Source organism: Labeo rohita, chromosome 19 (assembly GCF_022985175.1).
Source record: "Labeo rohita strain BAU-BD-2019 chromosome 19, IGBB_LRoh.1.0, whole genome shotgun sequence".
NCBI classification, from domain to species: Eukaryota; Metazoa; Chordata; class Actinopteri; order Cypriniformes; family Cyprinidae; genus Labeo; species Labeo rohita.
The window spans coordinates 23,414,998-23,559,176 of NC_066887.1; the positions used below are offsets into that span (position 1 = coordinate 23,414,998).

Genomic DNA, 144,179 nt, shown 5'->3' on the forward strand with positions numbered 1-144,179 from the left:
AATCCTCACTCTGAGTTTACACGTTTTGATGTCCAGATTTTAAAGAAATTACAGTGGCTTCACGGCACGACAAAATACAGTCGAACCCATTATAATTAGTTATGCTGTCTACGCTGGATGTAGCATTTGAATTAAATGTTGAGTAATTTTTTTTTTTTTTTTTGCCATTTTTGCCTTTTTATTAGGATAGGACAGATCAGAAGTGCCAGGAAGCTGAAGTGGGAGAGAGATGGGGGTGGGATCGGGAAAGGTCCTCCAGTCGGGGTTTGAACTCGGGATGGCCGTAGCGCAACGGCGCTGTATGTGTAAAGACAATTGTCAAGCCGTTGGTGCCCTCTGCAGGCATTTGTTATGATGCATAATGCACATTAACTATATATGAAGAGCCCAATCAGAAGTACCAGTACTTACATAGATACATACTTACTTACATACCGAGACAAATTAGCCAGAAAGATATATAATATATAAAGATATATAACATAATATATACAGTAGTCAACATTTGAAGTGGATCACAACCTTTCATCAAAGTTGTCCTAAAACTAAAACAATACCCGTTCTTGTCTTTGAACAACTTTGATGAACTTTTTTTCTGATCCACTTCAAATGTTGACTACTGTGTATGTATATATATATATATATATATATATATATATATGTGTATGTGTGTGTATATGTGTGTGTGTATATGTATATATATATATATATGTATATATATGTATGTATGTATATATATATTATAAAGGCTATTGTTCACTTAGGTTTATTTTTATTACTACAAAAAATTAATTATAATGAGCTGATTACTCAGTTAATCGTCAGAATAATCAACAGATTACTCTGTTACCAAAATAATAGTTAGTGACAGCCCTAAAGTGAACGAATAAGTTAACATATTGTAAAGCGAAATGCTGCATATTTGTATTATACAAATTGATAATTAAGATGTTTTTAACTTTAAACCATTGCTTCAGGCTAAAATATGAATCCTCTATCCATAATGTTTTTTCTTTTTTTTTAGTGAAAAGGTCTTCTCATCTGAATCAAGAGAGAAATATGCACAGATGAAGCACCTTTTACAAGTGAAAACAGTCCAAAATGATTCTAAACAAATATGTTGGTGGAACTGATGTGATGCGAAATTTCTCCAAATCTGTTATGATGATGAAACCAACTCGTTTACATCTCGGATGGCCTGAGGGTAAGTAAATTCTTAGCAAATTCTCAAATAGTTCTTTAAATAACTGACCATCAGACTGTTTACACCAGTGTAATGATGAGTTCAAATACACAACAGTGCATTTCTATGAACTGTCCATTGTGCATATATCACACATGTACACACATCCACAAAAGGATGTAGTTTGCAGTCATTGTCACTAATGGTGTTTGCTGTGTGTGCCCTGGAGACAGTCTGATCATTTACTGACAACATCATTATCCGGAGCTTATTGATCCTGTCATACTGCTGGGAACAATAGGACGCACACACTCACAGTCACTGCTTCGCTTTAATTAATAATTAAGGCGACACTGTTCATTTCAGAAATTGTCAGTAAACATCTTGCTCATGTTTTTATTGTCGTCAGTGTTAAACACAATCATTACAGACATTCAAACCAAGACACAATGTTGTGTATTCTGCTGTGACTTACATTGCGAAATCTGTCAATATCAGCAAAAGTCAGGTTGTCTGCACTGTTGTGTGACCGTCAAATCACTGGCCTGCGGTGACTATCCATTCAAGTTTCGTGCAATGAAAGCGTTTGTCAGAAAGCATCATTTAGACAAAGCCGTTTCATAGATTTTTGTTTTGTCCTGTTGTCGGTGTCATTTGGGGCTTCAATAATAATTTAATATAATGAAAGTTCAATTTATGTAAGGCAGAATGTACAGTCATTTGGTTATTATTACAAAATAAACCCGGAGAGGGTGATCAGAGCCATGTAATACTCGCATATCGATATTCACTGGGAAGACATAACATTATTGTGGCAAACGAGTAAAGTGTAAAAATTCAACATATTGTTGGCATCCCCAAGCCCAAGTTAAAGGTATAGTTCTTCCAAAAATAAATTGTGTCATTAATTACTCACCCTAATGTCGTTCCAAACCTGTAGACCTTCATTCATCTTTGGAACACTAATTAAGATATTTTTGATGAAATCCGAGAGCTTTCTGACCCTGCATAGACAGCAATGCAACTACCACATTCAAGGCCCAGAAAGGTATTAAGGACATTATTAAATTAAAATAACAAAATTAGCATTACGTGTAGTTCTGACATTAAATAGTCAGCATAAATAATTAGTTAAGACTAGCTCAGTGATTCCCTTAAGATTTTACGCATTTATTCATTTAGTGGCATATTATATCCAACATATTATAATATGAGCAGCAACGTAACAGCTGTTTGGTTTCCAGCATGTATAGGAGGCACGCACGCACTCATCACTAGGGTAACGCCTCACTGGGCTTATTATGGGATTGCGTTTCTTTAGAGTCTGCCCTGAGTCCTATATTGCCTCAGTGTTGTCACTTGAAAGCTGCGCTCATGGGACTCCAGCAGTCCAGCAGTCTTACTATTAATACACACCGGAGAGTTTTGCTACCATTCATTTACTTACTTTCTTTCTATCTATTCCACCTAGACTAGTATCTGTAGGATTGAAACGCTCTCTCATTTCTTTCTCTCTCTCTCGAAATTATGAATATATTCTTCTATATTTGTATTCTGCTCCATCTGCTGTCACTGTAACACATTTTTAGTAATTCTATTGGAAAGATAATGTAAATGTACCTAATTTAAAAACCTGTTAATTGGTTAACAGTAAAACAATTTTATATTTAACAAGTGAATACATATGTGAACCTGTAAATTGTTAAGAACCAAATTAAATGTGGTGCGTAAGGCTTTTCTCGGTTATGTTTCTTACTTTTGTTATCACATACATTTGGGATGCATGTGCAGTTTGGGATCGGTTGTTTTTTTGTTTTTGTTTTTAAGTCTCTTATGCGCATCAATGCTGCATTTATTTGATCAAAAACATAGGTAAAACAATGTTGTGAAATATTATTACTATTCATAAAATAGCTGTTCTATTTAGTATGTATTAAAATGTATTCCTGTGAGGCAAAGCTGAATTTTCAGCATCATTGCTTTGGTCTTCAGTGTCACATGATCCTTCAGAAATCATTCTAATATGATGATTTGCTGCTCAAGAAACGTATTTTCATTACAAGTATTTTTATGAAAACCATGATATTTTTTTTTATTATTCTTTGAATAGAGAGTCCAAAAGAACAGCATTTTTTAGAAATAGAAAGACCAATTTTGATCAGTTGATCAGTATATTTAAAATTACAAAGCCGGCAGTTCAAGTAGATTGGTAAATCAACATTATGGAAATTATATAACAATTCCTGAAACATTGTCATCACATTTTTTACTGTAAATTTAACCGGATTTGTACATTGTGCAGTCTCTTGTCCTCTCTCTTAACTCTCTGTCCCATGTTTTTTTTATTTTTTTGGATTTGTCCTCTTATTCATTTGCACATTCTCGTTCATGCTCCCTCTATCCTCTTTTCTTGCACTCCGTTTGTTCTTGGATCTCTCTCGTTCTCTTTCTCTCTCCTCTAAATGGGAGAGAGGAGAGCTCATGGCCTATATAGAAATCCCAGTGGGAGTGTATGAATCGCAGATCCTCTCTGAGTAGCTGTTTTGTCATGTTTTATATCATTCAACTAATAAAAGGCAACTCCGTTTACTAACGACTCGACGTCCCATAAGAGCATTGTTCTAAATGTACTGCAAACACAGTTGTTTGCTTCAGAACATGTTCTCTCTTTCCCCCGATTTCCCCTTCTTTGCGCAATTTGCAGTCACGCTCTCTTTCTTTGTCTCGCTCTCTGATTTTCTCTCTCTTTAAAGTGCAGTACTGAGATAAAGTGTAATTGAAGAGTACTGAGCTACCATCCTGCCAGATGAGGAGATTTGGCTCTGGAGAAAGAGATCTTTAGAAACATGCTCGCTTTTTGCAGTGGAATTATCTTGTCCTTTTGTATGTACAACGGTTGTGTGAGTTTTGCGCCGTTTCCTGATTGGCCGGCCCTTCAGTCCTCCAGGGCATGGTCAAGATCTGCTTTCTGAAATGGGCTATGATGTCGTTTGCCCTACAGACTACGTTCGTATGACGCGTCTGATTATTCGCAAAGCAACAAACCGAAGTGAAACCTTTCTGAAAGACGTTAAACAATATTCTGTCGTTCCCAGAGGAAAATTGTGTGGCTGTTTCATGGCTGTGGAGATGTAATGGAGTTTTCAGTTATGTTTCCTTTAAGCTTGCACTTTATTTCAGATGTTTCTCCTATTGTAAATGCGTATATGTATACTACCGTTCAAATGTTTGGGGTCAGTAAGATTTTTTTTAATCGGCATAAGATTCATTAAATTTATGAAAATTTGATTAAAGACATTTGTAATGTTATAAAATATATATGTTTAAATAAATGCTCTTTAAATTTTCTATTCATCAAAGAATCCTTAAAAAAAGGCATCATTTCTGAAGGATCATGTGACACTGAAGACTGTAGTAATGGCTGCTGAAAATTCAGCTTTGCAGAACAGAAATAAATTACATTTTAAAATATGTTAAAATAGAAAATGGTTATTTTAGATTGTAATAATATTTTACAATATTACTGTTTTTACTGTAATTTTGTTTATCAAATAAATATGGTGAGCATAGGAGACTTCTTTCAAATCTTATAAAAAAAGCTTGCTGATACTAAACTTTTGAACAGTAGTTTATATATTTAGAGCCCTATAAAATCCATTTTATTTTTTCCCCAAATTCTGTTTGTTTATTTATTTATTCAGTTTTAATTTTTCTTTTTTCCTTTAAATTTTTCTAGATTTTGTTTTAATGTCTAAATTAAATTCTATTAATCGAAAGAAAAAAAAACTTTTTTTTTTAAACTTAGTTTAACAGCAGTTTATTAAAGTTTCAGATGAAATATGTATACTACTGTTCAAATGTTTGGGGTCAAGATTTATTTATTTTTTTAATCAGCAAAGATTAATTAAATTAATCAAAATGTCATTAAAGACATTTGTAATGTTATAAAAGTTTTTTTAGGTTTTCAAATTCAGCTTTGCATCACAAAATAAATTACATTTCGAAATATGTTAAAATAGAAAATGGTTATTTTAAATTGTAATAATATTTTACAATATTACTGTTTTACAGTATCTTTCTAACAAATAAATATGGTAAGCATAAGAGACTTCTATCAAATCTTTTAAAAAATCTTACTGACCCTAAACTTTTGAATGGATTTATATATTTAGGACTCTATGAAATTCTTTTTTATTTTTTTACAAATTTCATTTAATTTTTTCCCAAATTTTATTTTTTGTTTTATGCCTTTAAAATTTTTCTAGGCTCTGTTTTAATAGCTAAATTAAATTATATTAATCAAAAAGCATGTATAATTGATTTAAATCATGAAACTTGCACAATTTAACAGCAATTTATTAAAAGTTTCAGATGTTTCTCTTATTGTAAATGCATTCTGATATATGTATATTACTGTTCAAATATTTGGGGTCAAGTTCAAATATTTGGGGTCAAGCTTTTTTTTAATCAGCGAAGATCAATTAAACTGATCAAAATGTCATTAAAGACATTTGTAATGTTATATATATATTTTTTTTTAAATAAATGCTGTTTGATTTTTCTATTCATCAAAGAATCCTAAAAAAAAAAAAAGTGTCCTTTCTGAAGGATCGTGTGACACTGAAGGCTGGAGTAATGCCTGCTGAAAATCCTGCACAGAAATAAGTTACATTTTGAAATATTTTGAAATGTATTATTTTAAATTGTAATAATATATTAAAATATTAAAAAAGGGCCCTTTTTTTCCTTCCCCAAATTCCGTTTTTACCGTTTTTAATTTTTCTAGACTCTGTTTTGATGGTTAAATAAAATTCTATTAATAAAAAAACATTAACTTTAACAATTTAACAGCAATTTATTGAAAGTTTAACAAAAAATACATAACAACAACAATTTTATTATTAGTGGTAGTACTATCTTTACATTATGTAATATTTCTGTCACAATTTCATTAACTTAAACCGAACTTTTATTTTGATGGGTAATCAAAACTATGCATCTGCGCCATTCATTCACAGAGAGACACACAGAACATTCATATTTAATAGTATTTTTGCAACTTAATATTCACAAGCACTAGTCCATATCATGTTTTAATTTAAGTGTACTGACATATTTTTTATTTATCCATCCAAAATTTGTCAAATTCCGTGACATTCCACTTTATACATTAAATTCATTTTTTTGTGAAAGGATTCCGCAATTCTGTCCATGTTTTCCACACCGCAGAAATCATAGGGCCCTGTATATTGGTATACCACATATTAAAGCCCAGTACTGGAAAATAATATACTCTTTAAATAATATACTGCTTTAAATGCCACCAGGTGTGTTGATTTTACTTGGACACTGACAATAGTGCAAATCAAAAATATTTTATTTTCAACTTGTGCACTTTTTGCACTTATAGCTCTTTAAAAATTCTTTTCTAATCAGTTTATCTTTTGTATGAATATCCTGTTCAGGCTTCTCCTTTCCATGAATTTGGAGTCTATGAGATTGATTTGCTGTTTATGAGAGACTATTGAGATATTAAAGCAATTGTGAGAAAAGGAGTGTGATTCTGTCGTAGCAATTCAGCACGAACTAACAACTCTGTCCTCCTCAGAATTCAAGAGAATTTACTTAAGGACACTGAGAGATAGACAAAAAGCAAGAGACCAGAGGAGAACGAGGGAGAGTTTAGATGCAACTCGATCGATACGTCAGTCAAAGGCAGCTTTGATTGATTTTTTTTGTGTGCGCGTGTGCACTAAAATGTGAGGGAATGTATACAATAGCACAAAAACAAGGCAGAATTTCTCAGATCCTCAAATGCCCTCCTAATCCACTTAACCCGACACCGACTGCGCAGAGAAAATCTCGCAAGACCCTTAAACGAACACGGTTTCCACACCTGTCCCCGATTCCATTCGAACCAGGTGTGGGATAAAATCGTTGCTTCTCTGTCCAAGTGACCCTGAGCTTCTCTCCTGTCTCAGCGGCGGTTTTAAAGAGAGCTCCGAGAGCTTTATTGCTAAGTGGGCCTCGGCACACTAAAGTGGCCGGTGACTGTGTTTAACAGGACCATTAAGAACAGACAGACCGATCAATACGGTGAGGGAACAGGAGAGAAAGGAGATGTGTAGTTAGTGCATGACTGTCCTGAGGTGTCGGCAAATCTTAAACACAACGATCCCTCTCTCATCCTATTATTCTTTAATATACCTGACTCTGCTACAATTAAACCGAACCCTCTCAGGGCGTAATGCGCACTGACCGTAAAACTGAACATGCCAACATTTCTTTACGTTTGATTTGCAATCAGACATATCTTATATCACCTTATAAATGCAGACAGTTCCTTCCTAATTAGGAATAGTGTGCTTTAGTGATTAAACAATCTGAGTTGTGTTGGATTTATAGTCTAGCTTTGTGTCTGTGCATTTATCTTCATTTCTCAAATTAAATCTTTGATCAATTGACATCTACAGTGGCATGCGAAAGTTTGAGAAACCCTTGCAGAATCTGTGAAAATGTGAATAATTTTAACAAAATAAGAGAAATCATACAAAATGCATGTTATTTTTTGTTTAGTATTGTCCTGAGTAAGATATTTTACATACAACATGTTTACATATAGTCCACAAGACAAAAAAATAGCTGAAATTATTAAAATAACCCCTTTCAAAAGTTCTTAGTACTGTGTGTGGTTACCTGGATGTTTCTTTTGTTTTGTGATGGTTGTTTGAGTCCCTTGTTTGTTCTGAATAGTTAAACTGGGCACTGTTCTTCAATCCTACAGATTCTTCAGTTTTCCAGCATCTTTTGCATATTTCAACCCTTTCCAGCAGTGACTGTATGGCTTTGAGATCCATCTTTTTACACTGAGGACAATTGAGGGACTCAGACACAACTATTAAAAAAGGTTCAAACATTCGCTGATGCTCCAGAAGGAAACACGATGCATTGAGAGCTAGGGGAGTTTGAATTTGAAGATCAAGGTAATTTGTACTTAATTTGTCTTCCGGGAAGCATGCAAGTATCTTCTGTTGCTTCCGAAGGGCAGTGCTAAATGAAAAAAATTATATTTCAACAAAATAAGACAAATTTGGACATCCTGTTCAAAAGTTTTCACCCTGCGGCTCTTAATGCATTGTGTTTCCTTCTGGAGCATCAGTGAATGTTTGAACCTTTTTAAATAGTTTAAATGGTCCTCTCAGTTGTCCTCAGTGTGAAAAGATGGATCTCAAAATCATACATTCACTGCTGGAAAGGGTTCAAATATGCAAAAAATGCTGGAAAACTGAAGAATCTGCAGGACCTAAAGGATTTTTCTGAAGAACAGTGCTCAGTTTAACAAGGGACACATGAACAACCATCACAAAACAAAAACTATTGTAGATCATCCAGGTTAGCACACATAGTATTAAGAACCAAGGGTTCCTAAAATTTTGAAGAGGGTTAATTTAATAATTTCATTTTTTTTGTCTTGTTGACTATATGTAAACATATTTTATGTAAAATATCTTACTCAGGACAGTACTAAATAAAAAAAAAAAAAAAAAAAAAACATGCATTTTGTTTGATCTTTCTTATTGTGTTAAAAATTATTCACATTTTCACAGATTCTGCAAGTGATTCCCAAACTTTTGCATGCTATTGTGTATAGTTAAAATTAAATATGGTAACGCATTAATGCCATAATGTTATGGTGTTAATTCATGTAACATGCAAGAATCTGGTTTGTTGCTAATGTGTCATATTTGATTTAGGCTCTGTATGGTGTGATTTTTAATTTTTTTTTTTTTTTTTTCTTTTTTTTTTTGTCTTTGTTTGTTCTTTTTGTTTTTTTTTGTTTTTTTTTTTTTTTTTGTATGTGGAAGAACCACTTAAAATTTTGCTTCAAAAGCATTACTTCTACACTGCCTTTTTTTTTGGTTGTTTTTTTGGAACTTCATGATTTTGGACACCATTGACTTTTGTATGAGACATTGTTCGAATTCTGTTCTGCAGAAGAAAGAAAATTATACTTATTTGGACTGACATGATATAACTGATTACAGAATTTTCATTTTTAGGTGAACTATTCATTGAAAGAGCCTTAAAGGCCTCAATTTTGAAGGTCGATTGTAGGTTTAAACCACAGAGGCCTCGATTTGTGAGAGGCCTCATTGTGCCTATGAGCAAAATACAGAGATCAGTTCATGCCCGAATTTCATGAAAATTTCCTGATAATTTACTCACCCCATGTTATCCAAGATGTTAATTTTTCTTTCTTCAGTCGAAACGAAATAAAGGTTTTTTTCTCCATATAGTGGACTTAAATGGGGATCATTGGTAGGTCCAAATTGCAGTTTCAGTGCAGCTTCAAGGGGCTCTATACAATCCCAGCCGAGGAATAAGGCTCTTATTTAGCGAAACAATTGGTTATTTTCTAAAAAAGACAAAAATGTATGTTTTTTCACCACAAATGCTTGTCTTGCACTAGTGCACATTACGTAGTTGCGTTGGAAAGGTCATGCGTGATGCAGGCATTTGTTGTTAAAAAGTAGCGAGACAAGCATTTGTGGCTAAAAAGCATATAAATTGCAGTTTTGTTTTTTTTTTTTTAAAATGACAGATTGTTTCGCTAGACAAGACCCTTATTCCTTGGCTGGGATCGTGTAAAGCTATTTGAAGCTGCTTTGAAACTGCAATTTGGACCTTCAGCCCATTGATCCCCACTGAAGTCCTCTATATGGAGAAACATCCTGGAATATTTTCCTCTGGCATAAGTCACCAGTGTGAACTCGAAAGATCAAGTTAAGACATCTTAATTAAGAATTACAAGGTCTAGTTTTGATAAACTAATGTAAAATGTTTTGATCTGATTTTCCCAAAAGGGAAAATACTTAAAAAATCTAGACTAAACACTTCATGGGGTCCCAGTGCAGAGCCACTTTTTACTGACCAGAACTGCCTTTTCTTCTGTGGAAGTGTTTGCAACTCTCTACATAGCGTTTTTAGATGCAACAGACTCCACCAGCAGTACCGCGAGCGTTTATGTGTGTGCGAAAGAGACCGGGAATGTGTGTGCCTGCCTGTTTGACTGTTTACGTGTAGCGGTAGAGCTGATATATTTATTTCTATCTCTCTCACTTCCTCAGAGGGTGGTGTATGAAGCTGTGTTTGCCTGCGGCAGATCCCCCTGGCAGTCTCTGAGAGCTGCCATCTTCTTCTGCCAGCCCTCCATTAGGCCTGTAAGGTGTGTCAGTCAGCGCTCGTACACAGGGGCTTATGGGAAGACTGCGGGGAAGTGAGAAGCGAACGGTAACTTGTAGCGCGCACACACACGACTCACCCACACATGCCAGCGTGTGTCAAATTAGGACAAGCAGGGGACAATTAAACTCTCTGTCTCTTACACACTCCCTCACACAAACACATATACACAAAGTTGGCTGCGGATGCAGTTGTCTCAGACTTCTTCCTCTTGTCTTCTCGTCTCTTTCTCCAGGTGATTATGTGTACTGACTACTGCAACTCTGCAGTAACACACTGTCCTAACCAGCCGCGATCAGCCGTGCTTCTAGACTGTTTACAGTGGGCGGCCGCGGTGAAGAGTGTGTGATGTGTCAAAGTAAGTCTATAAAATATTTCACTGAAAGCATATGACAGCAATAAGGCTGCAGTATAGATGCTTATATGCGTAAAATATGCATTTTGCAGATTTTTTTAAAATAAAAAGCGACTTGTGTATTCGAGGCATACATTTTAGCAGTGTTATTTTAATAGTATTTATTTACTATTATAGTATTTTTCTTTTACGTTTTTGCAATTTTGATACATGATTTTGTCGTTTATTCGTTTTTTGAAAATATTCCTATTTTATTTCCATTTTAGTTTCAGTAAAATTAGTAGCAGTACTTCAGCTTAAACTTGTTTTTATTTAATTTTTAAAAGCTTTAGTGTTGGTTAATAATAATAACACTGTCTAGAAATCAGATCTATGACTTTGGGGTTGCTAGCACCATGCTGTATAGTTTGAACTACAGTGATAATAAGTGTAATAAACTCAGCAATTATAGAGCCAGCATCTGAAGTGAACTGCACAACTTCACCTGAGTTTGAGAACAATAACATTATTCAGCCAAATTCTGCCAAAGTCTGCTTACTCTACTTAAAAACATTTGCTGCCTTACAGACAGGGAAAAAGAGACAGTGCGCTGCCTCTGAAAAGTGGCTTACACCTGTGAGTTTGCTGAAAAGAAAAATCTCTATGTCATCTCTCAGCTGTATACGTGCAGTTCAGCTGATCATATTAGCTTGAAGAAAATATGCACTAGTTTGTTGAAGTTCATTCTAAAGGTCTTTGCATTGCACCAGGGATAGACTAATTTTTATGTGAAGGGCAGGGTCAGTGTAAAGTCTTTCCAAACCTGTATGACTTTGTTTTTTTCCATAGAAGACAAAAGATGTTTAGTGGAATGTTCATGCTGCTCTTTTGTGACAGCGACCGTGAATGGTGACCAAAGACTTACAATCTCTAAAAAGGTAAAAATAGTTGTAGCTTTATGTGAAAATTATAACATTTGTTATAATTCTAACAAAAGTTTAACATTTTGTGTAATGTAAACAAAAAAAAGTTTTTTTTATTGCAATAATATGTCACAGTCAGAGGTCTTGCTAACCAAAAATGATCCGTCATTGGCGAAAATCTGAAGGCCGTCTGTTACTTTGACAGATTACACTGAGAGTGATCTATTATAACTTCTAACTGTAATTCCCAACCCTGTCCAGTTAGTGGCGAGTGCGCTCTAGTGTAGCAGCAGAGCACAGGATCCAGAACAAAAATGAAACTGTCACTGCTATGTGTTTGATTACGCATGGGCGAGTACACAGAAGCTACAACAATCTATCACGCCACATTAAAGAGCACCAAAACTGTATTTATTGCTTGAATTTTCTCATGAAATGGACAGAATTTGAAATCTGATAATAAGGGTACATATAATTACTCTAAGGCAGGGGTGTCCAAAGTCTGACCCGCGGGCTAAATGCGGCTCGTGGGTGAATTTCAAACGGCCCGCAGCTTGTCTATTGAAATATGTTATATGTGGCCCACCAAACATAATTCAGATTCAAAATTTGCAGTTTCACAATGTCAACACGAGGTGACAGCACCAGATGTAGCAGTAAAATGCAGCGATAGCAATTTGATAAGATATGCGCTGCCATTTCTTTACCGTACAAGAATTCCTAATTCCAACAAAAGCGGGAGAGCGCAACTTATGAACCGCGCTGGCGCCGCACACAGACCATTATTAGCTCTGCCGTTTATAAGATTTTAAATCAAAATAAACTACTTGTATGATTTATTGTCACACGATATCTGTTGCTCCATAAATGTTCAATACTAACATATATATATATATATTTTTTTTCTGCAATTATATATTTTAGGCTCAGTGAACGGCACATTTTTACTTAAAGTATGCCTTTAGCCCTGCTGTACCCTATCCAATATATATCCAAAAAAATCGATATTGAATCAAATCACAAGATTTTGGAATCAATTGAAATCAGAATCGAATCCTGAAATTTGTGTCAGAACACAGCCCTGCTGTTCATACAGGTTTGGAATGACATGGTTGGTAAATAATTATATTTTTTTACATTTTTATTTCTATGTAAAATATCCCTTTAAAACAGTGGACGCAAGCAGTAAAACTTAAAAAGTGAAACTATTTTGATTACTTTTTTTCCCCCTGAAGTATGTGTGGGTGGTCTAAATGTGTGCAGCACTTGTTTGCCATTACTATTTGAGAGCCAGTACATCAGGAGTCAAGCATAACAATGCGTACAAGTTTCGAATCGAAAACTTTTGAATCCTCTTCACACATTTATAGCATTTCCACAGTCTCAACACTCAAACTCTTGACAGATCTCACTCTGTCTCCATCTGTGTCTCTCGCGGTCTCTTTTTCTCTCTTTCCCTGCGGAGGAGGCCTGCCACATCTCTCCTCTCTCTTGTTCTTCACTGTTGTTCATGGATGTGGGGGCAGTACAGTATCAGATAACTTTATCCTGGGCCAGTGCCAGTATTTTGCGCACGCAAATGCGCGCACATACACACACACCAGCTGTGTGGGTGACTCGGCTCCCAGGCAACGGCAGGAGGTCAGGTAGTCCTTTGCATTGCATGCTGGGAGTGTAGGAGTGTGGGGGTGTGTGACAAGTTATTTCAGCTTTTGTTTAAAAACATGTGCAACAGTTTTGCTAAATGTCCAAAACGAGTCGCGCAGGAGTAGCTGTGGACTGTCGTCAAGTTGAGCGACTCATCTTGTGTTACAGCTCCTGATTGAAAGTTAGGACGCTTCTTTTTATGTCAGGATGAAGAAAAGACTAAGTGCATTCAGGCTGCTCTGTCAGGTGGCTTGAGTTGTTCATGAAGTCTTTGTAATAATCCATCAAGGAGGACTATCACACTGATATATGACTTCCATTTCGTTCACAACAGAAGCCCCGTTGGTCACTCGAGGTTCATATGGCGTCGTCAGCTTTGCTTTTAATTATCGAAACCTCGCCTGATCCCGCTGTTCACATCTCCCTAAATATTGATTTGTCTGTGGAGCACAGCTAAATCAGTCAGCGCATTCAAAGCATTGATTGTGGGTGGTAAAAAATGGGACCAAAAAAAAGAGAAAAAAAAATTGTAAGAATTGTTTCCGTTACCATGACAACCATTCTCTACAAAAATGTCTTTGGCCCTCAGGTCAGGTTTGGATGGGGGTTCGGACAGCTCATAGAGAGCAGTTTGATTTCGCTCAGCCTTGCCCAAAGCGATGTCACATCTTTGAGTGCAAGGATGCTAGTTTACATTTTTTGAATAAATTGTTTATTTTAATGCAATTATGTTTATAAAGTGCATTTCAATTTGCATTTTATATACATAAAACATATGTGTGATTATATTTAATTATGCTTTCAGTTTTGATGACCTTATATGAACTGTGACACTACATGGAATATCTGTACTTTTAAAAATGAATTGGTCACACCACCAGACTATTAAAGTGGACGTTTATCGTGCACAATTGAATAAAAAAGTGGAATGAAAAACTAGCAGTCAACATGGAATTGAAATTCATCAGTGCATTAGTTTATATTTTAAACAAAAAACATATTTGTCTTCCTTTTCCGATGATTTCATCTAGGCCTCGCAGGCTATGAGTTATTGGAAAATCTATTTGGGGATCGTTTTAGACTACTTTTGGAAGTTATGCACCTGAATTTAAAAACGCTTGACCTTTCAGATCCCATAAGATACTCTCAGTGGTGAACTTGACCTGCAACTTTTATGTCACAGTCAAAAAGTTTCCTTAAAAATTAACGTGGGCTAGGGTTGTGCCGACAGCAGATGGTATCGTGTATTGATGATAGTCAGAGATAACGCCTGTTCCTGATGCCTTTGATGATAGCAAGACGATTATTATTATCCATCCAAAATAGACTAGGTGCTAGCAACGCAGAGCTGCTTCTGGGACGCTTCAGAAACATGCCGCAGCACAGCTGGTATAAACACAACATTGACAAAAGTGGCCGCGTCGGACCCGTAACGTGTAACACGCAAAGGATTATGAGCTGGGGGGTGAAAACTTTTTGAATTTGAAGATTAGGGTGAATTTACCTTATTTTGTCTTCTGGAAAACATTTAAATAGCTTCTGTAGCTTCTGAAGGGCAGTGCTAAATGAAAAAAAATATGATATTTAGGCAAAAAGTTTTCACCCCCGGATCTTAATGCATTGTGTTTCCTTCTGGAGCATCAGTGACCATTTGAACCTTCTCTAATAGTTGCATATGAGTACTTCAGTTGTTCTCAGTGTGGAAAGATGGATCTCAAAATCATACGGTCATTGTTGGAAAGGGTTCAAATACACACAAATGTTGAGAAACCAAAGAATTTGTGGCACCTGAAAGATTTTTATGAAGAACAGCAGGCAGTTTAACTCTTCTGGTCAAACAAGGAAATCAAGAACAACTATAACTAAACACACGCACAAACAAAACACAGCTGTGGATCATTCAGGTAACAACACAGTATTAGGAATCATGTGTATGTAAACTTTTGAATGAGGTCATTTTTATAAATGCAACTATTATTTTCTCTTGTGGACTATATGTCTTTATGTGAAATATCCTATTCAGGTCAGTACTAAATAAAAAAAAAATAAAATACATTTTGTATGATCCCTCTTATTTTGGTAAAATAATTACTTTTGAAAACAAGCAGCATTTTAATAACTACAGCAGAAATACTAGAGTTATCTATGCTATAAGAGGGCCTTTGAATATTGTGCGAAGCCAAAAGTTGAAAAGATTGAGAATGCCTGATCTAAAAATGTTCCTCTTCACTAATATGTAACTTTTATTTTAAAATCAGATGTTGTCAGAGCTTTTCCTGACTGAAATAGCATCTAGATGCTTAAAGAACACTTTAGCTCACAGTAAATGGCAACAGTAGCACAGCTCAGTACAGCTGATTTTATTAGGTCCATAATATGGTGACTCGAGGCCATTGCTACCTCAGCACTGCCAGCGTCTGTCTGAGGGTCGCCGTGGCAACTGGGGCCCGAGAATACCTCTAACTGCTCCTGACTGCCACCTGATGGCTGGGCCAAACACCTTAGTTTACTAGATTAATCACTGTGCGTTTAACAAAGGGAGCACAGTGTTACAGCAGCGGCTGCAGTTCAAGAACAAGACAGTTCTACAAAGTGGCCTTTGTTAGAGAAGCCGCAGTTGGTTCAAGCATCCAAAAAAATAACAGATGGATTCAACTCTTTGAGCCTTGGGCAACGAACACGTCCCATTAAGTTCTGTCCCTCTATCACAAACACATAAAAAAAAGCCTGCAGCTGTCCTAGTCTCCCAAACTCCATGTGTTGCTCTGGATTCATAAACTCTTTCTGTCTCTCTCTCTTTAGGCCTTCTGGACATGTCTCTGTCTTCACTGAGGGACTGGCAGTAGCATGAAAGGAGAAGCTGTCATGCCGTTCTTGATGGCTGTACACTAATTGCTGACCCTAACAGGTCCAATTAGAAGCTACACGCGCCCTGCGCGGGCCCAGGGGACTACACATCCCAGCATGCCGAGCACTGACACTTTCGGAGTGACATGAACAAGACAGCAACCAGACGTGCAGTCTTTCTTCTTCTTTCCCACCATGCTTTTCTCCATCGTAAGTCACAGGCTAGTTTGTGAGGGTTGAGAGGCACATCCAAGTGACTTTTTATGGGCTGCAGTTGCAGCTGCACTTGGAGTCTTTGGTACTTTACTATAAACAGAGATGATGAAATTACAGAGTATCAATAGTTTTCAAAAGTACATGAACCGCCAGTCAGTTTTTTAGCTGTGTTGCTTCTGATTATGAGTTCAGAGCAGAAGTTCTGGAACTATGCAAATTTGTTGTTGCACTTTTAATAATATAATAATATCTAATTCATTTTGCATAATTTTCTAGTTTACTTGAAATAATTTGTTATATAGTAGAAATAATAAATAATGTTGTTAATATATTATGAATATATTACATTATATATTGGCATTCAATGTTATTATATTATATTAAAATATAATTTCTAGTTTACTTCTAGTTCACTAGTTCACTTAGGATAAATTCTTAGTTTACTTGGAATAAACTGTTATATGTAGGAAGAATTAATCAATGTTGTTAATATATTATGAATATATTGCATTAAATTTTGGCATTTAATGTTAAAAGTAAATATATTATATTATGTTTTATTGTATTATATTATATTATATTATATTATATTATATTATATTATATTATATTATATTATGTTATTTATTGTATTATTATATTAAAATATAATTTCTAGTTCACTTCTAGTTCACTTAGGGTATACTTTTTGTTTACTTGGAATAAACTGTTATATAGCAGGAAGAAATAATTAATGTTGTTAATATATTATGAATGTATTGCATTAAATTTTGGTATTTAATGTCAAAAGTAAATATATTAAATTATATTATATTATGTTATATTATGTTATATTATATTATATTATATACTATTTATTATATTATATTATATTATGTTATATTACGTTATATTATATTATATTATATTACTATGCTATTTATTATATTATATATATTATATTATATTAATATAATAATGTTAATAATGTATATATGTATAGGCATTTAATGTATATATGTATATATATAATATATATATATATATATATATATATATATGTTATAATATAATATAACATAAGCAGAATATTGTTTTTATTAATATCATTACACTTTATTTGCTCTGTTTTATTTTGCGAAACATACTACGTATATGGACTGACCGTTTTATAAAAGCAATAAGCCCCTGAATCCGTGGTTTACAGTGAATTTATAACAGTTTAGGGGACAAACAACGCCCCTTAGCAGTAATAAATTCACTGTAAACCACGGCTTCACTTGGCTTATTGCTTTAATAATATAAGTATTGTAGATTTATAGTTTACTTGCCATTAAATAACTATATAAATATAAAAATTACAAACTGTACATTATAGATTATTTATTTACATTTAAAACCTGCGATCATTTTTTTCCCTTATTATAGCAGTCCATATTATCCTATATTATAGCATTACCTTGTAAACACAACTTTGTTTTCTGCTGGACTTATAAAATCTGTCCATTGTGACTCTTAGAATTAACATAGTAGTCAACCAATCACATTAAAGCTTGTCAGTTTGAGAAAGCGCTTGCTTTTTTACTGACATATGCATCAGACGGTCAGTGAACAGGATGGGGACAGGCATCGGACATGACGCTGATGCTAGTTTGATGGAGCCGTGCTGATGGAACTTTCCTGGTCCTGTCTATCTGCAGTGCCGATCTGGCGGTCTCTAGCAGCCCCATATGGATCCCATTATGTCTCGGCTCTGTCAGAAAGGAATTACAGGGCATCAGGCATGAGAACATGATGACCGTATCAAAACGTTGTCATGTCCTCTCTGCAGAGCTCTGATGTGGTACGCACACATGCTCCGACGTTGCCCCAGATTGCGGCATGGTCGCTGTCCACCCGATTCACAGGCAAATCAATAGCATTACGTCTCGTAGCCCTCACAATCTTTACATCACAGACAAGACCCCGGGGCCTGGAAATAAACAACTATTGTTCAAAGGGAAATGCTTTTAGAATAAGAAACGTTGCATGTAATTATTTGTCAAAGTTAGATACAAAGACCATTTGTTTTCTCTACTAAAATCTAAAATATAACTCTTCTATGCGATCGCTTGAATTTGTACATCCATCTCGCTTTTTGAGCTCTAAGGCTCTTGAAAAATTCATTCAAAGGACATTGTTTGTTGATTGATTCTCAATATGGAAAATGAATCCAAAATCGTATAGATATTTTATTAGATGGGAGTATTTAATAGTTTAATCTTGAAATAACATAACTGATTGAGCCGTCGAAGCTCATGCGGTATTACATTATGTATAGATGATAAATCGCGCCGGCTCCGCAGTTAGAGGGAAAGATGGCGATGTTAGCGCACAAAAGAGAAAGAGTTGAGAGATCAGCCCCATTTTCTGCCATTTACAAACACCTTGTTTAGTTTCCCGTGTTTACCGAGCGCCTGCACGTTGATTCTCCTGACATTGACGCATCGCCCTGGAAAAAGAAAAAAAAAGAAAAAGAAGCGGAATAGATAAATAACACAACAGCGACACTGCTCCGTAATCCCTTTTGTTTCGCTGGATTTGTTCTTCTCTTATACGCTAAAGCAAACAATCCCCCGTAAAAAACTTGGCTTGGAACTTTCCCCCCTCGACAAGCCCCCTCCCTTTACGCCCGTGTGTGAGAGAAAAAGATATTTAGTGACTTTGATATGTAAAGCTACAAAATCTTACCTGAGGCTACACAATCATCTCTCTTCCACAATCCAGTCAAATCAGGAGAGAGAGCGAGAACAAAAGAGATAGGATAGGACACCGAAGAGCAATGCAAATCTCGCTTTCTGATGAGAACAACAAAGAAGGGGGGAAAAAAGGAGTGAAAGGATGGATGAGGAGATTAAAGGGAAGACAAAACCCACATTTGGCCGGCGCTGGATTGGAAGCGCCACGCTCCAACCCGGTACGCCGTTCCGAGATGTAGATTTCCATTAGGAGCGCGTTATTAAATGCAAAGGGTTAAAAGCGAGAGCTGTGAGGTGAAAGTGGACAATAGACTAAATGCTACATGCGCTCAGGGCAACACATCAGACTAATTTAACAGAGCATGCCTCCGTGATGTAGAGGTCAGATCCGGGGAGTTGCGCGTCCCGAAGCCCACAATGCTTTTTTTTTTTTTTTAATGAAACGGGCAACGGAAAGAATGCCCGGCCATTTAAAACGTCTGACCCCAGACTTTAACACAGCACTTGTAAATTAGCCACACAGACAGCCTTAGCCGAAAGGTCACGCGCGTGTTTTTCTGCTCCTCTTTCTTTGACATAATCTAAAACGGAGGGTCTGAAATTAGCTTTAACCTCCCGAATGACACGTTTATTTACATAACTGCTATGGACAGAGGGAGCGTCTCCACGCTAGATCAAAATCAACACATTGTTTTTGCCACGTCGCGAGCAGTCGCCCAGTGACCATCTCCGGGCGGCCCGGGGATATTTGTTGTCAAGACGAGAGCTCGGCAAAGGGCTTCAAATAATCTAATCTGGTGCATCTAAGTGTGTTCTGTCCTAACGCGCCTCTGACCCCATTCTGTTCTCATGTATCCTGGCGGTGGGGGCCAAGGGGGGCTCATGCGCGGCGCGCTAATCCGCCGAGTCAATAGCGGCAGCGAGCGCTCGCGAATAAACCGGTGGCGCGGTGGTGGCACTATCGCGACTTGGCTTGACTCTAATGCCAGTGTCTCCTCAGGGGAAGGACTTTATTTCAGCGTCGTTAAGGGAGGGCTTCGGAAAAACATTAGCGTCAAAGCGCGTGAGCTTTTATGGAACGGCACCGAGGAAGAGCGCGAGGAGAAAACCTGTCACAGCAGTTCTAGTCTCTGCGATCGCGTGAGGGCGACCTGCGGTTTTAACTCTGTCAAGGCAAGAGTCTGGAGGTTTCCTGCATCCTTCTGCCTTTTGATAGCGCATGCGAAATGCGAGAATAAACGTGTCGGCTTGGCACACGATCCGTGTCCACTGGGCCTTTGCAGGATTGACCTTTGGCTGGTGAATGTCGGACTGAGTTTTTAAGCATTATACGCATTAATTTGAGTGATTATTCATATTAGTGCATGTGCACAAGGTTTTGACTGGTATTTTTGGTTTCCTTGAGGATGTCAAAGACCTTTTTGCTGGGCATGTACCTTTTTTTTTGCAGAGGCCTCTGTGACAGTTTTGGTTCACTGAAATATATAAGAACTTCTTTTGGTATCCTGTTTTTACATTTGTTGTTATTATTTTATTATTGTTATTGTATATATAAATTAAATATAAATTAAGATGTATTGTAGCATTTAGATTTACGAAACAAGATGTATTCGTTCATTTAATTATTGTTTAAATACACATTTAATATATTATATAATAATAATACAATAACACTACAAACGCACACACATATGTGACCCAGGACCTCAAAACCAGTCATAGTGTCAAAAAATAAATAATCTTTTTATTGAGGTATAATTTGTTAGGATAGGGCAGTATTTTGAGATACAACTATTTGAAAATCTGGAATCTGAGGGTGCAAAAAAATCTAAATACTGAGAAAAATTGAGAAAATCATCTTTAAAGTTGTCCAAAGAAGATCTTAGCAATGCATATTACTAATCAAAAATTAAGTTATGATATATTTACGGTAGGAAATTTACAAAATATCTTCATGGAACGTGATATTTTCTTAATATCCTAATGATTTTTGGCATAAAAGAAAACTTGATCGTTTTAACCCATACAATGTATTGTTGGCTATTGCTACAAATATACCCGTACTACTTAAGACTTAAGTTTTGTGGTCCAGGGTCATATATGCACATATAATTTATACATATATTAAAAGTTTTTGTTTACATATGTGTGTGTATACTGTGTATATTTATTATGTATATATAATACACACACATACAGTATATATTTTAAAAATATGTACATGTTGATACAATTGATATTATATATACATTTTTTAATATCGAAACATAATTTTTTTCTTAAATATATACGTGCATGTGTGTGTTTATATATACATAATGAATATACACAGCACACACACTTTATGTAAACCAAATTTTTAAATTTGGATGCGATTAATCACGATTAATCGTTTGACAGCACAATTATATGTATATTTATTTATATAGATAGATAGAATAAAAAAAATATGTATTTATTTATTTATAAGTTACATTCAAGATCCACTTGGCTTACTAATTCAAGGGGGCAGATGGGACAGCTTGGTGTGTGCATTTTTTCATACATGTAAAAGTCTTCGAGTGATTGATTAGATGAGTGAGTAATGTGTGTGTGTGAGTGTGTGTTTAACAGTTAACGCAGCAGGGAGTGGACAGAAGGGCCAAGTGTGACAGGTGGACAGGCATGATAAGGAGAGAGCGGTGCAGCCCAGCGCTCAGCAGAAGCAGAGCCCAGGAGAATATCCAGCCAAAAGCAGCTAATAGCTGATACTCATCAGAGATAGAGCCGCTGAAGATTTCCTGTCTCTGTGGAATAGTCTGTTCATTCAGCTCCAGCCCAAATCCTCCTCCCTAAAAATGTACTGTATTTCGTACAGTCGTGAAAAGATGTTGTTAATCAAGTTTAATACAAAAGGACAGTTAATGCCGGGATCGAAGGAATGTGCCATGGTTAGTGTAATTTACAGCTTAAGCTTTGACCCAGTGTGAATTTTACATACGCAGTATGAACAAATCACAAATATAATCTTTCATTTCATGTTTGTTTCTTGTGTGTAGATCAGATGGAGAGTTAATCAAGGCTTTATGCTTTTCAGATTTGACAGATTTCACACCAGTGTCTCCTAGTTTCAGAAGTGATCTCAGCAATGTTGTAACAGAAAGAGCAAGACATGGTTAGTATACAGTAGTTTTTGTGCATTTGTTTTTCACATATATAAACTTTATGCTATTTGCTGCTCCCCATCTCTTTAATTTCTCAAATCTTTGTCTTAGACAAGAATAACATTAAATGAGAGATGAAACTGATCCTCTCTGCTTTTCAGATTTTATAGATTTCTCCTACACTCTTAAAAATAAAGGTGCTTTAAAAGGTTCTTCACAGTGATTCCATAGAAGAAACATTTTTGGTTCCACAAAGAACCATTCAGTCAAAGGTTCTTTAATGAACCATCTCTTTCTGACCTTTTTATAATCTGAAGAACCTTCTTTCACCACAAAGAACCTTTTGTGAAACAGAAAGGTTCTTCAGATGTTAAAGGTTCTTAATGGAACCATTTAGACAAAAAATGTTCTTCTATGGCGTCTGTGTAGAGTTTAAAAAAAGATCTTAAACTGTGGTCATATTTGATAAAAGAAAAGTGTACGATCAGAAGTAATTTCAGTATTAACTCAGACATTACTCATTCAATTCAGAACAATTAATCTGTGCTATGCCATTTACCATCATTTTTTATAGTTCTATAATTTTACTGCATATCAACAATTGACTCATTTGTTTCTATTTTTAATTCTTAAGGGACTAGAGCAACCCACTAAATGTGTGTTTACACTGCTGAGCCCACACTTATCATTTTTGTTCCAGGCCTTGTGAATCCGAGCGGCAGCCCTATACTTGAGACCAATTCGTGTAACTAAGACATTTCAGGTATGGAAAGACGATTTTGATTGATATGTATTTACTTCGGCATCAAACGGATTGAATGAAGGATCAGATCGCAGCTTGTTTGTGTCGAGCCGAATGATGTTTACGGTACAGTATCGTTCGAGCTTAGTGATTTATCACAAACGTGGCAAACAGTGAGTCAGTCAGCAGTGTGGGTGGCAATGTGTCACCAACACACAGCGCCATCTGCTAGGAGTTTGTTCAACAAAGATCGATTGTGCTTCGAGACGCTCCCTCTCTCTGTCGGTTTCTCTCCTGTGTTCGTTCTCTCACCTCCTCTCCTCTCCTTTCCTCTACTCCGCACAGAGGAGGACGTGCGATGCCAAAATAAGAACGAGATGTTGGACGGCGCCGAAGAGGAAAAATGATCGGTTTGTCCTCTCGTTGGGAGCGGTCCAAATCTGTGGCTTCATCTGAAAAGTTTGTTTTCGCAGTTGGTCATTGCTTATAAAGCCCTTAAAACTGTACAAACCCACATATAACGTCAGGTCAGTCGAGGCGAGTCGACATGCGACTTTCAAGAAGAGTTGTTAAACGTACTGAAATGCATCACGGTGCCCCACAAAAGGGTCAAGTACAAATGGTCAGATCTCAGGAGACTAAGCTTCGCTCTAAATGCTTCCTGCAGAAATCAAGATCTACGATACGTGTCGGCCATTATGTGAGACGTACGAGGTAAAATTGCTAATGTAAAATTGGTAATGTGATTAGAACGGTCCCTGGCAGGCGAGACCGGGGCAGCGGTAAACAAGCCAGCGCTCCTTATGTGTAAGTGAAGATGGTGGAGGAGACACAGACTCGACATGAATAACTTCAACCCGGCCTGTTTGCCCCGGAGCTAGAGGTCAGGACCCGTTTGGAAACAGCGTGTTATGGCGTTTGGACATACTTGTGCGGGTGCCGGACCAGTCTTCTGCGTTTTATGCCCTTTAGCTTCTTACATGCCAGTTAAAGTCACCGAGGACAGCAGCCGACATCTCTTTTAGTGCCAAGACAGGCGATCCGTTTGTTGACAGAGCCGTCCATACATACGCCAGATTGGGATCTGTGGCCTTGGTAAAGCCAAGGGTCTTACCCCCATCAGACTCGCAGCGGTGACCCTCGTTTTGGTGTTTACGCCCAGGCAGGTGTGCCCATGATTGTGGGGTGCGTGAACTGGCATCCGTCAGGGCATCCGTTCCCTTAGCGTGAATGTAAAAGAGCCTACAGCCTGTGGGTGAGGCCCTTGTCTGTTCACCTGCCAAAGGAGGGCAGAGAGGGGGCTATAAGCACAGAAGGCCTCCTTTGCCCTAGTGTTCCTAGTGGCCCCCAGGGTCAAGGTCCCTCGTTTAGCTTTCTAAAAGGACTATGGGTGTGTTTTCATACTCGTTTTATATTATTTGTACAGCCCATTGTCAAATTCAGCATTTGATTGCACTGATACCAGTGTTTGAAGTGGGTTGATATTAGTCAGGAATAATTCTTGTGTACCGGCAGCTCTCATCAATTGTCAGTCTCTTTTCTGTCCCTACTTCAGGAAAGAAACAGCTCTGAGTCAGAATTTAAAAAGTGTTTTGCTGGACTGACTCTTTTGTTTTGTTTTGCTTTTGCAGATTCTAACATTTTCATGTTTGACTTTAATTATTTCCAAGCCAATAAGCATCTTATCTAGAAAGCTATGTTAAAAAGCAAATATTTTCTGAATTTAGCCCTAAATTTGAGTAAAAAAGTGAAAAATGTCTAGATATAGGTTGCATTAGGATATCACAGCACTAATAGGATTATGAATAGGATTAAATATCTGACATTTTTGTCATCAAAATGTGCGTTATTACAATATTTTGCTCATTTTGAGGCACAATTTTTTGAATTAGGTACTGTCCTCTATGGACAATATTATTCGTTTGTATGTATGTAAATACTAGCATGTCACAGTTCAAATTACTCACGGTTCAGTTTGTATCATGGTTTTAGAGTCACGGTTTTGGTATGTGCTATGTTTAGGGAAAAATAATTATACTGTCAAATAAAATTAAAGAAATAAGAACAAATAATCTAACTGCAAGCAACGGCACAGATTGAGCAAAGATACAAATAAAACTAAAGCTGCAAGCAGCAATTACTGGGGTTCAAGCACTTAAGGCATTTAAGCATTTATGGAAAAAGACATTACATATTATTTAGCAAGACTGTACTCACCTAAATCAATGATTAAAAAGCGTTTTTGGCACATCTAGGTCATTTACCATAGAAACACTGTACAGTGTTTTTAAGTCCTTTTTAACTGTTATAGCGCCAGCTGTTGTCCGATTGCCTTAAAACTTTGCATGCTTGTGCTCACCGGGTTTCGTGAAATTTTGAGTTTTCCTTTAGGCATTATAGAATTTTTGGGTAAATTTGGACTGGCCCCTTTTCTAAACGAACCCGTTATAGCCTCCCAAAGGGTAAATTATTATTATTATTATTATTATTATTATTATTATTATTATTATTATTGATCTAGAGAGTCCAGTATTTTTTTTTCCAGATTGAGCAAAAAAATTTTGGACTAGTTCACAAAAATAGGTTTTTGACATCAATTATTTAACAAACGTTTTAATTTACAACATTGGTTTTAGTGGCAAAGTTGTCTGAAATGAGGAGGCCTATTGTATGATATGTATATCGCACATATTTGTGAAAAAAACGTGCAATGTACAATCGTTTACACCCTTGAAGGATGTGATGTCGGCCCCCCTGATTAATTTGAAATTTCTCTCAGACCTTTGGGGTCGTGTGTCAAACAGGCCCACAGTGTTTCGTGTTTCACCCTCAATTAACCTTGTCTAACAGGTGCTCAAAATTGGTCGGGCAATGGCGGCCATGTTTTTTGAGATACACAAATATCCTTATAGACACTTGTGGCACTTTGGACCATGACCGTGCACACCATTTTTTCTTTTTGTGACCTCAGATTGAGCTCTTACCTAAGTGTTACTTAAACTCTTACCAAGTTTGATGGAGATATCTCATTCCGTTCAGGAGTTATAAGCATTTTACTAAAAGTGGCCCTGCTCCTTTTGAGCGTTTTGGCGTCCCTTTGGGATGGAGAGTCGAAGGTTTAACTTTTTTTTTATTTTTTTGATATTCACTCTCCAGAGGATCTGGAGTCAAAAAATCTAAATACCCAAAAATTTCGCCAGGCTCGCAATCGAATCTGAGCCGTGTGCTTTATCCGCCACGAGCCAAGGATTCCAATAAGACACTTGAGCCTTCGACTGACGGTTTAGGAGTTATGGTTTCGTACTTTTGTTCGCCGTAGCGCCCCCGTCAGGCCAATTGGGGTGAGCCTTGGTCGCATTGTAGGTGCAAGTTTCAAGTCTCTAAAACTTATTGCATATTTGACTGTGTAAATTAAAGATAGATCCATATTAAAGTTACAAAAGCTATTCACTCAAGAGCAGTGAGTGATTTTCTTTGTTTTTTATTGTTTGATTAACATTAAGTATCCTAGCAAACATAGTCGGTTGAACGTACAGTATCAGTCTAATGGATCCACGCATTGTCTAAAAGTGACAGCACTTGCTCAACAAGATGGGTATTGACATCATTTTTGTGTGAATTTTTCCAGTGAAGAACAAGACTTAAAAGAGAACTCAAGGTTTTTATTTGTTTTAGATCAAATAAAGGCAGCCTTTGAAAGCATAAAATACTTATTTTAAAAAAACACCAAGCCTAAACTTTTGAACTGTAGTTCGCATATGCAAACAAGGAGCAGCAACACCTCATTTTTTCACTTCAAGTGCTGTTTGATACCCCACCCTCACTGCTGACAATGATGGGAATTTGATTTGCAAACTTACAAAAGAAAGTGTAATAGCCTGAATATTGTAGTCATTAGAACTGTTTTTCTGGTTATTTCCTCAGGGACGACAAGGAAAATTCAGAGGGAACGAGAATAATAAATGCAAATTATGAATCCGTTTACCAAACAGCGGTAAGAGCATCTTTCCTTCTTTTTTTTCTAACACCCAAAACCTCACCACTTCCTGCCTGTCCTTTGGGAAACGGCCACACTTCTCCAGTCCGCCTATGAACAAACATCTGCCGCGAAACACGGAAGCGTTCCCCTGACGATTTGTTTCCAACAGATCCCCTCATCCCATGTGCTGTTTAATCACGTGTTAAAACTGGCGACAATAGAGCAAGTCCCGGCAATCTGAAAATCAGACAAAAAGTCCGAGAACAAATTTACAGATTTTTAATGAAGTTTGTTTTTTTGTTTTTTTTAAGTTTCCCCCTCCCCTCTCCATCCTGATGTGCTCTCAGCAGCGCCGCGGTTCCTCCTCCGTTAATTCGGTTCCTAAACACCTGCTTTTGCACCTTTGATAATTATGGCTGGAACGTTTGTTAATCCGCTCTAATAGTGCTCAAGCTGAGTCCGTTTGCAGCTAATAATTACGGCAGTCGGCATGGGGTTTGGCTCGTCTCTGGTGTAGCCTGTGTGATACAATACCGATCACAGCTCTAGCGAGCTAACATCTCGACTGGGATAACTCAACATCACGTCCCTGCCTCTTCCTACAGCTGTCTCTTAAAACTCGGCGCTCGCTAAATGCAATATTCATCCCTCTTCTGGGACATTTATTTTGGAGATATTAGTGCAAACTTGACCTTAAAAAGAGATGAATTAATAGGATGGAAATATATCAGGAAAAATAAACGAATTCTTGAAGCCCTGAAGGAAGAGCAAACAAATCATTGGCACAGATCTCACCTTTGGGAGTTGTCATACTTTGCGTTTTTTCTTCTTCTCCTTCTTCCACTCTCTCTCTCTTCTTCCACCCTGCGAAAAAGTTAGCTAGCGCTTGCATATCATCATTAGTGTGGCTGCTGCTCCTTCAGAGATCAAATGCTGTTTTCTCAGCACTAGCAGAAAGTCTGTTGGTTTTAAACTCCAGAGGGTTTGCCCCGAGGCATTAAAAACATAGGCATGTCAATCTGTGCATGTCGAAAGCACTCTCACAGGCTGCTAGATAAAAAACGGCGATCATTTAAATGGTAAATAGTCTAAATGTTTGGCGTTTGAAGAGTGGAGGACTGCCAAAATAGATGCTGCTATGGTTCATGGGGAAGCAACGAGGGGCAAAGAGGCTTCTGCCTACCATTTCATACGCTATGGCTAATCGTGCGTGTATCGGAGCGTCTGATCGTTAGCGTCGAATTGAAAGGAAAGTTCTAAGACCGGGCTTCCAGTCTCAGATCTTTCTGTATTGACACGTTGCAGCGAGAAAATGCAGGCAGCAAAACACAGTAAAGAGGAGATCCTCCAGTGATTCGCCACTGACTGCAAACGCTTTAATATCTGAAAAAAATCCTGAGGTTCAATCAGCGAGTGTAGAATATACTGTAAGAGCAACAAAGAGTCAGAGGAAAAAAGGATGTGTGAAATCAGATCTTAAAGAGTACACTGAAATGTTGAGTATCACCTTACTGACAGAATCTTCAGTGTGAACCCTTAAATGTATGTGCACCTTGATCCAGCTGCATAGTGATGCTCTCATTTACTGATAAAAGTGAATACACTTTGTCAGAAAGACAGATTTGTCTTTAAATTTAAAATAAAATAATATTTTTATGGTGCTCCTTTTTTATGTTTCACCCATAGCACTGGCATTCTAAAACAGCACTCCTTTTGTGTTCAGTAGAAAATAAAACACAAGATACAAAGTAAATCATAGTAATGCATAATTAATGACATAATTTTCATTTTAATATTTTAAAGTTTAGCCTTGGGTAAAGGCAAGAGAGCCAATTCATAGTACAAAAATAAAACAGCGCCAATATTACAAAACATAGCATTAAAAAGTGTATAAATCACTCATTTTTTTTAAAGAAATATTGTCCAACAGCATCACCAGCAGGTAGAGTTACAGCGGGACTCTGCGTCTCTCTCGCCTCCCCTGAGCCCATGGAGTTTTAACAAACCCCCTAAAGCGTGTTGTGAGATTGGTGGGGGGTAATAGAGAATGATTGGTGATATGATTGGATATGACTGGTTATGTTTGGCTGTGATTCGTTCATGCGATAAACCCTGCCTCTTTCTTTGTGAATCAGTCTGAATGAACAATATAATGGAGTTAATGGGTAGACTAATTTAAAAAAGTGATGTGAATAATGGCATTATAAATAAATGGCTTTATTAACGGCATTACTTTTTCAGTAACGAGTAATCAAACGAATTACTGTTTCTCCCATTACAACGCTGTTACGTTACTGACAATAAAATGCGGCGTTACTGTAATTGAGCTGACTGAGGGGGGCCGATGATGAACTTGTGGAATGTTCACGTTTGTTAATGGAGGTTACCTACGTGGCCGTGATTACATTAGAGATAATGACGAGAAAAACTGGAGCTTGCATTGGTATACATATTACTTTATCAGAGAAAATTTGTTTTTGATGTGACTTGCTTCATTTAAAAGTGACATTTCAAGCTTCTATACATATATTTCTCATGTCTGTAAAGTAGGTATTCGCTGAGATTTTGAGGTTTTTTATTTACGTGTCTGTGAAGAGAGGTGACGGAAACCAAGACAGCGCACCGCACAGGCAGAGAGCCCACCCTGTTTATTGTCTTTATTTTACAAAAGTACACTGTTTTGTTGTCATTATGACTATACACCCTTTGCAGTTTACGATACCTTATTCTTATCTGTAGGATGAAATCTGAAGCGGTTTCATCTGAGTAGGCTCTCTCTCAACCATAGGACCTGCAAAGCAGCACATCGCGTTGCATTCTTCTTCTGAGGTAAATTCTGGCTTATTCCTCTCAGCACATCTTCTTCCAGAAACGAAAAGTAGCCGAGAAGATTTTGATGAATGTTCACGTTTGTTTACTGAGGTTACCTACATGTCCGCCCGTCTCACGTGGATGTTTAACTTTTGAAAAGAGGAGCCGCTCGTGGTCGTGATTAAACTGAAGATAGTGACGGGAAAAAACTGGAGCTTGCGTTGGTATACAGATTACTTTATCAGAGAATATTTGTTTTTGATGTGATTTACTTCATTTAAATGTAGACATTTCAAGCTTTCTATACATATATTTCTCATGTCTGTAAAGAAGGTATTCGCTGAGATTCAGGTTGTTGTTTTTTTTTTACGTGTCTGTGACGAGAGGTGACGGAGACTAAGACGGCAGAAAGCGCACCCTGTTTATTGTCTTTATTTTACAAAAGTACCTTGTTTTGTTGTTATTATGACACAATTAAAAGTAGACCCTTTGCCATTTCAAATGATACCTTGTTCTTATCTGTGGGATCTTTTCCATGTCCGCGGGTTGAAGCGATCCCAATATCATGGTATTTAGCCCCTGAAGGTGTCTCTCGCATTGTACCACAGCAACATTAAAATAGTGTAGATTAGTACAATGTACAATGCTTTATTCACTTAACATATTTAATATTAGGGGCATCAAAGTTATTTTACATATTTGACTTTTTTTTTTTTTAAGTAACACAATGGTTACTTTTCATGTAATTAGTTACTTTTATGATGATTTAACGTTCTAACTCTATTTCTGAGAAGTAACTATAACTAACTACCTTTTTGAAGTTACGTGCCCAACACTGCAACTTACACACATATATAACCACTTATGTCAAAAAAAAAAAAGACTTAAAATGGCATGAAACATGATCTGTGGTTGTTTTTAGTAAGTAATCAGCTTGGTGAAATTTAAAGTAAATATTAGCCTGTGACCACTATTTACCAAGCTCAGATGACTGATGATCTGTAAAATAGTTAAAAGTTAACTATTAAAAAGAATAGCTAAATGCAAGTTCATAATTCAGTTCTTTAGAAAATAACTGATAAATTGGTCAAAGAAAAAAACATTAGTAATTTGAATACATTTCACTAAATACAAAATTCTGAAAAACTCTCTCTCTTTTACTTTTAAAAAATATTAGATTTTTCTTTGGCCATGTCTTATCTCACTTAAAGCGTCAAGCACCCAAAAACTGTATGTCACCCCTAGATACAGTAGAACCACACTTTACAAGAACACCTACAAAAAAACAAAAACAAGAAAAGTCTAGAAGAAACAAAAGAAAAAGCATCCTACACCAGTTTTTGTTAGTTTAGTCAATGAAATTGACAAAGAGTCAATGCAGTTAATAAGAAGTGTCCTTTTACATCTTTTTAAAAATACATAAGAAACAGTGTGACCGCTAAAGAGGCAACGGGGACAAAAAGATATGACGGAGACGGCGCAGGGTAAAAGTCTGAGACGCAGCACCGTGGCTGTGGTAGGACTCCGGCCTGCTGTCCTCCCCGTGTCCTCTCCCAGCACCCCAGAGTCACGCATCACTCATCGTGTCACAGTGAACTCCAGATGCTCTCACCCAGGAGAACCATCCCACCCCTCTCATCCCTCTTCATTCCCTCCAACAATTTAGTAATGAAATATTGATTTTTAGTTAGATTCATATTGATGCTATTAGCTTTGCATTGATAAATCACAGCTCTGTGCCCGTCGGTGGCAGAGCAAGTGTTTGCGGTGCAGTGCCGGGGGAGATTACAATCAAGCCATTGATGTGTTAATTTGATGGATATCTTTGATTTCTGTGTCGTTTTTTCCCCTCCTTTTTTTCAACGCTGTCCTCTATTTCCACGAACCGAGTTTCATAACAATGCTTTAGCACAAATCACACACAGCTGGATTTATGAGACTCGCTGTCCATTGGAGCGCCTGCAGCCTTCTACACACTCTCTTGCCCCGTCTCTTAGTGTGTGTTTGTGAGAAGGTGATATCATACTCTTCGCCTCAAATCACCCACGCAGCATTTGAGTGTCAGCCTGCACACATCCCAATTAAAGCCCTGAGAGAAAGAGAGGTGAAGCTAAAACTCAAAGCCTTTTTAGTCTCCACCCACAGAATGTTTCTATAAACACAGCTGAGCAATAGATGATCATCAGCATTTCATGTAACATGATTAAATACGCAATATTTTAATTAAAGCCAGTCTCAACAGATGTATTTCTTCTAAAACAAATAAGTGAGGTGACTGAATGTGCACAGGAAGACACTTTGTAGAAAACAAAAAAGCACCTGTTAAATGATAATCTGTAACACAAGGAATAGAATTTTCTTAAAAACATTTTTATTAACAATGGGTTATTGTAAAACTGATAGTTTTGTTAATTTTGACTGGACTAATTGTATTAAACCACTATAAAATGCATGAAAACATAATTGCGACCACAAATTACACTATTAAAAAAAAACGTTATTAACCTACCACAAGATGAATTTCAGTCACAGATACCAAAAAATTAATTGCTTGAATCTTAAAAACAAAACAACAACAAAACACATGCTAGTTAGACTTTGGCATATTAAATATTGTCCCAACTAGCCAACCACACTTGTCTAAACATACTGGTCTTATTGAATAATGCTGCTGATTTGTACTATTGTTGTTGATTTTGATATTGTATATGTGAAATGTGCACAAAAAATCCTCAAGTATCTTTACTTCCGAACTGAAATCTGTAGGTGTCAAGTGTTTTTTTTTTTTTTTTTTTTTTTTTTTTTTGGCATTTAGTGAACAAACAAATCCAAACTGGGAAAACAAAGTATTTGTGTTCTGCCAATTTAGCAGTTATTTTTGAGAGAACTAAATTTTGAATCATGTCCTTGTTAATCCATCAGGTTGCTACAAAAACTACATGGTTTGGCTATATTACTATATTACTTGCTGGAAGAAATGTTTATTATTGTTTATGGTTTTTACCATAGTTAAGGAAGGTTTTAGGCAATTACCTGTAGACCTGCATGATTAATCGTTAAAAGATTGCGTTCTTGATTCAAACACCCACCCGATCTTATTTCTAAATGACAACGATTCGTCTGTAATTATTAAACCGTTGATAAAGTCATACCGTAACATTCAAATCTGTGTTCGCACTGAGGCAGAGAGAGCAGTTACCGTTACAGTTATGTTTAGGTATGAGTTTCACAACCAATTTTCAACCATTTATAGTTTGGATATAAGCACTGATGTCTGTGGTAAGGATTCAAATACAGTAGTTTGTCTTTTAAAAGTAATTTTCGCTTCAAACTGGCGCTTCAAATAATGTTTGATGATTATGTTGACTTCATTTTCGCCACTAGTGACAAGTGATTAAAAAATGTATTTGTCATTGAATCACTCATTCAAGAGATTCATTCAAAAATGTTGATTCGCTCAGTAATGAAACAAGTGAAGGACAGTTGCATGCGAAAGTTTGGGAACCCCTTGCGGAATCTGTGAAAATGTGAATAATGTAATATAAGATATAAGAGAGATCATACAAAATGCATGTTATTTTTTATTTAGTACTGTCCTGAGTAAGATATTTTACATAAAAGATGTTTACATAGTCAACAAGATGAAAAAAAAAAAAATAGCAAATAACCCCCTTCAAAAGTTTGGGAACCAATTGTTCTTAATACTGTGTGTGGTTACCTGGATGATCTATGAACGCTTTTTTGTTTTGTTATGGTTGTTCATTGTTCTTGTTTGTTCTGAACAGTTAAACTGAGCACTGTTCTTCAGAAAAATCCTGTAGATTTTTCAGTTTTCCAGCATCTTTTGCATGTTTGAACCCTTTCAAGCAGTGACTGTATGATTTTGAGATCAATCTTTTCACACCAAGGACAACTGAGGGACTCAAACACAACTATTAAAAAAGGCTCAAACATTCACTGATGCTCCAGTAGGAAACACAATGCATTAAGAGCTGGGGGTGTGAAAACTTTTGAACAGGATGAAGATGTCAAATTCAAAAAGAAGTTTTCACCCCCTGTCTCTTAATGCATCATGTTTCTTTCAGGATCTTCAGTGAGTGTTTGAACCTTTTCCAGTGATATGTACTTATTTGTACATATTTCACGTCTCACGAAAACGTTCCCACAGGTATGTACGTTTCGCCATGAGATCAGGGTAAAATTATTGTAATATGGCCTTGCTGTTTATTGCTTTAATAAGAAGAAATAAATAACAATGCGTGAAACCAGTATCAGGTCCGGTTAGCCTCCAGTTCTCACCAAATACAATATTAAACATTTCCAGTAGCCAATGGAAATAAATTACATTTCCTTCCTCTTTACCACAAAGACATTTAGCTTGAACTGAGTTTAATTGGAAGTTATGATGTCTAGGTTCAACGAACATTCTCTCTCATAAGTGTATGTGAAATGTATAGAGGGTAAATAAATGCAGGCTGTAAAATGTAATGCTCGCCTGTTTGTCTTCCCCTTTGACCCATACAGGCAAGAGGAAGTTCACAGTCTCCAAGGCACCAGATTACACCATTGATCCGGACCCAAAATGGCTCCACGTCTGGCATTTTCAGAGGCCGTTTCTAAGTCAATGTCATCCTATCGGCCTCAAACTAAGAGAGACAAATACGACTGGAATAAGGTATCTGCCTCATTATGAGGCACCACAGATCAGAGCTTAAACAGTTTAGACTGATTCACTGACCAACAAAATAGCGCCAGGGCTTCAGTTCGATAAAACGCAGCCTGTATCCTCACAAAGTGCCGCTTACATTTGAAGTAAAGTTGTACACTCATAGATTACAATGGTAAACCTTTTTTTGTTGTACCTTTAGTTTTGTTTTTGATTTATTCATAGCTTGCTTCTAGTGAAAAGTTCAATGCATTGATGTTTTAGGATTCTAACATTAATAGATGTTGTTAGCACCTGCAATGTATTCAAATGCTAACCATAGAAAAGTGCTTTAGCATGGCCATAACTGAAGTCTTCTCTTGCAGGTAAAGATGGAGTGGTTGCCTTGCTGTTGTGCTGGTATCAGACATGGGCTCTTCATCAGATGACTAATGGAGTTGTGCAGCTAACCAGGAGGCCCAAGGCTGTTTGTTAGCTCCTAACAAGGTGAACCAGCTCCTACGGAACAGCACACTAGCGCTGAAGGATTTATTATAGATCTGCGTGTCCGCAGGCCATGAACGGTAGCGCCGGTCTCATTGTCGTGGGTCCACCACACTAGCAGAGGGTTTAGATCATTATTGCCTCATTGTTTTGATACAATTTTGGAGAGCGGATGATAGATGGATGGATAATCGGATGGGTAAAGGAGTTTTGGTAGCCTAGCACATGAGGGTAATGGATGGACTAGAAAACACACTGAAGAGATAAGGAAAAGTGAGTTTCAACATTTTAAGAAGGAAGTTGGAAATTTCCAGTCTTTACATATTTGGGTAGCTGAAGTTGTGTTGTGGCATGTTATACTTCACCTAAAATGATATTAAATAGCATTGCTTATATTGTTATATATTCTTTTGGAAAGACTACATCAGTTAGTTGTACAAAAACAAAAAATTTAAATTAAAATGTGTTTGTAAAAGCTTAAATGGTACATTCTTAAATGCACAAATTAAACTTTAAAAAATATGAAAACAAAAATATTAAACAAAAAAAATTCATTACACAAACATAAATTTTCATATATTTAAAAATGTATAAACTTTTTTCAAAAAAATGTATGTATAATGTCTTTTCAGATGTTGAATTTGTACACTTTAATTTTTCTTTTACTTTGTAAATTAATTTACATTTTTTTTAAATGTTAGTTTACAAATATATATATGCAGATTATGATCAATTAATATTTTAGATATGCATGTGGCATGTTATACTTAACCTAAAAATATATTAAATAGAACTGTTTTTTCTAATTATTATATATTCTTTTAGAAAGGCTAAATATGTTATTTGTAAAAAAAATAAATAAATAAAATAAAATAAATAATAAATAAATAAATAAAGTAATAATAATAATAATAATAATAATACAAATTAAATTTAAATTGTACGTTTTTAAAATATAAAAAATACATTACACACACACAAATTAAATGTTTACACATTTTTAAAAATCACATATTTAAAAATCTAAAAACAATTAAAAAATATATTTGTGTATGTATAATGCCTTTAAGAATTTTATATTTTTAAATGTTTAATTTGTACACTTTTTAATTTTTTTCTTTTACTTTGTAATGTTTTTATTTCGTTTACAAAAATATATGTAGTTTAAATTGATAAATTTGATAAATTAATATTTTAGATATGTATGTGGCATGTTGTACATCACCCAAAATTATATGTAATAGCATTGCTATTTTATAATTATTATGTATCATTTTAGAAAGACTACATATATTATTTGTAATAAATAAATAAATAAAAATTCTTAACATTTTAAAATGTTTAATTTACACATTTAATATATACAAATGAAACCTTTAAAATGAATTAATTAAAAAATAAATTGATACACATACGGGTGTGTGGGTGTAAATTATGTATGTTTGTAAGAGTTTAAATGGTACATTTTTAAATCTACAAATTAAACATTTAAAAATTTATTTTTTCAAAATTGTATACATTTAAATATTTAATATATTTAAATATTTAATATCTATGTCTAAAAATACTTTATATATTTATATTATAAAAAATATATTTGTGTGTATCATTCGTATATTTTTAAAAATATTTTTAAATGTTTACTTTGTACACTTTTGAATTGATTTTCTATAACTTTGTAAATTTACAATTTGAAAAAAATATGCTTATATATATTTGATATATGTAAAAGCTATATATATTTTACATTTAAATATACATTTTAATATTTAAATACTAATCTTTTACCTATTATAATTTTGAAGTTTTTTTAAAAATGCACAAGCGTGTATTAACAAGAGCTGATTAAAAAAAAAAATTATCTAGCACACAAACCAGTGTAAATTTTCCCAGAGAAAGTAGCGTTTTGCCCTTTTGTCCCTCCGTCAATACAATCAGCCGGTGTCATCCAGCGGTCAGTCTCCGTGCAAGGAGGGGCAGGCTGTGAGAGGTAAGGGGGGGCGGCTTTAAGCGACGCTAATCACCGCGCTCGCTGTCAATCGCCTGCCAATATTAGCCGCCCCGTCCCCATCTGTCAGAACGGGGCCTGATGGCTCCCTCGTTAGCGCCGATCACCTGCCCTCAGCCGGAGCGGCTGTGCTAACATCCATCACTCACCCGCGCCCATTTTTTCCGCCGCCGCTGTCTAATGGCCTTCGTTCAATTGTCTCCTTTAGCTCGGGCGCTACAAAGTTAGTAGAGCGCAGGGGTGATGGGTTGGGGGGGAGGGATGTAGAGGGAGGGGTGCGACAGAAGCAGCTCAAACATTTCAGGCACGCTGCGGTGGTGTAATGAGCCATGGCAGCTGGATATACCTGTGCATGCTTTGATAAAGGTGAGCTGACACACCAGGGCCAGATAGGCACTTTGGTGTCGCAGACATATGTCTATCTATCACCGCAGAGCGCTGGAGGGGAGAGAGAGAGAGAGAGGGAAGAGCAGCGTGAGCGGGAAAAAGCCAATAGGGAGGAAATGGTGTGAGAACAGCTGCTAGTATTTTGTAGTCATCAGTACGTACAAGCAGCGGTCTCCAAATTGGACATTCATGGCTAGAAGGCTCCTGATCTCAGTTTCCCCTCTAACAATCCTCTGAAAGCCGAGCGAGATGATAAACTGCGAAGAGCGTCTCCAAGCTATTCCTCTTGTGTGGCCCTCTGCGTCTCTCTCCGTTCCCGTATTCTCCGCCGTTTCTTTTCCTTTTGTCCGAAAAAGGAAAGGAGGGAAGCAAACATTTAGGGGTGCAGTGTACCATGCTGGACTGATGCAATACATTCTCTTTGTGGGACCGTAGCGGTAAAGCCGCTGGACTGTGGCTCTGCTCGCCAGCCGTGAGATGATTAATTCAAACTTAACACCAGAGAAGACACTAATATTCATCACCTCTGCTGCATTCCTCTCCAACGCCAGCCTACAGCTCTCCTAATTCATCAGCACAGACTACACCCTAGCAAAGCTGCAAAACAACACTGTATGCTGATAGAAAACAATGCAGGAGAACTCAGAGCTGCCGTGGTTGGGTCTCTCAAATCGCCGGATGTTTTCAGTTTTGCTAGGTCCGACCAGCGTTATTTAGATATATTGTTCAAGTTGTTCATTTTATATAGCTTTTGTCAGTCACTTTATTGTGTTTTTGAATTTTTTTAATATAAATTTTAAATTATAATTTTTTTTAAAAATGTCTGTATTAGTTTTTTTTTTTTTCAGTTAATTATTTCAGTTGATTTATTTTCAAGCAACACATTTTTTATGCTTTTTAGTTTTAGTTAATTAATAATAACTCTGGGCCTGGTGCGATTATGAAAATTTGCAGAGCATTTCATTTTTGCACAAAAAAAGTCTGACTTATGTGAGCTTAATATACTTATAATAATCATTTTAATTATTTTTTTATTTATATAGGACCTTTCCAACACCGAACGTTTCTTAACAAAGGAAGGTTTAAGGAAAGCAGGTAAAAACGTGATGTTATTTAGATGTATTAAAAATATTAATAAAATATATGATTTCCCAGAGACTTTGTAAACAAATATTGCATAGTAAAAAAAACAACAACTCATATTTAAACAATATTAAAACAAAAAAGTACATTTTTTTTTAAAAAAAAATTAATTAAACAAAAAATAAAGAACATTTAATTTAGCATGAAAGTTATTACTGATTTTTTTTGTAATGCAGCCTACCTGAATATAATTTTTTAAAAATAATATCTGATTGACATTTAGTAATTTACCAATTATTAAGTTATGTGTAGTTAAATTTATTTATAATTATTAAATTGTGTAGATGTAATACATTTAAAGTAATAATGATAACGATAACAATAACGATATTTATGCATAATCAATATTATGAATAAGTAATTTCTGTCTGTCCTAATTAAATCACTTTTATTCAACATTAAAAAAAAAAAAATATATATATATATATATATATATATATGTGACCCTGGACCAGAACACCAGTCATAAGGGTCAGTTTTTTTAAATTGAGATTTATACATCAGCTGAAAGCTGAATTAATAAGCTTTCCATTGATGTATGGTTTGCAATAATAGACCAATATTTGACCGAGATACAATGATTTGAGGGTGCAAAAAAATCTAAATATTGAGAAAATCACCTTTAAAGTTGTCAAATGAAGCTCTTAGCAATGCATATCACTAATCAAAAATTAAGTTTTGATATATTTACAGTATGAATTTTACAAAATCTTATGGAACATGATCTTTACTTAATACCCTAATGATTTTTGCCATAAAACAAAAATCAATCATTCTGACCCATACAATGTTTTTTTGGCTATTGCTACAAATAAACCCCAGCGACTTAAGACTGGTTTTGTGGTCCAGGGTATATATATATATATATAATTTTTATTTGTATTTTTTTTTTTTTACATTTTTAAATCTTTTGCTCTGTCGTGTATGTTGATTTTACCATTGTAGTATTGAATTATATTTGGAAATATGTAAATGGAAAAATAATTAAAAAATGAATATATAACGTATATAAAATTGGCATTTAATTTTATGTTTGTTTAAAATTCCTATATTTTTGATGCCAATATGTGATTCGAATTAAAGTGCGCAAAGATAGCTCCAATGTAAATAATCCCAACAGCCCAAACGTTTCCACATTTTTCACGAGCAATTTCATATTGTAGTCCGACCCCTTTTCTTTATTTCCATACATGCTGTTATTCTGAAACGAGTGTCCCTGTGCTTTTTGTTCTTTTGAAAACAAATCCCATTAGTCTATGCGACATCATACAGTATTGTGTATCCCTTTTGTTTCATGCCATTCAGATGCCGAGCTCAAATGAGATATAGATCATCTGAATTGCGATTGTTGAATGGAAGAATTGTTAGCATGTAAATTCATCTCTTAAATTAGCACCTTTCATTGTGTAATCAAGTTCTGCTGTATGCTGAAAAATAAGACTTTAAGGTTCTGAATCCTGCGTTGCTATAGAAATCTTCTTTTTTTTTCTTTTTCTTTTTTTGCCGTACAATCCCTCTCCTCATCAGAGGGAGAAAATACCTCACTTTGTTCTGTTGTGCTTTGCATTGTTGTTAGCCTTCCATTCAAACAAAGGAGACATTTTATGGTGCAAACGATCTATTCAGTGTTGCCTCCTCTCATAACTCCTCTCAGAAACAGCCTTTTATGCTGGAGAAACACCCTCATATGTTAAACAGACAAAAAACCAAATCCCTTCTTCCAAGAGGGAAAAAGAAACGTGCGTTTTGCCGAGAGCTATTTTTCTCGTTTTGTCACAGGGGAGCGAGAGTTTACACGTGCCTCAACATGGCGGCCTTGACCGCGTATGAAGTAGAACAAAAGTGCTGACTTCATCTCCACTTTCCTTTTCTCTCAGTAGCCAGACAATCTCATCAGCACTGCTTCTCTTCAGCATCTGTTTCGGTTATGATGGCCACCTGTCCTGTTGTCCCTCGAGACGAGGAGATAGGACAGACAATTCACACATGTAGAATGCCAAAATATGGTGTTGGTGTTCACACCAAAATCTTTTGCTTTTTCTGTTCTCAAGACATGTATATTCACCTATGGTCTGCAGGCAGGGTGTTTTATTGTTTGCAATATGCCTCGTTCGCTTTTCACCTTTCGGTTTTAAGTGTTTATGTATTATACGGTGCATATCTTGACTGAACGAGTCTCTTTTCTTTCTCTCGCAGCCTGAAGAGAGTGAGTCACATCTTTAGAATAATTTCAGCGTTTGTGTTATTTCTTTAAAAATACAGTGCTTCGTCGGCACAATAGCCTTGTGTAGAGCCATTGCGCTCCGGCGTCCTGAGTTCGAATCCCGGCTCGTGGACCTTTCCCGATCCCACCCCTTTGTCTCTCTCCCACTTCGTTTCCTGTCATTGCTATACTGTCCTGTCAAAATAAAATGCGGAAATGCCAAAAAAATAAAATACAGTGCTTCGGGTTCCAGTCAGTACATATAAAGGGATTCAAAAGACTGAAACCACATTGAAAAATCCAACAGATCAATTCTAATTTAAAGTGTAAGAGTGTAATTTTTTTATACTGCTAGTAGCCTCGTTTTCATTACAGATGTGCACAAAACTTAGCAATATTTTATAAATGTCGCTATAAAAAACTATTGTGAAATTGCATCCTTTTTTCCATTAGCCAATGTTATGCGACTAAAACGTATTTTTTTCCATGGCAACTGATGTTGGTAGGTTTATTGTATATTATACATTATATTTTTAATCGAAGAAGACGTAGACTCAAGCATTGACTAGAGTGGCCAAGATCAGCTCCAGTCACCGTGTCGGAGCCATAGTGCAGGGTACATAAGGGGTTATCCAAGCATTAATGGCAAGAAAAGTCCCTTATACTTGAGAGCGTCCATGTATGAGGTTTTTCTTGAAAGTTATAGTACATTAAAGAATGATCATGTGACTTTTTTGTACACCAATTGTTTTTTTCAGTGGAGAAGCCACAAGGCTATCGGTGCAGACCAAACAATTTTTTTTTTTTTATTATGTTAGGACAGTATAGAGCAAACAGGAAATGAAGTGGGAGAGAGTGAGGGGCAGGATTGGGAAAGGTTGCAAGCCGGGATTCGAACTTGGGACACCCATAGCGCGGCACTATATATATATATATATATATATATACACTATAGCGTGTCCATGTATGAGGTTTATCTTGAAGGTTATAGTACGTTAAAGAATGTTCATGTGACTTTTTCGTACACCAGATGACCTGTAAAAAGCTGAAGAAACGGTTTCCATCCTTTTTCGAATTACCTAAAAAACCTTCTTGTGCAACCGTAATAACATTTTTTAGATATATGGGAGCAAAACTGACGTGTTTCCATTGGGTGTATTTTTAATTCGCAATTTCATGTGTAATGGAAAAGCAGCTGGTGTCACCAAATGAAAAAGAAAAATTACATTTTCAGACAGGTTTTCTAAACACTTCTCCTGTCTTTCATTGGGTTTACAAACAGATGGTCCTGCCCAAAATTCACACCATTGGTTGCACCAGTGTTGCTGTGCTTGACTGGGAGTGATGTGCAAACAAACAGTAATTTTTTTTGTCTTAATTAAGACAGGACAGTGTAGACCAGACAGGAAGCAAAGTGGGAGCGAGAGTGGGGGCCGGGGATCAGGAAAGGTCCACGAGCCGGGATTCGAACTTGGGACGCATAACACAATGATGCTATATGTCTGCGCACTGCCCACAAGGCTATTAGCGTGGACCAAACAAACAATATTTGTTTTTTAGTCTTTTTTATGATAGGACAGTGTAGACCAGACAGGTAGTGAAATGGGAGAAAGAGAGGGGGGTAGGATCAGGAAAGGTCCACGAGCCGGAATTCGAACTCGGGACACCCATAGCTCAATGATGCTATATATTGGCGCGCTGCCCATAAGGCTATAAGCGCAGACCAAGCAAACAGTATTTTTTTTTTTCCCTCTCTTTATTAGGATAGGACAGTATAGACCAGACAGGAAGTGAAATGGGAGAGAGAGTAAGAGAGGTTGGGAAAGGTTGTGTGTCGGATTCGAACTCAGGACGCCTGTAGTGCAGCAACATTATACGTCAGCATGCTGCCCACAAGGCTATCGGTGCAGACCAAACAAACACTATTTTTTTTTTTTGTCTTCATTATTATAGCACAGTATAGAGCAGACAAGAAGCAAAGTGGGAGGGGGGCGGGATGCGGAAAGGTCCACAAGCCGGGATTTGAATTCGGGACACCCAAAGCTCAGCGACACTATATATGTTGGCGTTCTGCCCACAAGGCTATTGGCATGGGCCAAACAATCAGTAATTTTGATAGTTTCAGAGAGCCGCAGTGATTATTTTATTATTGTTTTTTTTTTTCAGTGGAGAAGCCACAAGGCTATTGGTGCAGACCAAAGAATTATATTTTAATTTTAATGTTATATTGTTTTTTTTTTTTTAAATAAAAATAATATACAAAAATTTAAAAAGTTCTAAACAGAAGTATTTTTATTACAATTTTTGGACCCCATTTGAGTCTGAATGTGTCTTTTTTTAAAAGCACATCTTGAGTGTGGTTAAACACACCTGTAAAATGTCTAAATCTAAGTGTTCCCCTGACACAGAGTGCAAATCAATTCCTGTCTGTCAAATTTCTCTCCTCAACGGTTTTTTTTTGGTAATTTGTTTTAATGTTGGCAGTCTTGACAGGCTCAAGAAGGTGAAAAAGGCAAACAATGTGGGGCCAGCTGAAATATTTCAAAACGATTCTCACACATTCTCTAAGTACGTCTGAGATATTTCTTTTTGTTTTAGACCTACTGACATTTTCCAGCTCTGGTAATTAAAAAATCATCAGATAATGACCCAACAGTACAATGCTCTTCTTATTTATTCAGAACAAACACATTTATTATTAAATACAGAAGGTACTCTCCATGACCTTAGTACAGTTCGCATGCTAAATATGTCCTAAAAAATTATTGCTTGCGGTATTGAGCATTGCACAACGGCTGACTTTTACCTCTGGAATATTTGATTCTGATTGGTCAATTGCAGTTTTAACTGTTAATTTGATTTTAAACCTATTTCCTACCTGTTAATTTTTGCAATCTCTTCCTTCTCATAAAATTATTCAGCTCAAATCAATACTCATATCAAACCAAATTCGTAATAGTAGTAATTGTTGGCCTTCATGGCAATTCAAGACCGCTCTATTTCATTGTTTATGTTGTGACAATGCCTGTACATTATCTGTTACGTATGCTACAATAATATTTACAACAATTTTGCATTTGTCCCTCAAGAAGAAGTTTCACTTGATGGTTTCACAACACCATTTAAATGAAGCAATTATCTATTATTTCTTACCTTAACTAGTTTTGTAGTCTATCATAGCAGTGGCCCGTACACCTGCTTTTCTCCATTGTTACAGATGGGTCGTGCGCTATCATTCGGCACAATAGCTGCCTTTTAACTCACAGAAATAGCTTGGGAGTGACACATTAACACAGGTGTTCCTCTCACAGCTAAGTGCTCCACGAGGTGAAAGGCCTTTAAGTACCTGTTGATAGGTGACAGGGAGGGACATGTTAATAAATACTGTTAGGCTGCGGAGAGGGGCCTGGTGTAATCGTGTGCAGTAAGTCAGATTGCTGTCTGGCTCTGCAGCAACAGTAAAGAGTTAATGACACGCTGTGCCAACCGCACGCCTCCTCTGCCTCGCCTCTCTATTGTAAAGGCCCCGCGCTACACAAAGCTGAGAAGAGCGATGAGTGGAGAGAGGCGGCGTGCCTGCCGATGAACAGGAAATGAAACAAAGAGAGAGAGGATGGCCTGATAGCAGTGATTATTACCCAAAATATCATATAAAGATGGCAGCGAGTGCGAGGGGGAGGACTAGCGTGCCGCCCACTTAGCCTCGCATAATGAAAACGCGCAAGGTGCGAACGCGGGCCTGAATCGTGTGTGTGAACGTGTTTGTGTGTGTGTGAAAGAGAACGAGGAGGCGGGGGGGTGGATAAATGCTAGGAATGTAAGTGTGTTTTTCGTGAATCCGCCAGAATATCAAGGTTACCAGAATTCATTTGTCCTTTTGCCATTCTTCGCTTTTACCCTGGAGAGATGGACCACGGTTCCACCTTTTAAAATGGTAGTTAATCTGGAAGTGAAACGTACAACGACTCGCCGTGCCCTTGTAATATGTTGCTCGAATGAAGGAGCCGATCAATCTGCTTTTGATTCATGGACATATTTGTTAGATTAACTCTGTGCTGCCATTAACGTCCCCCGAACAGTAGTGTAACTGGGTTACGACGTGCGAGGTGGCGCTTCCTGTTTATGCTGATATTACCATGCATTAACAGCTCTCACGCTTCCAAACAAATGAAATCCACAGTAAGCTGACTTTAAATCGATAGTTTTCATCTGAAGCCAGCAGAAGTTGGGTCGAGCTAAAACAATGCCCCAGTCAATGAGCAGGGTGAATAAATCTTCGGATTACGAGTCGGACGTGTGCGCGCTGTGACCTTACTAATGCTGAAGTGCATGGTCTGTTACGCGGTCTATTAGATATTACAAATAATGATTCTGATTGGATAATCTTTGACTGCACATTCTGTAGTAATGAACCAAGTTGCTATATTGCTTGGCAGCCATGAAGAGTCAACAGTTAATAAACGTAAGAACTTATAAACTTAAATTTATTCCTATTCTCATTCGTAACTACTTATTGAGAATATTGGTGCCCCCCCAAACCACATATTTTCAATTCTGATTTAATTGTCACTCAATACTGATTCATTTATTCTACAGTACAGGACATTTCCATGACCTTTCCAGTCTTTTTGGTGGGAAAACAATGGCTAAAAAGAATGATTTGCTCACAAGTCAAATGTATCTGCAAGTTTTACACTCAACAATAGCAAGAGGTAGCCAGTAAAATATTTTACAGCAGAGCATAATTAGAAAAAAAGAATTTATTATGAAATATAGTTTTACCCTATTTCTTTCCAGGCCTGGTAAAAGACTTCTAGCTATTGAAAATTCCCTGGCCTTTCCAGGTTTTTCAGTACATAAATTGTTTTTATGAATTTGCTAATGAATCATTTTGAATAATTTGTGAACCAATTTGACCGATTTATTGAAATGAACTGACTCAAAAGAATGATTCACTTACTTCCAAATAAATCAAACAAGCTTTATGCTCCAATTGAATTGAAGTTCTGGGCTGAATAATAGCATGCATCTTTCCAGGTTTTCCAGTAGAGTAATTTGTAATTATTAATTAGTGAATATTTTTTATAAATCATTTAGATTCAGGTTGATTTGCTAATGAATCGTTTTGAATAATTTGTGAACTGGTTTGGCAGATTTTTTATTTATTTATTATTATTTTTTTTTTTTAAAGAACTGAATCAAAATAATAATTCACTTAGAAGTTTTTTCCAGGCCTTGACAATTCCCTGGCTTTTTGGGTTTTCCAATACATTTGTGAATCATTTTTAAAAAAAATTTTGATTCAGGGTGATTTGCTAATGAATCATTTTGAATCATTTGTGTGCTGGTGTGGCCGATTTGTTGAAAAGAACTGATTCAGAAGAATGATTCACTTTCAAATCAAACAAGCTTTATGCTCAAATCGAACAAGTTTTGGGCTGAATAATATCATGGATTTAATTATTTATTTATTATTTTTTCCCAGGCTTGGAAAAAGACTTTAGGCCTTGACAATTCCCTGGCCTTTCCAGGCTTTCTAATACATTAATTTGTGATTATTAATTTGTGGATATTTTTTATAAATCATTTTGATTCAGGTTGATTTGCTAATGAATCATTTTGAATAATCTGTGAACCAGTTTGGCTGACTCAAATGAGTGATTTACTTGCAAGTCAAACAAAATTTATGCTCAAGTTTTATGGGAGTTTTAGGCTGAATAATAGCATGGATTGTTTTTTTTTTGTTGTTGTTGTTTGTTTGTTTTCCAGGCATAGAAAATGACTAACAGGCCTTGACAATTCCCAATACAGTAATTTGTGATTATTAAATAGTGAATTTTTTTGTAAATCATTTTGATTCAAGCTGATTCGCTAATTAATCATTCTGAATCATTTGTGAACCTGTTTGGCCGATTTATTGAAAAGAACTGACTCAAAAGAATGATTCACTCGCAAATTAAACAAGCTTTATGCTCAAAATTCAGTTTTAGACTGAATAATAGCATGGATTTTCCAGGCTTGGAAAAAGACTTCTAGGCCTTGACAATTCCCTGGCCTTTCCAGGTTTTCCAATACAGTAATTTTGTGATTTATTAACTAATTTTTTTTTATAAATAATTTTGATTCAGGCTGATGAATTGTTTTGAATCATTTGTGAACCAGTTTGGCCGATTTACTGAAAAGAACTGACTCAAAGGAATGATTCACTTACAAATCAAACTAAATTCGTTTGGGTCGGGGGGAATAATAAATTATTTTGATTCATACTGATTCAAGAATGAATCACCTGTGAACTGGTTTGGTCAATTCATTGAGATGATTCACTCACAGAGATTGAGCTTCACTATGACCGCCTTCTAGTCATGAAATATAAATGAAAATCAATTTTTAAGAGAGCATAACTAGAAAACTGTTTATTCACTATAGAAATTTCCATGATACTTCCAGGCCTGAAAAGCACCATTTCATAAAACGTCCTCAACATTTACAGCTTTTCCATGACTGTGAGTTTGGGAGTGACTGACAAAAAAGTTCCCTGGCTTCAATTTTACCTGTGACATTTCCAAAATTGAAACTTCCATTTTAGCGTGCGCGTGAACTCCCTCTTTTACCTGCTGTCTGTTCCCGCAGTCTGACCTCCTTGTATAAGGTGTTCTATTATCTTTTAAAACGATGGGCAGATTCTATTTCCTGTCCATCAATCAGCCACTTAAAATGTACTATGCTTGAGATTATGACGAGCAAATTACACATACAAGAGCTCTCAGCTTCAAAATGGTTATGAGAGTCGTTAAGAGTGTAATTAACCTTGTGTTAAGTGGCATTTACTAATGATTAATGCGCAGTATTATAAAGGCAGATTGTTTCCTAAAATGAATACCTCGAACATAGCCAGTTTAAGGCTAATTGATCCAGACATCAATAACCCGATGCAGGATCAATTACAGCGCCTATTATCAGAGCGACGGCAGAACAGGCCAGCTTTCAGTTGACACAAATGGCTTACTTAGTGATATAAATTTATCGCACCATATTTGCTGACAATACATTGTCGGAAGTGTAGGTTTTGTTGAGAAATCAACTATGCATCTGGAGTGTTCGTAAGACCCAAAACAGGGATGTCTTCAAGAGCCGTCACGTCGAATCTTGATGAAAAGGGGCATGTGAGGACTCCGTCTCTCTCCTTGTTCTTCGCCCGCTCCGCTGACCCGCTGTTAAGCTCTGTATTTGTGTAGCTTCTGCTATGTGTGAGGCCTCTGCCCCTCTGTCCCTTTCTTTCTCTCATCCTCTCTGTCTCCCCCTTTTGCTCGCTCTAGGTTTACATGAGTCCGTGAGTGTGTGTTTGTGTGCGTGTGTGAGGCCCTGGCCTCTCAGTCTGCCTTTCACAGAGCGAGATGCCTGTCATTCTAATCAGCCGGCTGCCCATCTCTTCCACCACCAGCTGGCTGAGTCAACAAGAGAGAGGGCGAGTGTCTGAGTTGACTGGGCTGCCAAAGAACATATGCCCCTGTAACGGTATCTACTCCCCGAGCCCTGAGCGCTGGAACTCGCGGTCTTCTCTAGCTGGCAGGGCCGTCTATGATCCGTGTCTGTTAAACCCATGTCTGACTGACACTGCCAGTGAGCTGGGTCCTGACACGCTGACGCTCAGCCGATCTGACACGCCGCCGCTTGCGCTGGATTCCTCCGTCCGCTACGGCGGAGAAGCACGGGTAGAGAGGGAAAGGGAGCCCCCCTTTCCCTCCCTTTTGGCGTAGCGGAGACGAGACGGAGAGATTTCACTTAAGTGAGAGTGATAAGACAGGGATGGATGGATAAAAAGACATTTATACAAAAAAGAATAAGCACACTTAGAGGTGACGACAAACAGTTATGGCTATCCTTAACTAAATGGCTCAATAATCAGCTGATTTCACACAGTGCAATAAATGTAAAAAAAATCTTTTTTTTAAAAAAACGATTGCTGACCTCTCTGAGAAGAAATTTCTGGAGGCAGTATTGTCTGAAAATACCTCCAGCCCTCAGAAATAAGCCGCTCCAGGGCTCTCTGCTTGCCGTAGCGCGCCATCTGCTGGTTGCATCAGCAACTGTCAATAGCTCCTCGTTCGATGGAATGTCACTCTTTACCAAAACAACAGCTTTTTAGTGAAATGTTTTAGTGCGTGTTGATGTGATTATTGTAGATTAATTTAATCCTGTTTCTGTGTCTAGAATAAGCCAAGCTGTGTTGTCGGCAGATCCAGGACGAGCCCTTAAAACGAGCAGGCTGCTGTTAAACAGAAAAGTTTCGCGGTAAGTCCAACCTTGACAGTTTTTCTATTTATACATTCCACATCCCTTTACTTAGAACCTACTAGAACGTTTTAAGAAGTTAGAGCGTCATGTTTGTTTCAGAAACTTCAGCTTTGCAATTTAAGGTACGTCATTTAGGGAGCGTTTAATCCGCTGAAGACAACCGTGTAAAAACTCAGGCGCAATGATGGTCGTTATTATAGCCGTAGGTTCAGTTCACCTTCATAAAGTCACTCTTGGCTCATTAAAGGTTCTCCCATTAACAATAATCCTTCAGCATTTGGCTTAACGTATTTGGGCAAAGGAGAGGCACGCAAATGCTCCGCTTTGTCGACTTTACGGCAACACTGGAATACATTAAACTCCTGCGCCCTTCTCCATAACTGTTTCCCGCTGTGAGTAATTAGCATTTCTGGGGTGAAAGATTCCAGCATGATTGTCAAGTGTATTACAAAAGACTCAAATTACTCAGGTTTTTTTCTTCTTCTTCTTTTTGCGGGTATTTATCTAAGGACTGACAAAGTCTGCTTCTGTTCCTTGTAAAAGAGAAGGAGGGTGGGAAGAAGTCGAGGACACATTACCATGTTGACAGAGAGAATATGAGAAAAAGCATACGAGACCCTGAAAGTTAAGTACACACCTTTGGATAAATACTCTGAGGTAATAAATATAAAATTATCTATAATATTTATATTTAGAATGATTTTTTTTTTTTTAAGAAAATCAAAGCATTGCTCTGTTTAAGAAGCTGAGCATTCTGACATAGCAACACTAGCTCGACCAATGGTGAGAGATTGGGGGCGGGGCTATTTGTTTGTTGACCAATAGTGGAAGTGTTCTGGAAACATGTTTGGAAACAGTATATTCCTTTTGGTACCATGAGCAGCTTCTAAGGCCATGTCCACACTATTATGTTTTTGTTTGAAAACGCATCTTTTTTCTCCTTTTTGGCTTTCCGTCCACACTGAGATGGCGTTTTTGTCAAGGAAAACTGAGCTTTTTGAAAACGCTCTCCAAAGTGGATAAATCTGAAAACGCTGTTTTCGCATCGTGGTGTGGACTGTGAAAACGGTGGCTTTTGAAAACGATGGCGCATGTTTAGTCATGTAACACATACACTGCCCTCCAAAAGTTTGGTGGTATTGGAAAATATCAGCATAAATCCTGATGCAAATATATTAAAGTAACTTGACATTATCATTGAAGACCAGCAATAATAATTTTCATTTTGATTACATAATAATGGCAATATATACATGTCAAAGCCAGACATGCCCCTTTGTCAGCTGTGATGCCTGGTTACTGGTTTAAACTTGGCCCAGGTTTTTAAAACATTTTTGGGACAGCACACTTTAATGGCTGCAACAGTTGATTGCCAAATAAGTTTACAATACAATGAATTTAGGCCCAAATTATACAGAGCTGTAATAGCTGCTAATGGTGGATATTTTGATGAATCGAAAAGGTAAGTTTTTTCTTTGTATAAACTGTTTATGTAATAAAATATATTTTCGTAGTTTGTGTTGTCCCTTATCAGTGTGCAATTATCACAAATTAAAAAGGATTCATGCCAATATTGTCCAAAAACCCACTTTTCCAGGGCATTTCCAAACTTTTGGAAGCCAGTGTATTGTACCAATGGACATCTATGTTTATAACGGTAATTATATCTGTTATGTGCTTTTCACTTTCACACTGCTGCTGTAAAGATATTTACCTTGTACACTCTTTATATTACAGTCTTTAAAAGATGGCAGAAAATCTACTCACAGTTGCTGTAAACAGAGAGCAGCTGCTTTTTTGATGAAACATGAGTGAGCGCGACATGGATGCGTCAGTGAATGATGATTTCCACAAATAAAATGATCCTGCCAGAAGAATTGCATGAAAGCTTACTACGTCGGTTCCATCTGTATCAGTTTTTTTTAGGTTTTACGCATGCGCAGTAAGGCAAATGTAACGTTTCCTACGTTTCAATGTGGATGAGAAACTTTTGGAAAATGTTCGAAAACACTAGTGTGGACTGAGAGCGCTTTAAAATGAAAACTCAGTTTTCAAATGTACCCGAATGAATGTAGACGTAGCCTAAGATGATCACTGTGAATTGCCGGAGGCCATTCATCATTTGTCTACTAAATATCTAGTTAAAGACATCAGCACTTCTACTCATGCTATTGTTAACATCGCTGTTTGTTTAGAGAGCTCTCCTTCTTCTTCTCGCTCATTACCGGCTCAATGCATGGGAAGAGGCCTAATCAGAAATTCCACTCCACTTGGTCTGGGAGAGTCGAGTCTTCCTATCACAGTTGCCAATACTGTGGGCTGTGCCTATAAAGAAGTCCCTAAAGAAAATTACACAAGAGTTTAAACCTTCAGGCTAATAGCATTGGCACAGACACTTTGCCAATATACATTTATCACCTTCAGCTCTGGCTGGGCCAAAGGTAGTGGGCCCGAGTCATGTCCTTCTTAGAGGTGTCTGGTTGGAAGATTGGACTGTCCGTCATCATTGGCTCTGCCCATTTCCCATGAGTGTACAGAAGGGTTGAAGAGTTGTTTGTGTTGAAGGCGAAGTGATTGAACCATTGTCCTTACACCGCTCTGACTTTGAGAACATCACTTGTAGGACATTGTTAGAGATCTTTGTGCCACCGGCTTAGAGACCACCGTTGACAGAAGAGGACGTGAGAGTTATAAATGGTACATGAGTGTTTATGACCTCGCTAGTCCATTTATCTTAACTGGTCTGGATGAACGAATGACACATGGATCTGTTGGGCAAACTAGAAGAGCTGTAGAATTAACTCTTTTGACTAATCCCACGCTAGTCGCTTTAGTCGAACACTGGACGGTTTGTTAAGAGCGCCTGACTGATATCCCGGGCCCTGTATTACAGGATTTACTTTAAACGGCTTCTTTAAAATGTTCTGTTTCTTTTTGCTATTTTGTCCTTTTGTCACAAAACAGACTATGCTGGTACTCTCGCTATACTTCTGAAGGATTTCTGCCAAAAGCGAAGCATTAGTTTAAGCTGTAGAATCCAGCTACATACATCAACTGTTAAGTATCAGTAAAAAAAAAGGAAATTAATGGGGAAGGGGGATGTATGAAATGTCTTTAATGTTAATGCTAATCACTTTTTGCCTATTAAGCACAAATTAGTGAGGGCGATGTTAAATGTCACTGGATGTCCTGGGAACCATTTGCACTTTTGAGAGTGCAGACCTACTGAATAGCTTCTGATTAGCATACTTTAGATATGGTTTAATTCTCTCCTCTGCTGATATGAGTCACGAATCACACGGAGCCATAAAGCTTTGACAATGATGCTAAAAGACAAAGGCTGCTGGCTGTCGGGAAATATACAGGACAGGTTAATATGTGCGATTGGAGTTGTTCGTTTTTTTAGGTATATGTACCTGACTCTGGTTTAAGTGTGTAGGGAAAACAAAGTGATTTATATGTTCTGCTTTAGAAGTAGAGTAGGACTGTTCAGAATGGGTTGCTACTGCTAATAATGGGGGGAAAAGACAGTGGCAATATGATGGTACAGTAAAATCATTAGGATATTAAGTAAAGATAATGCTCCATTAATATATTTTGTAAATTTCCTACCGTAAACATATCAAAACTTTATTTTTGATTAGTAATGCGCATTGCTAAGAACTTAATTTGTACAACTTTTAAGGTGATTTTCTCAATATTTATTTTTTTTTATTTTTATTTTATTTTTTTGCAGCCTCAGACTGTATCTCGGCCAAATATTGTCCTATCCTAAAAAACATACATCATACATCAATGGAAAGCATATTTTTTCAGCTTACATGATACATAAATCTCAATTAAAAAAAAAAAAAAAAAAATCGACCCATATGACTGGTTTTGTGGTCCAGGGTCACATATGGCCAATAACAGATAAATATGTTAAATTATATGTCAACAGATACATTTTGTTAAAATTCTGTACTGTTTTGTCAGAATATATTAAAAATAAAACACAAAAAATTGTTTTAAATGCTACAAAGGAATTTAACCATCATAACATTTTGAAATTTGCTTGAAGAATACATTTAAAAATGTTACAAATGATAATCGTTTTAAAAAATTACTCTAAGTGAACATTATTTATTGCAAAAGTAATTTAAAGGTAAAAATAGGGGATTTTTTTTTTGTAGTAAACTGATTAATTTATATTAAAATTCTGCCTGATACAATTATTATTTTCATATGTGGCTAATAACTGATAAATATGTTAAATTATATGTCAGCAGATATAAATTTTGTTAATTTCATATTTTTTATTAGAATAAATTAAAAATAAAACACTAAAATTGTTTTAAACGCTTCATATAAATTTTAGCCACTATAATATTATATTAAAATTATATTAATTATGAAATTTGCTTAAAAAATTACATTTAAAAGTGTTACAAAATGATTATTGTTTTCAAAAAATAAACTTCAGGTGAACATTAGTTCATTGCAAAAGTAAATTAAGGTAAAAATAGGTAATTTTTTTCCATAGTACTATCCTATTATTGATGAACTGATGTTAAAATTCTGGCTGCTACAATAATTATTTTTATATTATGACTAATAATGGATACATGGTTGATATTACAGTTCTGTACTATTTTTATCAAAATAAATAAAAAATAAAACACACACAAAAAAAATTTAATTAAATTAAAAAGTTTTAAATGCTACAAATTAATTTATAACAATATTCACAACAATATATAAAAGTGGATATTCGTTTTGAGATTTGCTTTAAGATTTCCTTAAAAACTGTATTAATTTAATAACACTTTAAAAGATTAACTTCAGGTAAAAGTTATGATGGCAAAGGTAATTTAAGGATTTTAGGATTTCTTGTTTACATAGTAACCCATTAACGATGTATTGATATAAAAAATTCTGGCTAAAACAATCATTTTTTTCATGTCATGAAAAATAACTGATAAATGGTCAATATTAAAATTCTAAAATTTTATCAAAAAGTGGAAAAAAATACTAATCTATACTATTTTATCAAAAAAAAAAAAAAAAAAAAAAGTAAATTTCATTAAATTAAAAGTTTTAAATGCTACAAATTAATTTAGGCATCACAACAATATATAAAAATTAGTATTCGTTTAATAACACTAATTTAAAGTGAAAATTATGATGGCAAAGGTAATTTAAAAGTAAAAATAGAGGATTTCTTTTTTACGTAGTAACCCGTTAAAGATGCATTGATATACTGATAACAATAAATGGTCAATATTAAAATTTTATACTATTTTATCAGAATAATAATAATAAAAAAAAAAAATTTTTTTTTAAAAAAATTTAAATGCCACAAAGGAATTTTAGCCATCATAACATTATAAAAATTTATATTCATTTAGAAATTTGCTTAAAGATTACATTAAAAAATGTTACAAAATGATTATTGTTTATTAGAAATTACTTTAAGTGAACATTAGTAATTTAAATGTAAATATGGGATTTTTTCTCCATTAGTAGTACCCTATTAATGATGAACTGATAATACATTTCTGGCTGATACTATTTTTGTTTTTAATTATTTTTATTTTATGGCTGACAACAGATACATGGCTGATATTAAAATTCCATGCTATTTTATCAAAATAAATAAAAAATAAAACACAATTAAAAAAAATCATTAAATTAAACTTTTTTTTTTTTTTTAACATAGTAAGTCATGACCGATAACTGATAAATGGTCAGTATTAAAATTATATACTATTTTATGTGAATAAATTAAAACACAAAAAATTAAAAATGATTTAAATGCTACAAATGAATTTAGGCATCACATTACTAGTGTTTGTAAAGACTAAAATTAGATTGTAATTGAAATTACATTGTAATTGACTGATTGACTATTTAAAATTTTAAAAACTTTTTTTTTAAATTTTAAAAAAAAAATTTCAACTGAGGGGTACAAATCAAATTTTTAAAAGTTAATTAGACTTGTAGTTAAAATGTCATTCTTTTTGTCATTTTAGCCAACACATTTTATGTGCCTCCTCATCGAGAGACTTCATATTCTTGGCCGCCAGCCTCTCGCGTTTGACAATGGCGATGCGAGGCGAACAGAAGAGAGTGTCTGCGTCCCTGATGACTAGCGTTCGCTCTCTCAGCTGTTTGGCTGTAAATAATCGTTGATATGCATAAACAGCTCTCTCCATTCATTACTGTCAGCATAGTGAGGGGCCTGCAGGCAGAGGTCGTCCGCCAGGGGTCCGCTCTCCGCTCTCAACCCCGCGGTACCCGTCACTCCAACCTGCTCCGCCGGTGCCCTAAACCCTCCATTAGCAAGGCTCCGGGTCACGACCTCGCTGTGGCATTTGCAATTCCAGATCGTTTGATTAGCAGCGTATTTACATATTTCCCGCCGCAGACACTGTTGGGGTGTCGGAAACACTTGAAGTGTTGTAATTTTCTCTGGCCTTTTTGTCGCGTGGCGATCGGGGCCCACGCACACACACAAATACACACGCGCTTCTTTTCTACTCACCTCCGACGACAGTGACAGCGTCCTTCGCTTTTCCGCGACAACTCTACGGTTCGGCTCTGACCCTCGGAGAAGTGCCCAGTGAAGTGGATCACAATCCCATCTGAATGCCCTAAATATGGGTGGCCTCTTGCCTTTTAAATCTAGTATGATTAAAGGCACTGAGTTTTTAATGCATGAATCAGATTTTACCAATGACTAGTCTTCATTCTGCGGCTGAGAACGGGCTTTAATTGCACCAGTCAAAGCAACTCATTTAGTCCAGTTCTTGCTCAAACAGGACGTTTTTCTTAAGAAGATATTTTTGATTTCCCTTCTATTTTAGAAAATGTAAATGAAATAATGAGAACATTAGTTTCCTGAGTTACGAAAGAGTAATAAAAGCATTCTTTCTCTCTCTTTCAGGCCAGTCGATCATCATTGCAGTTTACTTGTACCTGAATAGGTACAACTGTGATCTCGAACAGCGCCCCACAGAGGTTTGTTTCTGGTCATAGGTCTATTGTGTGGCTAGTAGATCAGACAGACTCCTGCAGTTGTTTAGCAATGTAATCCCAAGTCATTTGTCACAGCAGCAGTAGCTATGCATGCACAAGAGGAGATCAATGCAATTAGCAGCCATTTCAATGCAAAGGACTTCAATACTAATGTAAGTGAACACACATGACAGAGAGAGGTCAGAAAGAAAAAGAGGGAGAGAAAGAGATACGTCTGTTTGAGTAAAGCATATTATAATTTGGCTAATGTGTGTTTTTTAGATCTTTAACACCTATACAAATGATAACAATGGATCCTTACGGTAGAATACAGTATTTACATGCTGCAGTGCAGTATTTTGAATGACAGTGGACATGAATAGATTGTCTAGACCAATGTTTTCCAGCCGTTTGCTAAACAGAAATGTGTTCAGAAGTATGATTTTGCTCTATAAACAAAAATTAATACTAAGTAACAGGAAGATTCCCACTGTAGGGATTTTAATATTTTGAATCTGGTTTCTAAAAAAAGATAAATTCAGTGACTCTTTCTGCTACGCCAATAGGTGGCACTATCTGTCTTTCTGTGTTATGAGAGGGTTTCCATCCAAAGTTGCGAATTTAACTTATGCGCAAAACTAGAATATCACATAAAACATTTGCGAATAAGCACTGTGTCTATCCAACGAATCAAAGAGAACAAATAGTCAGTAGCTATAGGCAAAAATTTGACAATATTTTGACGATATACACGTTGCTAAAAAGGTATTTTCAGTTAACCGATGTTATGTGACTAAAACGTAATTTTACCTCTTGTGAAAAGTCATGGCAACGGATTTTGACTATATTCAATCAAAAGAGGCGTATGCATGTATCCTTTACATAGCTGCTTCAGAAACGTGCACTGCACGACTGGTATAAACATAAGCGTTGAGTGGCCTCGATCAGCTCCGGTGGCTGTGTTGGAGCTGTAATGTGCCGCAGACACATGCAGTGTGAATACTGCCATTAATTAACCATTAATGCCAGAGAAAGCCACTCCTTATATTTGAAAGTGTTTCCTAGAGATTATAGTACATTGAAAAATGATCATATGATTTTTACATACGCCATGTGACCTGTAAATGCGCTAAAAATGTTTCCATTGCAGTTGTAGCTATAGCGAAATATTCCTTTTTTTTTTTTCGAATTGCCTGAAAAACCACCTGATGCAAGCATAAAAAACTTTTTTTTTTTTTGTTTTTGCAATTATAAAGGAGTTTTTGCAAAACTGACCCATTTCCATTAGCCGTTTTTTCAATTTGCAATTTTAATTTGTGGAATTTGAAGGGTAATGGAAATGCAGCTTGTTTCTATAACCCTGTCTTCATGCACATTTTGAAGTATTGCATCAGAAACGAGTGAAAAAAAATCCCCTAATTCACAAAAATGTTTTTACGCTTGCTTGGTGGTTTTCGAATTCTGCGAAAAAGGGTTATATGAATAATGGGAGATTATTATGCATTTTGCAAATAAATTCCTCCACATGCACCAAAAAAGTTGTGTGACCACCTCCGAATGCAGTGACCCCATTTGTTGTGTTTCATCTTCTTGCTTTGAGTCATAAGTAATTTATTATATATGAAAATTACTATATTCAGTGGCTTCTCATACTTTTCTTGGTGATATTTAGTGCCAATTTATCAGGAAGTGACGATTGTTCTCTTTGACTAATTGGATGGAAACAATGCGCAATGTGATATTCCAATATTGCACATAAGTTAAATTCGCAACTTTGGATGCAAACCCGGCTACTTCTGATAAACTGCCATTAAATATCACTAAAAAAGTAGGAGAAGCTATTAAATGTAATAATTTTCATATATAATAAATTACTTGTGCCTCAGAGCGAGCAGATGAAACAATAAACATTTCTGATTAAATAAAGCAGTAATCGATGTTGATAAAATCATGAGTGTGACTTTAGACCATTTACAAATGTTGAATCTTAAAATGTTAAGCTTACCACTGCCTCAGCAATCGATTTATATAGATAGATAGATAGAGTTTATTTATAGTTTATAAAGAACTTCATTATTGTTTATTTAATTCTATCAAATAAGTTCTTGTTAAAAACTAACCAAAATAACATATAAAAATCATTTGCTTTTTTTCACACAGGAGAGACTTGGTGTTGTTTCCAAACAAAAGGAAATACATCGATATCGGCATCGGTTATCAGCCAAAATAAGTTGAAAATATCGGCATATCGGCAAAAATCCAATAACGTACATCCCGAATAACAACATTTCAAATGCGGTGCAACAAGATTAGTCCACTGGTTAGTCAGGTTGTGCCATCCCATTGTGCAAAATCACATCTTTTTGATGTGCATTGAAGATTTTTTTGCAAACAAGTTTCCATCTCTCATAATTCACATTAAATCTTTTTCGCACAAGTCAAAAAGCGAGCATAAAAACATTTTTTTGCGAATTAATGGATTTTCCTTCTAAATTTGGCATTTCACTTGTTTCTTATGTGATACTTCAAAATGCGCATGAAACAAGGTGATGGAAACAGCTATAGTGAATCATTACACAATTCAATAACAGCGTCAAAAGTCGCATACTAACTGTATTCTAATGTTTCACATCCTATTTTTTGTCTACTATGTATAGTAGGGAAGTAAGCATAGTCAGTCACAACTTGAATGATAATGTATTTTACTATAGTCAGTCTTTAAAGCAAAATAATTAGTCATAGAAAAAAAAACAAAGATTTGTCTATGAATGAAACAAAATTTCATTCATTCTGATAGATCTACAGTAACACCATTTATATTAATATTAAAACCAGTTAGACCAAAAGTAAGGGTAAAGTTTAATTTAAACGGTTCAAAACTTCAACAATGGACAATGAATGAGTTGGAGATGATCTGAGGATGACAGTCAACAGGTTTCGTGTACTTCATTGAACAAAATAAATGTGGAGGGAAGAAAAAACTTTTAACCACACAAAATACATTCCATACATTCAACTACTACTTCTATTCAAACCACAAAATTAATAGTGTTACATAAAGAAAAAACAATCCAATTGCAAATTAATTCGTAACATGCTATTTAGTTTTCTTAGGTCTTCTGCTCTAGTACTCAGGGGTTTCAATTTAGTAAAAAGCTAACAGGAAAAGCTATTCATGTTTCTTGTGTCCTAGGACAAATTTTAAGGTTGATTTACTGTTAGTAAATTACAATTAGCAGTCACATTTTATCCAATGCAACTTCCAAGACATCAATTGCAGGAACATGAAGTCCCTCCAGAGCGACCAATGGCCAAGTGCCTTGCTCAAGGGCAGTGGTGATAGAACCACGTTCACAATCACTCTCAGTTCCTGGGTTTAAACCTGCAACATGAATTTCAGTTTGACTGCTGAGCAGCAACACAAATTTAAATCGCAGGTTCGTCTAAAACAAAAGTTTTCTTGGCTTAGTTTCCAACACAAGGATTTAGGCAATATAAATGCTCTAGATAAATGTTCATTTTGACTGTTGTACATATCTGAATGCAATTAAACGTACACAGATGTGCTATCTCCGTAAATACCTAATCACCATATACAACATTCATAGAAATATATGGCCAAGAATTTTCTTTTCAACCTCTAAAAAATATGGCATTCTAAAGCTTTAGAAGTAACATTATAAAACACACTAAATCCCTCAATCTAGTCTCGCGCTAATCACTAGTCTCTCTATTATGCAATAATTTAAAAGATTACACAGACAACTTGCTATTTTAAGATTAAAATAGATCCTTCATCAAAAACTTAAGTATTTTAACATGGCTTTAAGACCTGATGTGCCATTAACAGTTGTCTTTCTTTTTTGGGATGCAGTTATTCAGAATCCACTGAGGCATGTTTGACAGAAGAGAGAAAAAAAAAAAAAGAGAGAAACACATTTAAACTTGTGTAGGCTACATCAAAAAAGTAAGCGCAGACACAAATAATATTTTTGACTTTGTTGGACCAATCAGATGACACTAACGCAAAATATGGCATGTGTCTTTACCTCCTCAGAGTGGAAGAGGCAAGCGGAAACCTATGTAACATTACAGCTGCGCTGACATAAATACTTCCAAGTTTAACACAATACAAAAGTGTTGAGGACATATTTTGATGATAGTGCCAAGTGTTGCCCAACCAGTGACAAAACACACTCAACTATATATTTATATATAGCTATGATCAGCAAAACTAAGTAATGAATTTCACTGCATGTCTCCTTGGCGTGCAGTTACACACTGGTGTGAACGAATGCAGGCTTTGGAATTGCGTCTAACTCAAGTCCTGAGAAGTAGAATGTGGAAAACACAATCGCACACGCACGCACAAACTACACTCGTCGCGCACTAAGGCTATTTCGTTGAACAACTAGTCAGTCGGGGAACTCGGAGGCAGCATTTCAAGTTTAGGGGATCAGCCGAAGTCCTTGGGTTTGAGAACGCAGCTCACTGTCATACTCCATCAGCTCTGACCTCGTGTTGTCAAGGCTTTAGCCCTCTGGATAAAGGAGGTGTAAACACGTGTCCCCCCTTTCGGTTTAATCTAGAGCTTTGTGTCGGGAGAAAATAAAAAGGAAACACGAAAAGTCGAACTAAACTAAAAACGTGAACGAATCCAATGCCGTACATAGTTAAGTCTTCCTCGAAATGCCGTATTTGTGCAACGAACCATTTTTGATGGACTGGTGTTGAGGAGGTGGGGACGATCAGTGAGATGCAGAAGGGTCCGTGGGTTCATTGGTAGGGGCTTGGCGAAGTCTCCTGTCTGGGTACTGCGCGTTGTCGAAGGCTAGACGGTGCACGGTCTGGACATGGGTCTTCAGGTTACCTTTCTGCGAGGCGCTGTAAGGACAGTATCGGCACTGGAAAGGTCGCTCACCTGAAACGGACACACAAAAAACAAGATGAGGTCAGAGCCTGGACCCCAAGGTGAGAGCGGAGCCGAGGCTGTAACCAGAGAGGAGAGAGAGGTGACGTGGCGGTGATGTTGGAGGGCTGGCTTCGAGAGCGCTGCCTTCCCTTTTCGAGAGGAAAGAACAGAGGCAGGTTGGGAAGGTGGGGGGAGGGGCCGCGGCATGATTGATGGGCTGATGACATGCCATATGGAGACGGTTGACTGTTCCCCCCGAGGGGACGTCAGCCTTTTGTTTTCTGTTTCTGTCAGCTGTTCGTACAAACACACAAACTCACAGACACAGGAATCTCTGCCTGCCTGCCTTCCCCTGAGCAATAAGACGTCACACCGACGGTAGATGTCGAAAGTCTGGGCATATCAAGTTTTGCGAGGAGAGGCGAACTTGACAACCACACACAGACCTAGTTTCTCCTTCTGCCCATGTCTGTTTGGGGCTCAAGCCTGGAATAATTGTCAGAGTCCCAGTTTCAGCGTTTAATTAGACTGATGTACAACGTTGTCCTCGTGCAATCGCATAAAAATATCCCCCCACACCTGAGCAAAACAAATGAGTCTGCCATTCAATTTCTCCGTATTATTATTTTTGAAAAATGAATGAATTATCCACTAGGAAATAATTGTCATTCCGAGGGGCTGAAAGAGGGGTATTATCATAAATCATGCCTCATAAAAAAATGAAGACAGACACAATTAATCAGGACTATCTGAGGCTGGCTTGCGCCGGCTGCCTGATAAGGTCTGCGGCACAGTAAGAGCTCATCCAGGGGCACCGTGGTTCCCTAGAGGAGTAGAAAGTGAAACCCCGATCCAAAACAGAACCCACCAAATTACATTAAAGGTTATTGTCAGAACATCACAGAGAGTGCGGCACGAATTTAATTTGACCTTTACTCTCAGCCTGCTTTTGCCATTTGTAATATGCAACACATGCAAAGGGGGTAATTCATTAAGGGCGGGCCTCCCCGCTGCAGCAAAGCGCATCTCCGATTGTTAAGGCGGGACGTGATCCATTTGATCCCCTAGCGTTTCTACAACTTTCTGCGTGGTAGCAACGACGGCAGGTAGAAACTGCGCGTCACAGAATGAAGAAAGATGAAGAAATGACTGACAGGACAGGAAAAAAAACACAAGATACACACAAACAAATCAAACAACCGAACGAAAAGTGAAACATACTTGTTTGGGGGCTTCTGTAGAGGATGGACTCCAGTTCCCATGAGTCCATTGGACTCAAACATCACTGTGGGAGCAAGGTGGCCGGGTTAAACAGAGGAAATCAAATTTATAAGTTGCAAAAAATGGAACTTGTTCCCCTTTAGTGTTACCCAGCAGGGTACAAACATCATTCTAGTAAAAAGTGAACGTTTAAATCAACATAAAATCTAAATTCACCCCATTTACTTTCGAATCACATGACCCAATCACACATCATTCCAAAGCTAAATAAAGTCACCAAGCCCTTTTATTTTTCCCTCCAAAAACATGAAATAGTGACCAACCAACTGGGCTAATAAAAGTAAAATATCTCATTAAAAGGGACAGTCAACCCAAAAATGAAAATTCCCTCATTAATTACTCACCCTCATGCCATTCCAAAACCGTAAGACCTTCATTCATTTTTGGAACACAAATGATAATTTTGGTGAACTCCCAAGAGATTTCTGACCCTACGTAGACAGCAACCCAACCGACACGTTCAAAGCCCAGAAAAGTGATTGAAAAGAACATTGATAAAACGTGACCCTGGACCACAAAACCTTAAGTAGTCTTAAGTAGCAGGGGTATATTTGTAGTAATAGCCAACAGTACACTGTATGGGTCAAAATTATCGATTTTTCTTTTATGCAAAAAATCATTAGGATATTAAGTAAAGATCATGTTCCATGAAGATATTTTGTAAATTTCCTACCGTAAATATATCAAAACTTAATTTTTGATTAGTAATATGCATTGCTAAGAACTTCATTTGGACAACTTTAAAAGGCAATTTTCTCTGCATTTTTTTTTTTTTTTTTGCACACTCAAATAGTTGTATCTTGGCCAAATATTATCCTAACAAACCATATATCAAAGGAAAGCTTATTTATCAGCTTTCAGATGATGTATAAATCTCAATTTCAAAAAACTGACCCTTATGACTGGTTTTGTGGTCCAGAATCACAAATAGTTCACGTGACATAAATGATTCAACCTTAATTTTATTAAGCTTTGAGAATACTTTTTGTACACAAAGAATAACAGCTTTATTCAACAATTTCTTCTCCTCCCTGTCAGTCTTTGAACATGGTTGTTGCTTGCTGTCTACGCAGGGCCAGAAAACTCTTGGATTTCATCAAAAATATCTTAATTTGTGTTCTGAAGATGAACAAAGGTCTTACGGGTTTGGAATGACACGAGGGAGAATGTCCTTTTTCACTAGGACATGCATCATTTTACACAAAATTGGTTGCTATTGCATTTCATATTGACTTTAATCATGTTTCTGCTTTCCTGGTCACTTTCAAAGGAAGCATTGAGCATCCTCAAAGCAGGAATCCATTTTAAAAGCGCTAAAGTGCGAACCCAGAATCCACCCGCTCATCGAGCATTAGCCGTAAAGGCCTTGAATTAGCATCACCAGTTAGCGTGGCCACGGCAGACAGTGAACTGAAACTACCAATTTAAAGTGACACACAGAGTTAGTGTGCATGCTAATGGAGGCCGGGGGCCCCTGCCCCGCTTCATTTGGAAGCTCACACTGAAGAGAGCAATCACTGATGACGTTGATTGTAAGTCTATGTGCGCAGGGAGAGAGGGAGCTCCGTAAAATGTAGCATTTGGCCTCTGTCACTGGGGATCAGTCTGGCTAGCATGCACAACCTTCACACACTCTTAATAAAAAAAAAAAAAAAAACTCAGTCCTAGTCATAATCTGAGCGGCTAAGTGCACCCTGTTTAAAAGAGTGGAGGAAATCCTATTCATGTAGACTACCGCGAATAGTACATGACCTCTTTATATTATTAAAAAGCTGCTACGGTGCATGCTAATGACACGCAGTGGCACTCCCCCGTAACCAGAAAGTAAATTTAGTAAATACTCACAGCAAAGGTCATTTCAAAAATTTATAAATACAACCGCAATGCATCTAAATATTAGTAACATAAAACTCCATACAACTTCGTCACAGATTTACGTTGCATGAAAGTTTGTTGTTGAACATGAATGATGGATATAATCATATCTGTGATGAAATGAAGACTCCTGAATGAATAGGTGTGTGTATGTGTGTGTGTTTTGACGAGAAGACAAGGGCAAACTGTCACATTTTCTCAGCGAGCATTTGACGCATATCATACTGGACTGGTGACTGCTCAGCTTATTAGCATGCACAATTACAGCTCCATAAGTGACATCTGATTAATAATGTATACAATTTTCACAGGTCAGAGTCACACGCAAATATGTTTGCGGCGGAAAAAAAGAAAGAGTCTCGTCCAAGGACAGAGAGAGATCGCTCGTTATACATACACACACACTTGCACATAAATGCATACATGTACATTTAAATATATGTAAATATTTGATGCGTATATATAGCATTTAGCAGCTTTTTCATATATTTTTAATGATTTTATTGCACAACACTGTAACGTATTGGATTAAGTATCTTTTAAGATTACATAAATTTAATAATTATATTAACAAGGATAAAATGAAATTAGACAATTATCCTGAATTATTGGATAAAGTATCTTATGATAATATTTTTATATTTTGCCATCATTTTTATAATATGACATTAAAAACAGGATAAAGTATTAATTTGAACATATATATCATATTTGTAATGATAAAGTGTAATAAAAAAATATATATTTTGTGTCTGGAAATACTACCCATATTCAGTTAATTGCTGTCTAATTCTGATGTGTATGTTTGTCTCTAGGTGTGTGTTTCTCACCTGTGTGGGATCTCATGTGTGTGCGGTAATGGCTGGGCTGGTTGAAGCTCTTCCTGCACACTGGACACACATATTCCCCCTGCTGAGACCCTGACCTCGCCAACCCTACAGTTCACACACGCAAACAGAGAAAGAGAAATGAAAATTAATAGGAAAAACATGTAGGCGAACTTACACGGAACAGAAAGAGAGGTTAAGAGACGGAGGGAGGGAGAGAGGGAGGAAGCATCATTAGTATGTTTTATGTGTCATTATGGGAGGCTACCTTCAGGGCTTGGATGGGGAGCTGTCACGCCGCATCACGAGAGCATCTCCGACAGCCTGACATGAACACAGGCCCATGTGACCGCATAAATTACTGTGAATTAAAAGCCTTGCCCTGTGATGTGCCCCCATCTGCGCTACCATGTCACATGTCAGGTGTGCTGCTTTCCCCTTCCTCCCTCTCTCCTTGTCTCCTTCCCTCTCGCTCTCGCTGCTCTTTTCCTGCCCGTCGCTCTAGCTATGTCAGCCCTCGTCCGCGCGGGGGGAAATCGCTCGGACACGTGCGCGTCGGTGAAGGACTCGCTGAAGTAACAGGAACGGATGTGGAACCTGAAGCACCCGGCATCTCGTTCGCCCTTAGGGCGCTTTAAGAGCGCGAGCTCAAACGCTGTCCCTTTGGCTCCTGTCCGTCACCTGGCACTGGTGGTCCTACCTGCTCCGACCCCTCAGGCCCTGCTTTGTTGTAGCGCCGAGCCGTGACTGAGAGTGCTGGTGGCAGTAGTAAGCAAGGCTACGTTTAGTAAACATGAGTCGGTGAGTTATTACCATACCGGAGCGACGCAACAGGAAAAGCAGCGGACAGCACAAACAAAAGGAAAGTCTAATATTGGAAAGGTCACTTTATTGTATGTGACTCAAAGGGCTAAAGAGAGCGCTGATGATATCAGGCCAGACAGTTGACAGAAATTTCCACTGTCTTTCCGCGGAACTACACTCACTGATGCCGGCCAACTGGAGCACCGCCTGGCAAAATGTCCTTAAATGAAGTGGAATGGAAAAAAAAAGCATTTGAAAATATTTTTCAAAGCAGCTGGTGGCTTAATTTGACTCCTCTTGCTCTTTCGTTCATTCACTCGTCGAGTGTGCTGTTTTGCATATTTGTTGCATCGAGGCGCTCTAACCCCTCGGAGAGCGCCCGGCGTGCTGTTACGAGCCTGATGTTTAAGGCTCGCGATGCCTCTCAGCGATAGCTGTCTGAAATGTTTTTACACACTTTCGTAGGTTACACGATGATGATGAAGAGATTACTCAATAGTTCCATTAACCTTTGCATATGCGCATGCTGGCACAACGACGTGTGTATGTGTGGGGTGCTACGTGCCGTTTTAGCCCTCACTGTTCTTATTTGTCATTTCAGCTCAGGCGTAAATGTAGTTAATGTGCCTTTCCTGAATAATTCAAGTACTGTGAACTGACAACCATTTTCATAATGTCAGTCTTTACCTGTTTGAAGAATTACAAAGGATGTGTTGTTGATGAAATTCAAACTACCGATAAATTCTGTCTGATTAAATTTGTCAGAACAAACAAAAATAAAACACTACAAACTAAAATCAATTAGTTAGATTAGTGAATTTAGGCATTACAGCACTGTGAAAAATTGAGTCATTTTGAGATTCATAAAAGATCCCAATAAACAGTGTTATTAAATTATTAGTGTTATTAAAGGGATAATTCACGCAAAAATGAACATTGTCATTGATAACCCTTAAGACCTTCATTCATCTTTGGAACACAAATTAAGATATTTTTGATGAAATGAGCTTTCTGACCCTGCATAGACAGCAACACAACTGACACGTTCAAGGTCCAGAAAGGTAGTAAGGACAATAAATCAATAAAACTATCCATGTGACATCAGTGGTTCAACCATAACTTTATAAAGCTACGAGAATACTTCTTGTGTGAGAATACTCTGTGAATACTCTGCTTCATAAAATTCAGATTGAACCACTGGTGGCAGATGGACTTTTTTTTTACGATGCCTTTCATACTTTTCTGGGTCTTGACAGTGGTATTTACTTGGCAGTCAATGGGATAGTCTCAAGCCTCCCGGATTTCATCCAAAATATCTTAAATTGTGTTCTGAAAACGAATGAAGCTTTTACAGGTTTGGAACAACGTGGGGGTAAGTGATTACTGACAAAATTTTAATTTTGGGGTGGAGCAACTCTTTAAGGTTGAACCACATGTACTATTTTATTGATGTCCTTACTACCTTTCTGGGCCTTGAACGTGTCAGTTGCGTTGATGTCTATGCAGGGTCAGAAAGCACTAGGATTTCATCAAAAATATCTTAATTTGTGTTCCGGAGCCGAATGAAGAACTTACGGGTTTGGAACAACATGAGGCTGAGTAATTAATGACAGAGTTTTCATTTTTGGGTGAACTAACATTTAACGTTTTATCTTTGCATTGATGTGTCATTGCATTAGATCATAATATCATACCAAAAAACATTTTTTGCACTTTTCAAATCAAAATATTTTAGAAAAAATGCTATTGATTATTTGTGATATGATCTTACATTTTTTTAAGGTTTCTTAATGTCCAAATACTTGGGCCACTGTACAATAAATTTAAACTTGCTGGGAAACAATAAGCAGTAAAAATAATCATCATATAATACTGGTTATGAATGTCAATGCAGAATTCTATAAACCCGCTTACCTGCTTGCTCTGCCATGGTGTTGTTGAAGCCCCAGTGGTGGTAGAGGGCAGCTATATCATGAGGACTGCAGTTCTTCAAGAAACTCAGGATGTCCGTCACAGGTTCTTGACCATCCGTTGTCGACTGTCTCTTGGACTGGGAGTGAGAGGACGGACCACTCAAGCCAAGTCTGCTCCAGGGGTCATAGCCAGCCACGGACGGTGTATCCTGAGCTTGAGAATCAGACCTTCCGGGGTTCTGAGGAGCATGGGCTTTGGAGCTCCTCTGATCTGAGAGTTTGTGTTTGCTAGAGAGCATAAAATGAAGTCCCTCTTGAGGTAGCAGACTACTCTCTATCACTCTGCTTCCCGTCTTTGGATTTCCAGTCTTCTGAGGACTTGCCGTAGGCCGCGAGGAACTGTTTTGATGGACGTCTGCTTTGTGTTTACTGCCTGCCAACTCATCTGTCCTAGACTTGCTGGTCTTGTGTTTGGACGAGTGAGATGATGCCCCCGGTGCTGTGGCTGCATGCCAGCTCTTGCTTTGCAAAGAGCTGGACTCTACACTACTCGTCGGAGGTTTTGATTTCTTCATCCCTCCAGGGCTGCAATCAGGTGGAATCGTTCGGGACGTTCTCATCAGCGGCAGAGAGGGGCAGTCCTTACCCTCCAGAAACGGAGGTGGCCCAGTGCGTCTCTTGAAATCAAGAAGCGATTTGGGCCCCTTGAGGCCATTTCTCGGGGCCCACTTAGGCACCAACGTGGTGCTGTCAACTTTGTGTGCAATTCGTTGGTGGATCCAGAGAACTTCTGGATAGAGCGTTGCATAGGAGCAATAAGGACACTGGTGTCGAACCAAACTTTTCAGTAACACAGACGAAACCCCTTCTTTTTCGTTATCCACCTCCATGGAGAGATTAAGCAGATTAGTATCCGTTTTATCCGTGGTGCTGCTTTCTTCTGACCCCTTATTCTTTTCCTCCTCAGTCTTTGATGCGGCATCACTCAGTGCTGCCCTCTCCAGGTGAGTTGAGTTGGTGTAGGGCCAATAGGGCTGCTGCAGCAGGGCATTTCTCAGCCTTGGGAAGCCTGTGTGGTTAGTTTGATGAGGTTGGCTTTGGCTGAGTGAGCTGGTTAAGGCATCACTCCTCTGGCCCCAGTTCCTGATTGCCAAATGATGTGTTTGGGCATGGGCAGCAATGGCCGAGGGCTCTGAGGTGCAAAAGTCACAGTGCTCACAGGTGTATGGCTTTTTATCTGTTGTGAAAACAACAAATATGGATTTGTAACTACTCAACAATAGCATGTTCTGAAAGCCAGCAACACTGAACTTAAGAGACTGGAATTCAAAACAGTTTTGGAGTTACACCATAAGATGGCGCCACATAACTACTTAATTTTACTTCAGTACCTGTACTGATACTGTAGTTCAGAGGTCTTCAACCCTGCTCCTGGGAACCAACACTCCTAGAAAGTGTTTTTCCAACCTGCTTCAGCACACCTGCCTGCAATTTTCAAGCAGTCTTGAGGAGCTTGATTGGCTGCTTTAGGCGTGTTTGATTAGTATTAAACTTCAGGATAGTGGGTCCCCAGGAACAGGGTTGAAGACCTCTGCTGTAGTTTGTTCATAACAGAAAATTGATTTAAAGAGGTAAGATTAAGTGATATGCATACACAAACACAAAGTTTGGGGTCAAGATGATTTTTTTTTTATAAAGAACTTATACTTTATTCAACAAGCATGCATTAACTTGATCAAAAGAAGCAGTTTAAATCAATTAAAATATATTATTCAAATATTTTTTATTGGATGTTCTGTCCACTAAAGAATCCTGACAAATTTGAGGTTTAAAATGAAATATTAAGCAGCAAAACGTATGATTAACTTTTCAGCATCGCTAATGAACAAGATGTGACATGTATTATGATTTAACCGTAGCATATACAATATAATTGTCTAATATAATGCAATATTTAAAACACTCTATGGCATTGTATAACATATGTAAATGATCATCTGCATAGTTAACATAAGGTCAAAAACCTCAACAGTGGTAGCACAATCACACGCAGTTTGTTTAACAGTAGTACAATGGAGCAACAGACTACTGGGCCTGGGAACTTTGCCTGGGACTACCTCTTCTCATCTGTCAGCAAGATGTTTGTTTACATTTAGCATGTCTGCAATCTCTCAGTAGCTCTCCCTCTTTCTATTCTCTCTCTCTCTCTCAAGCCATCTGGATTGCATTTGGTGGCTTACACTAGCTGCTGTGCAGCCTTCATTCCAACCTCTCTGAGGTTATTTTTGAGCCAATTCAAAAATAATTCAGGGGGTCCTTTGAGATAAACTTTACACAAACGTAATGGCCATGACTGCTTCCCTACATTCTTTCAGTAGAAAACCTACAAGAGGAACTAACATATTTTAAGAATTACTTGGTCTTATGAATCTTGTAGAGAAGATAAGTAGTGTGGAAGAGCATTTTACAGTCTTCACACCTACATGAAAATAGCAGCAGTGAGTGGACATCTGTTTCAACTCTTACACAACGAAACCTCTGTTCTGGAACATTCCATCTGTGTCAATCCCTGAGAGGGCATCTTTTGTTTAAGGCAATTTTATATTACTTAACTTTTCCATAACAAAGGGCAGTTTTATAAAATCTTCAAGTTAACTATAAGTCTTCCGTTATAGACGATTGATATAACACCCCAAGATTACATTAAATATGACAGGAATTATCAATTATCAGAACAGATTAAGTGCTCTACATCAGCGTTGTTGTGAAACCTGCCACCAGCAGTATTTTCCAGTGGTTGCAGAAATGTGTTTTTTAACTGGAGGTCTGCACTTAGATGGGGAAAGTGGAAAAAAAGACACATAAATCTTTAGAGCTTGTCTTCCTGAGACAGGAAGTCCAGAAATAGCATCATGCAAAGAGGGCTGGACAGCTCCAGCCACAAGCAAAAGATTTAACAATTCAGAGCCTGGTTTTACACCTTGATAATTAAAAACATGCTTCAAAGAGCTTATACAGGCTGAGATATGAATTTTTATGGCATTAAAGCACAGAAAACAGATGTAAACAGGTATGAACAAATGATAATGAGACTAGTTAGACTAGTAGTCTTTAGTAATTGGAACTGAATTAAATGTCTTGAGGTCCTTTTCAACAAGGGTAGTTTTGTTTTTAGCTTTGAGGCAGGATTGTAAAACGAACTGCTACTACAAAGGGAAATCAGAAAGGTTCTACACTTAATGAGAATTTTGTGCAAAAAAATGTTAATTTTTTAATTGGAAGCAAAGATCATGCTTCCATTAATTAAACAACCAAGTTTAAAAATGCCACAATAAGAGCCCTAATTGAAATCAAATATGTATTGTGGATTTAAGCTATGCACAATGCAGATGTGCTGCAGCATTTGTCCACAAGGTGTCGCTGTCCTCCATAAATTCAGCTTCAGAAACAGTATATCATACTGTATCTGTTAAGCCAACCATTCTTATATTCTATTCCTGGAGATCTGCCTTGCAAAGAGGGCTGGACAGTACACACCTTCCAGTAATGATCAAGTGAACCCAAAAACTTGATTTGCTGGTTCAAGTGTGTTTGTTTAGAACTCCACTGGAAGGTAGATTTATAAGAATAGCATTAATAACAGCAAAAATAAGATTAAGGCTCATAAATGTAATTTCTAAAGTGACTACAGCAGACAAACTTGTTATGGTAATCCCTCTGTTAATCATCCCAGTGTTATTCCTGATCAGGTAGCAGTTACCTTGTGAAATTTACACATTCTTTGGAGTACTGTCGCATAGCTAATTCAGCATGAGTAGAATGAATTCTAACTGCAATCAAACACCCGAGTTAATCGAGTTCACATGTAAATGGTACTGTAGGCAGGTGTTGAATAGGGATAGAAATGAATATCTCTATGGTAAAGTGGATTTATAGTAACAATACTGATGACCCTTGGTGTATATTTCACATAAACAGATTCAAATGAAATCACATTCGTTTCAGTGAATTTAAACATTAGCTGTTCGACAAGAAAACAAGAACTAACCCAGAGGTTAAGTATCTGCACAGCATTGCATGAATAATACTCTCTGTTATTTACAAACTGTGTGAGCGATAGGCCAAACGGAGGTTATGATATGCAGTGGTGGTTGAAGTTTATAACAAATTAAGAACACATTCCTGAGATTACACTTAAACTTTGAGCTGGCTTCAAATTTCCCTTACCTGTGTCCCCAACGAACCCTGTCCGTTTTTGATCCCTGAAGAGTCCTGCTGATTCGCCTGCTTTAGATGGGCTGGACGCTGCCTTACGGAACAGTCCATTTCCACCAATGGTTTCACCCAAGCCACCATGTCTGATGAGCATGTGGATCACCATCTGTTGCTGTGTGCGGAAGCCCTTTCCGCACTCCAAGCACTCTGAGGTTTTCTGGGAATTCTTACGGCTAGGGCGAGAAGTAGGGCGGTACTCAGTGTCACTCAGATTCTCTGGGCTTCGCTCACCTGTCGAGACCTGGCCGTTCCTTTCTCCATTGCTCTGGTGATCTGTATTGGAGCCTTGGGTCCCAGCCCCTCTCCTTTTCTTGGTTGGGATACTTGGCGTTGAATCAAGTGATTTCTTCCGCTTGTCCTGTCTGAGCAAGACATACTCGCCCTTTTCCCTGTCGTACGCTACATCTGCATCGGCTAACCTCTCTTCCCAACCCAGGCTCTTCTCGGATACCTCCACCACTTTGCCTCTGGTGGCAAGTTGCCAAGCCTGGTAGCTACTTACTGGATCAAGCTCCGGGATTCTTTTCCCTAGAGTTCCCTCAGCGGGGTTCTCTCCAATTCCTGCTGGTTTCAAGTTTAGGCATTCCAAGAAGCTTGTCTTGGTGACAGATGCAAAGTCCTTATCACTGTGGAAAGTACTATTAGGAGGCTGCTCAACACTTCTATGGACCTGTTCGTGCAATAGCAAGCTCTTGCGGTTGTGGAAGAAGTTCCCACACTTGGCACAGAGTTCATACAGACACACTTCGTTCACCAAGTTAGCCTCGTCTTGCGCCACCTCATTGACAGTAGTCGGAAGGTAAGTGTCACTCTTTGGTTTTACCTTGGTGTTGTGGGTCTTCATGTGGCTACGTAGGAACCAGGGCTCACGGAAGCGGCGTCCGCAGATCCGGCACCCATGGTCCAGACTGTTCTGATGCTTTTTCATGTGAGCTTTCAGAAACCAGGCCTGGGTGAACACCTGGTCACATTGTTCACATGGGAACTCACCTTTACCTTCCTCACTGATAGAAACTTCTTTGGTGATAGATTCCTCATCAATAGGATGTACCTTCTCAATGTGAGCCTGCAGTTGGTCCTCCTGCAAGGTCTCATAAGGGCACAGTTCACATCGGAAGAACTTGTGGAGCTCCTGCATATGCTGTTCAAGCTCTGCCTGACTGGACAGTCTCTTCCTGCACAGAGAGCACTGCACTGACTGCTTGCCATTCTCACCAGAGGTTCTGTCCTTCTTCCCTCCTTTCTTCCTTGTTTTGGTTGCATCCTCACCACTCACAACCTTGTTGCAGGCCGAGGTACTCTCGGTCGGACTGGAGCAACCACCTTGATCCTCTGGCACCCCTCCTTCCTTTTCCCCTTCCTCATCCACGTCTTCCTCCTCACCGCCGGTGCTCTGGCTGAGGCCGTCCAGTTTGTGGCTGCGAATGTGAGCCTTCAAGCTACCCTTCTGGGCAGAGCGGTGCTCACAGTGAGGACACTTGTATGGTTTCTCCCCAGTGTGCTTTCTCATGTGCTGGGACAAGGAGCTGAGAAAAGGAAAACTTCTTCCACAGAGTTCACAAGTGTGACCCCTGCTCTTCTTGACATCAGGGTTGTCCTGGCCACCCTTGGAGAAGGACTCTTCCTCTACAACATCCGGTCGTTCCACCTCCATCTCAAGGCTTGAATATTCCACTATGCTGCTATCTGTTGTCCAAATTATTAGATCCTATTAAGTCTGTCTCGCCTGTAGTCATTCGGTCTGGGTAAAAGTTCTCTTTGTCAAATGTGTCATTGTTGGTAATTCTGTCTTGACAGTGTTGCTTTTGTCTGGAATACGCCTGGAGTTTTTTCTCCTATGAATCATTTTACAAGCTGAGGGTTTGCTTCATTCTGGTCACCTGAGAGGAAACAGAGACAGAACAGAAGCAAAATTGAGAAAAAGACTTGCAAATGAGTTGCCATTAGTCCATAGCAATAAACAAGCAGTTATTAGTTAATGGAAGACATAATGCGTCTTTGCTTTCTAAAATGACTGTCTTAATGATTCTTATTACAAATCAAGTGCTATACGCAAAAGCTGTAGAGATACAAAACTGTTACATGGAAAGAACTTAGGCCCAGTGTTTGAGACAACCCCCAGCTAACAGTGTCCTTTTATATAATGCCATCTGACAGTCTTTTGTTCGGTCAAAACTATTCGTTTAAGGCAGGATCCATACTGCATAGCTGAATACAGAGGACATAGTACATTGGGTTTTATGCTCTGCACCATTTACAAGTGAGTGGGTGAGGGACAAAGAGATAGAGCGAGAGACTGCTGATGTCCTCATTTAAGAGTCAGAGGAAATGGCACATCTTTAAGTATTGCATAAACACACTAACTTATCCGACATGCTTTCTGATTATTCTAACAAGACCATAAACGCAGATACAGTAAATACACTGCTCAATATTAAAACAAGAAGGATATTAATTGTTGTAAATTCACAAAAACGTACACACCCCAGTCCAGAATCAGGATTTCCTGCCATTCTGTTTTGTTTTCTATCAAATCTAAACATAGCAAACCTTTTTCGCATTCTTCAAAAATGGTTATGCTGACTGAATGTTTATTGTAATGTGCAGCCTGTGTGTAAGCATATCTGTTAATCTAGTTTGTGCAATTGGTTAATGGGGTTCAAATAAAAACAATACACTACATTACAGACTGAGTCTGAGTACTGTAACAAGAGCAAATATCACAGCAATATTAGGGTTATAAGTCAAAAGTCCAGTTATACAAATGTGTGTAAATACTTTGACTTCAATAGATTTTTACTTTAAGGTACGTGTGACAACTTGCCCCCCATCCACCTTATATTTTGTGTGTGTTTTTGTGAATCTTTGCCTGAAGGACAGCAGTAAGTCTCAGTTAGTCCCCTCTCATAGTCAGTATGAGCAGTGGCTGTCTGCTCACAAGCCTAAATTCATTGTGTGTACGTGTGTGTGCGTGTGTCTGCTGACGCGTAAAGAGACTATTCAGTGTTGGGCAAGAGAGGGGCCAGTTGGGATGAACCCTGAGGGCTGGTCCTCTCTCTCTCTCTCCCAACAATCAATAATCCATTATATACCAACTACATTTCACCACTGGCCCCGCATCCCCCTAACACAAACACACACATTCTAACGCACAAAAAGCACTCGCCTCTCCACAGTTCATCTTTTACGGTAAGTTAACTTGCTGTGCTATAAAATGCCAGGTAGGAAATTTAAAGTGGAGAGACGAAATTGGAAGTTTTCCTAGAGGTCCCATCATCCATTTATCTCAACTTATATCCAGTGTTTGCCTACATACCTAGTTTATTACCTTTGATTATTTGATTTTGTATGTTGGGTAGCATGGAAACAGTGTAGCCTCTATGACAATGGAATGGATGAGGTGCTTAACCGCATAATAACGGAACTGAACATGCTGAGCTGGTAATGAATAGTGTTTTGCTGTTTGGCAAACCAATGAGCTGAGCATTAAATCGCCGTAACTATGATACCAAGAGGTTTGGGAGATGTGTAAGGACACACACTACACAAACACACACACATACATACATATACACACGTCAGCAGTGGGGTTATTATTGAAACATGGCTGTTCTCGGAGGGCTTACCTCAGCTCTGCTGACCTACTTATCCCCAGACAGTTCATCTCATCTTGTAGCTCCATCAATGCAGGATCAGTGCATTTTTCAAATTGAACAGTGTGTGTGTCAGTACGCATGTGTGCACTTAAATCCTAAACCAAATTGTGCATTTTGTCCAAATGTGCAGAGACAGTAACCAAACCACTAACAGGCATCAATGCTGACAAGAGAAGATAGAAGACCTCAATTGTCTTTTGTTCTCATTGGGATGTGACGGATAGCAGATTAATAACTTGTTTTCCTTAAGACTGCAACCAATATGATTTTTAATGCATTCTGTGTCCTAAAACTTTAGTATGAATCAGTTTTTGATTTCCACTCAATGCACAAATGGTATCCCAAATACCGCTGATGCAACTCACTTGTTATCCATCATTATTGCGAAACTCCTTTAGGAACATATTGTCTCTATGGTCTTTCTATCTTACTAACAATTTGGTGAATCTCAAACCCCCCGAACTACAATTGCATTGTGCTTCTCGCACTAGAACTGTCACAATAGCTCATGTCTATACCTTCTCTGAGCTGCGGGGAGTCCAACACGGCCATTGTTGGATGCAGGGGTCCATCCTACGCTAGAGGCCTGTCTGAAGCATGTCTGGTTGGGGAAGACAAAGGAAAGTCCCTCTCGGTCCCATTTCGGAGTAGATCCAGCCTGGTACCCTCAATTTCTGATTATGGCTGAAATAAAAGGGGGGGGCCCTGGCGCAAGTTTATGGCTGCAAGAGCGATAGCAGGTGCTGAGGCTAACGTTGTCATGTTAAATTATGAAAAATATCCTGGCGTGTTCCAGAGATGTGATTCCCCCAGGTTTGAAACTGAGGAACGAGAGGAGCCAAGAGGAAACAGGCTTGGTTGGACATGCTACACGAAATGTCAAGTCTAGCAAAGTTAAAGTCTGTGTAATGAGGAATGCAAGTACAGATGTGGTCATACGATAAAAACCGAACAGAGAGCGGGCACAAGCGTTTCTATTCAGCTGAAATGTAAAGCTTAGTGATACAGCTTGCACAGGGTGAAGGGCTCCTTTGTTCTGCACGGTTTCTGAAATGAAGACACAATGAACACTACTTAACTGTAGCCTGTCCACATTACATAGGCATAAAACAAGATTTACAACTCAAGTTTTTTTTTTTTAAATACACTCCCCCTATAGAGACTTCATCCCTGTCCACTAGTTATGGTTGCTGACAGTGGTTATGATTGGGCGTTTATGATTCTTGTGGTTTCCACTGTTAGGATACAGCCAGCTGAGGAACCTTCTTCTGACACGTCTGCGGCTGTTACCCCTGCCTCAACTCTTAGCTGTCATTTCTAATACACATTTGCCATTATATACACTGTACAAAGTAAGCACCTTATAAATAGTGATTCAGTACTCTTAAAGGAACAGTTCACTCAAATTTTTAAAGGGATAGTTCACCCAAAAATAAAAATCCTGTTCCTAATTACTCACCCTCATATCGTTCCAAAAAATGAAATTTATATTCAGAACACAAATTAATATTTTTTTAATGAAATCCGAGAGCTTTCCGACCCTGCATAGACAGCATGACAACTAACAAATTCAAGGCCCAGAAAGGTAGTAAGGACATTGTTAAAATAGTTCATGTGACATCAGTGGTTCAACAGTAACTTTATGAAGCTTTGAGAATACTTTTTGTCCACAAAGAAAACAAAAATAACAACTTTATTCAACAATTTCTTCTCTTCTGTGTCACTCTTCGCCTTACTACCTTTCTGAGCCTTAAACATGGTAGTTGTGTTGCTGTCTATGCAGGGTCAGAAAGCTCTTGGATTTCATCAAAAATATCTTCATTTGTGTTCCGAAGATGAACAAAGATCTTATAAGTTTGGAACGTCATGTGGGTGAGTAATTAATGACAGAACTTTCATTTTTAGGCAAACTAACCTAACTCACACCAAACACGAAGCAAAATAGGCACATCTCTTTACTTGTTTAAGATAACTCGCGGGATGTTTTTTTGCGTCACTCGCGCAAACAACAACATTGTGCAATTAACCATGGTGGAGGTAACTACGATTGCTGCTTTGTACCTGTTGTGGAAGTCCCAAATAGGCCGGAAAGGCATACGGCAACGTGCCTGAGTTCACAGCACCATCCAGAAGCGGATGAGTATTAATCCTGCATTAAAGGAAAAGTTCACTTCCAGAACAAAGATGTACAGATAATTTACTCACCCCCTTGTCATGCAAGATGTTCGTGTCTTTCTTTCTTCAGTCGTAAAGAAGTTATGTTTCTTGAGGAAAACATTCCAGTTTTTCTCCATATAATAGACTTCTATGGTGCCCGCGAGTTTGAACTTCCAAGAAGGGTCTTATCTAGCAAAATGATTGGTTATTTTTTACAATTTATATATTTTTTTACCTCAAACGCTCGTCTATTCTCTGCGTTGCGCGAAGTATGTATAATCCAGTTCAATACAGTTAGGGTATGTTAAAAAAAAAAAATCCCATCTCATTTTCTCCTCCAACTTCAAAATTGTCCTACATTGCTGCAGAAGTACCAATCCAGTGTTTACAAAGTGAACATGCAAAGAAGAGCAAATCATCAAAAAGGTAAAATAGCGATGTAGGTTGATTTTGAAGTTGGAGGAGAAAATTAGTTTTTCGGCCTACCCTAACTGTTTTGACCCAGATTACGGAGAATTCGCATGCGTGTCACAGAGAATAGACGAGCGCTTGAGGTTAAAAAGTATAGAAACTTTTTTTTTTTGGAAAAAAATACATCGTTTCACTAGATAAGACCCTTCTTCCTCAGCTGGGATCAGTTAAAGCCCTTTGAAGCTGCATTTAAACTGTTTTTTGGAAGTGTAAACTCACGGGCACCATAGAAGACCACTATATGAGGACAAATTCTAGAATGTTTTCCCCAAGTAACAATTTCATTACAACTGAAGAAAGAAAGACATGAGCATCTTGGATGACAAGGGGGTGAGTAAATTATCTGTAAATTTTTGTTCTGGAAGTGAACTTCTACTTGTATTACAGTAAACTTGTATTACATTTTACTACTGTATATACACTGACATATTTTTTTTTATTGATAGCTGCATCTTTGTAGCCATGCTAATAAAATATAATTACCACTACAACTGATTTTAATTGTTGTTAATTGTTCTGTGCTCCAGATACCTATATAATCACAAGTTTCAGGCTACAATAATGCTCTCTTTATTAAGGTGACTATCGTGCATTGCGCATGTCGCATCATTCGCATTGCCCAGCACAGATTCGCCTCTGTTTGCGTCTTTGCATTGACTTTGTATGTAATCTACTCACACAAATAATTCAATTTGCATTTGGTGTAAACACACCCTAAGTCACCCCTCACTTTTGGATTCAAATCCATTATTTTCACTGTGGAGTATAAAAGTAAATTTAAAGACTCATTACAGAATGACAGTTTATGGTGACCAGGGGATGGTCAAACTCCAAATTTTATTTTCTGATTTTCAAAGCTCACATCTAGACTTGAAATATAACACGCTACTCATATAAACCACTTTTATGGTGCTTTTAAGGTGTTTGTATGTGGTTTTGTCATGATGTTGTAGTGATTACTAAAAAAAAAAAAAATTTTTCTATCAATGCCGAGAGCCTTGTAAGCAGTGAGCCGACAAATACCATTGTGTTACGGGTGTAACACGTATCGAATCCCATCCCGAGAACCTTTCCTGATCCCGCCCCCTCTCTCTGTCCCCACTTCGCTTCCTGTCTGCTCAACACTGTCCTATCATAAAGGGAAAAACTCTTTCTTTTCCATTACAAACCTTGCAGGGGTGGAAAAAAAAAAAGTGATAAAATAGTAATAAAAAGTGTACACAACTTTGGAGTTGATAAGATTGATTAATATTTTATGCTGACCAAGGCATTTATTTGATCACTAATACAGTAAAAGTGATACCACTGTGAAATATTACAATTTTAAAACCTGTTTTATCCATTTTAATAGATTTTAAAATGCAGTTTCCTGTTCCTGTGATGGCAGAGCTGAATTACTGTAGTCTCCAGTGTCACATGATCACATGAACATTTATTATGCTGACTTGCTCAAGAAACATTTCTTATCAATATGATTGTTTAAAACATTTGTGCTGCTTAATATTTTGGTAGAGACTGTGATACTTTTTTGGGGGGATTATTTGACAAATTAAACTATTAATATCCAAATTAAAGTATTAATATAACATCAACTTTTGTTTTCAAAATTTTACTTCAAATAAAACCTAATTTATACACAGTGGAACAAATATGATTACCAAAAAATGTTATTTATCCTTATTAGTACTGTATTTTTTCTGTGACATACTATTGCTGATGTAATTAAATCATAATTAAATGATCAATGATTGATTAGCAGCCATATGCTTGAGGAAATTCTTCACAAAAATAAAATCACATCCTTACAAGTGCATTTAAAGACAGGATCCGCTGTTTACATGCTACCAACATGCAAGCAACAAGACGTGCCTGTAAAAACATGCATAGGCATAGAAACACACAAAGACAGCCAGCTTTCAGTGGAAAGAAACAGCAGCACATACACAGGCCCGTATCTGAGAGACACAGCCCTGAGCGAGAGCTCCATTCTTTCCCCTCCTCTCTTTTCTCTGGCTGATGAATGGCTATGGCGAATCAACTGTCTGCTCGCTTATTCAACCTGACGGCTAGTCCAGCTCAGCACAAACGCCCCATGCTCTGGACACTACTCCTCTGCTCAGAGCCAGTGTGTGTGTGTGAGGGGGAGAGAAAGAAAAAAGTGTGTATATCCTCATGTGAAAGACAGAGCTAAACATGTCCATGACACATATGCTTGTTCTAACACACCCTGGCCTGAACCGTAAACTGTGAGCCAAAATCCTATGTGGGTATGTGTGTGTGTCCTAGTATGTGCACTGTGCACATATGTTAATTGTTGCATCGGTGCCAAATAAACATGTTGCATGTCAGTGTGTGTGTTTGATAAATCCTAAAATACCACGAGAGGCCGAGCACGAGGGGCTGTAGGTTTTGAAACAGACTACAATGGCACTGCTGATGTTGATCTTACGCCACAAACCAACAGTGCAGCACAATGTGTGCGTTATTGACTTGACGTGTGACGCTCATCTGCTAATAAGATTACACCACCGCAGTGACTTCTTCACAAAGCAGTAATTTTTCCAAGCTCAGTGAGAATTCATAGCTCATAATTGTATAATGGAATGATAATGGCCTCAGATTGGTTGGACATCAGTATTATCAGAGCAGCGTTTCTCCAGTAGAGATTACAGACGTGCGAGGGCTTCACAACCTCCCAGTGCCGTCACTACAGAACGCCACTCCCTAAAGCCAGAACAAGGTTACACAAGCAATAAAGCCAAGGATTATTTTCCTGCTAGTGTGCACGATGTCTGACCAAAGAATCTGGAAATCCTGAATGATGATATTGAAAGCGTTTAGGTTTGATACAACAAACTTTCTAATAAGTGGCATCTTTAAAATTGTGATTAAATTGTGTAGTGGTGCAGACTTTTGTTTAAACAGAAATTCTTAAAAATGAAAGCTTTTCTTAAAGGGATAGTTCACCAAAAATGAAAATTCGGTCATTAATTACCCTCATCGTTCCAAACGCGTAAGACCTTCATCTTCATAACACAAATTAAGGTATTACTGATGAAATCTGAGAGTTTTCTGACCCTGCATAAACAGTGGAACATCTATGTTTTGTTTTTCTTGCGCACAAACAGTGTTCTCATAGCTTCATAAGATTACAGTTGATCCACTGATGTCCCATGGACTATTTTAAAGATGTCCTTACTACCTTTCTGGGCCTTGAACGTGTCAGTTGTGTTGCTGTCCATGCAGGGTCAGAAAGCTCTCAGATTTCATCAGAAATATCTTAATTTGTGTTCTGAAAAAGGTCTTATGGGTTTGGAAGAACTGAGGGTGAGTAATTGATGACAGAATTTTCATTTTTGGGTGAAGTAACCTATGTTTGTTGTATTTTTCCAGTAAAAAAATATTGGAAAACGGATTACGGATGCTTCAGAAGGAAACACACTGCATTAAGAGCCGGGGGGTGAAAACTTTTTGAATTTGAAGATCAGGGTAAATGTAACTTACTTTGTCTTCTTGGAAACATGTAAGCGTCTCTGTAGCTTATGAAGGGCAGTACTTAAAAAAAAAAAAAAAAAAAAAAAAAACATTTAGGTATAATAAGAAAAATTTACGCATCTTCATTCTGTTCAAAAGTTTTCACCCCTGGCTCTTAATGCATAATTTTCATTTTGGAGGAACAGTGAGCGCTTGAACCTTCTGTAATAGTTGCATATGAATCCCTCAGTTGTCCTCAGTGTGAAAAGATGGATCTCAAAATGATACAGTCATTCTTGGAAGGGGTTCAAATACACAAAAATGCTGAAAAACCAAAGAATTTGTGGGAACGGAAGGATTTTTCTGAAGTACAGCAGGCAGTTGAAGTGTTCAGGACAAACAAAAGACTCATGAACAGCTATCACTAAAAAAAAAAAAAAAAAAAAAAAAAAAACACAACACACAACACACACACAGCTGTGGATCATTATGCTGAATAAAGTGTATGTAAACTTTTGAACAGGGTAATTTTTATAAATTCAACTATTATTTTCTCTTGTGGACTACATGTAAACATCTTTTAAGTGAAATATCTTATTCAGGTCAGTACTAAATATAAAATAACATGCATTTTGTATGATCTCTCATATTTTGGTTTGCAGATTCTGCAAGGTGTATGTAAACTTTTGACCTCAACTGTACTTTCAACAGGAGTTACAACGACAGACAAAAATCTGTGGATGAATTAAAATATCTTGTCAGAAAATCTTAAAGGAATGCCAAAAGATTCAATTAAGAATTAAATCTAGTCAAATAATGATGAAATAAGATCCTGTTTGGTCATCTGAAATTCAAAGGTTTCTTTTTTTTCTGAATGTAGTTTTTTCAGATTAACTTACATTTCAGTTACTTTTTCTTAATAAATAAATAAATACTTAATTTCATTAGAATCTCATCCTCATTCCTTTACCTTAAAAATATATATATGATAAATTAAAAAAATGTGTTATTATTTACTCATCCTCATGTCATTCCAAACCTATATGACTTACTTTCTTATAGCGGGGCACCGACGTAAATGTTTAGTGGACATAGTAGGGTTTATGGAGTGTATTATAAAGTGTCACTTATAAAATCACACTATATCATTAGAGTGTATGTAATTTCACACACATCTGTCAAAGTGGTAAATTGCCATATAAATGTTTTTAGCACAAAAGGAAATGTTTGTACAGGTGCCCACAGGTGGGTTTATATGTGTGTTCTTTGGGTGCATGCCAAAGAATGCAAGTGTGTGTGTGTGACAGCAGTGATAGAGAGATGAGAGAGGGACACCAGCGGTAATGCTTATGTAATATCAGGCCGAGCCTCTGCAGCACTCCTGATGGCAGCATGACATAACACCTATGCAGCCACACAGCTTGTCTAAGAAACACACATACACACACTCAAACAGACAAAGAAGTTTCCTCTAGTCATGTTGCTAATTGATTTGCATGGAATCTATTATGATTTGCAAACAACAATAATAAAACAGATTCACACTCAAAGAATAAGTGTGATCTAAATATAAAAATTCTGTTAACATTTATTCACATTCACGTTTTTTTATTATTTTAAATAACATGAATGTGAGTAAATGTTGATGGAATTTTCATATCACATATTTTTGTTCTCTTTGCACACACACACAAAAAAATTAGATGCAGTTTAATAACATTACGGTTGAACCACTGATGTCACATAGACTATTTTAACAATGTCCTTACTACCTTTCTGGGCCTTGAACGTGGGAGTTACGTTACCGTCTATGCAGGGACAGAAAACTCTTGGATGTCATCAAAAATACCTTAATTTGTGTTCCGAAGATGAACAAACATCTTATGGTTTATTGAAACGACATGAGGGTGAGTAATTAATGACAGAATTTCCATTATCCCTTTAAAAATTTGAATTAGTGACATCAAAAAACGTTGCGCACCGACGCATTGCGGCTAACTCGCCTCCATCAGGGTGTCTTAAACTTTAAAGCCATGTAGATAAAGGCTTTTTATATATTTTTCACATTATTCGAGTGCCTTTGACTTATACGTTTTTTAATGTCACAAAATAATCCCGCACCCAAAGAGCACCGATTTATTTATTTTTACACCCCAGCAGGAGTTTTTCGCTTGTTTGTATGTATGCTTTGAATTAATATTTTGAAGTGATCCATTTTAAATTTAAGTTTTGTTAAACATTTAGTCATTTTTGGGTGTGGTTTTGTGTTTTTTCGTTCATGTTTATGTCAGTTTTAGTTTTATTCATTGTAGTATATCAAGTTAATCTAAATAAAAAATGGTTTTACAGGTTTAGCTTTAACTATAAAAAACACGCAATTCGTTTTTTTTTTTTGGGTGACTTTATGTAGTGACAGTAAGTGGCTTGCAGATACACTTGTGTGGTTGGCGTGGTCTACAGCTGAACTATAATCTGAAGGCATTAACTTGCTCTCTAAAAAAAGCTCTCTGAACAGGGATTAGATTATCATGGTAAGGCCAGCTCAGACTCTCTCACTCCCCTTCTTTTTTGCAAGCGCTTTCTCAACAAATACAGGTTATGTGGCTCAAAAACCTAAAAGGTTGCAAATTTCAACTCAAAACTCTGTAAACCATATCACTGTTTTATCTTGACGCCTAGCATATGTTATGGCACAGGGCAACCTAAACCTCCTCACTGGGTTTATAGCCGGAGGGTGAGTGATTGTTGACAGCAGAGGCTACGGTAGCCCCGCGGGGCAACTCGGGGTTAAGTGCCTGGCTTTGGGTTGCCAGATCTGCATCAGATGAGCTGCTCTTAGATTTGACCCATATTTGGCAGCATCCTAATAAAAATGCGGTGAACAGCAAAAATAATTTTTTTCTAAAGGGACCGTTTGTATAAAAATTTAAATTCTGTCATCACTTCCTCACGTAACTGTCAAAAAAACTGTTGAAAGCATAACAAGCTGTAAGTGAAACATTCGGTCAATTCTTGCGTTATATACACTTTCAAACAGCACAGCTCATCCCTCCACTGCCTGTATGCTTTATTGACCTTGATGGCAGCCCAAGTGGGACACTCTTCCTCAGAACCGTCTGGCCTCCGTAAGTATATCTGCGTCCTTGGCGAGAGACGTGATCACGGTCGCTCGGTTAGAGCTCGCAGGGCAGCCAGATGTCTTTCTCATGGCCTTCAAAGTATTGTCTCTCCAGCTGTTTATTTATTAATGTCGAGTTCACACTGCGATAACTCTCACCCTGCAAATACTGTTTATTATACCAGAACCATGAGAAGTGACAAGTGTTTATGGCAGGTATTTAAAGACTAATATAAATACGGTTTTATATTTTCTGAAGAAAATGTGAGTGGTGCCTCCCTGTGCAGGGGAAAAAGCCACCATGATGCAGGTTCCCCTTTCTATAAAGTTAAAATTGTACGTTCGAGTGTAATGGAACAGGATTTGAGGTTTTATTCAGACTGTAGTTGAAATAAAGTTTGTTGGTTAGAGGTTTGTTAAAATCTCTGTGTATGAGCAATAGTAATAGTGATATTTACATTATCAAAGAAAATACCTGGAGCAGATCTTGAGGATATATTTATTTTTAGGGATTGGATTTCTACTCCGAAATGCATTAAATCTGATGCATGATATCCACTACAGTAAACAGATATTTAAAAGCCATTTTGACAATTCTGGGTGTGATCTTATAATAATTCTACCTAATAATTCTATTTGAAAATCATTTTGTTTGTTATGACAACATAAATTCAATATCACACAAACTGAAGTACTACTATTGTACCTCTCTCAAAATAGCATAAATAAAATAAAATAGCACCTCTTTCAAAACACCATTTTGGAATAATTAAAATAAAATAAAATAAAATAAAATAAAATAAAATAAAAGCAGCACCTCTCTCAAAACACCATTTTTGAATAAAATTAAATTAAATAAAAAAATAAATATCGCCTCTCTGAAAACACCATTTTGGAATAAAATGAAATGAAACAAAATAAATATCACCTCTCTGAAAACACCATTTTGAAATAAAATAAAATAAAAAACAAAAAACAACTATATAATTATTATATATATATATATATATATATATATATATATATATATATATATATATATATATATATATGTGTGTGTGTGTGTGTGTGTGTGTGTGTGTGTGTGTATGTGTGTGTGTGTGTGTGTATATATATATACGTATATATATATATATATATATATATATGTGTGTGTGTGTGTGTGTGTGTGTGTGTGTGTATATATATACACATACATATATATACACATATACACATATATACACATACATATATATACATATACACATATATACATGGAAGTAAACAACTTAAAGGAGTTTTAATTAATTGCAGAATTAATTTTATGCATCAGGGGGTTAATACATTAAAGAATATGAATCTATGATTTAAGGTCATCGTCACAGTCTCTGAACAAGCTCAAGTTTCTTAAAACGGCTGGTTTCTCTCACTCTGGTTAGTTCAGAGAAGGACAGGTAATCTAACACCATGAAAGCCATCTCAATCGCTCGTTTTCCCTCCCTCTTCTCTGTTCTTCTTTTGCGTGTTCCTGTTCTGGTAAGAGAAGATCAGTCTCTCTTAAATGAAACTCCCCCGTCACACCCATCTCCCATCTGGTATGTGTGCATATATGCGTGTGAGAGGCGGCTGCTGTGGTTATGTGTGTGTGTGTGTGGGGTGTGTGTGTGTGTGTGTGTGTGTGTGTATATATGTAACCAGAGGGTTGTATGTATGTGTGGTGTCATTACAGCAGGAAGCCTTTGCTCTGATGAGAGGTCTCACTTCCTGTTTATAGAGCAACCACTGGAGCGCAACAATAGCTGGAATTTTGATGGATCGGCAGAGAGGACGCCCAACTCGCACCCTCCAGAGAAAAGATTTAGTTTTTCACTTTTGCTAACAACACAAACACAATCTGTGAGAAATCAGACGCAATACACTGAGTGTTACTGAATGGCTGTAAATAAACAGGCAAGTCTCTCTCTAGTCCAGTTTTATTAAACAACGCCCAAAGCAGTAACTGTTTTATAAACTTACTGACTTGATACAATCATAAGTTAAATTTATAAAGTTACTATTATCATATCACCACATCATCATATAGATGTATATAATTAAGTGCTGTCAAATCAATTAATCGCGTGACTATTTTCTCGCGTGTTTACATTAGAGCTGCATGATTAATCCTTAAAATATCGAGATCTTGAAACACCCACACGATCTTATTCCTGAATGACAGTGATTTAGTTATGTCTATTAGGACTTTTTTACATTGCGAGTGTCCGTGGAGCGTGAGAAACACGTTTTGTCGCTTCCCATGTTAGTGCAGAAAGAGCAACACAAACAGTCTTTTCAACCACATTATAATCATTATTTCTGTGTTACAGACATTTAAATAACAGAAGTACTGGGATAAAAGTTTATAGTTTGGGTATAAACACTTTTTTCAGTTGAATAAAAGACTATTTTCATGTATACTCATGTCAACTATTGAGGGAGCGGCCTCTGTGGGTGACCGACAGGCATCTGAGAATGGCTTGATTTGAAAAAGGGAATATTATTTTTACAGATTAATTAAAAACCACTGCATGGATTTTTATCATTATAGGGTAGATTTGTACATACACTGCCAACACACATTAATGTTCAAACAACATGTAAAAGTGAAAGCATCCGATGACCCCTTTAAGAAAAAAGGTAAAAAACCTTGTCTCGTCTCGTTCTCATGAACCCAGTCTCATGTCTCGTTTCGTGGGATAAGTGTCTCGCCACACCCCTAATATATATATATATATATACACACACACACACACACACACACACGGCATGTGCACATATATTATGTAAATACTTTAGTTTTGGATGCGATTAATCACAGTTAATCAATGTGGTGGCACATATGTATGCATATATATACAGAGCATGTGCACATATGTATACATATACATACATACATACATACATACATACATTCACTATTATATATGAAAAAGCAACACATGCAGAGCATCTTCCATTCTAATGACATGCAACCGAACCGAACCAAAAACCGTGGTTAAAAACAGAGGTATGTATTGAACCGTGGACTAACTGTATTGTTGCATCCCTAAAGACCACTGCATTTTAATCACAATCCAAAAAACTTGCTATATACGAATAGTTTTTTTTTATGTAAAATAGTAACAATTCAAACCAATTCACAGTGTTGTCTATGTTGCTTAGCCATTTGTACCAGTATGTCATTTTTTAAAAAAAGTTCATACCTTGTGTAATTCAAACCGGTTTACCGTTTGAACCGGTATATCGCCCAGCACTACTTGGTCATTTACCATCTTAAATTTAACAATAGCTTATCATGTTATTGTGTAAAGGGCTGATCAAAATGGTGTCGAGCGTTCCCCTCACTGAGGGATATGTCATGTCGGGCTCTCTGGGATTTGAGGTCAGTCCAGCTGGATGTCTGGTGCCAAAACGAGGTGGATTACACCCTTTAATCCCAGTCACCCCAAAGGAAGTGAACTAAAGCTGCCAGCATCCTTCTTCAGACTTCATTCAGCTGATCTTTCTGAACCTCTCTAAACAGACTCGGTGGAGTGTGAGAGAACAGTCCTACTATCACTTGTCACAATACAAAAAAAAAACAGATGTAAAAGAGTTTTGCCCTCAAGGGACCAGCAGCACTGACTGCCAAGATGAATTATATATTTACACTGTATCATGTGACGAGGGTTAAGACTTAGAAGGCTTGTCGAGGAGTTATGCATATAATACTTCTGTCAGTTCTTTAGAATTTACAAAATGAGGAAGGTTGATCACACTTTAAAGTAAGGTTGTATGTACTAACACCAGTTAATGCTCTAGATTTCAAGTAAATTCCAATGTTAATACTAGTTAATGCACTAACAGAAAGTATAAACCTGAATGTTAAAAATCCATTAGTAAATGTAGAATGCTGTACATTATTAGTTCATAAAGCTTCATTAATGTTCATAAACCAAAAGAATTAGGATTTGTTACTGGATCGCCCCCCAAACAAAATGGCTGCCTAGACAACTAGGTGTTTTGATTCCACTTTTTATAGCACAACATATTGATTTCAGGTACAGCACTTTGCAATAACAGTACTCACAAGAGAGACTTAAAAAGAAAAGGCCTGAAGGCCTTTTTGTGTTACTGGGAGTGTAAGTATGCACTTGCAAAAATTTACTAGAAACTCAGACTTCACCAACTTGAGTAATCTGAACAGAAGGGTTGCACAGTATTGGATATGAGAGGTTTGGCACTGAATGCTAGCTTTATTTTTCTCAATAAGCGAATTCCCTTGAGCTTGAGTTATTAATAATCTCTGAGCTCTTTCTCGGAAGAACAGCTGTTGGGGAAGCTGAAATTTGCTAATATTTCCAACCTAGGCTCATTGGAAAAACGTGCCTCTACCTAAACTCCAAAAATGTCCCTATACATACAATTCACCTCAGTTTCCAGGTGAAATAAACACTAGCGGCACAAAAAAAACACCAATGACCTTTCATTCTTGTTCACACAAATTGCAATCACGGGGTAGATTACCGAATAATGAAGACTTATCTTTATTGCATTTTTTGCACAGTACTATGTTCTGACTTCAAAACAGTTTACAAATCATGCACTAAAAGTAACACATTTCAGTGTTTTCATCACATAACCAGCTCCGTATGGCTTTTCTGCCATAGTAAACTTGCTCGGTAGCTCACCTGGTATAGCACTGTACATGCAATGTGGAGCACTTCGGTGCATGTCCTGTGAAAATGAGTCACGATAAGACTTGTAGAGAAAATAAAATGGCATGGTTGCCTCAGCATAAAATTTTTTGTCTCATGTTTGATATTGTTAACAGTATTAGTTAGGTTTATAGTAGGATTTAGTGAGGTTGGTGTATTGTTTTTAAATGCGATAGGGCATTAAAGAGCAGGTCATATGGGTTTTCGAAAAATATCTTTTTTTGCACTTTGTAACATAGCTATCCTTAGTCGACTCAGAGCCGCCTTAATGTGTCGTTATATTTTTGAATCTTCCAAAACCGATATACGCCACTGGGTAACTTATTGGCATAATCCCCGCCTGCCCCCGTGAAATCCAAACATTCTGACCTGCCCACAAACACTTCCGCTAGTTCGATAAAATTACAACGTTTTCTGACCTTAGATGCATTTAAAGCAGTTGTAGGGGACTTCAAAACAATGTTAGGACACTTTAAAATACTATATGACTTGCTCTTTAAACTTTTAGCACCACTTTATTGTTGAATTGCTGTGATAGGTACAACAACCAATGAGTCACATTCACAATGATCCGTTTCAGACTAAACTGAACATGCTTTTAGCACCACTCATTGGACATTCCACCTTGAAAGTGTTGCAAAATGTGCAAGAAACAATGTAATATCATCCATATGACCGAACATACTTGCCCTTACAACCACAATCCTTTTGAAAATAGTATATACATACATATATAGAAAGCAACAATCAGTTAAAGTGACATCTATTATTTAACTGCATTAAATACAAAGTACACAGAAAATATACCGTGCTGTGCTTTTCTACATGTTGTTTTACAGACAAACCAGACTCTGAATAATTTACAGCAGCAAGGCCTTGACATCCACAGGATCCAATTAGTTGAAATCCACATGCAATCAGTCCACAGGAAAAAGGCACAACAGGGACATCTCCAGAGAGACGAGACACTATTAGCAAGTTTCTAAAATACAGAGGGGTGCACTGCATAAGAAAAGAGCGAACGCACCGCTGCTTTGACAGAACATGGAATCCTTGAAATCAGATCAGTGAACGAAGAATGTGATACTCGTATACAAATACCTCAGTTACTCAAACAAACCTCTGATAAGGTTCTACTGACTTGGTAAAAGTTGTGCTTTAAATAGCAACAGCAATTAGTGTATGATAATACAGTATAATATTATATATAGCACTATGGTACAGTACTTTATAGTTATAGTATGATCCAGTAAGACATTTACTTGCGGTCCTGTAAAATGTAATTTTTAAGTAATCAGTTTAAGTGCCTTCAAAAATAAACAGAAGTGTCTGATGGCGAAATGCAAAACCCAGACTAGCTGAATGTTTGTCTCCGCTGAAGTTTAAACTTTCCATAAATCAGGTGAAGAACTGCACAGCTTGTTAATGTTTTCCTTCAAACCAAAGATTGTAACTACGACTGACTTTCTTCTGCTGAAAACAAGAGATAATTTAAAGAATGTTTCAGTTGTTTTTGCACAGATAATAGCAGTCAGTGGGGTCTGATGTTGTTTTACGGATAGATTAAAGAAGAAAAAAAAAAAAAAAAAAAACTACATTTTGTCAAATTATCTTTGTGTTTAACAAAAGGATAAAATTGTATACATGAGCAAAATACGACAAACTACTGTTTTAGTTGATCACTAATCTAAACATTGAGGTTAGTTATGGTGGTTACGGCCCTGTCACTAATAGTGACACTAGAGTAAACAACTAAAACAAACTAACAGAGCAACTTTAGATAACAGAATCTGTCCTAGACGGTTTACAAAATGAATCAAAGCCAGAAACAGTACAAACTACTTATGTGGAACTGCTATTAAAATTCCTTGTGACTTTATCAGTCAAATAGGGTTTTGCATTGGTTTGTATTACAAGCTCCAGAGAAAAAGAGCCGTTTCAGTTCTGTCTGAGGGTGGAGCCGCCACAACTGTTTGTGTGGTTTCCAGCCAATGGCAACAATGACTTGTTTCTATAATCTCAAATGGAACATTTGTTAGACATTGTGTGATTATGCACTACTGAATAAAGTCTCAAAGACCTTTGGTCTGTTTTTTTTTTGTGTAGTATAGTCAGGTTTGGTCTAATGTGGCTTGGATATGAGTTGATGTGCTGTGGTTTAGAGAAGTATTATGTTTTGATTGTATAACATGATCTGGTTTAACCAGGTTTGGTTTGGTCTAGTCTAAATTGGCCTTTCATGGTATCATATGATCAATCTTTCAGCACTGCTATAGTCTGGAAAGGACTGGTCTTATTTTTACATGACTGTAGGGCAGATGGGGCAGTTCACCTAAAAAATTCGTTGTCAGTCAGTAAGAGGTTTGAAAAAAAAATACAGCAAAACTATAATATTGTGAAATATCATTAAGGGTTAGTTCACCCAAAAGTGAAAACAATGTCGTTCCAATCCTGTAAGACCTTCATTCATCTACGGAACACAAATTAAGATATTTTTGATGACCCTGTATAGACAGCAACACAACTGCCACGTTCAAGACCCAGAAAGGTAGTAAGGACATCAATAAAATAGTCCATGTGACATTGTTCAACCGCAATGATATGAAGCGGTAACATAAAACTAAAGACTTTCTTCAACAATTTCTTCTCTTTTGTGTCAGTCTTTTTTGTCATTTTGGAGCTTCACAGCTGCAGTCCCCATTTACTTTTATTACATGGGGAAAAAAATGGTGAATAAATGCAAAAATTTTTTAGTAATCTACCCCTTGAAAACAGACAAAGCCTGTGGCGATGGTTCAGAAAAACTCAACTAACTATATGCTGGACATGATAGCAGTGAGGTCATGGTCAAAAGCAGGGATGTGTGCAGTATACAGTACCAACCTGTTCCTGTTGGAACGTTGGACAGGAAGACACACACTGCCATCACTTGTTGTGCTCTCTAGTGCCAAAGCTGTGCCCTGCTTAGCTCTCTCTGTCTCTCTCTCTGCCCACTGCTGCCAGCTCACCCATGTGCCAAGCCCTCCACTAGACACAGGGCATTATGCACGCCCAACACAGCTGATACACACACAAATTCTGGATGCAATCATTCCAAAACAGTTTTTATGCTCAAAACACATTTGTTCGCATTACTCCAAATCATTTACAGTAATGACATCACCAGCCTGTTTTTCCACTATACTGGGTGATGCTGATTAGTCAGCATTACTGAATTAAAAGATAAGGGATCTGCCATTATTTGAATAACTTTTGGTTTAGTCAAGAGAGATAGTATTTGTTTGTGTACACATAAAACAACTCAAAGGCATATTAGGACACGTATTCTCACCTAAACACTCCGGAAAAACAAGTACAGTTAGTTTAACTTACTATTCCAGTTGAGGCCATTAAGCCATAAATGAAAACACAATTACAAAATTACAAAATTATGGTAACATGGTAAAACATGGCTTTTTGTAATTATAAATCAACCAATCAATTAGTTAAAATAAATGAATTTATTTTATACACCAAAATGTAATAGTATTTATACTAAATACAAAAGGATTGAACCAATAAATATAATTAAAAATGCACTAATTATAAAAATTATGCTAGTCTTAACTTACAAATTTTAAATTGTGGTTTAACTGGAGTAACTAACACTGTATTTACTATAAAACACAGACCACTTACTGCCTAATCAAAACCAAACAAAAAGCACAAATAGGTATATAATCAAATAAATATCAACCAATTTAAGAAGACATCTGTTCACTGTTAACCTGGACGTCTTAACTCTGCAAATTAAATTCTTTGTGTGGAGTCTCTCCTCCCCCTCAGCTGCACTTAATCCCAGTGATTAAATCATTTTTCTTCAGCCCTAATTTTGCCTGTTACAGGACTCTGATGGAGGATGGGCGTGCTCTTTATTGATTGGTGGGTTGAGCAGATTACCCTAATAGCGGGATTACCACCCACATGTTGACCACGCGTGTTGGAGCTGCTGGGCCGTGGTGCCAGCTTCCCATCAGATGGCCAGGGGGAGCAATGAAGACACAACGCACTACTCAATGAGAGCGTGTGTCTGTTCGTCTGTCTAGAGGGTGCGCATTAACAAGTATTTGGCAACTCATTAAGTTCTTTTATTTGCAAACTCATTAGTCATCTCAGCTGTGTTGTCATTTAAGATGTAGTCAAACTCACCATAATTATCACATGCTTAGCTGCCTTAGCACAACTTGACAAGTTGCTTGAAACATGACAGGTTTTATGACAAGCAGTGTAAATGTCACGTCTAATCTAACGCTAGTATGTTAAAAAGGCGTACAACAATACAAATGTAACCTGTAAATGTGCCTCATGTGGTAATTATTTGTTTTTATTCAAGTGAAAAATATGATCATAATTAAATCAATCTGACATTACACCAATAAAAAACTAATTTAAAGTAGAAATGGTGCCTGAAAGGGACAACACACCCAAAAACAAAAATGTAGCTATTCACTGTTATGTCATTCCAAGCCTGTGTGACAAAGGGATAGTCCATCCAAAAATTACAATTCTGTCATCATTTACTTACTCATGTCATTTCAAAAATGCATGAACATAAAAGACGATATTTTAAAGAGTGTTGTAACCAAACAGTTTCAGGCCCCATTGACTTATTTGGCCTTTTAATGTCCATACTACGGAAATCAATGGGACCCAAAACCATTTGATTACCATAATTTTTCCAAAATACATTCTTTTGTGCTCCACAGAACAAAGACATCCATTTAGGCTTGGAACGTCATGAGCAGGAGTCGACCAATTATCGGCGCAAATATAAATCATGTTTTATGGTTATCGTATCAGTCCTTTTTAAAAAACATTGGCCGATAAAATTATTTAAAAGCATTTAAAGAAAGTTTTTTGTTATTGTTCATTTTTATGATCTGTAATGAACGGTATCGCCCTAAAAAAACATATTGGTCGACCCCTAATTTAAAGTGATAGTCTACCCAAAAATAAAAATTCTGTCATCAGTTACTGTCGCTCATGACTAGGGGCCAACTGATGTGTTTTAACTAGGGCTGTCAAACGATTAATCACATACAAAATAAAAGTTTGAGTTTGCCTAATATATGCATGTGTACTGTGTGTAATTATTATGTATATACAAATACAAACACATTCATGTATATATTTAAGAAATATTTACAAGTATATGTATTTATTATAATTTTTATATAATTTATATTATATATAAATAAGAATATTTTGTACATAGATAACATTTCTCTTAAATATATACATTAAGTTGTGTGTATTTATATATACACATAATAATTACACAGTACACACATATATTAGACAAACTCAAACTTTTATTTTGTATGCGATTAATCGCGATTAATCGTTTGACAGCCCTAGATTCAACCGATATTTTAAACCAATATATATGTGTAAAAATGAAAATGAATGTCAAATAACAAGGGCTCTAGCAAAAACTCTTTAAATGCTTTTAAATTATTTTATTGGCAAACTGGTTTTGAAAACGACAGATACTGATAACCATAAAAATGCTTTATACCAGCACTGCTAGTTTCATTTTTACACCAGACATATATATTGGTTCAAAATATCGGTTATCGTCTACTTGATCTGTAATAATTGGTATCAGCCCTAAAAAACACATATCGGTCGACCCCTAATTTAAACCGATAATCTACCCAAAAATAAAAATTCTGTCATCAATTACTCATCCTCATGACTAGGGGTCAACCGATATGCGTTTTAACCAATATTTTGAACCAATATATATATATGTCTGGTGTAAAAATAAAATTTAAGGTCTAATTTAAGAATAACAAGTGCTCTGACAAAAACTTCTTTCGATACCGATAACCACAAAAATGCTTTATATTGGCGCCGATAACTGTGCAGGCTTATAACAGGTCAACACCTACTTTAAATAGGTTATTTATAGCTGAATAGTCAAGGTGTTTTTTTTCAGTACAGTGAAAGTGAATGGTGACCATGACTTTCATGAACAGTTTTTATAAATAAAAAAAAACAAAAAAAACAAATGACTTAAATTTCAGTTTGTCCATCACTCAAAGCTAACTATTGTTTTTGATGACTTGGAATAAAGTGCACAAGTCATGTGTCAACTCTTTGCTAGTACTTTTTTGTCATTTTAGGAGTTTGACAGCCTCAGTGCCAATTCATTGTATGGAAAAGAGCAGCTCAGACACTCTGCCTAACATCAACTGTATTCTGCAGGGGGAAAATGACATGAAGCTAAGTAAATGATGACAAAACGTTAATTTTTTATGTGAATTATCCCTTTAAGGGAACACCTGCACATTTTCATTTAACTCGCTTCCCGTAATTCAAACCAAAGGTGGATTAAGACCACAATGGAGAGAATTCAGGAAATTTACAGATATTTCCTTGCTCCTGAGGATAAACGGCAAATGACTTTGTCATTTAAACTGAACTCTGTGTGTGTGTGTCCTTGTAGCCATTTTCCTGATTATGATTCTATTAGACAATGTACAACAGTCAGCTGTTTATCAAACAGACAGTTATTCAAATTAATCCACAACAGGTAAAACTGCACTTCAGTTGATGACATATGCATGACCAAATCCTCCAGCCCTCTCTCTCATCCACTTCTGTACGTGTATGTTTGATTTAATGAGCAATGAGAGGTAATGATGCAGCGATGAAACATTTAACAGCTTTGTGACATTCCATAATACACATTATGCATACTGTAGCAATAAAGTCAACTCATAAAATCTATTTCCCAGACTATGAATGTTTTAATAATCAACAGAACACATCATAAAACATTACTGCGCACACTTCACCAAAAGGATCTTTGCGACTGCCGTTATTACGTCTTTTGAATCCAAATGACACTAATGGCTAAGCAGCCTCAAATTGCTTCAGTATAACAAAGGCATTAAAATATTAAAGTTGCAAATGTAAGCTTTTCTCATGTGTCCAGATGGGGGAACTAGAAGCTTATTCAGGCCACGGAAAAAGAATTCCAGTAATCTACTGCTGATCCTTCACAATGCCACCCTTGTGCCTTTTGTTTTAGCCTCCCCACTGCCTGTACTCAAAGCCACTGATAATGTTAATGGTCCCTTCCTCCAGCCAGCAGATCTTGAGCTATTACTGGTTGCGAGAGGACTGAAAATGCTTGTTAAGTCATAGTTGAGTGTCGAGGGGACGTACAGGGTCAACTTCGCAAGGTCAACACAAGTTCAAGCCATAAACCACATAAACAAAGTGAAAAAAAAAGCGTGGGGACAAATGGATGTGTCAGATTAAGACCAGATACTTGTGCAGTGTCATTTAATCTTTTGGAGATATTTTCGAAAGATGAATAAAATGACCATGCTGCGTATTCCAGGTAGGTTTTTTGTAGCAATGCAATAGAACCACCATTTTTGGTTCCTCAAAGAAACTTTCTGTGAACAGTCCTTTAAACAACCATTTTTTTCTTAGCATAAAGAACTTTTTATAAATCCTAAGAATGTTTTTCAATTATAAAGAACCTTTTGTTCAGTGAAAAAGTTTCATGGTTGTTCAAGGTTCTTCACGGAACCATCAACGCCAATAAAGAACCTTTATTTTTAGAAGTGTATCAAACGCAGGCATTCTAAATAAACAGTTAAACTTCTTTACATTTTAAAAAAGGCTTTTTGTTCCATTCTCATTCACAAAAAAGGATTGCAAAACTCTTAAATTCCGAAAATCCCACATCTTTCGACATTTAAACGGTTGAACCAGAGCCCCCTGGCCCTTTTCAGATGAACAAAACAAGCAGAGAATATCTTATCACTTTGTTTACATCTTAGAACAGTCACGGCTGAGATTTCATAGGTTGCTTAGGTCTCTTCACATCTCAAACAAGCAATACAACACCCACTACCAAATGAACGTGCTGAAGTTTGTTTGATTTGCACTGTCAAAAGGTGTGTAGTGCGTGAACTGAAGCCATGTAAACAACTTGCTTCATTGAGGCACAGTAACCAGCTGCACATAAAAGGGAAGTGACTTTAGCAAAAGGCCCATGCAAATATCTCCAACCACTGCTGCAAGGTAAGGTTTTTGTCTATCGGCACAGAACACTAGAATAACTGTAGTGTTCAAGGTCACCTTTTTTTTTTTTTTAACCCTTAGCTGCCTCTTGACAACCAACTTGGTAAACACAAAATATGCAGTTGTTACTTTGAGAAGTTAATTGTTTTCACATATCAACACTAAGTTTTGTTTAAGAAAAGGCATGCAGTTAGAGTAACACTACATGTGAAAATACACAGAAGATTTTGCAATTAAATGGATTAGTTTAGAAATGAAACAGCTTTAGGTCCCCTAACAAAACAATTACACAAATATTACATGTACATGAAACCTACTATCACAAGCCAATAAGCACACACTCCTACAGACAAAAGCAATCACAAAAGTATCCCGTTCAAAGTCATTTTAGTCAGAAACAGACCCCTCATCACAAAGCAAAGGGGTATTAACAAGTGTGCTGACGCCATCCCAGCAGCAGCCCCCCAACAGCCCTTATGCCAGCAAATTCACCTAATAATACAACAAGAGAGCCCTGCATATGCCTGTTGTGTCATTTAGCACAAAACCTCCCTCAAATTATTTGACTGTTACATGAACTCTCAGCTTCACACCAGCAGATGTTCCTTGGCACCATGACAGTCGTGATAATGATAATGCACACACACATATCACCCTCCTCCCCTTCATTCTCCTCATTATCATTATCAAACAACACTAAAACCAGTTTAACAGTTTGTATCCAAACTAATGAGCACAAAAATTAAGTACGCTTCCTTATATGTAAAAAAAGCATGCAAAGTTAAACAGCAAGAGCTAGAAAAACAATCTAATAAAACCCTTAAGATCATAACTAGTTTCTCAACTTTAGGTGTTTGTTAAATTGGACATAGTTGTTTACTTATCAAAGTCTCCTACAGAATCCAATACTGTATAATCAAAACATATACACACTAATTAGTTTGATTACGTATTATAAATGTAAAATTGTCTTACCATATGTTTTTATTTATTAAGTGTCCTCATGTGGAAGATCAGTCATGCACATTCTTTAGGAAGCACGAACATCCTCTGCTGCTTTTCATTTGCTTCATTCACATATTCCTTATCTCCGTATAGTTAAGATCCCAATACAACAGGACCGTTATCCAAAAATTCCCTGTAAATCGCAGTCCGTCGTCCTCTAAAGGCTTTGAGCCTTGATAATGGTAAGCTAAATGCGAACTGACAAGCATCCGACAAGCTTTCAGGGAGAGGGGAGGAAAAAAAACTGAACAAAACAAAAAAAGTAAAGCACCAAAGCCCCGCCCTAGACTGTAATAGCTCTCAAAGTAACACTGGGGTTTAGATTTAAGACAATCCGAAGCCACTGATCGCTATTGTGTATTGTAGGCTACCAAAAAAAAAACCCGGGAAAAACTCTAATAACAGATAATGTTTAAAGTAATCATGTCGAAAAAAAAAAATCAATAGGATGATGGAAGATAGCTGATAACCTAATTTAATGCTAATTGCCTGGCATGTTTTTTCCATCTAAAATAATTGGGTTTCGGTGATGGATCATGTGTTGCTCTGCATCAACAAGTTTATTATTTAAATGTACAGCTGTTTCCCTCAGCCGGGATGAGTTTTGGGGTTATAGTTAGAATAATAACGATTTAGAACAATACATCATTTGTACACGATATAAAATGCATGACGTGGCTGTTGTTTAATTAACAAGAGTAAAGAGTGAATAAAATATGCCATTCATTATATCTACATTGTAGATCTAAAAGTCAAGAACACATTAAAGATTTGGCGTCAAAGACGCCTAAAAAGTTAAAATACACACGATATTTTTGCATGCCAGCTCAAGAGCTTTATACATTTACAGCTGGGAATAGAATTGGGAAATGAGAACCAATTCTAAAGAACAGGTTCCATTGAACACATGGTTTTCGCGACAGTCGATTTCTGAACAAAACACCGCTGGTCTGACTGTATTAGTTGCTGTTAATGCCAACATTGCTACTGAATGTACAGCGCAAAACAAACAGCAGCCAGCATAGCCCGAATCCCGAATGAATGATTCTTTTATGAACCGGTTCTTTATAATGAATCAAAAACATATAACGCAACCACTGTAGCCCGAATTCCGAGCGAACGACTCTATTGTGAACCGGTTCTTTGTAGTGAATCAAAAACAAGTACGAGTCTTATGAGTCGGTTCTTTTTAGTGAATCAAAGGCACTTTAATCTGTTTTACTGAAACCGCAAATACTTAAAGCTGCGATCATAGTATTTTATATAAAGAAATTAAACAATCAATTGTTACACCAGTTTTTAGTGTAAAATACACAGTCAATTAGGCTACTGGATTGCCACCTCTTAAAAAGTGTGTGAAAACTCATTAAAAGTCTATGTAAACACACCATTTGCCAGAAGTGTGCTGACTTCATTTGTGTTTTGCAGCAGAATAACCTACGTGTTAAAAATCTGAAATGATTTCCTCGACCTCATCAGCAACAGACTGCCGAGTGCAGAATCTACAACAAGAATTTCTTGTTTCCAAACATTTCTTCCTCAAAAGTGCAAACAAACTCGTTAGTGGAATTATGCATAACCAGACTGCATCGGAATCATTAAATCCCTTCCGATTTCCATCTCTACACAGATGATTCAATGGTTAAAGCTCTTCAGAAGAAAAACTTCCTAAAAATAGCGCATGGACAAACAGAATGGGTTATGGCAGAGGTTATACGTGAGTGCGACACGGTAGGCTTTACGTACTGCCATCTGCACTAAAGAAAGCAATCATTCATTGTGCGACTATCGTTTAAAGTGAGTTGCCAATAGATTGATCTCTAATCTTAATCTAATCTCAATTAGACCCGCGCTGAAACAATGCCTATTCACATCACGACAGCAAGCCCAAGCGAAATCTCCCCGTCCAATCTCCCTTCAAAGTAGCGAACTATTATTAACACAAAAGATTAAGCGTCCTTACTGTTTATGTTCGATTCTTTCTCAGAATTCGATTCGAAACTTACCTCGGTACATAAAAATGACGTAATGAAGTTGTGGGGCAACGGCACGAACGCAAGGTGACACTCCGAGATGATGACAAACTGAGTGGCATCCGCAGTTTCCAAATGACTTAAGCGTTGAAAATGCAAATCAAAGCGTTCAGATCGTCTAGGTTCGTAGATCGAGGAAACAATGTGATGACATCGAGCGACGTTGATCCAGATCGAGACGGATCGACAGCGAAGTGCCCCGTGTGTTTGGTGCGACACCTGGAGCGGCAATGGTTCCTCCCTCTTTCATTGACTATTGTTTGTTCAGCATAAAGTTGGGTGATGCAGAAGTCTGGTGTTGAGAGTGCTTGTAATGCTACAACCTCTGTCTACTGGCACTTAAAGTGATAATGTATGATGATTGACAGATAAGGATTAGAATTAAATTATTTGAGAAAAGATAAAACATACTATATATGGGTCAAGGACTTGATGCTCTTTTATTAACTAAATAAGTAAACTAAATTAAGAAGCAATTTAAGTCAAAATATTTATGTAGTGTAACTAAGGAAAGAAAAAAAAATAAAGTAAAAGTCTAATCAATATAATTTTTTTTATTATTATTATTAGCCTGTTTCTGAAGCTGTTTTGTTTTAGAGTATAAATTGCCAAATTAGAAGTGTCTTAACCAACATGCTGGAAGCCATTTTGTTGTCATGTGACGTCTTTAGTCCATCATGTGTGTCAAGATTAGTTTTTTTTATTTTTTAACCTTTCAATAAAGAAGCACATTATATGCAGGTTGGGTAAAAAATTCAGTCGTGTTCACTTGTGTGCAAGATGCAAAAAAATTAATTTAGTTACTTCACATTTGGAGTTATTGTGTTTTTGTTGTTGTTGTTGTTGTGTAGACAATGCTCTAAAAGCTTTTTCATGAAACTGACATGAACACATTACATTTCTAAAAACTACGTGTAACCTCATAGATATTATTTGTTATTTGTCATTGACACACATATAATTTATCTTAAAGTTTAAAACTGCATTTTTGCACGATGAGTGTTTTTGAAAATTTTATACAGAAGATGCATTTAATTGTATTATTCTTTTGTTTTTTTATTTAATATTTAATAATGTAATTGATATATTTATATATATATATATATATATGATTTACTCTATGTATACAGTCAAACCAACATTTATTCAGACACCTTCAACATTTCTCACCTCATCAGTTTATTCACAGTTTAGATAATGGTAATAAAATACGTCAAGAACTCAGAGTTAAACCGACCAAATTCATCTTGATAATCAAATAAATGTACAGTCAAACCAGAATTTATTCAGACACCTTCAAAATTTCTCACATTATCACAGTTTATTCGCTATAGTTTAGAAAATGGTCATAACGTATGATAACAACTCACGAGTTAAACTGTGTCAGAACAAATTCATCTTGATAATGTCAGATAACTTTGATAGAAAGGTATGTAACAAAACACAGTCAGGTCAAAGTGTCAAATCAAATTTGGTCTCAAATTTTTCACTGTATGAAGAATTTTTGGGTATAATATGTCACAGTTTTCTTTATTCTGCTATCTTCACTTACATAAATTAACTATAGTGTCCTGCACCCAAAAAAATATAAAAAATTTAATCTGGTGTCTGAATAATTTTTGGTTTGACTGTATATTTATATCAATCCTTCACTTGAATTAACTGATTTAAATGGTTCTTTTTATAGCGCAGCTGCTTCAAATGCATTTTTTAAATTCACCCCACTTGTCCTTTAAAGACGGTGCAGTTTAAAGTCAGTAGCCAAACTTAATCGCCATTGTATAATTTCAGCCCTTGGTTACATAACTTTCAGGCCTGCCATGCAGAAGTGGATAATGCAGTAGCTGTTTAGCTAGAGCTGTTGCAGGACACCTATGTGAAGAGTGGTCATTAGTGGCTCTCACCAGAGGCTGTGACAGCTGTCGCTTGTGGCTGCCGCTGGGCCCCAGTGCCTCCCCCTCGCCCGCTCACAATGCACCAGTATGAACAGTAGGTCTGAAAAGACATGCAACCTGACTCCCTCATCTCCATTTACCCATCTCATATTTAATCCCAGACTCACCCTGTCATTAACCACCAGCCACACTACCTCTGGCCCACAGCTTTGATCATTAATCAACGCATTCGCGCAATTATCGAACGGCGCAGCTGCCCGCCTAACAACGCGTGCTTTGATAACTTTTCTGTTTTTATTTCTATTACAATACGTCCTTCGTTCACCTTATGAGTATGTTAGACAATTAGTGAGGTAAAATTAGGCCTGGTTTGTGATATCTGGGACTGCCACCCTTTTAAGAGCTTGTTTTTGAGATGGAAGTCCGTGAGCGAGAGTCGATGGATTTTTTGGTTGTGGGGGAAGGGTAATTCTGAACTCTTTCACCCCTCGATTCCTCTCAGGCACACACAAAACCTCACACACAGGAGTCTGGACACAAGAGTTGAAGGATGAGTATAAATTATCACATGTGAAATACAAAAAAGCTCTGTGGCTTAACTAAAATATTCAGTTTTTTTATTAACAGGAGCACAAAAGGGTGGGTTACAAATGAGCCTGAGTATGTTTAAAACACACAAAACAATTTACATTTAGTCTGCAACCTATTCTGTTTTATCCCAAGTGTATTTGCATTGCAGACACACTTTGCCCTCACAAAGAACACCTTCTTCTCATTTCTTTTCTTGCGGCGTTTGCATTCTGCTCCCGAAAGGGTTCGCATTCTGCTCGGCGCTACAGATCCTTCTGCATCCTAGTTATGGAGAAATGATCTGAAAGCAGCAACCTGTTGTTTTCCACAGCAATGTGGAGCGGAACAACTTTGACTCTGAGAGTTAGTTTGAAGAGTGGGGGAGGATGCATGTGAATATTCTTCCAGCGGGTCAGAGTTCACAAGCTCCATCAAGAAGTGCAGAATGCTTTTCCTGTTCACCTCCAACTGTGCAGTTTATAGGGACAACAGAATAACATGCTCAACTGACTCATTTATAATTTGAAGTGAGCCGTTGCATTTGAAAACTATTCATCAGTAACTGATGCAATATTTTGGCATGGTGGTAAAACAGGAAGCATCTACTTGAAATCTGGGACATATAGTGGCCTATCAGTGACATCAGTTAACTCTAGTCTGAGGCGGAATATGAATTGTTTTGTATAGAATGTTGCAGGAAAAGGAAGTCTAAAAATAGGTCACGCCAGCACTCGCATTTTGGTTTCTCATTGGTTTAAACAGTTCAAACCTGCATGTTATAAACTTAACCCCTCTGCTTTAATCCCTTGTTTTGTGATTTGCAGTGTCAGGCCTGTTGCTTTGACAACAGCAGAATGGTGAATATTTCATGACGGGAGGAGGGGGAGGGGTGGCCAGCCAAACTTTGACCTGGGGACTAATCTATTCAGAAGAAAAAAGAGGCAGACCGGAGTTGAATCCTGAGACAATTAAGGTGCACCGTGGTCAACACTTTGTGAGTTCTCTCATTTGAGTGTTATGTTTACAAATCACTCCTGCTGCTTTTTCAGCTTTCAGACATTGTTCAGTTGGCTTTTCTGTAGACTTCTGCATTCTTTTAAGTCGGTTTCTTTTGTTTTAGTCTTGGGATTTGCTGTTTTTGGCCCTTCTGTCACCAAATGGTAATAATGAAACAGAAATAAAAGTCATGAAGTGCTTGAAGCTCTTTTAGAACACTGTAAATAACATAAGATGAAATTTTGGCATTCTAAACACCTTTTTAGATTTGATTTATTTGTCTTTTAGAATGCAGATTTTTATTTAAAACTATTTCCTATGCACAAATAACAAAGGAAAGTTTTAAAATGAAAACATTTTATGTTATTTTGTTGTGGAAATAGTTTTTTAGAGCATTATACATTATAAATTCCACCAAGAGGTTTAAAAATTAAACTCTGAGGACACTAAAACTTTCTGAAGATTTTTGTTAATTGCCTTTAACCCTCTTTGGTACAGGGTGGCTATGTTGCAACATATGATTTTCCTTCGATTTATTGCTCTTTAAGAAAAAACAACAGTTGTCGAATGTCAAATATTTATAAGCAGTTTTACAGTAAATTGAGAAAATATAAACACTGCCATATGTTTCTGTACCCCAGTGGAACTTCAGTGGAATTCATTTCATCATTAGGAATTTTTCTAAGTGGCTTCAATTATATTATATATATATATATATTTTAGAGTGATTATAGTAATAAAACTGTGTTTATGTAAAACACCAATATTATAAAATGTCAGGAAAAAGAGAATGTAGTTTATTCTAACACTGACAATGAGTTTGACCTGTGACCCTGGACCACAAAACTAGACATAAGGATCAATTTTTGAAAACATCATCTGAAACCTGAATAAATAAGCTTTCCATTGATGTATGGTTTGTTAGGTTAGGACAATATATGTTTGAGATATAACTATTTGAAAATCTGTAATCTAAAGGGTGCAAAAAAATCAAAATATTGAGAAAATCAACTTTAAAGTTGTCCAAATTAAGTTCTTAGCAATGCGTATTACTAATGAAAAAGTAAGTTTTTATATATTTATGGTAAGAAAAATACAACATATCTTCATGGAACATGATCTTTACTTAATTTCCTAATGATTTTTGGTATAAAAGAAAAATCGATCATTTTGACCCATACAATGTATTTTTGGCTATTGCTACAAATATACCTATGCTACATACGACTGGTTTTGTGGTCCAGGGTCACATATAGCTACTCAGCTTAAGTAACATAAATTTAATTAGAAAAATTGATATGCAGAAATGTTTATATTTTCTCAGTGTACTGTAAAACTGTCTAAAAGTTGATCTGTGTCAAAGGTTAAAAGGTTAAAAATGCAGTTTCAGTGCAGATTCGAAGGGCTCTAAACAATCCCACCCAAGAAATAAGAGTCTTATCTAGTGAAACAATCAAAATTACAATTACTTTTAATTTATATACTTTTTAACCTCAAATGCTAGTCTTGTCTAGCTCTGCCATGCACATGCATACTCTGTATCCAGGTCAATACAGTTAGGGTATGTCAAAAAAAAAAAAAAAAAAAAAAAAAAAAACGCATCTCATTTTCTCCTCCAACTTCAAAATCGTCCTGAAGAAGTACTGACCCAGTGTTTACAAAGTGAACATGCAAAAAAGGTCTAACGCCCTTTACAAAAAAAAAAAAAAAAAAAAAAAGGTAAAACAGCAATGTAGGACAATTTTAAAGTTGGAGGAGAAAATGAGATGGGAGTTTTTCGACATACCCTAACTGTATTGGATGGGAGTGCACAAAGTACGCATACACATCCCAGAGCTAGACAAGACGAGCATTTGTGGTTAAAAAGGGTATAAATATTAATTTATTTAAGAAAATGACCAATCGTTTCGCTAAATAAGACCCTTATTCTTCGGCTGGGATCGTTTAGAGCTGCATTGAAACTGCATTTTTAACCTTCAATCCACTGAGCCCTGAACTATATGGAGAAAAATCCTGAAATGGTTTCATCAAAAAACGTAATTTCTTTGCGACCGAATAAAGAAAGACATGAATATAGAAGTGAGTAAATTATCAGGAAATTTTCATTCTGGAAGCGGAGTAATCCTTTAACATAGACCAATATTTAACTGCTTGTAAATATTTGATTTAACAACTGATGTTTTTTTTTTCTTTTTATTTTCAGAAGAGCGATAAATTGAAGGAAAATCATATGTTGCTACATACCAACACTGTACCAAAGAGGGTTAAAGGCAATTAACAAAAATCTTTAGATAGTTTTAATGTCCTCAATATTTATTTTAAACATCTTCATTTAAAAGAGAAACTGATACTTAGGAATTGTTTTAACAATGGATTCTTTTCCACATCATTTAAAAAAAGAATTTACATAAAAAATATTTTTTTTTTACTAGTGGATGCAGGACACTATAGTTCATTTATGTAAGTGAGGATAGCAAAATAAAGTAAACTGTGACATATTATACCCAAAAAATCTTCATACAGTGGACTACCAGTAAAATGTTAACAAATTTGGGACCAAAAATTATTCAGATACTTTGACTTGTCCATGTTTTGCTTAAATGTTTTTACACCACAGACTGAACAAAATTAAGCAAAGTACTGATAGCTGTGTAAATATTGTCATACTAACAATGGTCTGAAATTTGGGTTGATTGTAATCCATTACATACCTTTCTATTAAAGTTATCTGGCATTATCAAGATGAATTTGTTCTGACACAGTTTACCTCTGTGTTCTTGTCATATTTTATTCCCTTTTTTTAAACAGGTGTGAATAAATGTGTGAAATGCTAAAGGTGTCTGAATAAATTTTGGTTTGACTGTGTACATATATGTAGCGAAATGCCAATGTTGTTCACCTTTTGCTTTCTTTTTTGATCTTTTTCTGATTTTATGTAATACATTTTTTAAAATGTTGTGGAAAAAATTCCATTTTAAAATTATAGGCACCACAGAAGGTTATAAGAATATACTTTTTATCTAAAGAGATTTTGTGTGCACTGATAGCAGGGAAGGTCCCCCCGGAGCACCTTAAGGTTAAGGGCCTTGCTCAAGGGCATTGAGCGAGAAGATGATCTCAGTAACTCTCCAGGGCCCCTCCTATTTTGCGATTGAACCTTTGAGCCTTTGTGTTCATAGCCCGGATGCTTGGTTAGAGATTCTAGGCTTGTTCAATGACTGACACTCACGAAAAGAACTTAGAGATGCTGCAGAAAGTCTTCCGTCGTCCATTACTGCACAAATCACATTTATTTCGCCTCTCATCATCCATCAAAGCATAGGTGCTTTCATCTGGCAGTGTCTCTTTGTACCTGTAATTAGTTTTGGGACAGGAGATCGACTCTATTAAAACAGCATAAAAAGAGAATAAAGAGGTTTGTGTTTTCTTGTCATGGCTGCTCAGGAGCTCTGCCTAATAATGGCTGATAGATTCGTACTGTCAGGCTGTGGAGAAAACGCTAGTCTGGCATGTTTATGACATTACCTCAGAGCAGGACCAGGGCTGGAGTCAGCCGCTCGCGGCCGAAAGGGCTTTATTATGTGTCCTGAAGTCGCATGGACGGCTTTGTGGCTTGGACTACAAAACAGCTGTAACCCAGCAAACAAAATGTTTTGCTAACATTCCAGTCGAGCCATTCTTTCTGAATGCTCTCTGAACGAAATGTCCATTATTTAAATTCCCATTATATTTAATGTACATTATTTTGCTAATGTTACAGAAATATTCAGTTTTATAATATTGCGAATTTTATGGAAATGTTATCTTAGACATTACCTGAACATACTTTAACAGGAAATAACACTGAAGTCTGTGTAAAGGCAACTCAGAGAATTGTTTCTAAATAAATCATAAATTATAAATGTTAGAAATGTACTGCTGAAAACACGTTACAAAGACTGTGAATCATGTAGTACTATATTGTGGAGTTAGACCGTTAAACCACCATTTTTGCGTTCAGGATTTTTTGGGTGGGCCTGAAATCATGGTTTGATGACGCACTGGAGCCACTGATTATAGAAACAGCAGTTAACTCACTGAATTAAAAATTAAGTTTTTAGCTAAAGAGACTGAAATAGAAGTTTCTTGTAAAACGTACATTTTCTGTTAACTTCAAAAAATGACTATTTACAGTGTTAGATGAACATCTAATTAAATCGCTTCCAATAAATAAAGAAATACATAGAAATAATGTTTTTATTTCATTTTAATGTCATTATCAAAGACCTGTAACTCTGAATGAATGTTCTATTAACTTAGAAAAATGAATGTGCTTATTTATTTATTTATGTTCTGATGTGGTACAGGGTTGCAAAATGCCAATTTAGGTAAAAATTCCAAAATAAAAAATAACGTGGAAATTATTCCATTGTTAGAACACAATGGGTAACACAGAAGGTTATAAAAAGACTCTTTATCTAAAGAGATATTGTGTGCAGTGATAACCATTTGTTCATAACTAAGAACCTTACTAGAACATTAGTCAAAGTTATGAGAATGTTCCCTGTTAGCTACCTGATTTGAGTTGTGTTATACAGTAGCTGATAATAGACTATAAAGAGAGTTTCAAGCATTGCAGCATTGCCCGCAGGTGACTAATAGTGGAGAACAGCTGTCTAACAGGCAGTTTTGTTCCTCTGCAAGCTGGCGGTTAGAAAGAATAAGTCCCTCCTAAGCACATTACAATAACACAAATTACAGTACGTGTGTGACGTCATCTACCTGTATGTGTGCAGCTCTTCTCACCTTTGAAAAATTATAGTATCAGGTTCTTAGTTTTCATTCGGATTCTCATTTCTAATGTATTCTAATGCAATACACTACATTGGCGGCCTAATAACCAGCAAATCTGATCTCTCTCAGAGATGGACGTGCGAGGAGGAGGGAGAATCCAGGATGAATGAGAAAGGAAGGGAGGGCTGAGAGAGAGAGAGAGAGAGAGAGAGAGGGATAGCAGGGGCGCGGGCAGATGGTCGGGCTGGTGTGGAGTCTTGCTTCGTTGGAAATCCCTGAGTGCTTAACCCCTCCTCCACTAGGGAGAGATGTGTCATGACAACAGTTCCCCCCCTCCCTGCGGCAGATCCTCACTGCTATCACCAATCCGGGCCCCCAGAGGAGAAGAAACAGCTCTGTCAGTCTGCCTCCGTAATACTACTCACATCTGCCTTCTTCATGCAGGTTCAGAGAGCTGATCGATAGATAGATAGATAGATAGATAGATAGATAGATAGATAGATAGATAGATAGATAGATAGATAGATAGATAGAAGTACAATAACTGAGTCAGGGGATTAAAAAAGAGATGTACAGGATATTGACCTGAATATCAGAATAAACCTTGCCTCTTTCGGTTAGAGCCACTGATGCCCTCTACTGGATGATTGCAGCCACAACACCTTATAAAGTGTTAACAAGTAGTGCAACACAGTGGTTTTCAAAGGCCCCACATGTAGGCTAAGCTATTTGTGGTATAGGCTACCTCTGCTGTAATTACTGCTTGTTTTCAAACTTTTTTATAGAAATATATATTAAAATAATTAAATAAAATAATGTATCCACCTTTTTCTTCAACGCGGAAGTAAGCTGCTAAGCTTATGAGTGAGACTTCCTGTTCATTAGCCACTAGAAGAAGAATAACCACATGCAGTAAACAGTAAAACTGTTTGCACTACAAACCAGTGTGTTCATAATTAAGACAATATATTAAAATAATATTGTAAGACACACCAATTAGCAGCAAAACGAGCTGTTTTGTACAGCTAAAAATAGCTGGATGCGGATGAGACCGGAAGCCACACCCATACATTTACAAATGGCCACGCCCACTCTTATGTGAAGAAAAAGGTGGATAGAGAAATAACGAGAGGAATAAAAACGTACAGTAAACGGCAAAACCGTTTGCACTACACACCAGTGTGCTTATAATTAAGATATTACATTAAAATAAAATGATAAGACTGTCTAATTTACAATACCAAGCAGCAAAACAAGCTGTTTTGTACAGCTAAAAATAGCTGGATACTGAAAGCCTTAAAATTTAAAAAGCGTGGGAACACTGCTTCCTAAACAAAAATGATAGTTGTTGAGGAATGAATGAATAAATTAATGGACGAAGGAATGAACAAACAAACAAACAAGCAAATAAATCTTAATTTTTCTTACAAATCTGTTTTACCTTAGTACACTATGTCTTATTTTAAATCACTCTTATCTGTTGGTGCCCCTGTTCCAGCCCCGTGGTTAAAAAACACTAAAATAATAGATATGAATAGTTGTATGAATTGTTTGTTTTGTTTTGTTTTACTACTCAAGTCAAGTCACCTTTATTTATATAGCACTTTTAACAGTACAGATTGTGGCAAAGCAGCTTTACAGTGTTGAAAAGAAACAAATGTGTGTAGTAATGCAAAAGGACAACAGTAAGAAAGTAAATAAATAAACGACTGGGAAAGTAAATAAATAAATTTGTGGCGATGATTGCAGAGAGAGAAACTCTCTGCAAACTCTTTTTTTAAATGTGCGCTTCACTATTACACCAAAGGAGGGCAGTGTTTCACGGTTTATAGTAATATGAACAAACACCTGTTGCCATGCGCTACAGAACACAGGCAATAATGGATTTATGCGAGCGTTGGTGTGTTACAGGGATGTAGATATTCCAAACACAGATCAAACATTTTCTCTTCAAAGCAACCAGTAACACAACCTCCTCTTTTGCTTTGGTTTACTGTTTATTTGGACTTTGAGGAAAATGTGTTGGGATCATGTTCAAAGAATTTTCCGTGACAGGTCCTCAGGTGTAAAAAGAAAAGTCCATTTGTGAATCCTCCAGATCTTAAGAGCGTGTTTGAAGTCATGAAATATTATGTGATTGTGAGTGAAAGGAAATAGTCACATGATCATACCACAGGTGCAGTCACTGAATCGATATTGACCGTTCTGTTGTCTTTGGTACATTTATGGAGGATTACTTTATTGGTACTTTTATGATTAGACATGGTATGTAGCACTCTCGTTGTAAAAAGTCTGGGCTGTGTGCCGGTGAGCTTCAGTCAGTCTTTTCAAATAATTCATTGTTTCTTTCGTGTTTGTAGGTCCAGATCAAACAGAGTCCACTGAGACACCATCATGAGAGACCTACAAGCTGCTCATGTATTTTTATGAGAGAAAGAAAATCTTTGCTGAGGCGTGAATTCCCACCTCGAATTAGTATTTTCCAGTGCAGTAGCCTAATGGTCATTCGCATCCAACTCATTTATTTTCTGAGAACGTTATCCAAACGTTCTATTTTGGAAGAGTGATTTGAATGTTCTAAAACGTTTAGCGATTACGTTGGATAAATAGAGGAATTTAAATGTTAGCACGTAATGTTTCTGCAACGTTTTTTCAACTTATCTTTGAACAACACAACATTCCAAAAATGCTATTTTGGAACCTTCCAAGAACATTCATCATGTTATTAGAACAGCATTTTAAGGTTAAATTGCTATGTTTCCTTTCGCCAACAATTAAGGGCTTGTTATTATTAGCATTAGCTTTGTAGCAAATAAAATTAGGAGTGTTCTTGGCCAATCCAGGTTAAATTTTAAGGCTAATATGACATTTGACAAGTTGAAACCATTTAAAGGCATTTTCAGTGACCTTTCAAGAGTCTTATTTTAAGGGCATTTAAAAAGAAAGCACCAAGTGTCTGTCCATCTCATTCACAATTGACTAGGTCGAGCACACAACGCAAAGGTCACAGCAATTCTTCTGCCAACATTTACTTAAGAGAGAATTCTGAGGGTCTCCTAAATCAATGATTTTCTTTCTCTTCTCTTATTATTTAAGTGTTTTAAGTTTAACACAAAGCAAATGGGCTGTTGACGTGACATGTAATTTTACTGTCTTCAAAGAAAAAGGCCAGTCATTTTTTTTTACTACATACTTATCTTTTGGTTAGACAGAAAGGAAACACAAATGCTATCCATTAGCATAAAATGATCTACTTTTGTTTAATTGTATAGCTATTTTAATTGTCCTGCATGTGAAATGTATCAAGAGGAGCAATATGCATAGGCAACTATTTAGTGTAGACTAAAAAGAAATGGACAAAACTCCATTTCTAACTGTGCAATCAATATAAAATAAGCACAAACACACTTAGTAAGACAAAGACAGAGAAACTGATTTCTGAGAATCTCAAAGGATGAACAGACGCACAATCAAACACAGATTGCATACATTTCTGATTCTTTATTTAACGTTACTTTATAAATAACGGGAGGGTTAAAGATATTACATCAGAACACCTGGCCACTTCAGAATATCCCGTGCATTATAGAAAGTGTAGCACCATTTTGGAGACAAATCCAGCGCTGACAGGGAGAATATTTGACCTAATGTTTATTCAGCAGTATTTCAGAAACAGCACATACAGGAAGAGTCTATGAGACACGAAACGATGAACATTATTAAGACACGTGAGAAACGTCACAGAGGAAAAAAAAAAAAAAAAAAAAAAAATCAGCTGAATAAACTCCACCTCACTCTTTCAGAAATCCTCGTTTATCATTTCCCACATTATCCCTCGTACACTTTCAGGTTTCCTTCCTTTTTTCCGCCAGTTTCATATCCTTTATGCTCCCACTGACTGTTTGTCCTAGATTTCTGCATGTCTGTTATTTAAATATTAATCCTACCCCTGGTAATTGCATGAGACCTTTCTAAAATAACATCTAAATTGCAGACGTAATGACGCAGACAACATTTACAGGCTGGTTTAACACACATTCTGCAGTGCAACATCTGAGGGCATACAATCCAAGCGTCAGATATGCTTGAATCTATTCCCTAGTCCACAAAATCACGTTTTTAGTCCTTGATTAATCCTTTTAAGGCATGTTTCTAATGAAAAGGGCTAAATAATTACTCAAATAAATCAAATTTAATATTAGGTAAATGTTAACTGGTCATCATTTTTTTATGTTGCTCAAAACACAATAAAGAATCCTATATACATAGTTCTTGGTACAAAGGAAATAACCGATATATAACAACACAAGGACCACAATTAACATAAACATCCACAAATACACTGCACACTGATCTCAACCATGGAGAGGATTCTTCACTGTAGCACAAGGACTAATGTCGCGCATCAAACGCTGGAGAGCAGACAAGCAACCCATTGTGTGAGATACATCTGAGGTGAATTCAGAATTATACAATAATGGGTCTTGATGGCCATTATACCTTACTTTTATGTTTAATGGTTCAGACAGAGTAATATTCTGTCTAGTTTGGTCAATTAAGACTAGTAATCAAACCTTTTGGTTAATCTGCTTTTTCTGAGGGGATGATGATCCTCTTGGGCTAAATTTTGGAGGGAGACTTCCAGTATAGCAACCAGACGTTCAGCTATCACATCTCCTGACCTTTGACAATTATTGCAGCAGTTTTGCACACATACAGTCAACACATGCTTATGAAACCCTGCAGGCACGTAACAACAGATACTTGGATTGTATCTCTATCTAGGAAGCGAAGATGGCCAATGTTAGTCTGTTAAACTCGCTGCGACTTGTGAATCTATAGGGCAGAGATCCTCCCTCTCAAGTTTTTGCTTTTCGTCCGTCTTTTCACTCTCTTCCATCTTGGTGTTTTTCTGGTCGGAGAAGGGCTCAGAAGATGGTGCTCCAGCGTTTGGGTGGAGAGCGAGATCGGCTTTCTCCCTGAGATCGGAGAGAAAACCAGTACGGTCATTGTTTTGTCAATTGCGTAACGCGAAACCTTCTCAACACTGGCGTTGGATTATGCAAGGTCAAAATCAACGTTAGTTCCGAAACATTACAAAAGAATAAACGCTGAAGCTTGCACATAAATAGCACAGAGCATCAGCAGAATGGGTGAAGGACCGTATGTTCAATGTCAAAACTAGAGAATTAAAAAACAAAAATGACAATGCTGAGTAATCCATATTGTAGAGGTATTAACAAATGTAACAAGCTATGCTACATTTCTAAAAGAGTGATCTGAGCACTCAGCGTTCTAGCTCTACAGCATAATGGATGAGGAAAGCCAGTCTGATTTGATTGTGTCCTCTGTTCCTGCAGAGATTGTCATGTGAAAAGTGCAAAAGGGAGAAAAGGAAATTAGGCAAAAGAGCAGATGAGGTACACGATTTCAGCTAAAAGCGAACATCAGTGTCATATTTGAATGTCACATTTAAAATGTTAAAAGCTGTACTTTTAACAGCACTTTTAAATATGGACCAGACACTTGCAAATACACAGATTTATAAATATACTACCATTCAAATGGTTGTTTATATAGCAAGGATGCCTTAAATTGATCAAAATTGACATTTATAATGTTACTTCAAATAAATGATGTTCGTATGTCTAATATTCTTAATGTTTTAAACATTAATAATACAAAGAAATAGGGCTGGGTTTTGACGCAAATTTCATGATTCACAAGCTTATGATTTGATTCGATTTCCGATTTGATTTGATTTTGATTATTTTGGATATATATCAGGTACAGTACATGCCAAATTTTCTCAAGGAAAAACTACTAATGCTGTAAAATATATATGAGAGTCAATACTACATAAATATAATATTAAAGGTTAAATTTAACTAATTTGTATACAAACACTTTAATTACATCTAAATTAAGTATTTATAACAATAAATAAATTTCTACTCAAATTCGTTTTTTAAAATATAAACATTTAAATGTTGGCTGTCATAAAAACTTAAAGGACACATAAATTAAACATTGAAAAACAGTAAAAAATTATAATGAATATGTTATATGGTGCATATATTTAGCAAAAATGCTTCTCTCTGGAGTTAAGACTAATGAGTTTATGATCACCGAATATGGTTTTTCTGAGGTAAATGTGATGTTACGTGACATTGTTTACAAGCTTTTATACTGAAATCTTTTCACCGTTGAAACACTTATTCATGTTATTTCCATGAAATAGTGCCAAAATGGCATTTATTGTTTGAATACTGTAATAAAATGGACAGAATTTAAAATCTGAGACTTTGTTTCATATCAAAAGTAACAAAGCACAAAGCTTATTATGATTTGTTGCACTACAATTTGGTGCACTACAATGTTCCGTTCAATTAACTTAAAAAAACAGGCTAGACTAATCGATTCTTGAGATTTAAGGATCGATATCATTTTGTAAAATGAGATTTGATTAAAATCAAGAAATCTATATTTTTTACCCAGCCCTATTAGGAAATGTTTCTTGAGCACCAAAATTATACTGAATGGGTATCACATATTATTGTATTTTTTGTTTAAATAATGCTTGGTGAGCATGAAAGATATTCTTTTAAAACATTTACTTTTTGAATGGTAGTTTATGTATACACATACAATACGTGCATACATTTACATATATAATCATTGTCATGTCATTTCAAACTTGTATGAACTATGTTTTATCAGTGACCTATTTGTCATTTTTTCCATGAAAATTAGCTTTCGTTAATATGATGATTAAGTTTGATTATCTTTACTTTCCATGGATGAAAGAAAGTCATACAGGTTTGGAAAGACATAAGATTGAGTGAATGATGGCAGAATTTTAACTTCAATATAAACGATTCTTTTCAGAAGCAGGTGATATTCCTTAATCCACTGAAAATCAAATCTTATTGGCAATCAATGAGAATCAGCATGAAGAGATGTGAATACCTCATGCCCTGCACCTGGCAAAAGTTCAAAATGCTTATGTTACAATGAACCTCTCAATGACTGACTGAATACAAGCAAGGTTAGGGTGCATGAAAAGACTCATCTTTGACTGTAAAATTGAAACAGATGAGACAGGCCTTCTTTATAACCTAAATAAATATTGATTTTGAAAAGCTTAAGCGAATAAAAGACCTTCATTGACTGCTGAAAGACTGCACAGCCCTCACTGACAGGATAGGTGTCATTACTTTAGCGAGAGATGGATATTATTGGACTTGCATACTGAAGGTGACTCTGGGTCAGAAACAGAAGCAGTCAATAGTCTTATCAAGGACATTCTCATTCAGTTTTTGGCATGCTTCTTCAAGCGCAGAGTCTGAGATGGTTTCAAAGAAATAATCTATGCAACATCCCGTTATCGAGCATTTTTAATAGCCTTAATTACATCTCGATGTTGAAATTGCTTTCTTTGTAGGCATTTGCATAAAGGCGCATCAATCAACTGTAATTGTGCTTAAATGAGAATAACCTTTTTCAAAAAGTTACAAAAAACCTTAAATATGTATGACAGTCTTTTCAGAGAGTCTTTTTCTGCTGTTTTAGGCTCACCAGGTTGAAGATTCTGGAGAGTGTATTCTGTTCCCTTCTGCGTCTGTGAGGCGATCTAATGCTCTCCGAGCCACGCGTTGACGGGGAAGCCTAAAACACATAGTTTATGAACACAGAGAGGATACCAGCCCACTGCTGTTTACTCATACACTATCAAAATGTAAAAATATAGATTCTTTGCTGTTGGTGATGCACCAATGTCCACAAATGAAGAGTGCAATAGGAGGTTGCAGCACAGAGAATGTTACATGTTTGCTATTTATAAAGTATTATAGGAGGGGGTGATTTACAGATGGCAAGAGTGCAGCGTAGGAGGATAATCATAACAGGGGTTATATCTACAATAGGAAATGTTGCAATGCTGCATGCCTTTATGTACTGGAGCCTGTGGAGTTAAACAACACATGACGACAACATAGGGGGCGCTGGTGAGTCAGTGAATCAGGACCTGGGAAGGGAGTAGATGGGTTGGAGTATGGGTTTATGGGGGGAGTGAACACGAGAGTTCGAAGACCCCTAGAGAGAAAGCTGCTTTACCGGCTGCGACTCAGAAAAAGTCTTGCCGTCTCAAAGTCATCAAGAAGCAGAGAGTCGCTCTGGTTCAGGAGAAGTGCCATCAGAAAAACAAGAGTGCAACAATCAAGGCAAAAAATATACAGAAGAAGAAAAGAAACTGAAAAGCAAGCAAAAACATAAAAACTAACACTCTTCTAATCATTTGAGTGCTTGAGATCACTCTTTTATGCACTATAGCACAGCTAAAAGCTGTGGAAATTTATAATCACATGACGATTTGGTTAAAATTACAACAGATTTCTTAAGTAATGCCTATTTCATGCATTTTGGCATTACAAAATGTGTTCTACACATTGTGTAATAATTATATCAAAAGCATTAAATGTGGCTAAACTGAAACCACAATGCAATAATGCTTAATAAATTCCACTAAAAATGACATGGGCCTAATTTCATGCCCCTAAAAAATGTGATCAATCTGGAGATTTGTTGAAAATGAACCCATTCAACCTATAATCATCCAGTTCCACAGGTTAACGAGAAGATCGCATGAAGCGCAGCAGCTGTAATTAGAGCGATGCATTGGTTAATTCACAAAGAAGAGAACAAATGATTAAGAAACGTGACAGATCTATTAGAAACGAGACATAGGAAGGCTTCCTGCAGTCAGCCAATCAGATCTGTTTGTGAGGGTGTCTGTGAATGCAAACGTGAATCACATCAAGGACGAGTGACGTACCAAGCCCAACAGTTCTCTCCACTGCACATGAAAAAAAAAGAGTGTATAACGATTAACTTTCTTCTTAGATGTAATTACAATTTCATTGGTGGGTACGAGAGTGCATAGAAAATGATTATGGGTCAAATCTATTCTATCTGCATTGTATTATTCATTCAAGAGGGTGATGGCAACCTCATGGTTAATAGACGTAATGATGGCCTAATAGAGTGTTACAAATGTCACATTCTTGCTCCGTCACCATTTATATCCTGAGCGAAGCAGAATTTCACTACAAACTGTTTTGAAATAACTATACCAGCTGCATTTTAAACAATAGTATTAGATGCATGCTAATAGAAAAATGGGATTTTAGACTTACCCTCGACTTGGGGCGAGGAGAGGACACCTTCAAGGAAACAAATTAAAAACTTTTAGGGCAAGGAACATTTTAAGCATGCAAAAAGCAGAGCCACCACTTTTAATTTAGAGGCCGGAGTATTATAACGAGACATTTTGTCATCCAGCATAATACAAACAAGATAAGCAATCCTTGAACAAAGACTTTTCATTTTAAAGATGTTTACAGAGGTCGATCATTAGGCTTCCTTGCAGTTCAGATGAATAATGAAGGCAGAGACTGTATCTTTTTAATGAACAAGCCCACAGACCTAAGGAACAACTGTGCAATTAGCGTTTCCCAAAAAAACATTTTTAATTTAGGACATGAGTAATGGCGAAACGTTAGCACTCGTATCTAGTTTCCACAGAACTGATTGTGTGTTTTCAGCGAAAAAAAAAAAATCAAGAAAATGAGTAACGAGATATATACGAAATAAATAGGTGATGTTGAAAGAGACTGATCGACTTCTGTGTCAGGTGAAAGTTTCCACACAAACAAGATTATAGTCTCATATTTTCATCCGAAACAGTGACTTTCAAAGAGTGACTCATTCTTTACAACATAGTAGAGAATCTAACACTAGTGATGTAAGTGTGTGTAATGTTGTCTGTCTGACAGAAAAACAAGTCTGGACTATTGTAGCAAAGAAATCATGGTCTGCATGTTGAACATGACGACAAACTTGGCCTGCGGACTTAGACGGCTAATGTCCAAACACAATGTGGCACGTCTAGGACGAAAGCTCGCCTTATCTTTGGGTTGCCATATTGAAGTTTATCAACTCTTCTAATATATTTGACTTGATACATTGGATGAGGTAACCTTTCCCCGCTGCTCGGTGCTTTGAGAGCGGTAACGAACTCTTTGTATCACTGGGAGCTAAAGATGAAGACAAAGGGAGGTGTGAAAATGTCATTCTCATGTCTCGAACGAATTGATTTCTTTTCTAGGGTTGCAGTTGTTGATTTGATATCACTCTTTGAAGTGTGGGACTTGTAAAAACCATGCCAGCGCACGTGGATACTTACAAAGCTCCTGAAGAAATGCACCACAGGGTTGACATCTCCACGACGGCGGGTGGAAGAGTGCTGGGGTCTCTGTGGAGAGGAGGATAGATGACCACGAAATGAGCCCTTCAAATAAATGAAAGAGAAACGCCTAGAGTCAAGCTGCAACATGTATTAACATGACAACTTCTTAGACTGGAAATCCAATCATTAAAGATTCGCAATTTAGACAAAGACAATTTAACTAATTACCAATCTCTTCGATTTTTGTGGCAAATGTTAGCCACAAATAAACAGAAGAGGTAAGAAGGGAAATAAAAATATCATGCTAATCCAAATTGACCTTAGGATTTACCTATACTGACATGCTTTGAACGTTAAAATGAGAAAGCAATAAGGATGTATGAGTGTCAACAGACAAAAGCTCTACCTAGAGGCAGTAATTGAATCGCACTTTACCAGCAGAACAGCAAACCCCTTTAATGATATCACTTGCACTGCCAACAGCTGTGCTCAAAGCTTCTTAATGCTGTAAGAATTTATTGGTTTTTACATTTGAGCCATTTTGCCATGATTGATTGCTAGTGAAAGAAGCAAACAAAAAAAAAAAAAAATTAAAAGAAATCTCATAAATGTAACCAGTTGCTAGAGCAGACTGAACATACATCTTTGAAGGAACATTCTGAACCTGATTCAGCTATTGAATTCAAAGTCAGCAAGATTTAAGACCAAGTTCTCTGTTTAACTGCTCCATGAAACTTGGAGAATCTTCCTCTTATTTTCTAGAAAGGTTGTATGAAATCTTCTGAGAACAATAAATACATATTGTAAATAAATATGTAGCTAAAGTTGTACAATATTTATAAATCTAGATTGCATGTGGTGGCAAATTAACAGAACCTCAAATACACACACACACATGCAATACTATGACCAACTGTGTGCACATCGCAGTATACAGCCATGCAAATCAACCAATATGCAATACACAATACCATTTTATTATGCAATTGTTAAATGAGATTCTATATGAGAATAGGTAGCAGTGCAGTGCAGAGGAATTTGAGTATTTCTCCTGAGTCTGTAAACCACAACCAACTGAATGCAACACAAATGCAATCAACACTAGTCCTAAACTAGATTTAAATTCAGCTTCTCAATCTGAAAGCAATTTCTCCCCAAGAAATTTCGAGCAAGAAGTTGTCATTGAGCGTGAAAGTGTTTGGAAAACACATTTTCTTAAAAAGAAATAATAATCTGGCTCACCTTTCCCTTTCTCTTCTTGTCTCCTCCGAAGAACCTGCCAATCTGATCCAGGAGACCAGGGGACCTCTTCTTCCTGCCCAGCCCGAAGGGGCTCTGTCCAGAGGTGCTTGCAGTTGCCATTCTAGATGTTGATCTGTTTGGTGGTCTACAGTCTGGACGGCCTACGAATGTCCTTCTCCACTCAATCCAAAGTCCGCTCTGGGGACACTCTGCAAACCTTCTCGATAGTCTTCGGCGCTTCTAAGGAAGAAGGGCTGGCCTTTGAAGGTGTCGTCCCCTCCGTTGCATGGCATCACGGGAGATGAGGTGGGTCTCTAATAGCGTCAGTGATTCTGGGCCGGTGCCAGGCATTCTTTCGAGCCCTTGTGTGCCCGCGGAGGGTGTCACTACCCTGCTCTCTGATAAAAGGAGCTGCTATTGTTCTAGTCCACATCTGCCTCGACTCAGGCTGAGCACAACAAGGCCTGTCTATGAGAAAGAACCAGAGCGCAGTGAAGAACGGCTTCGGCACAATCAAACCATTGTTGTGATGACTCATGTTCATTATACAAATAGTTTACATTGAGAAATTACATATGGTATATTGCAACGTATAGGGTTTGGAATTATTGGCTTCAGACAAATCTTGCCATGTGCTTTATCATACTGTATGAATGAAACATCTCCAGAAGTTTAAACAACACAGACACACCCAGTTGAAGAGACACGCCTTCTATTATTTCATTGATGAATTTGATTTCAAAATGCTGCGAGCTAGTTTCTGGACTGATTTCTCAAAGTAAGAACTGTAATTTGTATCCCGGGTAAACGGTGCAATCTGCACTCGCCTGCTTGCGCTGTTCCCTTCACATCTTGAAATATCCACAAATTAATTCATTTTCAATGACTTTGCAATTCATTAACCAACCGCTGTGTGTGATACTCAGCATGGTGCCCACCGTGCTTTTCAGAGAAACATTACAGACAAATCCATCTCTGTTGAGGGTAAAGTGCTGCTAAAAATGCTGTTGGCTTTAGCTTGCTGTTTTTTCCTGCTTTTTCGAAACAATTGACAGTTGTTTGAGCTACAACTTTGGCCAAAGAACAAAGAGCGCAGTGTTTTGTAGTAAAAATATGCTGTTTTTATTATTTACCCATTCAGTTTTAAAAAACATATCCTTTTTTTGTTGTTGCGCCGTCGCCAAAAAATCTAAAATTCTGATCATATAAATCAAGGCTTTTCCTTCGCTATGATCACCGAGATGTGAGGCTGCAATTTCCTTTGTCCTCAAGATGTTTTCCACAAGGTCATTAGTAGAGGAAATTCATTCAAGCTACAGATACGGCAATACTACTGAGCAAATAGGCATAAGCTAAAATAATGAGGCATATACGAAACAGCGCAGGGAGAAATGATGCACAGAGTTTGTAAACACATCCAGTCAATTTCATATACAATCAAATATAGACCTACAGTAATTTTAAAATCATGCCATATGATTCCAATTGGAATGCTGAATCTAAATAAGTTGTAAATGCAACTCATGTAAAAGTAAATATTAAAATACCCATATTCTTTTTTTTCTACCTAAAATGAATAACTTTCCAAATATTAATAAACATTTGTGACCCTGGACCACAAAACCAGTCATAAGTAGCATGGGTATATTTGTAGCAATAGCCAACAATACATTGTTTGTGTCAAAAATCTTTAGGATATTCCATGAAGATATTTAATAAATTTCCTACCGTAAACATATTCAAACTTAATTTTTGATTAGTAATATGCATTGCTAAGAACTTCATATGGACAACTTTAAAGGCGATTTTCTCAGTATTTTGATTTTTTTGCACCCTCAGATTTCAGATTTTCAAACAGTTTGAAATAGTTGGTCAAATGTTGTCCGATCAGAACAAACCATACATCAATGGAAATCTTATATATTCAACTTTCAGCTAATGTATACATCTCAATTTCAAAAAATTGACCCTTATGACTGGTTTTGTTGTCCAGGGTCACATTTGGTGATTTAATGCATATCTCCCAGTGTGTAGACATGGCAGAACATTAAAACAAAACATGCTGAAGATAAAATAATGTAGGAAATGTGGCCAAAGCATAATTTACATTTTTATTTGTTGGTGAATAATTATATTATTATTTTACAGTTTTAGCAAAAGTTAAAGCTTTTGAAATAGGGTCCTTGTAATACCCTCAGGTGGGTCCTTTCAACAATCTGTGCTTTTCAATCATTAGCATACATGAGTGGAATTCACCACAAACAAATTTCCACATATGTTTTCAGTTGTTTATCACAATTCAGCTGCTGTGAGCTCTTGAGAACACATTGAGTGTTTGCAGAAGTTCACAGCATCCTCTCAAAACATGCCCTTCACGAGTGTTTGCCTATGCGCATATTCAACTAGGTTCGCCTGGCCTCTCAGTTTCAATTTATAGCAAACCCAGAGTCTCTATAAATGGAGCTAGAAGCTTGTGTTTGTTCACTCTGACCAGTCCACAGAAGCTCATCTGTTGGGCGAAGGGCTGGCTATCTACAAACCTCCCACAGCTCTTTAGGAGATCAGTGCAGGAATGCAGGGAGTGGGCAGGTTGCACTGCAAGTGGCCTTGTGTTGAAGACCAGGGGCTTTGTTGCCCAGAAAGGGGTGAAAGACACACAGGGGCAAACAATACAATTCTTGATGTGATCTTGTGGGACACAAACATGGGAGAGAGCCCAAAACAACGAGAAGTATGCGGATCACGACCAAGACGCCCACAGAGCAGCTTTAGCCCCACCACCACTTCCATTCGTGAAGGAGAAATCACTGAAAAATAAGTCTGTGTGTATCTTAAATAGTTATTTCCCCTGAAAAAGTCACTCAATTATCTCCGATTAGAAACACAAGATGACATGATTGATCTTCAGAGGTTACCAGTGTCTACAGATCTATTAGGTCAACCAATCTAAATGCCAAAGAGGAAAACTCTGGATGACAGAACTTGACATATCGGTTGCTTGGAGAGCATGTTTAATACCACATGTCTGCACAATTCTATCCACCTTATTTTGTCCTTATTTTAAGTAGAATAACAAAGTGCAGTAAATGGTAAAACTGTTTGGACTACAAACCAGTATGTTCATAATTAAGATAATACAATAAAATAATATGGTAAGACACACCAGTTTACAATATCAAACAGCAAAACAAACAGTACAGCTAAAAACAGCTGGAAGCGGCTGAGACCAGAAGCCAGACACATTAAATTTGGACAAATTTTAGTCATAACAATTTGAACAATTTGTGCTTTGGTGGAAGACCTTTTGTGGAGACAATCTCACATTCATTAGTCCAGTGTCACTAATGAATATTTAAATAATATATTTTATTTCGTAATGTTTCTTTGTTTAAACTTTCTAAAAATACCAATTGTTTCTAATTATTTCAGATTTGAATTACACATTAAATTCCATGAGAATCCAGTCCCCACTGGATAATGTGCATCTATATAGTATTAACCATACATATAGTTAATGAAAAAAATGGGAACTCCATCTCTAATCTTTGTCGGAAAGCGAACATTTCTGCGGGTTTTTGCCCATGCATGGCAGTGCCAAGTGTGAGGGCATGATATTGTTGTGACATAAAACAAATGGCAGCATTATGCTTATGTCCAGCATTGAGAGAGGATGCCAAGAGTTGATGGAATCATTGGCGGCCCATCACTGAGGCATTAGCATCGCCTTGTTTACCCTTCAGAAGGAACAATTAGGACAGGCCTCCGGCACAGTGAGATCAGATATACAAGGACAAAGTGCATAGAGAAGTGCTGGTTTGTTGTTGTCGCTGTATTGCTAAATTTATGTTAAGACTAATCAAAGCTTAACGAAAAATGTTTTTTTTTTTGTATTGAATTAGCATATTAGTACAACAATAACATCACTAAAAATATTTAAAATCCAGAAAAGCTTTTGTTTAGTTAAATATTCTATTTCTTTGAGATTCCCACTAAGTAATTAAATATATTTAAAAAAAAAAAATTGTGATCTCTCTTTCAAGCTGTTAAGCACTCACAATGGCTATTCTTCTTGACTTCAATGACCCGAGCACAGAGATGCAGGAGGGAGGCGGCCGCGGTTACCAGCGGACATGTGTGACATCAACACTTTCTGGCGGCCACATTGATGAAGGTTTGCCGATCCTTTGGTAGAAATAAACGACACATGACTGGCAGGCAGTGTGACATATGGTACGACATTAGAGTTTGTCTATGGGATGTGTACAGGACATAGAGGGTTGTGTTACAGAATCACAGCTTCTGGAGCCCTGTCCCTGAGTGCTGCCACAGACCAAACGCACAATGGGGTCTTTGTAGTGTAATTCATGCTAGTTTGTTCTTCACAGTTGTTATTCTGTGACTCAGAAACCCTTGATTTTTATTTTATCTGTACATAGAGCACTTCTCACAGCAGAAGGTACAGTACACACTGGCCAGACACATATCCACTGCAGCTAAAAACAGTCAGACTTTTGCAGTGCATAATATCATTCTGCATTCAAAAGGTTTGGTTCTAAATGGAATTCACTCAATGAAAAAAAAAAAAAAAAAAAAAAAAAAAACTTATTTAAGCATGTTTCATAAGCATAAACAATTAACAAGCTCTGCAAAATAAGGTTTAAGAAATTGTTTTGAATATAAAAGTTGCAGTTGTAAATCATTAAGTTTAAATAGTGAGATATAAAGACATACAATATTACATTTTTTTTTAATACATAGGCCTAGTTTTTTTTCACTCTGATGCTGAAAGGGGCTACGATCCACAAAAAAACAAACTGAACAAGTAAAGGCCCATTCACACCAAAAACAATACAGTTGAGGTCAAAAGTTTACATACACCTTGCAGAATCTGCAAAATTTTAATTATTTTTCCAAAATAAACTTTTGAATTTGAAGATCAGGCTAAATGTAATTTTTTCTGTCTTCTGGGACACATGTATGTATCTTCTGTAGCTTCGGAAGGGCAGTACTAAATGAAAAAAATATGATATTTAGGCAAAATAAATAAATGTGAATCATTTTTCCTTTTGGAGCATCAGTGAGCATTTGAACCTTCTGTAATAGTTGCATATGAGTCCCTCAGTTGTCCTCTGTGTGAAAACATGGATCTCAAAATCATAGTCATTGTTGGAAAGCATTCAAATACACAAAAATGCTGAAATTTCAACATTATTTCTTCTTCAGACATTGTTCTTTAAATAAAATAAGTATCTGCACTTTTTTTTTTTTATTCACACTTTTTTGACGTACAGTGAAGACGACGTGCTTGCTCTCTCTCGGGTCCGCGTTCCTAACCCAGCACGCTGGGTTATAAATTAAGACCAGTTTTAACCCAAATTGGGTTAAATTAACCCAACATTCTTACCCAGCGGTCTTAACCCAGCATTTTTTAGAGTGTACAAAGTGACTAACATTTGGTTTTCAACCACTGAAAATAGGTAATATTCAACAATCTGAAAACACAGCCTCATTGAGATCCCCATATTTCTGGGACAAATGATGTAGGGCCTTGAAAATGAAGATACCAAAAGAAAAGTTTATGAAGAACTAGAATCTAAAATCATATTCCGGTATCTTTAATATTTCTTGAGTTGCAGGCATGCCAACTTTGAAAAAAGAATATTTATGGCACTCAGACTGGTATTTTCAATTAAGTTGTCGTGACAGAAAGAAACAAGATACATCTCTAGTTTTAACAACATTTGTTCTTCAGACATTCCTCTTCAAAAGAAAATAAGTCTCATATTTTTCATATTTCCAATATCTCTGGAACTGAAAATCATAGGGCCTTAAAAATCAAGATGCCAAAAGGAAAGTTGGTTAAGACCCAATATCTAAAAGGCCATTAAGATATCTGGAAGACTTCTTGAGTTACAGGTATGCAAACTTGGGAGAAAAACTTGAAAAGTGCCGTTTCCCCATTTGTGAATGGTCACCATTGGCACATAATGCAACAAATACTGCTAAAGTCAACAGATTTTACTAATAGAGCTACCAATCTCTGTGTAAAAATAGTATTTTGATGCTGCCATTTTTCTACAGTCATTTTTATCCCCCTGTAACTTGACTCTGAATATCAGGTGAAAATTCCATTTTGACCTCCCTCTACAAATCAGCAGAGTACTCAGTAAATATTCACCTATGACATTTAATATTTTGGCTTATATCACTATACATGTGTATCTTATAATATTAGCAAAATCAAAAATTTGAGCCGGGGAAGTTTTTGAAATTTAGTTGATTTGACACAGAATGACCCATACACAAATCTCAAATACATACGGAGGGAGGGGTTCTAGCAGACCAATCACAGTTGACGCGCTGTTAGAATTTTGGAGAGGTGCATGTCAGGCTGCACCATAGGCTACACCAACTACGCCCATCCTACGGTGTAGCTACGGCGTTTGACCTATAAATTGGGCTTTACTCACCCTCAAGCCATCCTAGATGTATATAACTTTTTTTCCTCAGTGAATCAGTGCATTTGTGTAAGAAAAAAGTTTATATTTAAAACTTTATAAACCGTAATCTCTAGCTTCTGCTAACTGTCGTATGTGTGTTCACGAGAGAGTGACGTTCCAGTGGATGACCTATGATGTAGATGTAGCTTTGGTGAGAGGTGTGAAACACAGAAGTGCAGAGAAGAGAGCAAAACACCGGTCACGAACTAGAAGTACAAAATGAGGATTTGTAAAGAAAAATGTCTGAGGATTTTAATATAAGCCAAGAGGAGAGTGATTTTCCTTTGCTGTAAACTAAACTTGGCTCTGGTTAGACTAGCATATTCTCACCGGAGCTTATGCCAGAGATGGTCTTACTATAGGGAGATGAAAGGGACTGTATTACTTACTATTGGAGAAAGCGTAATGGCTAACTTGGATCACGTGTCCCCTAATAACCAATCACATTATAGCCTTGAGGTCACTGAATTTCAGTCAGAGTTATGCGACACTCAGTCGCAGTTTACGGATACCACAGGAATGAACGAGAAGAGCCATAAGCTGAATCCCACCAGAGCGGAAGCGTTAGCTCTGGCAGTTACGCTTTTTCGGCTAATGGTTGCAGGCTTGCCTTCTAGAGGCTTTGCTTATGCTACGCTTACATACTACGTCATCCACTGGAACGCCACTCTCTCATGAATGATTCTACCACAGTTAGCGGAAGCTAGAGAACACGTGTATAAAGTTTTAAATATGGATATTTTTCTTAGACAGACGCATTCAAGCAATTCACCTCAGAAGAATAAAGTCATATACACCTAGGACGGCTTGAGGGTGAGTAAATCATGGGGTAATTTTCGTTTTTTGGGCGAACTCTCCCTTTAACGCATATGTAAACAGGAAAGCCAGACAGAGAAAGCACGCAGCATGACATCACTCCCATAATTTCTCACTGCTTATAGTTATTTATCACAGTCTTGAAGTAAAGAGTTAAAATTCCGAATGAACAATGTAGTTATCCATTATAGAGTCTTTCAAATGACATTCATCCAAGTGCATTCAAGTGTACATTTTATATATATGTATTTCCTGGGAATACAACCTTGGTCTTGCTAGTGACATACAACAGTATAATGTGTAATTTATCAGACAGGGCTGACAAACATAACTGCAGCAGTAATACTCAAGTCTAATTAAATAAAAAGGGATACACTAAGTGAAAAGAATTCTGAGAATCTAGGTTGTGTTACCATGGAATTCATCAAATTCATCAAACTGAATAAAGGAAATAGAGAAAAAAATATTTTATTCAGATTAAGTGGGCCTATCATCTTCATTAGTGTCATTTCTAACCCTGAACTACCTTTGTTGAATGCAAGTCTGCATCAATGTCCTACATATGTCTGTACAATATATAAGGTTGTATTGAAGCACCTTAAAATAATTTCCATTAGACCGCTAATAGTCTTTCATGTTTGAAGTACATTAGACCAAGTAAGCATCAGCAAAGCCTTACATACTTAACACGGACATTTTCTGATTGAATAAGATGCAGAATAAGACTGAACAAGTTTCCAGCTGTGCCCATGTATGACTTCTGGAGCAATGCCAGAAGAACGTAGTTACATGAGAGAATTGTTGTCTATTTTAGTTTATTAATATTGAATTATTATTATTACTGTGATCAGCTTTCCTACTACATTTGTTTGTTGTTAATATATGTTTCCTTGATTTTTTCTGTTACATTCCGATAGTTTGTTAAATGTCCCTGTGTGTGTGTCCTTACAGTGGAAGTCAACGATAGCAAATAGAGAGAAAGTCACAGGCAAAAGGTTTGGATTGAGTGAGTAACCAATGACAGAATTTTCATTTTGGGGTGAACTGTTGCTTTAAATGAAAATGAGTTGCCTTTGATGAATGAGATTCAAAACTCAGTAAATTGAGCCAATGTTCTAATCACTAACAAACAGTATGCACAACACAAGTGTGTAAAGAGAGCATATTTTATTATGGACCATTAGCAACCATTACAATCACATTTGCATTTTGATTATGAATAACTGGAAGAATACAAACAATTCAGTGTATTCAATGTATTAACCAGAATCATGAATTTCAAATCACTGTTATACTTTTTTGTACGTCAAGCAATACGTATTTCAGTGTTAACCAATCACGGCCAATTCCAAAATATTTTTGATTTTGATTGTATCTCTGCTACAATCAAACAAGACAGTGAGCAGGAACTTCAATTGAAATTCATCAGCTGTAGTGAGGCAGCCAGAGCTGTGTACACACAAAGTGTTTGTTTTCCACATGAACAGTTACTATTTTTAGGGTGCAAAGGTCTCTTCAGACTCACACATAATACATGTTGGGTTGAGTCATCCATAGCATCACTGCTCTCCATTAAGACCTAACCAAACAAGCCAACTCTGAATTCATTAACCACAGAATTTAACCAATTATGAAATGTGCAAGCACTCATTATCTCTGAAGTGTTAAGTACTTTAGCATAAACAAGAATTACATTTCGATTCACAATAGACATTGTTTTCTAGTTTCTCTTCATTTCTGCCTCCTTCTTAGGGTAGGTGTTGACCAGAACGAGAGCTTCTACTCTTCTTGAATGGAGTCTTGAGAGAATAATGATGCTCTCTTACCCCCTCCACAGTTCAAATAAAGCACCACAATCACTCGTGCCTTCGTTTCGTGAGCTGATGTCTGTCCTCTCCTGTGTAAAACCTCCAACAGGTCATATAGCATTCTTCACAAAAGAGGCTATGTCAGAGTACTTACCTCGCTCAGAGGACACATGAGAGGGCAATGACATTGGAACGACTTTTGAGATCGGCGCTAACCTCCCATTTCAGATCTATTCACGATTTCATTTCGGAGAATATTGCTTTGGGTTGTGAGGAAGCATAAGGATGGTGGTGAATTAACAGCATCACTCAGTGTAGGGAAATGAGTTGTCAGGAATGGTGCATTTCATTTTGTGCAGCAGCAACTTTACAGAAAAAATACATTATTTCACTTTTATTTCAAAGCTATTTGAAACACATTTGATCACTGTCTCAACTGGTGCAGGAGAAAAAAATACTTGGGATTTTACAGTTCCCAGTTTTGAATAATGAAGTAGGCCTAAATAATTGTACTCTAAAAAAGTGAAAGGCCAAAGAGTAAAAGGCATGAAATATTATTTGCAGCTCAGTATTTTTAACAATGAAATATTCAGGTTTGTTTTGAATGAGTTTTTCATAAATCATTTCATGCAGCAAAATCATGTCAGGAGTGTTTTTGCTAAAAAAAGAAAAAAAAAAAAAAAAAAGAAAAACAGTGCCAATTAATAAAAGCCATAGCATATAAAATAGAATTCAGAAAACAGAAATAAATATTATTTAGAAATTCTGTATTTTCAATTAAATATTCAGGTGAGGTTTAAATGATTTTTTCATAAATAATTAATATTATACAGCAGACTAGTTTAGGCATGTCTAGTTTAGGAGTATTTCTACTAAAAACACTGGCAAATAAAAGGCATAGTATATAAAACAGTAATAATTATTATTTGCATTTCAGTATTTTCAACAATGAAATATTCAGGTAAGTTTTAAATGAGTTTGTCAGAAATAATTTTATGTTTTAATATTTAATAAGTTTTATTTAGGAGTATTTCTGCTAAAAACAAGGCATATAAAACAAACAATTTTGCAGTTCAGTATTTTCAACAAAATATTCACAGTTTTTCATGAATAATTTATGCAGCATTTCTGTTAATGTCGAACTATGAAAACATAACATATAAAACAGAAATAAATATTATTTGCAGTTCAGTATTTTCAACAATGAAATATTCAGGGGATCTTAGAATAAGCTTTTCATAAATTTCATGCAGCAGATGTTTGCACATTCTCAGGGACATAAAAATAAAAAAGACGAGAAACTATTCCACGCTCACAAAAAAACTTTTGTGTGCACATGAGAAATTATTGGCTGCTCTCAAGAAATTATTGGCTGCTCTCAAGAAAACTTTTGCACGCGGAAGAGAAAACAATTGCACACAAGAAAACTTTTGCGTGCACACGAGAAATAATTGATGAAAAATTTTTGCGAAAACACTTTTTCCAACTTACGTGCACACGAGAAACGATTGCGCGCTCACAAGAAAACTTTTGCGTGCGCACGGGAAACTATTGCACGCTCACGAGAAAACTTTTGCGTGTACACAAAAAATATCTGTATAAATAATATCCCCTTTTTCAAATCAAGCCATTCTCAGATGCCTGTCGGTGTGAGATCACACTGACAGAGGCCGCTCCCACGATAGTTGATTGACATGAGCGTCTTACCTCAGATCAGCTGCAACAGTTTCACCTCCATTGTTTCGATGCCGGAGCAGGGATGTAAGTTAGACAAGAATACCCCCAATTGAGCGATTGAGGTGTTGTGTTGCTGGATGTAATAATGAACGTAGTGGTTGTCATTTACTCCCGACATCTGAGCAGCTGAAGATGCAGTGAATTACGTTTGTTTGTGAAGGGACTGCGCCTCCCGATCTACATATATCCATCTTTGTTTGCCGAATCATCCGTGATTCAGCTTCACTTACTGAGTATAAGGATTTTTTATGAATCTTTGCAATCGCCTTTCCTAATAATGTGCTAGTTAGCATGTTTAGCGGCTAAATGCGGCTAAAGTAAACTGGCTCGTCACTCCACAGAGAGAAGAGAGGGGTGGGGTGAGCAGAGCTCGTTAACATTTAAAGCAGCCTGGACCAGAACAGGATGATTTTTGCAGAGCTGATTTTGGCAAGGTAAAAAGGGTGTTGTTTTACACTACCATTGAGAATTTTTAACCAAAGTATATTATAGACTTTTCATTAAGACCCTAAAGAATCATGTCAACTTGTGGAAAATGGGCATCCAATGACCCCTTTAAAGCATCCTGAAATGGACAAGAAACTGCGTCTTGAAATGGGCTAATGATGCAATACTGTGTGCATTTGTCAAGATCATGGCAGCTTCATAAACCCAAATTCAAGGGTCCAGTACTTATCACGGCCATATGCATCCTTGAGCTGAGAAACCTTGCTCGCATGAGTAAACACATAAGCAGACTCATCTCTAATATGAGCAATTACATTTTGCAGTTGAGTGTTTTCAACAATGAAATATCCAGGAGAGTTTTGAATGAGTTTTCATAAATAATTCCGAGCGGCAGATGTTTGCACATTCTTTATCAGGGACCATGCAAATTATTATTATAATCAGGTGCTCTGAATGAGTGTCTATCAAAATTATGCAGTTTATGGACCCATCTGTTGCAATAATCAAGAGGAGATTTGGCTATTATAGAAACAAAGGAGAGATCATGACTAATAACTTTATGCTTCAGGACACATTGTGCCAGACTTGTCAAAATAAAAGATTTTCATTATTGCCATTTCTAAATTAAAAGCCATCAGAAGCATCTTGAGAGAAAATGGATGCATAGGCCTGTGAGTTTGAGGCCTCTGTCCATGGTGCTGAAACAAGCATGATACGCATATGCTGACCATTACTCTTTTGAAAGCTCTGATGACACCTTCTAAGTAACAATTTTCCTCACTTTTAATAACCATATGATTAAAATGAATTCTTAGGCAAGTAATGATCTTTGTGAGGAGCTTAACCACATTGTGTTTGATTCATCTGACCCAGAAAAACATGATCAGCTCCAGCACGGTCTCTCACAGTGAGAGAAAAAATGTTTTGGTCTTAGAGAAGAGGCAACCGGTCACCATGGAAACATCAGTACCTCAGGATCTCACAGGGGCAGCACACAAAAGGCTGAAGGACTCCAAAACAATCTAAACCGGTAAAGAGCAGCCTAATAATCATTCGGTGTGTATAGGAAAATTGATGAGTGGCTGAAGTAAGATACATCAATGTTTTTTGTTTTGTTTTTTTCTTTTCCCCTCATGCAAAACAACCAACATTGTCATGTCTGTGAGATGTTCAGGCCTTGCAAGAAGAACACTACAAACAACCACAGCGTGTCATTTGTTTTCTAATTCAAAACCATGAAAGAAACTTTACATTTTTCTGTAGATTCTTGCTCTTTTGAGCTCCCTTGCATGGTGGTATTATCTCATAACCATTCGCCTCATATGTTGAGGTGTTCTCACATTGTCTGGTGATGCACTGAAAGCTTTTATTTCAGGTCATGTGGGGCCACATCCCCATTTTTGTTTATCATAACAATGACTTTTCATTAAAAAGACGATACGTGGAACCTCTCAAGTTACGTTTTTTCTAAAATAATTTCATTATAAATTCAGTTGTCATAGTTTCCTGGGCCACATCAGTACTCTACGAGAAGGCTGGAGATGTGGTTATCTGTTCAACGATCTTACATGACTAACCATCTCTGGTTCCCTGAGGACAGGGCAGTTGTATTTCCTCTTTAGATATTGGTAGTTGCGCAGAACAGGTCAAATGAAACCATTCAGTATGAGAGGTGAGCCAATTTGTATGCATAATAAGTTTCTTAAATAATAAATGCTGTATGGCGGTGCGGTAATTGGCCACGAGGCGCCGAACAGCTTGAAATGAAGGGCATAACCCATAGAAGAGCCGTAATGATATGATAAAACAATTTCATTTTTTTTTGAAAGATTTTCAAATGTACAATCTCAACATATCAGTGGTTCTCAACAGGAGGCTGCAGGCCACTTGGGGACATAAAAATATAAGAGAAAAGGAAAATACAGGAACTTTGAACATCTCTTCTAAATGTATGTTTGATGAGCAGGTATGAAATTCCACTAAATCTGGCCACAAATGCATCACTGCATCCGAAATACTTCCTTAATATACAGTATGTGAGGCAAGTAGTATATGAATTCATAGTATTTCGAAAAAACATATACATGAAAAGTACCTGGATGACCAGGTGAGATTCTCAAATGCACATTTGATGGACACTTTAATATCCCATGATGCCAAAGGAGAGGATTTGTCATTCATGCTACCATATTTATACTATATATCTACCTTATTTTTTCTGTAAGAGTGTGCATGGTGTAACTTGGCTACCGGTGTCATTTTCCTCCAGCTATTTTTAGCTGTACAAAACAGATTGTTTTGCTGCTTGATATTGATATTGCTGGTGTCTTACAATGGTATTTTAATGTATCATCTTAATTATGAACACACTGGTTTGTAGTGCAACCAGTTTTACCGTTTACTTCACATTGTTATTCTTCTCGTTATTTCCCCACAGCGTCTAATGAACTGGAAGTTCAAATAAGGTGGATAGATCATATTTTTAAGGTCATACAGTAAATTTATATTCAAATATAGTACCAATACAATTCACGATTTCAGATGCACCGCACGATTACAGTTGACCTTCGCAAAAACTGTTGCTATGTCTGACAAACAAATGCTGCTCTCACAGTGCACATGTTCTAACGCAGTGGAAAATACATCATGGAGCAAATAGGAAACTGACAACACGCCTGCAAACAAGACAAGAGCAGGTTACTTCTGGTATGCAAGAAGGTCTCAGCTTTAAAATGTTCTACTCTGCTGTCTGATTTGTTTGTCGGACAGAATGGCAGATTGGGGTGCTATTCTAATTGGTCAGATCACCTGTCAATCAAGCTGTTTGCGAACGGTCAATTTCTGGCAACAAATGCATCACTGTATCCCTACTATATATTGTAGTTTGTGAGAAACAGTGTGTGTACAGTATGTATGAGTAGTACGAATTCTTGGTATTTAGAAAAACAGTAGACGAAAAGTGGCTAGCTGGCCTTGTACTTCAGGTGAGATTCTGAAGTGCACATTTGACGGACACTTTACTATTCCATGAGGGCATGGGAGAGGATTTGGTGATGCTGGTAGGTCACGTGACAGTAACAACATGGTGGATGTAGTAGTATGTATGAATTTCATGCATGCTTCCATATTCGTACTATATCCAAATTATTATTTTTTGTATTTTTTCATTTGTATATTGAATGGGTCTGGCTTCTAGTGTGATTCGCTTCCAGACTATAGTTTTATCTGTACAAAACAGCTTGTTTTGCTGCTTGATATTGCCAACTGGTGCTTCTTACCATATTATTTTAACGTATTATCTTATTTATGAACACACTGGTTCACTATTTCCCTACAGCAGCTAATAAACCGGAAGTCGAGCACATTTACAGAAAACGGCTTACATTTTCTAATAGTCATTAAGTAAATTCATATTCAAATATTCATTTTGAAATAAAGTACCAAATGTACTCACTACGACAGTACGCCATTTAGGACGCTCTGCAAGTGTACAACTATCAACTTGTAATCACAACAGTGAATTCCATTCACTTAACTGTAGGTGGCGCAAAAATACATATATTTACATACACACTGCAATTTAAATGCTGGTACTGATAAATTATGTTATCTTCAGTCTTCTTCATAATTACGCATTTTATATATTCTTAACATTATAAGCTTGTTGAGCAAAGTGGTTCATAACTGTAACATAAGTATTTACAGTTCTTGTTACATTAACCCTGTCAAACGTATATAAAATAGGTTTTGCTGTTAATAAAATGTTGATTTATTTTAAACGTTGCTTTTAAAGCTGTTATATTCATATGCAAAAAGAAAACATACTTTTAAGACCCTTTCACAACCTTTTATGTTGACTTCCTTAGACAACCTCCTCCCTTCATCAATGCTTAACGAGTTTTTGAACATATTATGCTGAGAATTTACAGCCTTTGATTATGAGCCTCAACAAAACGCTTACAGTGTAACTTTAAAGTTCACTTAAACCCTTTTTATTACCTGTATACATGTATGGGAGTTGAAAGGGGTCTAATGGGAAGTGGAACCGTGGAGAAAAGAGGGGGAAACTCTTGAATCATCGATTCTGCGCTTTTCCCATGTCAGTGTAAGAGGATGGGTGAGTAAGGCTGGGAAATTGGTGTCTCAGTGACGTCCACACGGGCAATATTTTATTGCGGCAGCAGAACAGCTCTTCTCCACCTAGTGCGAGCTCAAACACAAGAAGAGCTCCTGCAGGTGAAAACATGAACCTGTAAGCGCCATCAGTGCGAGAAAGCAACTGGATTATCAGAAACTTCATTTCTGAGAATTGTTCTTTTTTATTGTTATGAAAGTGTGAAAATACATATATTGTGATGCGCGTTAATGAGCACCTTCTACTGAAACCTCGTCGATGTTGGACTCCACTAAACTTTAAAGGATTTTTCAGCCAAACCGTCTCTTCTGGAGAATCAATAAATCAAGAAAACTAAGTGCAGAAGGTCTTCAAGATTTTATTTTCACGACGAAGCTGAAGATGAACATCCAAATCCAAAACAGCAGTGATTTAGACAGACCTGAAGGCAACATAGACTTAGAGGCACCTGAAAAAACCTTATTTGGCATCGGCACCGACAACTTCGTCACGCTTCTTATCTTTGGACTCATTTTCACTCTAGGGGTCCTTGGAAACTCTCTGGTTATCACTGTTCTGGCTCAGCGCAAACCTGGACAGCAACGAAGTACCACCAACATCTTCATCCTCAACCTCAGCGTGGCAGATCTGTCCTATCTGCTCTTCTGCATCCCTTTTCAGTCAACAGTTTACATGCTGCCCACATGGATCCTGGGTGCCTTTATTTGCAAGTTCATCCACTACTTTTTCACCGTGTCTATGTTGGTGAGCATCTTCACTTTATCAGCCATGTCGGTGGACAGGTATATCGCCATAGTGCACTGCAGAAAGTCCTCATCCATTCGAGTTGCGAGGCACGCATTGATCGGGGTGCTGGTCATATGGGTGCTCTCTTTCGCCATGGCCACACCGGTCGCCTACTACCAAGGTATCGTGGAAAGTGAGGACAACAGCACGTTTTGCTGGGAAGTGTGGCCAGATCACAGCAAGAGGAAAATCTACGTGGTGTGCACTTTTATCTTTGGATACGTGCTGCCGTTGATTCTGATATCGTTCTGTTATGCCAAGGTTAGTGGCTCGTCTTTAATTGTGGCTTTATGAGTATTTCAATTCAGTGTGGATTGATTCAGATTTTTACTCATGCAAAATGGAATATGGATTTATTTTAGAACATAGGGTTAATTTAAGAATGTCTAAACTTATTAAAACGATGAATCTTATTTAAAACACGTCCCAGGTTCTTAAAAATATATAATCTCTGTATTCCTGTTGGTGTAATAATCTTTTTAAAATGTAATGAAGTAGAAAACACATTTAAGAATTTAAAAATAAGTATTTTTTAACTGCATTTTATTTCTATTTTTATTCTAGTGAGTTTAAAGTTATTTCATTTGACCTGAAAACATGATTTTGTTTTTGGTTTATCTTGTCACATGACAACAAAATGGCATCCTGCTATTGGTTACACCACACTGACTTTGACATGGCTGACAAAATGTCTTCAAATATGATTTATATTAAAAATTGATTTACTGCTTTTTGAAATAAATAATGAGAAGATAATAAAATATCTGTTTTTTACATCAAGCATCACAGAATATATCAAAACAAATATTAATTACAAAACTACAGAAGGAGGTGTATTTAACTCATTTGTAACTAGATTTTTGTTTTTGGTGTATTTGAATGTGTATATATGTCCAGAAAGTTTGTCAAATCATGAATCAAGAAATATTTCTCATATTTTCATTATTACTTACCAATGTGTCTTTAGGTCCTGAATCATTTGCATAAAAAGTTAAGAAATGTGTCCAAAAAGTCTGAGGCGTCAAAAAAGAAGGTAAGAAATATTTACACTTAAACACTTAACATTTATATACATACATATATATATATATATATATATATATATATACATACATATATAGTATAATTTTATATATATATATATTGACCACACATACACTTCAGAAATAAAGGTTCAAAAGCTGTCACTGGGGCAGTACCTTTTCAAAAAAGGGTCTATTTTGGTACATAATAGTACTTAAAATGTACATATTTGAACCAAGATGATTCAAAATTGTACTTTTTAAAAAGGTACCACCCCAGTGACAGCTTTTAAACCTTTATTTCTGAGAGTGTATTTCTGTTAATTGTTGATCATTCTTATTATGTTGTTAAAAACCTGCAAAAATGTCTTTCTCCATTTCTCTTATCAGACTGCTCAGACTGTTCTGGTGGTTGTAGTGGTCTTCTGCCTCTCCTGGCTGCCTCATCACGTGGTGCACCTGTGGGTCGAGTTTGGCTCCTTCCCCCTGAACCAGGCGTCCTTCGTGCTCCGTGTGGCGGCTCATTGTCTGGCCTACAGCAACTCGTCTGTTAATCCAGTTATTTATGCGTTCCTCTCGGAGAACTTCAGGCAGGCGTACAAGCAGGTGTTCCGTTGTCAGGTGGCTTCTGAGTGCCCTACAAATGAGGCCAGAGAGATGAAGAGCAAGACAGAAGCAGCACCATCCACCAACTGCACCACTGTGTAATTCCTGCAGCTGTTACCTTCATCATAATGTATGATGGCTTACAAATGCTTACAAATGAGTTGAGTTTTTAAGCCCGGGAGAAGAAGCTAGTTAGATATTGATTTAAACTGACAGGTATTTAACATGGTTAGATATTTGAATCAGTTATATGCTTGGATGGTTGCCTTTTGAAGGGCTTTCAACATGATAAAAAAGCATTTGCTGTGTGCTTACTCATCATGATGCATTTCCTTAGAGCGCAATCGAGACCTTACTTAGCACTTGCTGTGAAGCCGTAGTGATGTATGGCCTGTAAATATGTGCAATCACAAAAAAAAAAAAAAAAAAAAGATGAGGGGTAAAGATGGGGAGTGCATGGGATATGGTTTTTCTTTCCTTCAGGGAAAATCATCTGAAATGTAATCAATGTTATCTTGATCCATGTTATAGACTTTCAAAGTCTAAATGCTTGTTTAGTATTATAATTCTATTTTCCTTTCCATTATGACAAATGCTTTTCATATATATGTACAGTTGAAATCAGAAGTTTACATACACCTTGCAGAATCTGGAAAAAGGTTAATTATTTTACCAAAATAAGAGGTATGTTATTTTTTTTATTTAGTACTGGCCTGAATAAGATATTTCAAATAATAGTTGAATTTATAAAAATGACCCTGTTCAAAAGTTTACATACACTTGATTCTTAATACTGTGTTATTACCTGAATGATCCACAGCTTTTTTTTTTTTTTTTTAGTGATAGTTGTTCTTGAGTCCCTTGCTTGTCCAAACAGTTAAACTGTCCGCTGTTCTTCAGAAAAATGCTTCAGGTCCCACAAATTCTTTGGTTTTTCAGCATTTTTGTGTATTTGAACCCTTTCCAACAATGACTGTATGATTTTGAGATCTATCTTTTCACACTGAGGACAACCCATGCAACTATTACAGAAGGTTCAAACACTCACTGATGCTCCAGGAGGAAAAACAATGCATTAAGAGCCGGGGGGGTGAAAACTTTTGGAATTTGAACATCAGGGTAAATTTAATTTATTTTGTCTTCTGGGGAACACTTAAGTATCTTCTGTAGCTTTTAAAGGGCAGTACAAAATGAAAAAATATCATATTTAGGTAAAATAAGAAAAACGCACACATCCTCATTCCATTCGAAAGTTTACACGCCCCAACTCTTAATGCATCGTGCTTCATTCTAATACATCAGTGAACGTTTGAACCATCTGTAATATGTGACCCTGGACCACAAAACCAGTCTTAAGTCGCTGGGGTTTATTTGTAGCAATAGCAAAAAATACATTGTATGGGTCAAAATTATTGATTTTTCTTTTATGGTAAAAATCATTAGGAAATTAAGTAAAGATCATGTTCCATTAAGATACTTTGTAAAATTCCTACTGTAAATGTATGAAAACTTAATTTTTGATTAGTCATGTACATTGTTAAGAACATTATTTAAAGAACTTTAAAGGTGATTTTCTCAATATTTTGATTTTTTTGCCCCCTCAGATTTCTGATTTTTAAATAGTTGTATCTCGACCAAATATTGTCCTATCCTAACAAACCATACATCAATGAAAAGCTATTTATTCAGCTTTCATATGATGTAGAAATCTCATTTTTGAAAAAAATGACCCTTACGACTGGTTTCGTGATCCAGGGTCACATATAGTCCCTCAGTTGTCCTCCGTGTGAAAATATGAATTTCAAAATCATACAGTCATTGTTGGAAAAGGTTCAAATACACAGAAATCATCGACATGGGAAGTGTTCTTTCCTTTAGGGAAAATAATCTAAAAAAAAAATCTGCAATTATCTTGAGACTTTTAAGTATACAAATGCTTGTATAATATTATATTTATTTTCATTGTGTGTATATATATATGAAAGAAAATCTAAAAATGCTGGTGTTGAAAATCTCCCATATTTTGTGCATAACGTATCATATCAGACGCATCCACCTAATTTTTTTTTAACATGGAAGTAAGCGGTTTTCTGTGAATGTGCCAGACTTTCCATTTTTTAGCTGCTATAGGGAAATAAGGAGAATAATTAAAGTGTGTTAAACGGTAAAACTGTTTGCATTACAAACCACTGTGTTCATAATTAAGACAATATGGTAAGACACGCTAGTTTGCAATATCAAGCTGCAAAACGATCTGTTTTGAATAGCTGGAAGCGAAATGACACTGGAAGCCAGAAACGATTAGTTTACAAATGGTCTTACGGCAAAAATAAGGTGGTATGTATCAGGCATCCTTCAATAATTTGGTTTACTGTGTGTATCATCACAAAAACAATTATGTATGTACATACTCAAAAAAAAAAAAAAAAAAAAAAAAAAAAAAAAAACTCTCATTGGATTAGATGACATAGGAAACCAGTTGATATAAAGTTGAGTCTTTATATTAAATCCCCCTGACACCAGCACAAGATGCCTCTTTCAGCAAACCAACCACTTGAAGTTTATTAAATTGACTTTATTATTAGGACAAAACTCATAAGTGTCCTTAACTCTGATGGAAATGCAGAAGCTCAATTTATATGCGGTACATTTAGTGCACATTGAAGTAAAAAATCCAATCATAAGACACTGCAGTCTCCCAGGGTCACGAAAAGAGGCTATGTTTATCTTATCACTTCAACGAGAGACCTGACGAGATTACCTTTGTGGCAAATGTACCTGAATTACTGATAATGGAATATAAGAAGGTCACGAGAGGCAGCAGCAGCAGCAGCAGCATCACGATCTCTCAACTCTCAGGAGGAGATTCTAAATGTGCAATATTGCAGTAAATATACCTACAGCTGTATTTGGTTAATGTTATTTGATTTTTTGTGATGTACAAGTAAAGTCATGTACTGCAAAGAAGAGTTTCTGTCTTAAAGTATCTTGCTTTTGGTCGTCATGGAGACACAGTGCAGTACCTGAGTGAGTCCTGCAGTCTCAGGCTTAAGAGTGAGCAACAGGAGTTGTAATTCTGCATCATTGGTGTGTGTGTATGTGTGTGATAGGTCACTGTGATCTACAGAAACAGCTGCTTCTGGAAGCTTCTAACCAATATGGAAGCACTACAGTTCAGAAGGGTGTAGCAAGATCTCTAGTTTTGAGTCTTACTTTGTAGCAAACAAAAGAAACGTTATACAATGGACAAAAAAAAAAAAATCTGCAATTCATGTTGGTCTGCAGTTTGGGTTACCTATTAGTAACTTCTGACAAATACTTTATTGTAGTATTTGTAGCACTTTTAGTATGATATCCATATATCATTATAAAAATGATTTTTCATGATTTTTATGATTTTTAATGAGAAAATACTATTTCAGTTTTTCTACTTCAAAATTTCACATTTAATTAAATGTGTTACTTGGCATTTCTTAGTAGTTGTTTGTGAAGTTACTACCAATTTCTACCATTCTAAAGATACACAACAAATAGAAAAATAAAGCACAGCCTTCAGATTTTAAGGTTAGGTTATAACATGCCCTCACATATATATAAATATTAAAAAAAAAACATCACTGGGTCAGAGCATACTGTAAACGATGCGGTAAGATCACAAAAGGATTCACCAAAAAGGCTGTTTTTCTCTTCTCTGATGTGCAATTTGTAACTTTCAAGTGCCTTCGTCTGACTACCATTTTTAAGATCTCAAGATTTTCACCCCAGGGCCTCTCGTGAGGGATCCATTTTGATTGCTGCTTGTGTGTGTGTGTGTGTAAGAGCAAATGCATGTGTGTCTTTATGTGAGAGTGCACATATGAGGGCCATTTAAAATCTGTTCTCTTCCTAAAATATTTCATTGGCTTCCATAGTATTACCACTATTCTGAACACTATTACAGGTTACAATTACACATCATCCATCATTTTGTCATAAGGATCACTTTTTTGAAATTGAGATTTATAAATAAGCTTTCCATTGATGTATGTTATGTTAGGATAGAACAATATTTGGCTGAGATACAGCTATTTGAAAATCTGTAATCTTAGGGTGCAAAAAAATCAAAATATTGAGAAAATCGCCTTTAAAATAGTCCAAATGAAGTTCTTAGCAATGCATATTACTAATCAAAAATTAAGTTTTGATATATTTACGGTAGGGAATTTACAAAATATCTTCATGGAACATGATCTTTACTTAACATCCTAATTATTTTTGGCATAAAAGGAAAAATCGATCATTTTGACCCATACAATGTATTGTCGGCTATTGCTACAAATACCTGTGCTAATTTTTTTTTTTAAGGAAAATAGATGAAAGAGGAAAACTTAGAATTTGTGATTTTTAAAAATATATATATATAGTGTTTTTTAAATCATAGCATTTATTTTACAAACATAATTTACATTTACATTTATTTTAAATTCTCACAGCACACACACAAAAATCTCGCAACAAAAAATTGCTGTATTAGATTTTACCAGCAGAGGTCAGACTTGCACTGGATTTCACAGCATTTCATTTAATGCGCTTCACATTATGTAAAATCCCCTCTAGAGATTCACTCAAGTGTCATTTTAGTAGCACTAGAGTCGTTAACCACCAAACAAACTACAGATTAATCTAAAACGGTAATAGTAAAACACAGCACTCATATTAAAAAGTACTCTTCAAATTGTAACAGAATTCCCTCCTCCATTTTTAAACACAGACAGAACACAATACGCCCCCAGCAACATATCAATGTTTTATCAGTATAAAGCCTCGAGAGGACTCGGATCGGGATGCCTACACTCCCTTTCAACTTCTTATATAAAACGGTGGGAACAACATTATGGTGAAACAATGTTTAGTGCATAACAACTTTTTTTTTTTTTTGATAATAATAGCCTATGTTTTTTAGATATATTTTTATTGCCACATATTTATTATTATATATATATTTAAAATTATTGTCTATTCTCTTTATTATTTGTTATATTTCATTATATGTATGTGAAATTATATGTCTGCACCTTGTACTTTTTAGCTCCTGACACCAAGACAAATTCCTTGTGTGTTCAAACACTGTCAGTAAAGCCCTTTCCGATTCTGTATTAAGATAAACAATTGTTACAAATATAGTCTAACTGTAAAGTGGTTACCACGGTTGTTTAGCAACATAGCAATCTGGCGCATTAAGTTAATTAATCATAATTGCATTTTAATTCTTACTTGCATTCGCAGGATTAAAAGTAGGCTATTTCCGATATTTTATACGCTAATGGCTTCGAATCCGGCTCATCCAATTAGAACTGTGTCAAAACTATTTGTTTATAATTTAGAAATTAAGTCCAAGCAAGGCATTTGAGAGATAAAGCATGCGCAGAAGAGTGTCTGCTACTGAATATATTGATTAAATATATGTAATGTACATATATTTACTTAAACTATAGCACCCCCTTAACCTTTGCTTTAATACAACGTTTTGCCTCTACTATTAAAAAAATACGGATTTTCACTAAAGCTTTATTAAGTGTCAGTCTTTCTGCTATTAGATCCCTATAATCCCTTACATAAGAAGATAATATACAGGTATTAAGCATGAATAACCAAGGTAAGGGGCGTGTCGCAGAAGGCAAACAAGTAGGATCCATTTAAGTTACGTAAAGGTGCGTTCGCGCCATATCGGAATTCCCGTAATTACGAAATTCCAACTTGCAAAAAGCGTCCACGTCCTCGTAGAACTGGTAATTACAACTTGTGAACTGGGAGTCTTCTGAGAGCTACGACTTGTACCACATGACCGCTGTGCCAATTGGCCAACGTAGGCTCTACTTAGGTGCTGATAGTGTTGCCATAGAAAAGCATAACTCCGAGTCTGAGGACGTTAACAGCTCTGAGAACGTCACATGTTGTCATCTCGAAATTACGGTAATTACGATATGGCGTGAACGCAGCATTATTCTTTGACGTGGAAGCAGACTATGGGCGAGACTTCCGGTTCATTAG

At 36.8% G+C, this 144,179-nt stretch overlaps 3 protein-coding genes and 1 long non-coding RNA gene across 7 annotated transcripts; 2 read left to right on the plus strand and 2 right to left on the minus strand.

Moving 5' to 3' along the window:
• Window positions 1-21,896: 21,896 nt before the first annotated feature.
• LOC127182095 (uncharacterized) lies at window positions 21,897-34,454 on the plus strand. The gene is made up of 5 exons (XR_007829845.1): window positions 21,897-22,040; window positions 22,187-22,264; window positions 22,954-23,016; window positions 26,920-26,989; window positions 34,310-34,454. It is a non-coding gene; the product is annotated as an uncharacterized LOC127182095 (long non-coding RNA).
• A 24,354-nt stretch (window positions 34,455-58,808) lies between these two features.
• Window positions 58,809-100,852, minus strand: znf516 (zinc finger protein 516). 3 transcript variants are annotated; one of them, XM_051137199.1, is made up of 6 exons: window positions 98,508-100,516; window positions 71,806-73,733; window positions 67,580-68,815; window positions 64,865-64,969; window positions 62,100-62,163; window positions 60,749-60,887 (listed from the first exon to the last, which is right to left on the minus strand). In XM_051137199.1, exons 2-6 carry the CDS (start codon window positions 73,505-73,507, stop codon window positions 60,884-60,886), a joined length of 3,111 nt encoding a protein of 1,036 aa, XP_050993156.1. In that variant the 5' UTR covers window positions 73,508-73,733; window positions 98,508-100,516; the 3' UTR covers window positions 60,749-60,883. The 3 variants fall into 3 exon arrangements, with proteins under 3 accessions (XP_050993155.1, XP_050993154.1, XP_050993156.1); XM_051137198.1 differs by lacking the exons at window positions 62,100-62,163; window positions 98,508-100,516 and adding an exon at window positions 100,544-100,852 and having other exon boundaries at window positions 58,809-60,887; XM_051137197.1 differs by lacking the exon at window positions 62,100-62,163 and having other exon boundaries at window positions 58,809-60,887.
• Window positions 100,853-112,290: 11,438 nt separating this feature from the next.
• mbpa (myelin basic protein a) lies at window positions 112,291-120,588 on the minus strand. 2 transcript variants are annotated; one of them, XM_051137208.1, is made up of 6 exons: window positions 120,293-120,588; window positions 119,048-119,116; window positions 117,999-118,025; window positions 117,638-117,658; window positions 116,383-116,472; window positions 112,291-113,783 (listed from the first exon to the last, which is right to left on the minus strand). In XM_051137208.1, the coding sequence occupies exons 1-6, from the start codon at window positions 120,410-120,412 to the stop codon at window positions 113,733-113,735; spliced, it is 378 nt and encodes a 125-aa protein (XP_050993165.1). In that variant the 5' UTR covers window positions 120,413-120,588; the 3' UTR covers window positions 112,291-113,732. The 2 variants fall into 2 exon arrangements, with proteins under 2 accessions (XP_050993165.1, XP_050993164.1); XM_051137207.1 differs by having other exon boundaries at window positions 119,048-119,152; window positions 120,293-120,585.
• Window positions 120,589-135,795: 15,207 nt separating this feature from the next.
• On the plus strand, window positions 135,796-141,118 carry galr1a (galanin receptor 1a). The gene is made up of 3 exons (XM_051137206.1): window positions 135,796-136,782; window positions 137,489-137,554; window positions 137,934-141,118. The coding sequence occupies exons 1-3, from the start codon at window positions 136,117-136,119 to the stop codon at window positions 138,249-138,251; spliced, it is 1,050 nt and encodes a 349-aa protein (XP_050993163.1). The 5' UTR covers window positions 135,796-136,116; the 3' UTR covers window positions 138,252-141,118.
• Window positions 141,119-144,179: the final 3,061 nt, after the last annotated feature.

Bases quoted from the DNA above. Each gene is read 5' to 3' on its own strand.
- znf516 (XM_051137198.1), bottom strand. From the start codon at position 73,507: ATGGAGGTGGAACGACCGGATGTTGTAGAGGAAGAGTCCTTCTCCAAG. The intron at 64,970-67,579 runs GTAAGCGGGTTT...TGTGAACTGTAG, and splicing joins CACCATGGCAGAGCAAGCAG to GGTTGGCGAGGTCAGGGTCT. The intron at 60,888-64,864 runs GTGAGAAACACA...TGTCCGTTTCAG, and splicing joins ACACATGAGATCCCACACAG to GTGAGCGACCTTTCCAGTGC.
- mbpa (XM_051137207.1), bottom strand. From the start codon at position 120,412: ATGGCAACTGCAAGCACCTCTGGACAGAGCCCCTTCGGGCTGGGCAGG. The intron at 118,026-119,047 runs GTAAGTATCCAC...GTTTCCTTGAAG, and splicing joins TGCATTTCTTCAGGAGCTTT to GTGTCCTCTCCTCGCCCCAA. The intron at 116,473-117,637 runs GTACGTCACTCG...TATGTGTTTTAG, and splicing joins GGAGAGAACTGTTGGGCTTG to GCTTCCCCGTCAACGCGTGG.
- galr1a (XM_051137206.1), top strand. From the start codon at position 136,117: ATGAACATCCAAATCCAAAACAGCAGTGATTTAGACAGACCTGAAGGC. The intron at 136,783-137,488 runs GTTAGTGGCTCG...ATGTGTCTTTAG, and splicing joins TATCGTTCTGTTATGCCAAG to GTCCTGAATCATTTGCATAA. The intron at 137,555-137,933 runs GTAAGAAATATT...TTCTCTTATCAG, and splicing joins CTGAGGCGTCAAAAAAGAAG to ACTGCTCAGACTGTTCTGGT.